The sequence below is a fragment of the Oryx dammah genome, unplaced genomic scaffold (assembly GCF_014754425.2).
Source record: "Oryx dammah isolate SB20612 unplaced genomic scaffold, SCBI_Odam_1.1 HiC_scaffold_10, whole genome shotgun sequence".
Taxonomy (NCBI): Eukaryota; Metazoa; Chordata; class Mammalia; order Artiodactyla; family Bovidae; genus Oryx; species Oryx dammah.
Window position 1 is genome coordinate 16,428,265 of NW_024070194.1, and position 143,438 is coordinate 16,571,702.

Consider the following 143,438-nt stretch of genomic DNA (forward strand, 5'->3'; position numbering starts at 1 on the left):
TATTTCTCCCAGAAATCTTGATTCCAGCTTGTGTTTCTTCCAGTCCAGCGTTTCTCATGATGTACTCTGCATAGAAGTTAAATAAGCAGGGTGACAATATACAGCCTTGACGTACTCCTTTTCCTATTTGGAACCAGTCTGTTGTTCCATGTCCAGTTCTAACTGTTGCTTCCTGACCTGCATACAGATTTCTCAAGAGGCAGGTTAGGTGGTCTGGTATCCCCATCTCTTTCAGAATTTTCCACAGTTTATTGTGATCCACACAGTCAAAGGCTTTGGCATAGTCAATAAAGCAGAAATAGATGTTTTTCTGAAACTCTCTTGCTTTTTCGATGATCCAGTGGATGTTGGCAATTTGATCTCTGGTTCCTCTGCCTTTTCCAAAACCAGCTTGAACATCAGGGAGTTCACGGTTCACGTATTGCTGAAGCCTGGCTTGGAGAATTTTGAGCATTACTTTACTAGCATGTGAGATGAGTGCAATTGTGCGGTAGTTTGAGCATTCTTTGGCATTGCCTTTCTTTGGGATTGGAATGAAAATTGACCTTTTCCAGTCCTGTGGCCACTGCTGAGTTTTTCAGATTTGCTGGCATATTGAGTGCAGCACTTTCACAGCATCATCTTTCAGACTTTGAAACAGCTCAACTGAAATTCCATCACTTCCACTAGCTTTGTTCGTAGTGATGCTTTCTAAGGCCCACTTGACTTCACTTTCCAAGATATCTGACTCTAGATTAGTGATCACATCATCATGATTATCTGGGTCGTGAAGATGTTTTTTGTACAGTTCTTCCATGTATTCTTGCCACCCCTTCTTAATATCTTCTGCTTCTGTTAGGTCCATACCATTTCTGTCCTTTATCAAGCCCATCTTTGCATGAAATGTTCCCTTGGTATCTCTAATTTTCTTAAAGAGATCTCTAGTCTTTCCCATTCTGTTGTTTTCCTCTATTTCTTTGCATTGATTGCTGAAGAAGGCTTTCTTATCTCTTCTTGCTATTCTTTGGAACTCTGCATTCAGATGCTTATAGCTTTCCTTTTCTCCTTTGCTTTTCACCTCTCTTCTTTTCACAGCTATTTGTAAGGCCTCCCCAGACAGCCATTTTGCTTTTTTGCATTTCTTTTCCATGGGGATTGTCTTGATCCCTGTCTCCTGTACAATGTCACGAACCTCATTCCATAGTTCATCAGGCACTCTATCAGATCTAGACCCTTAAATCTAGTTCTCACTTCCACTGTATAATCATAAGGGATTTGATTTAGGTCATACCTGAATGGTCTAGCGGTTTTCCCTACTTTCTTCAATTTAAGTCTGAATCTGGTAATAAGGAGTTCATGATCTGAGCCACAGTTAGCTCCTGGTCTCGTTTTTGTTGACTGTATAGAGCTTCTCCATCTTTGGCTCCAAAGAATATAATCAATCTGATTTTGGTGTTGACCATCTGGTGATGTCTGTGTGTAGAGTCTTCTCTTGCATTGTTGGAAGAGGGTGTTTGCTATGACCAGTGCATTTTCTTGGCAAAACTCTATTAGTCTTTGCCCTGCTTCATTCCGCATTCCAAGGCCAAATTTGCCTGTTACTCCAGGTGTTTCTTGACTTCCTACTTTTGCATTCCAGTCCCCTATAATGAAAAGGACATCTTTTTTGGATGTTAGTTCTAAAAGGTCTTGTAGGTCTTCATAAAACCGTTCAACTTCAGTTTCTTTAGCATTACTGGTTGGGGCATAGACTTGGATAACTGTGATATTGAATGGTTTGCCTTGGAGACAAACAGAGATCATTCCGTCGTTTTTGAGATTGCATCCAAGTACTGCATTTCGGACTCTTTTGTTGACCATGATGGCTACTCCATTTCTTCTGAGAGAGTCCTGCCCGCAGTAGTAGATATAATGGTCATCTGAGTTAAATTCACCCATTCCAGTCCATTTTAGTTCGCTGATTCCTAGAATGTCAACGTTCACCTTTGCCATCTCTTGTTTGACCTCTTCCAATTTGCCTTGATTCATGGACCTGACATTCCAGGTTCCTATGCAATATTGCTCTTTACAGCATCGGATCTTACTTCTATCACCAGTCACAGCCACAACTGGGTATTGTTTTTGCTTTGGCTCCATCCCTTCATTCTTTCTGGAGTTATTTCTCCACTGATCTCCACTAGCATATGGGGCACCTAATGACCTGAGGAGTTCCTCTTTTGGTATCCTATCATTTTGCCTTTTCATACTGTTCATGGGGTTCTCAAGGCAAGAATACTGAAGTGGCTTGCCATTCCCTTCTCCAGTGGGCCACATTCTGTCAGACCTCTCCACCATGACCCACCCGCCTTGGGTTGACCCGCAGGCATGGCTTGGTTTCATTGAGTTAGACAAGGCTGTGGTCCTAGTGTGATTAGATTGACTAGTTTTCTGTGAGTATGGTTTCAATGTGTCTGCCCTCTGATGCCCTCTTGCAGCACCTACCATCTTACTTGGGTTTCTCTTACCTTGGGTGTGGGGTATCTCTTCACTGCTGCTCCAGCAAAGCACAGCCGCTGCTCCTTACCTTGGATGAGGGGTATCTCCTTACCACCATCGTTCCTGCGCTTCAACGTGGGATAGCTCCTCTAGGCCCTCCTGTGCCTGCTCAGCCACCGCTCCTCCGGTTGCTCCTCCTGGCCGCTGGCCCTGGCCTCGGGCGTGGGTGGCTCCTCCCGGCCGCCCCTGACCTTGGACGCAGGGTGGCTCCTCCCGGCTGCCCCTGACCTCGGACGCAGGGTGGCTCCTCCCGGCCGCCCCTGACCTCGGACGCAGGGTGGCTCCTCCCGGCCATTCCTGCGCCGTTGCAGCCTGGCACTCTGGGCCGCTGTCCCTGACTTCGGACATGGGGTAGCTCTCGGCTGCGCTTAGTGCGCCGGCCCGCGCTTAGTGCATATATACGGAATCTAGAAAAATGGTACGCAGGAACCTATTTACAGGGCAGGGATGGAGACACAGATGTAGAGGACTCGTGGCCACGGTAGGGGCAGGAGACGGGGGTATGAATTGAGAGAGAGCACTGACACGTATACGCCACGTCGTGTGAAATAGAGAGCTAGTGGGAAGCTGCTGCACGACACCGGGAGCTCAGCCCTGTGCTCTGTGACGACCTAGAGGGGTGGGATCTGGGGTGGGTGGCGGGAGGGAGGCTCAAGAGGGATGGGCATGCACGTACACATATAGCTGAATCACGTCTTTGTACAGCAGAAATGAATACAGCAATGTGAAGCAATTATCCTCCAATTAAAAATAAATAAATAAAATATTATGAAAAAATATATGTGTGGCTAAATGGCTATTACATTGGACACACAGCTCTGGGATATGCCCTACTGTCTGTAGGCTGCTGATTCCTGGACATCAAGTCTCATGGATTGTGGGAAGGACAGCCAAGTGGACCCAGCTCTCTGTGCCCAGCTCAGCCAGTGGGCCCACCAGCGCTTCCTCAGGTAGGCCACCAGAAGGCAGCCACTCAGGTCCCAGGGTGGTCAACAGTGTGGGTCTATCTACAGATGCCATGATTAACCCCCCCCCCCTTCTCTGAATGCACCACCCTTCAACTGCTCCCCACCCACTCTCATCCCCTGTAGCGGGAGCAGAGAACCTTGAGGCAGAAGCTGCCGTGGCTGGCCTGGTGGTAGGGGGTGGGAGTTTGGAGGTGCTGAGTGAGACACCAGCCTGGCTTACCTTTTGTGTAGTGAATTTAAAAGTTCTCCCTGATTTTGAGGAATAATTGTATTTTTCAACTAAGATAGTATATTAAATTCAAAGTGCCTAGAGTTCAGGACAGAGGCAGGCTCAGAGTAGGGCCTGCTAGAAGTCATCAATAATTAAGCTCCCCTTCTTCTAAATAAAAGAACCTCGCTATTTATCTAGGCACACAGCTGGTCAGAATAAAGGTCACCCTGTCCCGTCTCCTTTGAGCCAGATGTGGCCATGTGACTAAGTTCTGGCCCATGATAGAGAAGCAGAAATGATCCTCAACTTCAAGCAAGCATCCTCAAAGAGAGGCTGTGTGCTCCTCTCTCCCTTTCCCTCCTTCCTCGTGGCTGAAATGCAGACCCAGTGTTGGGAGGTGGAGTGGCCATCTTGGGCTATGAAGAGATATCTGGTGAAAGGGACGGTAGGTCCCGTAGTAATTAGAAATGCCAACTAGTTCAAAAAAAAGTGTCTTGTGATATTTAGGGAAGGAGAAAACAGGGCTCCAAAAAAGTTCCTTTGTTTAAATGAGATACAGTCCAAACTTTGACCCACCCCTTAAAAGCTGTCAATGCCTGTCAGGGACAGATCTTTATTCATTGATTCATTTACTGAGTGCATGCCATGAACCTCGAGACCTGTGCAAGGCCCTGGGGACCCAGCAGGGCACTGAAAGTCTGGGCCCTCACAGAGCCTTCATTGCCATTTCTGACAGTTTATAGCTTGGGGTACATTCTAAAGTGTTTTTACAGCCACCTACAGTGAAGATGGCATTGAGTTCACGCTTTAAAAATAACCTGCTCCTCAACCAGAACACTCATATATTGCAGATGGGAATGCAAAATGGTGTAGCTACTTTGAAAAACATTTTGGAAGTTTCCAGATATACACTTACTTTGCTGCCCAGCAATCCCATTCAGGTATTTACCCAAAAGAAGTGAAAACGTGTCCACACAAAGATTTATGTATGAATATTCATGGAAGATTTGTATATAATGGCCCCAACCAGAAACAACCCAAATGTCCATCAATAGGAGAATGGATAAGCAAATGGTGATATATCCATACAACAGAATACTACTCAACAGTAGAAACAAATGAAGTAGTATACACAACCTGGATAAATCTCAAAATCACTATGCTTAATGGGACTAGCCAACCACAAAAGAGAATATACTGTCTGACTCAATTTATATGAAATTCTAGGGAAGGGAAAACCAATGTGTAGAAAGTAGATCACTGGTTACCTGGGGCTGCAGTTTGGAGAAGGGAATTGATAGCAAAGGGGTACAAAGGAAGTTTGGGTGTTCATGAAATTATTCTTGATTATATACTATATATGTTTACCATATAATGGTGACTTTATGACTGTATCAAGTTATACACTTTAAATGGATGCTTTTATTCTATTAATATATTAGTCATATATACCTCAATAAAACAGATATAAGAAATATTTTTAAATTTTTATTTATTTTACTTACTGTTGGCTGTGCTGCTGGGTCTTTGTTGCTGTATATAGGCTTTCTCTAGTTGTGACAACTCTCTAGTTGCAGTGTGTGGGATTCTCATTGCAGTGGCTTCTCTTGTTGTGGAGCACAGGCTTTAGGATATACACGCTTCAGTAATTGTGGGATGTGGGTTCAGTAGTTGTGCATGGGCTGAGTTGCCTTGCCTTGCCTCACTAATCCATAAATTAGTGAGGAAAGATAACCTGTTTATATACTGCAGCAACAGATAAATTATATTTTTAAATAAATAAAGTTAATAACCACACTCACAAAGATAAGGGAATAGACCTGCCAAGCCCTGGATCTGGAAACAGGCAGAAGTGACCAGGAATTCAGGACCAAAAGGATTCTTCAAGAAGGAGAGATAGCATATCAGACTCTTGCTTGAATCCCTATCTTAGGTAATGGGGGGAACAGCTGATCTGGCAATTAGAAACTGAGCCATGCCACCTTGACTCATTAACTGTATCTGTGACATCTCTGATAGCACTGAAATCTGGGAATCCTAAACTCCAGGAGGAAGCACAGTTTGCGACTAGAATCCTGGGGATTTAGACAAGTGCAGAGAGAGAAAATGAGCATAAAGATTTCTCTTCAAAACAAGCTTGCAAACCAAAATTCTAAAGCACTTGAAGTAAACCGACAGCCGACAAACTCAACCCTTAAGAGATGAATTTGCTCATGAGAAGTGCCAATAATAAAGCAATCTGAAAAATCCATTAAAGGTTTAGGATCCTAACAAAGGTAAGTGTTAGTTGCTCAGTCATGTCCAACTCTTTGTGACTGCGTGGATTGTACATTGCCAGGCTCCCTTCCTCTGTTCATGGAATTCTCCAGGCCAGAATACTGAAGTGGGTTGCCATTTCCTTCTCCAGGAGATCTTCCCGACCCAGGGATCAAAGCCAGGTCTCCTGTATTGCAGGCAGATTCTTTACTGAGCCACTGGTGGGGGGGCCTCAACAAAGGTAAAGGAATGAATAACTTGTAAAAAGAAAAAAAAAAAAAGAATTATGAAACAATCAACTGCTAATGTGAAAAAGAAACAATCAGAAATCCTAAAAGTGAGAAGAATCATTATTGAAGTGAATTCAGATGGGATACATTCTAACTAACACACAGTTTGAAGAGATAACTAGTATATCGAAAAAAGCATGCATGTATGCTCAGTGGTGTCCAACTCTTGTGATCCTGTGGACTGTAGCCCGCCAGGCTCCTCTGTTCATGGAATTCTCCAGGTAAGAATACTGAAGTGGGTTGCTATTTCCTTCTCTAGGAGGTATTCCAGACCCAGGGATCAAACCCAGGTCTCCTGTATTGCAGGCAGATTCTTTACTGGTTGAGCCACGGGGGAAGCCCCCTAACAAAGGTAAAGGAATGAATAACATGTAAAAACATGTTACAAAACAAAGACAAACAATTAACTGCTAATGTGAAAAAGAAACAATTAGAAATCCTAAAAATGAAAAGTATCATTATTGAAGTGAATTCAAATGGGATACATTCTAAATAAAACACAGTTGAAGGGACAATTAGTATGTCGAAAGATGCATGCATGCGTGCTCAGTTGCATCCAACTCTCGCAACCCCATAGACTGTAGCCCACCAGGCTTCTCTCTCCGTGGATTTTTCCAGGCAAGAATACTGGAGAGGATTGCCATTTCCAACTCCAGGGGGTCTTTGTGACCCAGAAATCAAACCCTCATCTCCTGCACTGCAGGCAGATTCTTTACTACTGGGCCACCTGGGAAGCCCTAAGTTTGGAAGATATTCCTAATTCACCCAGAAAGCAGCCCAGAGAGATAAAGAAGTGGAAAATAGAAAAGACTATTTAAGACATAGTGAGCATATAGAAAGAGTCCAACATACGTATAATAGAAATTCTAGAAAGATAGAATAAAAGGTATTATGGAGATATACAATATTTAAGAGATGGTAACTGAGAATATTTCAGAATAAAAAAAAAAAAGTCCTCAGATGAAAAACACTTACCATGTGCTAAATAGAATGGCTAAAAATTTCAGGAATTCCCTGGTGGTCCAGTGGGTTAGCGCTGGATGCTTTCACTGTAGGAGCCTGGATTCAATCCCTAGTCAAAGAACTAAGGTCCTGTAAGCTTCACAGTGTGACTGTCCTCCTCGCCCCCAAAGAAATCTCAACCAGAAGCATTGTAATGGTAGAGTAGAATGTCAAAGATAAAGAGAAAAATCATAAGATTTAAGAGAATAAAGACAAATTGCCTACAAAGGAAACCCAGTTGAGCTCATAGCAGATTTCTCATCAACAACAATAGGTGACCGAAACAGAGAAATAGTATCCAGATCATGCAGAGGGTAAAACTGGATCAGCCTACCTCGATACACAGCCAGATGAACACTGAAAAAGGAAATCAAATTACAGATCTTTTCGTAGATTAAGAGAGTTTACCACCTGTACCTTTACCACCTGTACCACCTGAGTATTAAACATGTACTTCAGCAAAAGGGAAAGTGAAAGAAGGAACACATTAAGTGCAGAAATTGGTCACATATATTGGTGAATCTAAATAATTTCTGATAATATAATTAATTTCTGTGATAAACGGTGGAAATAACATTCTAACGAGGATGATGCAATGAGGGAGAATTCAGCTCATAGTTAGATGGTGTCAGAGGGGTTGTCTTGTCAAGAGGAAAATAAAGATACTGAAAAACTTTCAATTAATGCTGTTAGGAAAATATATACTTAAGTGTGTTAAAAAATTAAATCAGGGATTTCCCTGGTGGTCCAGTGGTTGAAACTTCACCTCCCAATGCAGGGGACATGGGTTCAATTCCTGCTCAGGGAGCTAAGATCCCACCCACATGCTGTGGGGCAACTAAACCCTTACACCACAACAAAAGATTTGCACTTGTCAAGGCAGATCCCACGTGCTGCAGCTAAGACCTGCCACAGCCAAAACACAATAGAAGTGAATAGTTTTTAAAAAGAAAAAATATTGAAATAGTAAAAGAAATGTGATACACAACTTTCAAATCAGTGAGGATGATAAAGGATGGGTGCTAAAGGATGCCATCCATCCAAATTCAAAAAAGAAGAAAAAAGTTAAAGTAACCCTATGTGTTCCCCTCCCCCAAAAGTGTCATGTTAATAGAAAACACACTCAAAAATACACTGAAAATAAGATGGTAGAAAATAACTCTAAATAAGTCAGTAATCACAATAAATGTAAGTGGATTAAACTTACCTATTAAAGTCAGAGACTATGAGATTTTTAAAAGACTCAAAATCCAGCATCAGCTTTGTATAAGAGATATACCTAAGACAATGGCACAGAAATATCCAAAAAGAAACTGATATCATAGGCAAATAGTAACCAAAGAAAACTCATCTAAGAATGCTAATATCAGCAAAATAGAATATAATGCAAAAAAGGACTACTAGGGATAAACTGAGTCAGGATATTTATGATAAAATGAAGAATCCCATCAAGAAAGTGAAAACTCATGAACTTTTCCTAGCATTTCAAGGGAGTCCTTTTGCCACTACACTTACTCAAGGATTCATTGTTCATTAAACTAAATCTGCACGCAGGCCTACATCCCTTAATGTAAAAAAGGGTGAGGCATGAGGACAAAGGGAGATTGAAAAATAAGGTTGCTTACTAAATTATTAAGTATACAGCTCTGGGCTAAATCAACATAACTGCAAGTAGAACAATAAAGGCCCAGCACATCCTAAATCACTTGTGGTACATTTGCATATTAAATTGGAACATTTATGTAGCTGTAGCCTAGAAAATGGCCTTTATTTAAATGTGCCCACAGTTAACACTTTCAGAAGCAAAACTCTCATGGCTCCAAATGTAACTCAGCAAACCTCCTTCTCTTTGTGAGAAGTGAGGGCAGTCGAAAGGCTGAGTTGTAGGTAAAGGAGATATTGGAGGCTCAAGAAACCTGGGACATTTGACAAAAATCACATTTGACGACCATGTAGACAAGAAAGAGAAATGAGCTAGGTGAGGCAAAATTAGGTAAATTTGTCTTGGGCCCCAAAGGGCAGCTGATTAATTGATGCTGTTAAGCAGGAGGAGAGTTCTTAATTGTAGAGTTCTATAACCCAGCCTCAAATACTAGGTCCCTCATTTATTTACCAGCTAGGTGATCTCAGGAATTGTTTTCCTTTATTTCTCTGAGCATCAGTTGCCCCCAGAGAAATAGCTGCCAGTTTCAAGGGTTGTCGTGAGAATTAAATAACTCCTTAAAGCATTTGGCATACAATAGGCATTCGACAAAGAATAGGGAGAGAGTTTAGAAGCCAGACAGTAAAGAATTTGCCTGCAATGCGGGAGACCCAGGTTTGATCCCTGGGTTGGGAAGATCCTCTGGAGAAGGAAATGGCAATCCACTCCAATATTCTTGCCTAGAGAATCCAGAGTCGGACACAACTGAGCAGTAACACTCACTTTCACTTTAGGAGTCAGACAAATGATACAAGTTTCAGAGTTTTGACGACACAGAGTTCAACAGTATGAAAAAGCAGTTTGTAATTTGGGCTGCAATAATGGGAGTGTGCTACTGGTATTGAGGGAGATAATAGCTCTGCTCTGTTAGCACTAACCACATCCCACCTTGAGTAGCAGTTTCACTTTTGAAAGCCATGTTTTTACAGCAAACTAGATCAGTGGTTCTCAAACTGTGGTCCCCAAGTCCAGCAGCATCAGCATCATCTGGGAATTTTTTAGAAAATGCCGATTATTGGAATTCACTCTAGCCCTACTGAATCTGAAACTCTGGTGAGTAGAACCTAGAAATGTATATTTTAGTAAGTTCATGTTCCCTGACGGCTCAGATGGTACAAGAATCTGCCTGCAATGCAGGAGACCCGGGTTCATTTCCTAGGTTGGGAAGATACCCTGGAGAAGCAAATGGCTACCCACTCTAGTATTCTTGCCTGGAGAATTCCATAGACAGAGGAGTCTGATGGGCTATGGGGTAGCAAAGAGTTGGACTCGACTGAGCAACTAGCAAACCTCAGCATGATTCCAACACGTGCCAAAGTTTGAGAACCAGTGATCTGGATAGACATACCTGTTAGTGGTATATAAAGGTCTCAAAACTACGCACATGAGTTCCATTGAAGGACTTGAAGACGTTCAGCCTTGAGGAAAGATGATCTGACCAACCTAAAAATAGGGATCAGATGGAGTATCTGATCCTCCATGTGACCTCAGTGATGGTTAGGACCAACTGCGGGAGATGTGGCGGAAAGCACAACTAATTGACACAAGGGCCTGAATCAGGAGGATTTATTGATTGGTAACAGGATCCTAGAGGTAGGGAGGTTCCTATCTGGCTAATCCCCCGGATCAAAGACCCGGTCTTCTCCCATCAGTCTGCCTCTCAAGTGTATCAGCTGCTCTCCACCTGGCTGCCCAGTGGTGGGAGAAGTTCCCAGCTTACATGCTCAGACGCTAAGTAGCAGAGGAAGAAAGCGTGACTTCTTTGTGTCTCCTGTTAAGAAACCTTTCCGCAGAGGGACTTCCCTCTCCCTCCAACAGGTGGCCGCTTGCATCTCATTGTGAATGTGACATACCAGGTCACATGACCCTTCCTAAACTAGTCTCCAGCTCAGATAATGGAACTGCCAGCATTGGCGTAGGCCAGAGTTAATCCACCTCTTCTGTGCCCCTTTGGTGAAACCTAGGGACCTCTTTCCAGAATACTCTACTTAACCTCATAGAATAAAAATGACAGGATTACAAAAGAAATCAATTGTATTGAAATACAGTTTTCAAAATTATATTTTTAAAGTGATTTAAGAATAAAACTGCTTCTTTACTAGTGCACTAAATAACAAAATCTAGCAGCAAATCTAATAACAACCATAATTTTTAAATAGCAATGAAGGTAAACAATTTTCTGAGGTACCTGTAATAACTGTTTTGTGATACGAAAATATTTGTGATTTCCATTGGTGACAAAGTCACAAGTTACTGCTACTGATACTGCGGTTTGTTGCTTACATTCGTAATAGAAGGAAATGCTAAATTTCAGTTGGAGTTTAATGCAAAGAAAGACATAGTTTTTTTTCTTTTTTTCCCAGTGCAAGAGTGTGAATCTCAAGCATTCTATCCACAGACCCTTGACAGGAGAGGTCTGTGGACTCCACATTAAGAGCCTGTAGCTTGGATTAAGTAAAAGCTGTATTCTGAGACATGCTCTTGCTGTTGTTCAGTCACTCAGTCGTGTCCAACCCTTCGTGACCCCATGGACTGCAGCACACCAGGCTTCCCTGTCCTTCACTATCTCCTGGAATTTGCTCAAAACTCATGTCCATTGAGTCGATGAAGCCATCCAACCAACTCATCCTCTGTCGCCCCTTTTCCTCCTGCCCTCATCTTTCCCAGCTTCACGGGTTTTTTCAATGAATTGGCTCTTCACAACAGGTGGCCAAAGTATTGGAACTTCAGCTTGAGCATCAGCCCTTCCAGTGAATATTCAGGGTTGATTTCCTTTAGCATTGATTGGTTTAATCTTATTGCTGTCCAAAGGACTCTCAAGAGTCTTCTTCAGCACCATAATTTGAAAGCATCAGTTCTTCAGTGCTCAGCTTTCTTTATGGTCCAACTCCCACATCCATACATGACTACTGGAAAAACCATAGCTTTGACTATATGGACCTTTGTCAGCAAAATGATGTCTCTACTTTTTACTGAGTCTGGGAATGGGCAAGTCTTTACTGAGACAAGTGGCTTCAAAGGAGTGTGAATATCTGCACTAAATCTGGAAGAGGGACTTCCCTGATGGTCCAGGGGTTAAGAATCCGCCTTCCAATGCAGGGGATGTGGGTTCAATCCCTGGTTGGGGAACTAAGATTCCACATGCTGCAGAACAACTAAACCCTACACTGCAACTACTGAGCCTGAGTGGCAACTAGAGAAGCTGCCAGGCCTCAGTGAAGATCTGACACAGCCAAATAAATAGATAAATAGTTTTAAAAATGAAAAATAAACTAAATCAGGACTAACAAGCAAAGAAAAGAAGTGAAAGTGGGAAGAGGGTGGGAGAGTAAAGTAGAGGAGGAGTGAGTGTGAACATAACTCCAGGGTCTGCTCCATGTAGAGTTGGCAAGGGCTTCTTCTGGAAGTATAACACTGGAGGAAGAAATGTTGTCAAGGGGACTCAGAGATACTAGGAAAGCTGTCAACCTTGACATCTTACATTCCCCTCATTTTATTTACTTTTGTTTCTTGGTCAGTTTTCTTTAAATATTTGTATGTATTTCAAGGTACAGCTATTCAGCCCCCTGGAATATATCCCTTTTATCCCAAACCTTAGAAGTGACCACAGCTCTCAGCTAAGTGGATGTCTTCAGACCACTTGCTACGCACACGTGATATCCCACCAGCTTACACATTTTTATTTATTTATTTTTGGCTGCACTGGGTCTTCATTGAGGCCCTCGGGCTTTCTCTAGTTGCAGTGTGCAGGCTTCTTATCTCGGCGGCTTCTCTTGTTGCAAAGCACAGGCTCTAGGCCCACGGGCTTCAGTAGTTGCCGCGTGTGGGCTCAGTAGCTGTGGCGCATGGGCTTTGTTGCTTTGCGGGATGGGGAATGTTTTCGGGCTAGGCACAGAACCTATGTCCCCTGCACTGGCAGGTGGAAAAATCCTTTAGTTTTTAAGTAGTCTTTATAAAAGCGGACAAAAGAAGTCCTAGACAAAATGAGAAGATATTACCAGGGATAGGAGTATTTTTTATTATTATTTTTAAAAAGCTTTTTTTGATGTGGACCATTTTTAAGCTCTTTGTTGAATTTGTTACAATATTGTTTCTGTTTTCTGTTTTGGTTTTTGGGTGGAGAGGAATGTGGGATCTGGGATTTTAGCTCCTCCACCAGGGAGCCAACCCGCACCCTTTGCATTGGAAGGCAAAGCCCTAACCACTGGATCATCGGGGAAGTCTTGGTGGGGAGTGTTGAGATATATAGGAAGATGTTGTCATAAAATGTAAGTTCTGGTCATGTTGATTTATAAATTTTCCTGATCCAACTAAAATAACAATCAAATTCTTTTTAACTAGACAAGTTGGTTCTAAAGTTCACATGGAAAAACAAAGAAGAATCCATGGAAGTTCTAGAAACAAAAATTAAACAAAAAGGGAAGTAGGAAACAGGCTTAGAATATATCAAAATATGTTATAAAGCCATAATAATTGAAACAGTAAAGTATTGACCCATGAATGAGATCAGGGGGTAGGTAGAAAAGAAAGTTGTGAAATGGTCCATATATATGTGGGAGTTTGAAATATGATAATGAGGGCACTTCAAATTAGTGGAGGAAAAATGGTGTTGAGATAAGTGATAGGCATCTAGAGGAAAATGGGAACCTGACCTCATACTTTGAAGCAATTTGAATTCCTGAAGGGTAAAATTTACATTTATAGACATGAATCAATACAGAAATGACAAAATAATTCTTCATAGATATAAAGATTAATAGACTAATCTTATTAATAGATTGATAAAGATTAACAAATATAAGGTATTTAGCAAATTTTTAAAAAATTTAGTTGGGAGGAAAAAACAGTGAGAACAAAGCCAAAAGATAAATAAATAAAGACTGAGAAATATATTTGCCAATCATCACACAAAGAACTCCTACAAATCAATAGTATGACAACCAACAAAAATAAAAAAATAGAAAAATGGGCAAGGATTATGAACTGTCAGTTCACAGAAAGGGAGTACAAATGGTTCTTAAGCAAAAAGATGCTCAGTTTCACTCATAAGGAAAATGAAAATTTAAACCACCATGAGATCCTATTTTAGCCGACAGATTGATCAGGATCAAAATATTTGATAAAAGTGTTGGTGACCGGGGGGGAATCAGGAAATAGGGCCTCTCTCTCATGTATACAGCTTGTGGGTGTGTAAGTTGGCCCAGATTCTGCAGAGATCAATTTTGCAATATTTACCAAAATTAAAAATGCAGAAACTCTTTGAATCAGCAATTCTAACTTCTAAATATTTATCCTACAGATATATTTGCATATGGATGCACAGATTTATACTCTGGGAAATTCACAATAAACATTGTTTATGATAGCACAAGATTGAAAGCAACCTCAATGTTCCACGCTAGGGGACTGACTACATAAATCATGGTTCATCCACATAATGGGCTATTCTACGGCCAATAAAAAACCCATGTGGAACCGTCATGAAGGTAGATTGTTAGGTGGAAAAAGCAAGATTCAGAACTGTGTATATCACACTATATCATTCAAGTATTTTACCACACACACATGCACACAGAAAGTAACTGGAAGGAGAGTAAGAAATTCCTAATGGGGGGACTTCCTTGGTGGTTCAGTGGTTTAGAATCTGCCTTCCAAAGCAGGGGACTTGGGTTCCATCCCTGATCAGAGAACTAAGATCCCACATGTCTAGGGGCAACTGAGCCCATGGGCTGAAACTAGAGAAGCCCGTGAATCGCAACGAAGAGCCCAAGTAATGAAAGATCCCACGTGCCACAACTGAGATCCAACTCAGTGAAATAAACAAATATTTTCTTAAAAAAGAGCTTCCTAATGGTAATTGTTTCCAGGAAGAATTAGGAAATGGATAAGTGGAAATAGAATGTAATTCTCTATAAATACTCTTGAACTTTTAACATTCATATCATGTGCCCTTATTACTTATTCCCCCCCAAAATTTTTTAAGATAGTCAAGGTTGCTTGGGGGGAGAAATTTGATAGAATATCTGGTGCTAGCAATTTCATGCTTAAGGATTTCCCACACACTCAGAAATACCCTGAGAGTGCCACGCTGTTCACAGAGCCATACTCGGTTGATCATTACCTGTAATAGTAAATCATTAGAAATAACTTAGATGCCCATCAGGAGGAGAGTGGTCAGGGTAACTGGTACATCCTCTGCTGAAATACTCTCCAGCGAGCAGCAAAAATGAGATAGGTCTATATGTGGCATGCGGTCAAGTGAAACAAACCCATCCTTATTTTAAAAAAAGTATTATTTTTTAAGTTATACATGTTTGTTTCTTTAAAGAATCATATAGCGCATTACTTCTCCAACTATACTCCTCTGGCCACCTCCATCAGAATCCTGTTGGATGAGGACTTCCCTGGTGGTCCAGTGGTTAAGAATCTGCCTGCCAGTGAAGGGGACTCCAGTTTGATCCTTTGATCCCTGGTCCAAGAAGATCCCACATGTTGCAGGACGGCTAAGCCCCTGCACCACAACTACTGAGCCTGTGCTCTGGAGCCTGTGAACCACAACTACTGAAGCTTGTGCTCCATAAGAGAAGCCACGATGATGAGAAGCCCCTGTACCACCCCTGGAGAAAGCCTGCTCCCACCAACGAAGACCCAGCATAGCCAAAAATAAATAACCCCTCCAAAATCTCTGTTGGACATACAGATTCCTGGACTCCACTCTAGAATTACTCACTCTCAATCCTGGATGGTTCACAAGCTCCCGTGACTCAGATGGCCCCGGGTTTAGGTGATGTGTGGGCCCCAAGAGGGCAGGGCACCTCGCCCATTCTCTGGGTCCCTAACAGGGGTCCTGGTTCCTTCCTCCTCCCCCTGGACCAGGCCTCCAGCAGGCCTGCCCCACGCTGGTTCTTCACTGAACTGCTCGGATGATTCTGCGAGGTCCCTGGCTGTTCGGTTAGCTGATTTCACAGCGAGCACTTACTAGGGACTCAGAGGGCAGTCAGTCCTGCCCTGTGCTGGGAGGGTCCAATCCCTGGCTGAAATTCACTGAACCCTCTCTAACCTTCTGAAATGGAGCATCTGTGCCTCCCATTCTGAATTCTGGGGTGAAGGAGCAAGAACTGGGGTTGAGGAGCAGAGGCCTGATACTTTGCTGTCAGTTTCTCCCATTCCCACCCAGCAGAGAGCAGAAAGGGAAGTCCTGAAGTAAAGTTGACAGGGGAGCCCTGAGAGGGTCATCCCTGAGGGCAGCTGGGCAGGCAGGATGCATGGGGACTGGGCCAGGATTCAGGGCCTCAGAGATCGAGGGAGCTGGGCCGGGGCTAGAATCGCCCAGGAGCATGAGAACCACCGGGGGCGCCAACCATCAAGGTGGGTGCCGTGGATCGGAAGGCCAAGAGGGGTCTGGAGTTCTGAGTTTACAACAAGCACCCACCCCGGGCTACTCTTATACTAGGGAGCAACTAACTTTGGGATGCGAGGGGAAGTTTCTGAGCATTCAGGATAGGGCCTGGGGACCCCCTTTAAGAACTTCTCTCTCCGGACTTCCCTAGTGGCCCAGTGGTTAAGAATCCACCTGCCAAAGCAGTCCCAGGTGCGGGAAGATTCCACAGGCCACCAAAACTCCTGAGTCCATGTGTCCTGGAGTTAGTGTTCCACAAGAGAAGCCACTGCGATGAGAAGCTTATGCGCTGCAAGTAGAGAGTAGCCCCCACTTGCTGCAACTAGAGAAATCACGTGAGCAGCAACAAAGACCCAGCACAGCGGAAAAAAAAAAAAAGAAAGAACTTCCCTCTCTCAGGCCTGCTGTTTTTCTGCTACCACCGCACCCCCCACAACCCAAGTTCCAACCCTGGGCTACCACTTTCAGCTCTGCTCTGAGGTCAGCACGATTTGGCTGTGGCTTCTACATAAAAAATCACAGCAATATTAACAGAAGCCAGAATTTTCCAAGTGCCTCCCAAGTGTCTGTTATGGGCACGTGGGTGCTTTGCTATCATTAAGAGGATCCCATTTCCCTCAACAGCTTTATTGAGATATCATTCACATACCATGCAATTCACCCATGTAAAGTGAAAAGTGAAAAAGTGAAAGTGAAAGTCACTCAGTCGTGTCCAACTCTTTGCGACCCCATAGACTATACAGTCCAGGGAATTCTCCAGGCCAGAATACTGGAGTGGGTAGCCGTTCCCTTCTCTAGGGGATCTTCCCAACCCAGGGATCAAACCCAGGCCTCCCGCATTGCAGGCGGATTTTTTACCAGCTGAGTCACATGGGAAGCCCGTACAAATTGTTATGATGATTTACATTGTATACGATTTTCTGTGCTGTGCTGTGCTTAGTCGCTCAGTTGTGTCCAACTCTTTGTGACCCCATGGCCTGTAGCCTGCCAGGCTCCTCTGTCCATGGGGATTCTCCAGGCAAGAATACTGGAGTGGGTTGCCATTCCCTCCTCCAGGGGGTCTTCCCAACCCAGAGATCAAACCCAGGTCTCCTGCATTGCAGGCAGATTCTTTACCATCTGAGCCACGAGGGGTGATATTAAAATTTCATTTTTTTTTTTTTGCTGTTTATTTACAGAGTTGTGTGTCCATCACCCCAAATAATTCCATCCCCCCCCAAAAATAATCACATACCCAATCAATCCCCACTTTTTTCCTTTCACCCAGCCTGGGCGACCACCAGTCTGCTTTCTGTTTCTATAGACTTTTCTATTCTAGACATTACATAGAAATGGAATCCTACAATATGTAGCTTTTTGTGTCTGGCTTCTTTCACTTAGAGTAATGTTTTGATTATCACTTAGAATAATCCATGGTGTAACAGGTATCAGTATTTGGTTCTTTTTTATTGCCAAATCTCAGTAATATTCCACTGTCTGGACACACCACATTCTATTTATCCATTCATCGGTTGATGGGTATTAAGGTTGTTTCCACTTTGGGGCTAGTATTTATGAATCAATAAATAATATGAGTGAATATTCACGCACAGGTTTTTGTGTGGACATATGTTTTCAGTTCTCTCGGGCACATACCTAGGTATAGAATCGCTGGGTCATATGGTAACTCTACGTTTAACATTCTGAGAAAGTTCCAGACTGTTTCCCCAAGGAGCTGCATCATTTTATCATCCCACCAGCAGTGTATGAGCGTTCCAGTTTCTCCACAGCTTTGCCAGTGTTTGTTATTCTGTCTTTTTTTATCAGGTATTTTTATTTTTAGCTAATTAATTTCTGTGGCTGTGCTGATCTTTTTTGAGGTGTATGGGCTCTTTGTTATACTATGTGGGCTTTCTCAAACCGCAGCACACAGGCTTTTCTGGTTGTGGCTCAGGCTTAGTTGCCCTTCACCATGTGGGATCTTAGTTCCCCCACCAGGGATCAAGCCTGCGTGCCATGCATTACAAAGCAGATTATTAGCCACTAGACCACCAGGGAGAAGGAAATGGCAACCCACTCCAGTATTCTTGCCTGGAAAATCCCATGGATGGAGGAGCCTGGTGTGCTACAGTTCATGGGGTCGCAAAGAGTCAGACATGACTGAGTGACTTCACTCACTCACTCAGACCACCAGGGAAGTCCTTCTCTGTGTTTTTGATCCTTGCCAGCTTAGCGTATACCAAGTGGTACTTCATTATGATTTTGATATACATTTCCCTGGGAGTGTTCCCATTTTACAGAAAAGGAAACTGAGACTCAGAGAGGTGAAGAACCTTCCCTGGGGTCCTGAAACAGTCATAGGCAGAGGCAGGATTCTGTCCCAGGCACTATCTCTCCCCTGAGCTGTATTCCCAGTGGAGAAAGAAAAAGCCCTCCAAGGAGGTGGGGACTCCCCTAAAGAGTGAGAGGACTGTAGATGAGACACAGGCTCTTGGGAAGGTAAAATGAGGTCCCATGAAGCCTCAGGATTTTCTGTGGAAAAGTCCTCCCCTGGCGCAGTATAGGTGCTCAGCTCCTGTAAGAACTGTTACCACGCTAGCTAGGGGTTGAGCCTGTAACCCCCAGACCTACCCAAAGGGACCTGGGCTTTTCAGGCCTGCCTTGCACTTGGGGATTTCTGGAAGGGACCATATTCATTGAATAAAGGGACCATGTTCACTGACTGCTGGCCTGAAAGGACCATAGGTCACAGACCATCCAGACCAGGGATCCTGCAACCAGTCCGAGCCCTGCTGGCTCCACAGCCTCGTTGATACACATCCTCATCCAGCCAGCCATCCTCCAGCCTGTTCTTCTCTGAACTTCAGCTTCCTCATCTCAAAACTGAGGATACGTGCCTCCCCTTGGGACTGCTGTGGCGGTCAGCACAGTGCCTGGGGCACACTTAGTGCTCAGCCAATGTCAGTCATCATTCCAGCAGCTCCCGGACCCTGCCCTTGAGGAAGCTTACTCAGTCTGGCTGGCAGAGGAGCTCGGGGACAGGCAGATGCCCCAAGCTCTGTGTGGGTGATGCCAATGGTTTCTGTAGGGGGACAAAGGGGCTGCCATCTGGGCATGCTGGCTACGAAGGCTTGACTGATACACCCCCAGGCAGATTCTCAGCAGGACGGAAGTGGGCAGGACTCTTGGCTGGGATGAGCAAAGGGGAGTCCAGAGCCCAGGGCATGATGGAAGCAACAGTCAAGCTTGGCAAAACAGATTTCAATAGCTTAGCCTCTCTGAGCCCATTTCCTCAACTGTAATATGGGGGTGTTGATACCTGGGGAGAAAATGAGATCCCTAAAGGGATGCCTAAACCTCCCAACTGACCAGTCCATGTGCTCACATGCAGGGCCATTAATTACGGTGCACCCAGATGGGACCACAGATTCTTGTCAACAGTATTAATGGATGCATACATTGATATGTTGTAGGATAGTCAAACAGGAGAAGGCAATGGCACCCCACTCCAGTACTCTTGCCTGGAAAACCCCATGGATGGAGGAGCCTGGTAGGATACAGTCCATGGGATCTCAAAGAGTCGGACACGACTGAGTGACTTCACTTTCACTTTTCACTTTCATGCATTGGAGAAGGAAATGGCAACCCACTTCAGTGTTCTTGCCTGGAGAATCCCAGGGACAGCGGAGCCTGGTGGGCTGCCGTCTCTGGGGTCGCACAGAGTCGGACACGACTGAAGCAACTTAGCAGTAGCAGCAGTAGCAGGATAGTCGAATGGTAATAAAATGGACACATTACGGACACATGAATCAATCTAGGTGAATCTCACGAAGAGCAGAGTATGAAAGAGCAGATAGGGTATAATTCCATGCATATAAAGTTCTAAAAATGTAAACAAAACTCAACTATATTGTTTAAGATGACATACATATAGGTAGTAACACTCTAAAAAAAAAAGAACACTGAGAATGGGATTACCTTAAAAATTAGAGTGGTGGTTCCCTCTGGGAGAGAGGAGGGGGTAATCTGGAAGACACACGGGCCGGGCAGGGGGTTCTTTTCTGGGGTTGCCTGGTGAGCTGGTAACTCACCCTTACTTCATTTATAAGTTATTTATTCACAAAACAGTGTAACTATGTTATTGTTCGCTTCTGTATGGGTAATGATCTCAAAATCAGAATAATTCAAGCGCCTGGTAATTGGATTGGCGCTGGACGAGGGCTGGTTTTCTTTCTCCTTGCGCCCCCACTAGAGTTCGTCCTGTGCTTGGGGGGCCGAGAGCAGGCGCGAGAAGGGATTGAGTGAGGCGTGGTTGTGGGCTGGCCTCTCCTTCCCCACCTCCCCCTCCCTGGCGGCACTGCTCCCAGACGTGAATGCCCCAGAAAGACTCTGTCCAGAGGTTTTTTTTAAACCGCTTTATTCAGGTTGGCTGGTAGTCACAGACTGGATCATGTGTACAGGGTAACCCACACCCTCCCAGGCAAAGCCTAGGCCTCTCCCACATCCCCCGACTCCATTGCTGAGGGGTGGCCAGAGGTTCCAGCCAGTTTTGAGGGGGTGTGGGGCTCAATAGAAATATTTACAAATCACCAAGGGGGTTGGTGCCCCCCTGCTCAGGAATTGTGAAAGGATTTGGTATGGGGGGGGCCCTTGGCTCCCAACAGCCCCAGGCCCTTGCGGGGGCGGGGGGGGGGTTGGCATCGGGCCTGGGAGGGGGCTGGGATGGTAGGAGCTGGCAGAGGGGGCTCCTGTGGAGCCTCGAAGACCCTCCAAAGGGTCCCGCTGGTGCAAGACTCTGCCTGGGGCCAAGGGGTCAGAGGGGAAAGGCCCTCCTTCTGACTTGCTATGTGAAGGGTCAGATCCGGGGTCCCCCGCCTCCCGGCTGGGTGGGACAAGGGGCTGATTCTTAGTAGGAGGAGGCTGAACATGAAGGACCCACCTGGAGGCGGTGGGAGGGGTCTCCCTGTCCTCCCAGGACCCCTGTGAGCCACTCGGCCAAGGGGTCACGGCTCTCCTGGGTGGCTCTGTGCCTCACTCCTTCACCAGAGGCCCTGGTTCTGCTCAGAAGATTCAAGTCCACATTTGGGAGGGGTCACCGTTCCACACCCCGGGGTCCAAGCAGGGGATGGGAGGAAGGAGGGAGAGTAAGGCTGGGAGGCCCCTGGCTTGGGACAGGATGGGGGACAAGCAAGCAAAGTGAAACACTGGACTCGACTGAAGCTGGTGACGGACGGGGGCGGCTCGGTCCAGGCCTGGTGCCCCAGCCCAGCGTTCCGGGGCGGCTGTCCCCTGGGTGCCCCGGGCCACCTTCTCGGAGCCAGGTCGCGGCGAGGTTCTGAAGGGGGAGGGTTGGGCGGGGCTTACATGCTGAGCTGAGGGGTGGTGGGCGCAGGGCCGAGGAGGGGGCCACGGGCCGTCTCGGGGATGGGGAGGAGCTGGACCCGGGCAGCCCTGGACCCGGGCAGCCCCGTCCCCGGCGGTCCAGCGGCTCCTCGTGCACTCGATACAGCCAGAGGGGCGCGGGGCGGGCCAGCGGCGAGCTGGGCATCAGTCTAGAGGCTGCAGGCCTCCTCGTCCACCGAGCGCTTCCGCAGCTCCTTGCCGGGCTTGGGGGGCGGCGGGGCGGGCGCGGCAGGTGGGGCCTCGGGCAGGTGCAGGACGGAGTTCTCCCCCGGCTGCACCCGCAGGTAGGCCTTGACCTTGTGGTGCCGAGCCTTGCCGTCGCTGAAGTCGATGACACGGCACTCGTAGGTGCCTTCGTCCGTGGGCTTCACGCGCGACAGGCGCAGCTTGTGGGAGATGTTGCTGCCCACTACCTTGACCACCTGGGGGCGACACAGAGACGGTGACCTTGGCCACTGGTGTCCTGGGCCCGCTCCGCGGGTGGGGCCCCAGGGACACTCCCATCAGGGCATGTGGAGTTCAACAGCAGAAAAGCCAAAGCAACTTAAGTGTCTATCAACAGATCACATAAACAGGCGCTGCTCAGTTCATTCAGTGGAATATTGCATAGCAGTGAAAAAGCATGAGCTAGAACTAGCTGTATTAGAGCTCAGGGATACATGGGGTGAAAAGATCTCATTGCAAGACTCTTGCCCTATGACACCATTTCTGCAAAGGCACGAAAACACTCTACACTGGTGTTGGTGACTTGTGTGCAGGCCAGTTTGAAAATAGATAGCAGGGAACACAGTGTGGCCTCAAAGCTATGGTTGTTTCTGGAGTGGAGCCCAGGGAAGGGCTGGGGTAGACTGCAAAGTGAATTCTTAGCCTTATGTATCAAAATAAAATAAAATAAAGGCTGATCACAAATATATCAGGATGCTAATGATAGCTCACTCCAGTGGAGGTGGGGGGGCAGGGGGAGCAAGACTGTGACATTTGTCTTCATATTTTGGCTTTTTGCTCATTTACTTATTGGATGGGGTTTTTTAATTTTTACTTAAAATTGAAATATAGTTTATATATAATAAGGCACACACAGCTTAATGAAATTTTACAGGTATCCTGGGTGTGACCACCATCCAGAGCAAGGCATGGGACGTTTGCAACCTTCTGGAGTGCACCCTAGTGGCCCCTCCTTGTCAATTTCCACCTCCTTAGGTTACCTAGTACTCTTGATTTTTATCACCCTAGACTAATTTCCCCTGTTCTTGAACTCATTTGTATGTGTCTTCTTTCATACGACACTCTATCAGTGAGATTTCTTCATGTTGCCTGGCTCAATTTGTTCCTTTTTATTGCAGTGTAGTATTTCATCACATGGATATACCACAGTCTGTTTATCTAGCCACTTGTTGATGGACATTTGGGTAGCTTTCAGATTAGAGCTCTTCTTAATAAATCTGCCACAACTATAAAGCTGCTGTGAATTTTTTCAACTAAGAGGGAAAAGGCAGTTGGACATTCATATGAAAAAAATCACTGGGGAAGCTAGAAGAGGACAGGGGACTCTGTGATCTCTTTGTAACTTTCTCTGAGTCTGCAATTCAAAATAAAAAGCTGAAATAAAAGAGAAAGTTTGGCCTATAAAGTGGGGGTGTTGTAAAAGGGGGCTTCCATCCTTCTTATCCCCTTCTTCCTTTGAGCCAAAAGAAGCCCCTCCTACAGCCCCCACTCATTCTAGACAGAATAGGGGAGAACAGTCCCTAACAGCCAGCTGCTGACCCCCTGCTCAGTGATGTCATTACCAGCTGGCACTGCAGGCTCACCAGGGCCAGGATGGAGCTGAGTGAGCTTCAGACTGGTGGCCACAGTCCGGAGCCCAATTCGTCCTTCTCCCCTGGGGTGGTGGTGATGGGGACAGATACCCAGCCTGCCTGTCCTTGCCACACCCCAAATTCTGTAGGAGGACACCCTTGCTGATCACCCTTGCAGTGAGGAGGCCAGGGTGAGAAAGAGGACGGTGAGGTGGTGTGTTCACCATGCAGCTGGGCCCTCACACACATGACTTCTAATCATCTCATTAATTGTCTCTGGCTTCCCTGGTTCCTTCCTCCTGGATGCCAGACTCTTTATGACCTCACAGCCTTTGCTGGTTTCTCTGCCAGGATGCTGTCTCCCATCACCTCCTTGACTCCCATTCATTCTCAAACATCACCTCCTCCAAGAAGCCCTCCATCACATCCTCCTGTCTATTTCTTTCCTAACACTCATCACAACTGGAGAACCATATATTTGTCTGTTTACTTGATTTTTGTTTTTCTGACTAAACTATAAACTCCACAAGGGCAGGAATGATATCTATCTTTTTCATCTCAGTGCCCCCTGAAGAGCCTAGTACCCTGTAAATAATAATAATGAAGAAAGAAAACATATGTGTTTAAATGAACTTACTCTAGTTTCTCCTTTCTCCAAATGAAGTGGTACCAGATATCATGCTTGTTGATTTGGGGTCACATATATATGATCATACCCACTTTACAGATGGTGAAGCTAAGTCTCTGAAAGACGTGGCTTCCCCATGGGCATCAAGTCAGTGAACCCAGGTTGCCTTTGCACACTCTAACCCTTCAAAGGTGTGATGGGCCCACAGAGGGTCACCTAGAGGTAGCAGGGCCACAGGGCACTTCCCAGGCTCTGGAAGGGAAGAGAGCAGTGGGCAGCTGCTAGGAGCCTGGCTCACCCTCTCTTATTCTGACCTTCCTGGCTGGTCATCATCCCCCACAAAGCAAGAGTACATGGGCTTATGGCACAGCAGGAGGCAGGAGGTGGGACAGAGGCAGAACTGCCCACCTTCCCTGTAGAGCAAGCAGTGGGAGACTCTTCCAGCCGCCCCCTTGGGTGTGGGACACCCCCTCCTCCCCAGTACTGGGGCAGGGCCCAGCTGGAGGCCATCAGCCCTGCTGGTTCCATCACCTCTGACCAAGGGCACAGAGAGGTCCTGGGGCCCTGCCACGCTCTCAGGCGAGTTAGGAGATGCCGTTGCAAATGCGCAGCGGGGAGTGAATTACCTCAACATCTGTTTCCCTCACGGATATTAATTATCCTTCATTTGTCAACCCTACAAGGCGCTAATGGAGTAATAATGTGAAGCGCTGGGAGGAGCGCTGGGGAGGGAGTACCATGCATGGCCCACCCCTCCGCCCACCCTCTCCCTTCCCTGGACCGGAAGCCCTGGTCACCGGCTCCCTCCTACCCCGTCACTCCTGTGTGTGACCTCCCCCACTCAAGGAGGAGAAGGGAGACAAGGAGAACAGCAAACAGTGCTGGGAGGCTGGATCTGACCCTAACCCGTCCCGAGCACCCTGGCCTCAGTTTTCTTGGGCTGGATTCATCCTTCATTCGACAAGCCCATGAGCGAGGCCCACTCCCGAGCCGGGCGCCGGAGATACAGCTGCGAGCCAGCCAGACCCCTGAGACTCCCACGTAGGCACCAGGTCTAAGGGAGAACCCAGACCTCACGTCAGTAACCAAGCCCCCGGGAGAGCTACCTTATACCAGGATGATGGGAGGGGACACACATCAGTCCTGGGATGTGCGTCTATAAGCACCACCCAGAGAAAGCAAACAATAAAAACAGGAACAACAGTGAACAGCAGAGCTGGTAGCTAATATTTACGGAGCGCTTGATCCCTGGGAGATGATGTGCTAAAGAGTGTACACCTTATTTAAATCCCATAATAAATAACCCCAAGACGTAGGCACTGCTGGGATACCAAGATGTAGGCACACTGGGATACCCATTGTATGGGTCAGGAAACAGAGGCTCAGAGAGGTAAGGTGACTTGCCCAAGGCCACCCAGCTGGTGACAAGAACCAGGTCCTAATCATATCCCTGGGGATTCTCCCAGGACCAGTAAACAAGTCTGTCTTTCCACACCGCCCCCCCCCCCACTTTCCCTGGCCCTCCAGCCTTCCATGTCTTTGAGGAGCCTGGACCCTTCCTCAGAAGCATCTCTTACGGGAGGGAGCCATCATATTACCCAGGCTTCATGGGGGTGGTGGAGCAGCCTGTTGGATTTCAACATTCACAGACTGGGCAGAAAAATCCTGCAGCCCAGCCCCCCAGCACGGGGCTGTGAGGCAGAGAGACCCCCACATGGAGGCCTGGCTGTAAATCATAATCGCCTCGGCATGGGCATCGACAGGCCTTAGCAGTGCAATTAAGCACCTAATTATGCTGAAAGAGACAAGGTGGCCAGTCCACGCCATGACCAAGCTCAGCCTCCCTCTTGCCTGCCCACGGCCCAGGCCTCGCTGGACATAGCAGGAGCCCACGGACCATCAGGTGGATGGGCTGGGATCCTTCTCCCAAGCTGTACCAGGAAGAGTGGATGACGGCAAATTAATCCGTGGTGCCAGACCTTTCCTCCGTGTGTCCTCAGCCTAAGAGAGACGTGGTAACCCTGAGAAAGTGCTGGGTGGGGAGCAGGGGGTCAGGAGGTCCCTGCCCCAGGCCTGGATCTGAGCTCTGCCACTCCCGAGCTTCCATCAGGAACACCCAGCCAATTCACCAGTGCCCAGCTGGTAAAGAATCCACCTGCAGTATGGGAGACCTGGATTCGATCCCTGGGTTGGAGAGATCCCCTGGAGAAGGGAATGACTGCTCACTCCAGTATTCTGGCCTGGAGAATTCCATGAACTGTATAGTCCATGGGGTCTCAAGAGAACGACACGACAGAGCGACTTTCACTTTCACTTTGGCAAGGCCAGACGCCAACTCAGAGTCTCCCCAAATCTGGGCCCCAGAAGGCCTCACCCACTGCAGCCAGACCCTCCCAAGTCATAACCGCCATTTGTCCCTTCACATGGGCACAATCTGTCTCTGAATCCCACTGATCTTCCTGCCAAACATCACTGGTCCTCCCCTTCTCTCCGGAGCCCAGACCCCCACGCACTGGCCAGGGCAATATCCCAGCCTCCCCCAGGGCCTCTCCAAAGCACTTTGGCCCCTTCCAATCCATCCTCCCAAGACAGTCAGACATATCTTTCCAAAATGGCTCCAACTTAGAACCCTTTCTGTGACGGTTCCCCACAGTGGCTGCTGGGGGAATCCTCTCATTTCCCTCATCCACCAACCTCCAGCAGTTCCTCCAACACACACACACACACACACTCAGAGAAGTTCCCTCTACTCCAAGTCAACCCCCCTACACTCCAGTGCTCACTTCAAAGAACACCTCCAAATACAGTATTATAAAGTAAAATAAAGTAAAAAAAAAAAAAAAACCACCTCCTCCAGGAAGCCCTCCAGACCCCTCAGACTAGGTCAGGTCCTCTGTGACCATCCAGACCCCTCAGACTAGGTCAGGTCCTCTGTGACCGGCTGCACTCCTTCTTATTTTGATAGTCACAGCTGTAGTTTTATGTTTTATCACGTGTGATGGTTGAGTTATCATCCATTTGCCACACCGGCTGGAGGACCCTGAGAGTGGGGACTGGGTGTGTGTGACCGTGGCCTTCACAGAGTGATCTTTGGGGCCTCAGCCAAAGGCCGGCTGCTCCGTGCCTATTTCAAGGAATTCCCAAGATGGATGGAGTGATTTCGACTCCACATGAATCTTGCCTCCCTTTCAGACTTCAGAATTCCATGCCCTTTGTATACCGCGGATCACTGCAGGAATTTTCAAGGAAATATAGAAATGTCTACTACAGAAAATAAAGTTGTAGTACACCATGACCCACTGCTTGGCCTGTTAATCCTTCATGAAGAATGCAGAGCTCATGCGCTGCTCTCCCAGCCCCCACTCCCTGCAGCAGAAAACAGGCAGTATTCATGTGTATATCACATGTATGGGGTGGGCAGGCAAGGCAGGCAGGGGCTTGATCTGACAAATACTGCTGCTGCCTTTTAACCATTTATGCAGATTTGGGGGCCTGGGGTTGGGAGGGGCTGTTTGCTTTCCACAGTTTTTAAAAAATCCAATTAGGTTCTGACAGTTAAAAATCAGGGGCTTCCCTTTGCATTACAGGGGACACTGGTTCGATCTCTGGTCTGGGAAGATTCTACATGGCTTGGGGGCTGCAGCGTGCTTTCTGAGGCCTCTTTGGCTGCCCCTTGGGTTTTAGGGCTTTTAGGAGAGGAGGCAGGGCTTAGGCTAGCAGGGCTGGAGCACATGGCCACATGTATATTGGGATCCAGGCTGCCCACGGCTGTTTTGGACTGAAACAGGTGACATGAATCTACAGCAAAAACAACTGTAATTAGACCAAAGAAGGGACTAACAGTAACAAAGGCAGGTGAGCCTCTTGGTAAAGAGGATGCATGTGGAGAATTTCACCTTATTTTAAAATTCAGCAGTTGGGGCCCATCTCTACTTCCAAAATTGTTAGTTAAAGGGAAATTAATTCCAAAACAGCACTTCAGTGAACTCAAAAGAAAGACTTCCAGAACCTGAAAATGGACACAGGCAGAATTTATCTGAGTCCCAGGAATGAGGTCCTGATGAGGGAATCCTCAGCATATACAAGCTCCCAAGGGAGATAATTTTTAAGGCCGGGGATCCTTCCCCAGGCCTCAAGTTAAATGAGATAAATCACATTGTAAAGTACTCATCATGGTTCCTGACATATGGCAAGCACTCAATAAATGTTAGCTGCCTTGTTATTATTGTTATCAATGCTATTATTACAGGTGCCTGTAATTTAAACGATCTCCTTATGAGATTCTGAGCTCTTTTCATTCCCTCTCCCGTTTTCTGCAAAGCTGGGCCTCCTTTCCCTGCTCCACACCCCTCCACCCCCAATTCTGGGAATAGGAATCATGTGATTTGAAAATCCATATTAAGTTTCCACTCTAGTAACCACTGTCATTTATACGGCCGAATCCAGAGGACTTTACAGTTTCCATAGCACTTTTCATACATATATTTGTTAGATAGCAGTGAACGAGGGAAGAGAGGCCCAGGGAGAGGGCAAAACTGGACCAGGACTCGAGTGGTCCTGGGACATTTGGCGCTGGCCCCACTGTGTCTTCCCTGACCTACCCCTGCACTCAGCGCTGCCGTATCTCAGCCTCCCCAGGGCCACCATGGTGGACCCAAGGGGTTACAGCACCCACGATGGACCTCTGCCTCCACCATACCCCCAGAGACTCATTTTACTTCCTACTCTGAACCTGGGGCCCCCAACGTGCTAACGATGCGCAGCCAGAAGACTGAGCTGTTTGCCTTCCACAGTTTTTCAAAATTCAAATTAGATCCCAACAGTTAAAAAGTCAGGGACTTCCCTGGTGGTTAAGTGGTTAAGAATACACCTTGCAATGCGGGGACTCGGGTTCAATCCCTGATCCGGGAAGATCCCACATGTCTCAGGGCAAGGAAGCCTGTGTGCCACAACTGTTGAGCAGAGCACATGCTCTGCAACAAGAGAAGCCACCGCAATGAGAAGCAAGTACGGAGGAGCCCCGCTCACTGGAACTAAAGAAAGCCTGCGTGCAGCAACGAAGACCTAGCACAGCCAAAAATAAAATAAATTTTTTTAAAAAATTGGGAGATACTTCCTGGAATTTGGGATTTTTAGGTGACATGGGACTCTGGGGCCAGCACTCCTGCAGGCTCATCTGGCTCCTGCAGGTACAAGGCCTTCGTTCCCAGGCCCCACCTGCCCACATGACCCCTGAACACATACACGCACAGACACGATGCATATGGTGTTGGCATGTCTGTGTATCAAAATCTGTGTCTGGCTTTGTGCTGCCATTGGCCTGGGTGTGTGTTTGTGTGTGTGGCAGTCACTTGATAAATATTTATTGGGCGCTGACTACCTGCCAGGCACGGAGCCAGGCTCCGGAAATCAGGCAGGCGCAGTCCCAGCCCCACTGTCTTCAGGGAAGACAGGCCTGAAACAGAGGCTCACAAGCACAGATCAGTACAGACAAAAATGCAGCCAGCAAGGAGAAGGAAGGGGCGCCGGCTGAGTCCCAGCATCCAGGGAGGCTTGATGAGCTGAGTTCTGAAGGGAGAGAGAGGAACTGTTTTCTAGGCCAAGGGACTGGCCTGTGTAAATGTCAGAAGGTAGGAAGGAATGCGAGGCTGGGAGGCAGCCAGGATTGGGAGGGACAGGGGAACCAGGTCCAGCAGACGAGATGGCCCAGAGGGTGAGCAGAGCGAGTTGCACAGAATCTTGAAGGCCATGGAGAAATCTGAGCCTTCTCTCGGGCTGCAGGAATCTGGGGTGTGCTGCTGCTCACAGATAGCCGCTAACTGTGCGTCCATGTACTTAAGAACTATCACAGGCAAGGTGCTCTCTGCACATGGAAATGGGTCTAACCAGAGCCCCAGCTGGTGCAGGAATCACCAGGGATTGGGGTGGGGGTGGGCATTGCACGATCATGCTGAGTACATTTATTTTATTTAACTAATTAGCATCTTTGCATGCCCCTCACGTGGGGCCCAGCAGCCTTGAATTCTAATCCTCTAAGTCAATTAGATTATTTTCTCCTTTGCGTTAGATGCTTCTTAAACCCCAAACAAAATCATCAGTGAGAGAGTTGCCATGAACGGGGTATATTAATGTACACAGAGGTCTCCACCTGGCCAGGCTTAACTGATGGGTGTTTGGGCAAGAAACGAGATGTTACACATGACATGTGCGTGTGCCATTGGCAAAGGATGAGGGTAAGGGGCCAGGGGCGGTGGGCCAGTAGCCGCCCTGAGCCAGAAATGATTTACATTTTCCCAGCTCAGAAAGGCCCCGAGGGTAGATAGCACAAATGATGCTTTGAAGGCCTTTCTTCTGTCATCTGCCCATCTCCTGTCTGAGCCTCCGTGGGAGCCTCCCTCCCAGCCTCCCGGCCTCTGTTCTGCCACTTCCAGGGTCTGGCATGGCACCTCACGCCTCCCGGTGCCCACTCTTTACACTGTGACTTCTGCTCTGGGGGATCCTCTGTGTCTAAGTGGCCTTGGGGCCCCGAGCTCCCCAACAAGTCCTTGATGGGCTTGGGAAGGAGCAGCAGAAAAGAGTGAATCTGGACGTCACTCCCACCAACACGCATCCATACCCCTGTGGGCACCTGCATCTTCTGGGCGTGTGTCCAGTTGACTCCCAGCCTCCTGCCAGGCTGACTGCATGCCCCATGCACAAACCCAACCCGGTCCCATGGCCACACGTGTCACCAGGTCACGCCCCTCTCCTCAGCCTCTTCCAGACTCTGCTTGGGGCGCCCTTCTCTACAAAAACTGGCACTGCCTGAGTCCCCTGGGTGCCCTACCTCATGGGGCTCCAGCATAGCCTGGAGACAAAAGCTTGATGCAGCTCAGCCAAGTCATGACCTCCAGCAAGGCTTTGACCCTCTAAGCTTCAGTTGCCCCATCTGTAAAATGGGCAAAAGCTTGCCCTTCCCTCGAGAGATGGAGCAATGATAAAAATGAGTCAATGCATTAGAAGGCCCGGCCAGCCCTGAAACCCTTCGGCTGTAGTTCCTCTGTCCCGCCTCATGTCCGGAGCCAGAGGACCCAAGTGACCGTGAGATGCCGCAGCTGTCATTTGTGATGGGCCGAAAAAAGCCGACTCAGTCTCATTAGTTCCTCGTTGGCTCCCCAAATAAAAAATGCTGCTGAGACAGGCACGAAGCATCAGGGATGCACAGAGCCTTGGCCCCGACAGGAGAGAATGCATCTTCTCTCCCCCTGTCATTTGTTTGTGCCTGTCATTCAATGAACTTGAAAAATCTCTGGCTTTTAAAAAACAGAGCTGGGCCAAGTTTTCCCCCTTCTTTTTTTCTTTTTTCCTTCTCCTCCATCTTCTTGCCAAAGCTCCCTGCTGAACTAGACCAATTTTTTTTTTTTTTTAATTACAACTGTGTCCTCCATTAGAGCCCTTGTAAGAAGTCATTATCAAAACTCACACTTATTTTGGTGGCGTCCTTCCCTGCGTCTTCCTGCTGAGATGCTTTTAGCTGTTGGGAGTGGGAGGGTAGAAAAAGCAGAGACAAGGCGTTAGCATCACGGGATGGGGGTATGGGCCACAGCTAAGATTCTCGAGACAGCAGGTGATGCTCCAGGGACCGCGGGTCTGGAGGCGGGGCTGTGGGGGAGTCCTTCAGCTCTGCGTCCACTCAGGGATGGAGGTGAGTCAGAGCAAAGGAAGATAAAGGAGGTGTCTATAAAACTGACTGCACATGCGCTCTGCATTCTGATATGGAGGGTACTTGGAGATACACAGGGAGGGTAGGTGTGAACAGGCAAAAATGTAATTCAGGTTTGGTCTGTCTGTAGGATTGTCTGTCTGCACACTCACATCTCTCTCCATCTGTGGATGCGTCCTGTTTTCAGGTTTGTTTGCACAGATGCTGCCAGAGCCCTGCCCACATACTATTCCCTGCAAACTGACCTCAGAGGCCTCCAACTGCAAAGCCTGCAACTCTGTGCCTGAGAGCTTTCTCTGACCACTAAGCCAGTGTGCTGGGAGTGGACACCTCCGGGAGCTAGATGATTTTAATATGTATTTGTGAATGTGTTAGAAGCCATTTCATGAAACATACAAGAATGTGTGAGCATGCCTGTGTGTGCATATGAGGGTGTGTCATGTATGTGTTCATATGTGAACAGGTGGGCAGATACGTATTTGCATAATACCTATATACACACAAGCGTAAGAATGAGAGTGTCTTAGTTTGCTCCCCCAGAAGCAGACCTTGAGACAAAGATTCAAGTGCAAATGATTTACTTGGGAGGTGATGCCAGGAAACACCAGGAGGTGAGTGAGCGAGTGATACCAAAGAGTGAAGGAAGTTAAGATTGGGTATGTCCTCAAGCCAGTTACCACCGTGGGCAACTGGAACTTTCTCCCTCTGAGCACCTGGGGATGCTCTTCAGTTATCCCAACTGAAGGGCGAGAGAGCTGGGGTATTTACCCTCCAACTGCTGTCACCCGTTGATGGAGCCCTTTTCCAGCCTGCCTTCCCTGCCGGCAGGCTCTGTGGTCCAGAGAAAACCCACAGGCAGTGTTGCAGGGATTGGTAGGTGATAGCGCTGGCCAGGCAGGTGGGCGTGGACACCAGTAGCATATGCCTCCACGGTGTGTGTGTGTGAGTGTGCACGTGTGCCGTGACTGGGCTGCCTCGTGTGTCTGCAGGTATGTGGTAGGGCATGCATACACGTGTGTGTCTGTGTGACCAAACTGGGCAAAGACTGCCCTTTGTTTAAAGGGCCTGCAAGAATCCGCCTGCAATGCGGGAGACCTGGGTTTGATCCCTGGGTTGGGAAGATCCCCTGGAGAAGGGAAAGGCTACCCACTCCAGTATTCTGGCCTGGAGAATTCCATGGACCCCATAGTCCATGTGGTCAGCGACTTTCACTTTCACTACAAAGCACATGCCCCCAGGGCTTGGAGAAGGTGAGTCAGGAGACCCACCTTGCCCAGTAACCTGGAGCCAGCTTCCGTCCCTCTGGCCTCAGTTCCCCCACCTGTACCTGAAGGGCGGGACTCTGCTCCCTGTAGGGCCCTACCAGCTGCGCGCATCCCAAGGACACAGCCTCGCTTTGCTCCCTACTCCGACACCCCCACCAAGCTTCCTTTCCAGGAAGAAGGGAGGGAGACCGCTGTGGGCTGCAGAGGATGAGCACAGCTGGAGCCGTGCCCCTCAGAGACGGTGAGGGGCAGAGACATACCCCCTCCCCAGGAGTGGGGGGTGGCCGGGATCCTCCCAGCCCCACTCGGATAAGTCTTTCCCGGGCGGTACCTGGTTCGAAGCCCACGCCTGCTTGTCCGTCCAGTCCCTGTGGCTCCGCACGTACCACCACTGGATCTCCAGCGAATAGGAGGGGGAGCCGCTGCCGCGGAAGGAGCAGGCCATCTCCACGTCCTCGCCCGTCCGCGCCGTCATGTCGTGGGGCGTCTCTGTGAACAGGGCTGTGCGGAGACACCGGGGGAAGGGTAGCCAAGGGCTCAGGAAGCCTCAGGGCCGGCGGCGGGGGCGGGGGTGGGGGCGGGACAGGGGGCGGCGGGGAGGGGCGGGGGTGGGGCGGGGTGGTCTGGCTGCAGGTGGGGCACTTGGACCAGCTCTGCGAGGCTGGGCGAGAGGGCTGGGCAGTGGTGGCAGGTGGCAAGACTTGGGGATGAAGGAGGAGGTCGGGAGGCCCCGAATGTCCCACACGGGCACCAGATTCTCTGGAGAGGGTAGTGACGGATCCGAGGAGGGCTTGGTTGGAAGGTGTGAGCAAGGAGGCCGGAGGCCAGGGAGGAAAGCTGCTGCTTTGTCAATTCTTCCCAGTTTCTCTGCCCACCCGCCCTGGGGGGTTCTTCTCAATCCCAGGGCACGACATTCAGCACTGTCTTTGAGAAACCAGACCAGACCTGGGCCTCCACCTGGGGTCCCCTCTGCGCAGGTTGGGGGGCAGGCCACTCCCACCTCCCCTTGGGCTCCATTCTGCCCTGTGAACAGGCCTCACGCTGGTCTCCGCTGTTCCCAGAAATGTGCTTCCCTCGGTGCCTCTTTGGCCAGGCAGGTCACTCAAAGCTCAGCTGAAACCTGGGCCCCTCAGAAAGGCCTTCCCTGACCCACTGGGTCGGTTCCCCTCAACACCCCGGTCATGCACACCCGAGACTGCGGGCACTGCCTGTCGCAGCTGCAGGACAGCAGGGACCAGAGCTCCCTCACTACACATTTCCTGGCACCTGCAAGATGCCCCGAACAGGTGGTACAGCCTCCATCCTGTCAAGGCCCCCAGGGGGCGGTGGGAGACGCAGGTGCCTCCCGTCACCCACCCCCCAACCCCCAGCTGGGTCCAGCTCCCCACTGAAGACGGAGCAGCTGGACCCCCACCCACGGCCACCCCCCCACGCTGGCAGGTAGATGGCAAAACCAGTCCCCACTCGCTGCAGTCCAGCACTGCTCCCTCCATATGTTCTCTCCTCTTTCCAAACACTGTCCTGAGATGTAATTAGAATTCTTTCCTCTTCTCAGGACAGATTATCTCTCCCTGGAAAGACGCCTGGCAGCGGGCAGGTCACCCAGGGAATGTTGCCTCCGTCAGTCCCCGCCACCCCATGTCTGTCTGGCTGCTGCCAGGCGCCCCCACCCAGCGGGCAGCAAGCCCACCTTGCAGCCCCCGTGGTCCCTCCTGGCACTGCTTGCCTCGGAGCTGGAGGAAGACAGAGCCTGACTGGAAGCGGGGGCCCTGCTCTGGGGTCACCTGTCGCCACTCCGCTCCCATGATCCCGAGCACTCTGGGAGGGTCAGGATTGGTAAAATCCTGCTGTTTCTGCCGTACACACAGGGCTTCCAAATGGAGCTTGACTCCAGCAATGAGCCTGTGGGCTAAGAGAATGCCTGTGACATCCTTGACCTCCAAGGCCATGGGTTCAGGCTGCCCATGTTCTCTGAGGTTTGCGAGGGACTGACTGCCGTTGCGTAACAAAGCCAGTTTAATAAGAACGATGTTGTTTGAGTTACTGAACACGTGTCAAGGGTGGTGTGTCAGCAACTGAGAGCTGGGACTGTCCTTGTTTCCAATGGGCAGGAAACACAATGGGCTCCTGGAGGAAGGTACCTGTCCACCCACCTTTGACCTCCAAGTGCCCCGGCCCCCCAAAACTGTAGGGTCTCCCTTGCCTCCTTTGTTCGTTCTCTTATGCCCCGATTCGGTCTCTGGGGAGTTCCATGGGTTCTGTCTCCAGAACATCTCCTGAATCAAGCCCCTTCTCCCCGCTTTCACTGCCCCAGGCTGGGCCAGCCACAACCTCTCACCCATGACAGCGGGGGAGCCACTGGCCTCCCTGCCGCCACCCACCCTTCTCATTAATTTATTTTCAACACAGCAGCCAGAGGAAATTTGGCAAAACACCAATCAGTCCCCTCTCTCTCAAATCTCCCATGACACCATTGCCCTAAGACGAAAAACCAAAGCCTTTACAGTGGCTGACAAGGCCCTCCATGTTCAGGCCAGTTCCCTGTAGAGGAAAAGCTTCTAGTTTTCCCCTTGCTCATTCCATTCCTGACACAATGGCCTCCCTGCTGCTCCTTGGGTGTTCAGCTGAGATCCTACCTCAGGACCTTTGCACTTGCTGTTCCCACTGCTTAGCACTCTCTTCACCCAGATTATCACCAGGCTCCTTCCTTCCCCTGCATCAGGGCTCTGCTGAAATGTCACCTCTTCAGTGAGGCCTGAGGGCTTCCCAGGTGGTGCTAGTGGTAAAGACCCTGCCTGCCAGTGCAGAAGATGTAAGAGATGAGGGTTCAGTCCCTGGGTCAGGAAGATCCCCTGGAGAAGGAAATGGTAACCCACACCAGTATTCTTGCCTGGAGAATCCCATGGACAGTGGAGCCTGGAGGGCTACAGTCCATAAGGCCGGATGGAGTCGGACACGACTGAAGCGACTTAGCATAGCATGCACATGCAGCGAAGTCTACCCTGACCACTTCACTTAAAGCTGCATCCCTGGGAATTTCCTGGTCCAGTGGTTAGGACTCAGTGCTTCCAGTGCCAGGGTCTGGGTTCGATCCCTGTTCCGGGAAATAATATTCCACAAGCTGTGCAGTCAAAACAATTAATTAAAAATTTAAAAAAAAGAAGAGAAATTGCCAATCACAATTTGCATTGGCAAAGAAAAAAGAAAACTGCATCTCTTGCCCAACCCAGAGCTTTGAAACCCTCTTCCCCCCGCCAAAAAAAAAAAGAAACCCTCTTCCCTTCCAACATACTTTCAGTGCTGCCCACTAGAACTTCCTGCAGTGAGGAAAATAGTCTGTATCTGAGCTAATACAGTGGCCACCAGCCACATGTGTGTCTGTTGAGCACCTGAGACAAGACTAGTGTGAATAAGGAACTGAATTTTAAGTTTTACTTCATTTAAATTAATTTAACCTTAAATGTAAGGATTTCTGTGGTGGTCCAGGAGAATCAGCCTGCCAACACAGAGGACACGGGTTTGATCCTTGGTCAGGGAACTAAGATTTCATGTGCCGAGGGGCAACTAAGCCCATGCACTGCAACCACCGAAGCCCACATGCCCTAGAGCCCATGCTCTTGTGACAAGAGAAGCCACTGCAATGAGAAGCCTGTGCACCACAATCAGATAATAGACCCCGCTTGCTGCAACTAGAGAAAGTCTGTGCGAAGCAACAAAGACCCAGCACGGCCAAAAATAAATAGTTAAAAAAACTTAAATGCAGGTGGCCACTTGTAGGGGGTTGTTGTCATCCAGTCACAAAGTCGTGTCTGACTCTTTGCAACCCTATGGACTGCAGCACGCCAGGCTTCCCCGTCCTTCACCATCTCCTGGAGTTTGCTCAAACTCATGTCCATTAAATTGTAGATAACAGCTACTGTATTGGACAGCACAGCTAATACACTTATTTTATTTATGTTTATGGTCTGCATTTTCTTCCAGGAGGCAGGGGTGGTGCCTGTCTTGTCTACTGATACATCCCCATCTCCTAGAACAGTGCTTGGCACATAGTAGGTACTTGCTAAATACTGATGCCGACTTGCCAATCGGGCAGGACTGAAGGGGGCTGCCGAGGACCTAAGCCACCAGGAGGACTGGGAGGTGATCAGAGTGAGCCACTGGCCCCTGGCCCTGGGGACAGCCAGATTCTGCTTTGATCCACGCCCCTACCTGCCCAGCACCTCTGCAAATGGGGGAAGGAGGAGAGTGCTGCGGCCCCCAGTTGGATCCGAGGTAACTGGCAGTGTGACCTCCCTGGCCAAGAGAGAGGGAGTGACGCTGCTGTTGTAACCCCTCCAGATGTCCCTGCCTGAGCCGTGGGAATCGGAAAGTAACCACCATCTTCCCTCCTGCCAGTGGAGAAAGGGGATCCAGAGCTACTGTGCGGAGAGGGGCTTGCTCCCCCCACCAGGAGCCCCCCCACCCCCAGGATCACAGAGCTAGGAAGGGCAGAGCCAGCCCTGGAACCAGGGCTGTGTGACTCAGCCATGGCACTTCTCCGCCCAGGGCTGGGTGAGTCCGTCCCACAGGAAGATGGGAAATGGCACGTGTGGGTCTCACGGGTGGAAGGAAGGGCAGTGATGGGTTTCCCCAAGGAAACCCCTTGGGTGGGGTTTCCATCAGGGTGACCTGGGGAGGGGCTGGCCTCCATCTGCCTTCACTCAGCCTCCCCCTGCCCACAGCCCCCCCAACTTACTGAAAACCCTGACCTTGGTCCACCAGCTCTTCTTATTGATGCAGAAGTCTGCCCCAGGGCTACTCAGCAGCCAGGGGTGGGCAAGGTCAGGCACTCTCCACCCCAGCACAACAGGCCCTCTCCCCAACGCGGATCCCAGTAATCGTCCTCTAGAGGGCGCTGTCCAACAGACACAGAATGCGAGCCCCGCACGAAGACACAGAGGAAATTTTCAATTACCTGTGCCATGTTTTTAAAGTAACCAAAAAAAAAATTTTTTTAAGAAGTGAAATTAATTTTAATCATTTATTTTATTTGACCCAAGACATCAAAAAATTATTTCAACATGTATAAAATTATTCATGAGAAATTTTACATTCTTTTTTGTGCTAAGTCTTGGAAATCCAGCATGTATTTTACATGATTACAGCACATCTCAATTTAGGCCAGGCACCTTCCCAGTGGTCAGTTGTCATGTACGGCTGGCGTCCTGGCAGGTGGTGACTCTGCCAGCCTCAGCTCCCCACTACTCAGAGGAGGCAGCCCAGGCCCAGTATAGGGCAGTAACCCTTCCAAAGTCACACAGTGGAGCCTGGGTTTGAACCCAGGCCAGGCTTCCCAGATGATGTTAGTGGTTAAGGAACCCGCCTGCCAGTGCAGGAGATGCAAGACATGGGTTCAATCCCTGGGTCAGGAAGATTCCCTGGAGGAGGGCCTGGCAACCCACTCCAGTATTCTTGCCTGGAGAATCCCATGGACAGAGGAGCCTGGTGGGCTACAGTCCATGGGGTTGCATAGAGTCGGACACGACTTAGCACATGTGCACACACGCACTGTCTGACTCCCAAGGCTGTGCTCTTTCCCACAGAACTCGAACTCTTTTGGGTGGTAGGACTCTTTCTTATAAAGGAACAGCCCCAGTGGCCAACCTTGTTTTGGAAAGTCCTGAGGAAGCACCTTCCTATGGAGAGTCTGTTTTATTCTGAGTGTAAAGGCCTAGGCTGGTACTGAGGAGGCATTTCACCCAGCCTGAGGCAATCAAGGGGGGCTTCCCAGAGGAGGTGCTGCTCCTCACCAGCCCCACGTGGGCCAGGTAGTCCTGAGCCAAAGTGGGGAGGGGCCCTGGTTGGGAGGATGGAGGGAGACTCTGCTCTGAGAACTCCTGGGAGCCAGGAGAGTTGGCTGTAGCTGTGGCCACCAGCTCTCCCTCTCCACAGGGGGCTCTGGTCCCTTGCTCTCTTTCTCGCTGATCCCCTCAGACCCTGCCAGGAGGCACATGGTTGGGTGGGTTGAAGGAGGCCCCCTTAGGATGCCATTGGCTCCATCCTCTGCGATGAAGGGGGCAATTCATTCTCAGGACAAGTGGGGAAGCGGAGGCTCTAGGCATTTGATGGCATATCTGAGTCTCCATATTCCAGAAGCAGCAACATGAGGGTTTGTTTGGGCCCCACCCCAGAGAACCCCCTCCCTGAAGGGAGAAGCCACATGCAGGTGAGTGCCAGGACTTGGAGCCGGGGAGAAGGGACTGAGCCCGGTTCTGCCATCAGACTTGCTGTGTGACCTTGGGGAAATTTCACCCCCTCTCTGAGCCTCGGTTTGCTCCTCTATACAATAGGGTTAGTCCTTACAGTCTGAGACCCCCACCAGCTCAGACAAACCCAAGGGAGCCAGGCCCTGGGCACTGGGAAGGGGAGGGGTCCCTTCCACTTGGGGGAAGAGGAGGTGACCTGGCCCTTCAGCTGCGCCCTGAAGGAGGGGTGAATACCAATAAGCAGAGGTGGAGAAGGATAGTGTGAACCCAGGAGGGAGGAGGGGAAACCCACGGAGCTTTGTTTAAAAAAAAAAATAATAATCACCCTTTTTAAGGAGCATCTACTAGCATGATGCTGACATTGTCTCTAACAGTTTCTAATCCACTCACTTCCATTTGACAGATGAGGAAAGTGAGGCTCAGAAAGGTGACATCATTTGTCCAAGATACATACAGAGCTGGATTTTGAACTTAGGGTCTGACCAGCAGGCGTGACCAAGACCCTGGGAGTCTATCAGCTCCCATCAGAATTTGGTCTGAATTATCAGGTCAAGTTCAGCCACCAGATTCCACACTTCTATGTCTCATTTGCACACCTCCAGAGACGGGGAGCTCAGCTCTTCCTGTCTCCTCTGAAGGTGGGTGGCTCCAGTTATCAAGAGGTTCTTGCTCCCTCTGCTAATTCTGTGATGAGGACTCAGCATCAGCACCAGAAACCAGAAGGTGATCCACCTTAATTTTGATGATGACAATGATGATCTCTGACAAATATGGAGTGCTTGTTAGTATTCCATATTTGTTAGAGATCATCGTCTCTAACAAGGCCCTCTGCCAAGCTCTTTACACACCTTTTCTCATGCTCCCATCAGGATGCTATGGGGGAGGTGTGATCATTATCATCCCCATTTTTCAGATGGGGAAACTGAGGCTCAGAAGGGTTAAGTGACTTGCCCAAGGCCCCAGAGTCAGTGGTTATGTATGAACCCAGCTCTAGAGGACTCAGGAGTGGCAGCCCGTAACTTCTAGACCATGCTCCTATAACCCTCTTCCCTGTCCCCTCACCCCACCACCTCCTTCCCTTTAGCCTCTCAGACCCCTCCCCTACCTCCACTGTCAGCATCCTTGCTGAGTTTGGGACATTCAAATCCTCTTTCCTCTTTGACTTCCTCCCACCCCTCCCTGTTCAGGTAACTCCTCCCAGCCAGGGAGGCTGGTATAATTATAGATGTTTGAGAAGGATAGGATTGTCCTCTCCAGCCCAAGGGCCCTGAGCAGGGCTGGGCTCGCTGGGAAGACAATTAAAACCGCTGTCCACAAATTAGGATTCAGCAGGAGGAGAAAGGGGCTTGATTGAATGCAACATCTCCTTCCTTTCTGCTTTTAATTGGGGGAGCGATGTATTAATTAACCCCAGGCCTGGTTATCGGGCATCATCGGCAGGAAACAGCTTGTGGCTACAGCGGGAGTCACCGAGTCTGGCTTCTGGAAAAGGCAGGAGATGATTTGGAAGGTCTCATCCGCCCTTAAGGAGTGGGACCCTGACCTCCTTCCTAACCTTTCACGTCCTGGTTCAGTACAGACATCTAGCATTTGGCCTCTGGCATGGATCTGACTCCTGTTTCCTTGAATCCCTAGCTGTGCAACCTGGACAAGCCCCTTTACCTCTCTGAGCTTCCATTTCTTTAGCTGAAAAAAGGGAAGAATGAGAGGATAAAGAGAGGGTTGCACAAGGCAACATACGCCTCACGCCTGGCACATAGTAGGTGCTTAAGAAAAAGCACTCCCTTCTCTCAGTTTCTAGCTCAAAACCCTACCATCTGCAGGAAGATGTTTAGAGATGCTTCCTTGCAGCTTCATCAGATTATGCAGTGGAGGCAACATCTGTATTTCACTCACATCTGGACCATGACACCCCTCATCCATCAGTCCTGTACTCTCCTTCCAACATCCATCCCTGCCAAGCCAGGGGGATTCATGCAGGTCCCAAGGAGGCGTGTTGACCCAGGCAACCCTAGCCCAGTCCCCATGTCCCTCCATCTCTGAGCTCAGGTTCCTCATCCCAGACACTCTGGTCCAGCTCTAGGTCTCCCTCTGCACAACCCTCTCTGCCTTTCCAGTCTTCAGGTTTCTGGACTAAGACTGCCTCTTCCAGGAAGCCTGCAGGGACTGGTCCCCAGCCCACCCATCAATCTTGGGTGGAGCTAGTATTCCCCCAGGAGACTGGTGGCAGGGGCAGCACCTTGTCAGGGGAAACAAGGCAGAGCTGAAGCTAAAGAGACATGAAGAGGGCAGAGCAGAGAGAACCAGTGCGGCCCCTGGGGTCCCGAGGTCATCTCTGACCCAGATCCAATCTCCTGCTGGGAAAAATCGGGTCGCTGCTTGCTTAAAACCTCCGGTGATGAATGGATAAGCAGGATGTGGTCCCTCCATACAGTGGAATATTATAGTCTTAAAAAAGGAGATTCTGACATCTGCTCCAACAAGGAAGAACCCTGAGGACATTAGGCTAAGTGCAATAAGCCAGTCACAAGAAGACAAATACTGTATGATTCCACTTCCATGAGATTTCTAGAGTAGTCAGACTCATAGAGACAGAAAGCAGAATGGCGGCTGTTGGAGCTGGGGGAGGCATGCTGGGGGCATCACAGTTTACTGGTGATAGAGTTTCACTTTGGGATGATGAAACATTTACGTAAGTGGATAGTGGTGATGGTCACAGTAATCTGAATATATTTGATGCCACTTAACTGTACACTTAGAAATAGTTGAAATGGTAAATTTTACATTATGACTATCTTACAATTGTTTTTAAAAAAGCCCTACCACCTCCTGTGGCTTCCCAGCTCTGCCACAATGGTTTTCATCAACAAAAATTTCCCTGTGCTTGTGTCTAGAAGACTCCCCCTGCCCCCGTATCCATGGGGGCCTCTCACTTCTTTTGTCTTTGCTCAAACGTCACCTCTTGTATCGTCCCTGGCCTCTTCTCCCTCATATTTTTCCTTACTGCTTACTAATATATTATATTCTCACTTAGTGTCTCTCATGTACTGTCCCTCTTCCACCCAGGGTGTAAGCCCCTCAAAGGCAGGAGATTTTGGTCTGTTTTATTTACTGCTGCACCCTGCCAGCTAGAACGATGCCAGACACATAGTAGGTGTTCAATGAACACTCTGCTCTCACACAGAACATATGCAGCAGCTCGGGTGAAAGACCGAGACAGGATCCCATCCTCCCTGCCCTGGAGGATGAGCAGGGAGCTCCCAAAGGTACTCATGCTTGGGATGCCCCATTGAGAAACTGCCAGCTCTCACGGTCAAAGTCAGATTCCCAGGTTGAGCATCCGAAGCCTCTAGCTCTGGCCCCTCCCAGAACCCAGTTCAGCCCCTCCTGCCCTTGGGCCATGTGTGCGTATCTCCCTCGGGGCCCAACCTTGCATGGTTCTTGGAATCCCTGCTCAAAACTGGCCCTCTGCCTGGAGACGCCCTCTCTCCCTGGGCTAGGGCAGAAGCCCTCCTTGATGCTCCCGATGGTCTCTGAGTTCTCCATTTGCTGCCCCACTGGCCTGTATTATATGGCAGGTATTAATCAGGGTGTCTGTGTCTCCCCCAGACTAGAAGCTTCCCCAGGGCAGGGCTCCGTATTGCCCAGGATAGAGGAGGCACACAGGCGGTACTGCTGGGCATGTGCTGAATGAAGTGAGAAAGGAAGGTTAGACAAAAACCTAAGAGACTTAAGTTAGAAACTTGAAAGAAAAAAATGAGACGTAGACATCATCCATCCATTCGTCCATCCCATCATTCACCCACCCAACATTTACTGGGCATCTACTGTGTGCCAGATTAGTGTTTAGGGGGACAGTACCCACGAGCGCAGATGTATGGACACAGGCAACCAGGGAGGTCCTGAGTCAGGGGCCCCCAGACCCACTCTACCTCCCACTGGCCCTCACGACCACCAATGCCCAAGCCCAGTCTGGCCCGCTGGGTCCAGCCAAGGGCTTCCCAGAAAATTGACAGGCAAGCTGGAGGCTCCCCATGATGACGCATCAAGTTGTCATGTGAAATGTGACCAAGAGTGAACAGGCCAATAAAGAAAGGCTGAAGCTCCAAGAAGGGCCCTCAGCTCGCCTACCCTTGAGCCCCAAGGACCATCAACCTTGTGCAGTGACCTTCTGACTGGAGGCCCACTAGGAGCCAGAAAGTTGAGATGAATGTTCCCAATAATCCTCACAGTGACCTGCTGGGCAAGGGGTCACTGTCTTTTTATTACAAGTGGGGAAACTGAGGCTCAGATAACCTGGGGGCCATTGGGGACAGTCCCCTGCCCCGCTGTTGAAGGGAACCCCTCTATGTGGCAGACACTCTAAACAGGACCCCACTTCATCCTCCCAGAGAAAAAGGAAAGAAAGAAAGATAGCATTAAGTTGTGTCCAACTCTTGCAATCCCATGAACCACACAGCCTGTCAGGCTCCTCTGTCCATGGGATTCTCCAGGCAAGAATATTGGAGTGGGTTGCCATTTCTTTCTCCAGGGGAACTTCCCAACCCAGGAATTGAACCCAGGTCTCCCACATTGCAGGCAGATATTTTACTGACTGAGCTACCTGATGCTATTTATTATCAGCCCCCATTCACACAGGGAGCTACCCAGGCTCCACACCTAAGGATGCAAAGTCAGATTTCAATCCCAAGGCTGACTGTGGAATTTCCCAACCCAAATCTGTGTCCTCTCTCACCCGCTGTCCTCTTGCAGCTCTAGAAAGTGAGAGTCACTGGGGGCCTTTTCCAGAAAGCCTGCTTGGTGACCAGCTCAGCAGGGCACTGGGGCTGAAAGGGCGTGTGACATGAGGTCAGAAAAGCCCAGAGCCTCCTGAACTCCCCACTGGAAGGCAGAACAGGGAAAAGGACTGTGGAGGGAGTGTTGTTTGGGAAGCTCCATTTCACATGAGACTCTCACAGAGCTCCTGATATCAGGGGATGTAAAATGTCCATAAGAGGAAAACCTAAAGAAGTGGGATCAAAAAGCCTCCAGGGAATAAGAAGCCTGTCAGGGATGGGTGTGGGGTGTCTGTTCTGGGATGGGCCTGGGGTGGGGGGGGCACCCCAGGGTTCCATTTCCTCTTGGGCAGCCAGCCCCCCACCTCGGGCAGGTGGCCTGCAGCAAGAGGGATCGAGGTCACAGAGACTCTTTCATCTTGGAGTGGACAGGTGTCCTCTTCTCAAGAAGTGAAGAGGAGGGTACTTCGCTGGTAGTCCAGTGGCTGAGAGTTCATGCTGCCAGTGCAGGGGGCCCGGGTTCAATCCTTGCTCAGGGACTAGATCTCACATGCTTCAATGAAAAGATCCTTAATGCTGCAACTGAGACTCGGCGCAACCAAAGGAATTAATAATAATTAAAAGAAGTGACGAGTGCATTTTGTACAAAAGTTTGAAGAACTGAATGTGCCTTCTTGGGATGATGGGGGCCTGGGCATGTGGTAGGGACTCAAGTCCTCCCTGCAGAAGAAATGAGAGATCAGCTTTCATGGATGCTTACTCTGGGCCAGTCCCTGTGCTGGGCTTCCCAAGATGCTCAGGCCAGGCAGGCCCTGATCCTCAAGGGGCACACATTCCGCAGGAGCTACACACACACAGACCAGTAACTATTGTTGGGACTGGGTAACTAGAGCTGGGACTGAGCCTGGATCGGCATGTACGGTTGCTCAGGGTGTGCACCATTCACAGAGCCAGGGATCCTAGTGCCCTGCAGAGACATGTGGCACACAAGGTGTGTGCAGAGGCTCTGGGTGGAGGTGCATGTCCTTGGAGAGGAAAGGCTTCTGGGAGGGAAGAGGGGATAGGGTTGGACTTGAACATTGATGGGATTTGCATAGCCAGGGTGCTCAGGGGCCAGAAAGGGCATAGGAAAGACAGTTCTGCAAGTCCAACCTTTTGGGGTCCACTTTACCATTTCTGCAGGTTCCCTGTACCACCTGCACTATTATTTACTTAATATTTATTTTCAAAGCAACTGTCTCTTTTTTACTTAAATAAATTCCACTTAAAAGGAGACTTTTATTACCGCCATAAATGGAAAATCAGCATCACTTGCCATAAAGAGAGGGTAACAGTAAAAATAAGCACTATGAAAACCAAACAGTGTTCGTAAATTCTAGCCAGAGAAGGCTGCCTGCTGAAGGCTACGAGCCTCCGTCCCCGTCTCCTCTCATTAACAGGGGAGATGGGTGAGAGATGGGTGTTAAATTCGGAGTGGCATCGGGAAGAGAATTCCTTCTTGATCAGAAGGGCTTGGGATGCAGGTCCAGCTGACGTGTGCCCATCAGTGGGCAGCCAGCTCCACCACTGTCACCAGCTCTGGCTGTCTTGGCCACCGGCCCAGTACCACGATTCATCTTTAGTTGGCACCTCCGAGGCCTTGCTCCCTCTGGCCCGAAGACTTGAAAGCTTTCCCACTCACCTATACGGTGCAGCATCCTGTCTGATTTGCCAGAACGTTCCCTGTGTCTTGCATGTGGGGAGGACTAACATCAATTTCAGGAACGAGGAGGACTGAATGCGTGTTCGTGGAATGAATGACCAAAGAAATGAATGGAGGGCTCCCTTCTGGCTGTACTGAGGCTTTGGAAGTGACTTTCTGAGGCATCAGTTTCCTTCCCATCCCTCCGCTGCCCCCACAAATGGGAACATTACTTTTGTATTAAAGTAAACATGAATATATTATGGCATGGAATACAGAACTCATGCATTTTGGATGAAACAGGAGACATCAAAGAAATGTTGCCCTTGGTGGGGAGCTGTTTACTCTCCGGCATGAGGCGAACCCCTTGTCAAGGATCTCCATCCCATCCAATCGGAGTCTGCCTTCATCTTTGCAGCCTCAGGCTCTTCAGACCACGCTCTGTGCACTGGAGGGCTGATGTGTTGGCAAAAGGGGCAGAGGACCCAGAGGAAAAGGAGGGACTGGGGGCAGGTGAAGTCCAGGATTTACAGATGTAGATGCCTTTTCATCCATACAACAGACCCCTTTGCACGAGTCCAAGCCCAGTGCAGGGCACGATCCATAATCCTCACAACAATCTTATGGTTTTTCACAGGTAAAAAAATCTAACACTCGGGGACAGAGGACTATGTATCACAAGGCACAGATCCAGTAAATGGTAGGGCGAGGACGTGAACCTGAGTTCCAGGAAACTCCAGAGCCTGTATTATTGCCACACCAGCACCCCTCCCTAAGACGTGGCTCCACTCTTTCTTGCTGTGTGACACTGTGTAAGTCGCTTCACTTCTCTGGGCTTCGGTTCCCACGTGTGTCATTGGTTAAAGGCTTATTTTGAGGATTACATGAACTGTGCAGGTGAAGAGTCTGTTTCGGTGTTCTGGACACCGTAGGGCCTCATCCACTCACTGCTGACTTTTAGGAACACACTAGCACATTGACCTAAGTGGGGTCCCTGCCCAGCCCCAGCTGATTGCCCCACCCAATAACAATTCAGACTGCTAACACTTAATGTGCCTCGGTTTCCCCATTTGTAAAATGGGGATAATAATAACAACCACTTCAGAGGCTGATGTAAGGATTTTTTAAAATTAATTTTTCTTGTAGTTGCTGATGTGGTTAGTTTCTGCTTTACAGCAAAGGGAATCAGCTGTTGTTTACATCTATGCCCTTGTTGTAAGGATTAAATCCATTAGCGTTTTTATAAAGTGAGTGTCTGACTCCAAGTATGTGCTTATAAAAATGTTTCCTTTTTATTTATTTATTTATTTAGCGGTAACTGAAGTGAAATTCACATAACATAAAATTAACCATTTTAAAGTGTACACGTCAAGGGCACTGAGTACAGTCACCCAGTTGTGAGACCACCATGTCTATTTAGTCTCATGACATTTTCATCCTCCCACTAAGCAGTCACTCCCCCTCCCCCCAGGCCCTGGCAACCACCAATCTGCCTTCTGTCTCTATGGATTTGCCTATTCTGGATATTTCACATAAATGGAATAATAGAATATGTGGTCTTTGGGGACATGCTTTTTTCACTCAGCATAATGCTTTTGAGGTTTGTCCATATTGTAGCATATTATCAGATTTCATTCCTTTTTATAGAGTTGTTTCTTTAATGAAATATCTCACAGAATCCCGAGCACAACCTGGGAAGCAGCCACTGTCACCCTCCTCTTCTTCCGATGAAGAAACTGAGGCACAGAGAGGGTGGGGACTTGCCCAGGTCACCTGCCAGGCAGCCCCCACACAGCAGGGCTGGCAGGCTGGGGGTGGGGGTGGGGGTGTGCCTCCCAAGGCCACCAGCGCATATTGAAGGAGACAGCTGTGGAATTACAAATCTGGGGAGATTTAAGAAGAGTGGAAATGTTCTGGCACTTGCAGGACTGTGGAAGTTCAGCAGGTTTCCCCAGTGGAATTCCCGCCTCCTCTTCCCACACATCTAGGCCACAGGGGATGAAAGGGCTTGAGAGGGAGAAACCAAGTGTGGGGACGTGCAGGGAGCCAGGGATGGGATGAAGGCTGATGGCTGTGCAGGTACCATTTCTTTCCATGCTCACCTGCACATCCTGCAAAGCTGGTGGGGTGAGCCACCCACTGCACTGATGGCTAGTGAGGCTCAGAGAGGTTGGCGGGGGAGGAGGGGCCAGGATTTGAGCCCGAGTGTCTGAGCTCAAAGTCCAGGCACATACCCATCCTTAATGCTTGTCACAGATTGCAGGGGGTGTGGATGGAGGAAGCACAGGGAGGCAGCATCAGCCATAGAATGAGAGGCAACCCCAGGGCCCCAGAGAGAAGCTTCCCCAGATCCACAAAGAAGGGGGAAAAGAAGTCTGGGAGCACGGAGAGTGGAGCGAGAGAGGCCAGGACCAGGCAGGACAGAGCAAGAGAGCGGCAGAGATGGGGGGCAACTGAAAGTCAGGTGCAGAGATCAATAGGAGGAGAGAAACTGAGGCAGCATGCCCAGGGATGCTTTGGAGCAGAGCTTCTGGGGATGCCCAGAAGGCAGAGTGCTATGCTGCCCCCTCCTCCACCCCCTCTCTGCTGGGGCTGGCCCAGTCAAACCCAGCTCCCCTTGGAACCCAGTTCCTGCCCCCACCCCAGTTCCTGCTACTCCTGCCCAACTGTGTCTGAGAAATCCAAGACTGCAGCAGTAAACCCGTGGGCTCTGGAGTCAAGCTGACCTGGATTTGAAACCCAACTGTACTTCCCAGAGGTCAGCCAAACTCTGCCCAGTTTCCTCATCTGTAAAATGGGTATTGTGGGGACTCAAGGGGGATCACACATACCTGTAAATGTCTGGCTGCTGCTATTCATGCTGACTCTCTGGGAGTCGGGGGTCTTGATCCAGCCCCGCCTCCCAAAGGCTCCCACCTCCTTTTCCCTCACCTAGAAGACTGGCCTTTAAGGAAGGGTTTTAAGCCCAATGACTATTCTAGAAGCAAATAAGCCCTAGCTGAAAGGGTTCTGCCCTACCCCAGAGCCTTTGTACTTACTGTTCTCGCTGCCTGGGAGGGGATTTAATAGAAAGCAGCAGAGCTGGGATGGGGTTGGGGGCACCCAGTGCCTATGTGGAGTTCTGTGATCACTGCTGTGGTGTCGGGGGACATAAGGAGACCAGCTGATGAGTCTCGGGGCCCCTGCTCCCAGAGCCCCACCATCAGCCAGCCTGTCCACCCCTCCCTCTCATCTGCCTGCCCGAGACCATCAGCGCCTTTGTTTTGAGCGCTATTTCCACTACTGTGCGCTCTGGCCGCCAGGGCCTCCATTAGGGACCCTTTCCTGGGGCCGATGACAGGCAGCAAACAGCTCCCCAGCGAGCCAGCTGTAATTGCTGCCGCCTCTAAGGTCGGAAATGATTTTTTTAAAACCTCACAAAGCAAAACAGACACCCTACTGCCTGCTCTCTCCCTCCCGGCCCTCAGCCGGGAACCAAGCCTGAGGTTTCTGAGAAATGGGGAGTGCAGTTAAGATTCCCCTCAGCCCAAGAGACACCCTTAACATGCCAGGATCAGGGAAACAAAGTTTAGGGCTCTGATCCCTCGCTTTGAACTCAGTGTGAGGCCCCGGACATCTCTCTAAGCTCCCCCGCACCCCCCGACCGTTTCCTCCGTCTGGGGTGCCTGCCGGGGTGACCGTGACGGGGGCTCTGACAGGAGGTTATGGGCCTCTCTGTGAAGCAGAGAGAACCGCAAGGCAGGAGGGGAAGGAAGAGAGCCTGCCAAAGGGAGAAGATCACTCGGGAAAAGGTTCTGAGGAGGAAGGAGCTCGTGTGTTCAAGAAAGGAAGCCAGCATACTTCTACACACACGTACACACACACCAGACACTCGGCTCCCGTCTCCTTTCAAGCCCATATTCCCAACAATCCCTGGGCACTTAAAAACCAGCCCCCGCATCCTATGAGCCCAGAAACTCAGCCCCTCTCGCCATAAACAGCCTCTCCTCCTCCATTAGCCCCTCCAGCCTCCAAAGCCTATTTAAGGCCCCCACTTCAACCTGCAGGGCCAGCGACGCCCTGTGCCTTCACCACTCAGAAATCCTCCAGGCCTGCCCCTGCCCTGGGGATCAAAACCAACCCTCCCCAGCCTAGTCTTAGCACCTCCAGCCACAGCCTGCTTTTCCGGGTACGCCCGCAGGCCCCTCCAAATGAAGCCCCTGCCAGACCCAGACAGTTGGGCAGGGCTCCCTGCCGGCCACCAGAGCCTCCTCTCAGCCCCGACGGTCCCTGGACGCAGGCAGAGAAGGCGCCCACGGCCCCCAGGAGGTCTTCCCTGACTGCACCAGGACACAGCAACCACTCTCGCTGGGAACCCCCCACCCCGAGACCTCCCTCTTCTGTGGCACACCTGCCCTGTTTCTGGGGCTCTCACCTCTGGTTGAATGTCCTCTATTATGTCTCCCTAAACTCACCCCCGCGGACACTCACCAAGGACCTGCCAGGGAAAGGGAGTGAAGCTTCTTTCGAGGCCACCTCAGGTCACAACACAGAACAGTCCCCGGTGGTAGGAGAAGGACTCCAGAGCCTGGCTCTGCTTCACGCCAGCCCTGTGTCCTGGGGCCAGCCTGGAACCTCAGCCACCCCCCACCCCCCGCCCCATGACAGGAAGGCTGCTTCCCCCGAGGACCACAAGTGGGCTTTGGGGGCCCTCAACAAGCCCCCCTGACACTGGACCAAACAATGAGGCATTTTTCTGAGGAAACAACCCAGTTTTCATCAACCAGTCCAATTCTCAAGAGGATGGTGCCCTCCAAAAAAATTAGGAACCATTAGACTTGACAAGGCCCAGTGCCCCAGTAGCTTCCCCGTGTGGCCATTCACCCGTTTATTCATTTCGTTCATTCAACCGGCATTTCCTGGGTGCCTGCTCTGTGTGGGTCATTGTGATACACAGAATTCGTGCACGTGTAAGCCTGAGATGTCACCTGAAGAGAGGAGTATGTGTGTGTGTGTGTGTGTGTGTACAGAGAGACAGAGGGAAAGGGCAGACTGAGGTGGGAGAGATGAGAAGAGGGAGGAAGCAGATGGAGCAGACACAGGGAAAGGGACAAAGAAAGATGGAGAGTGGTCGAAAAACGGAGATAGAGATTGAGAGAGACAAACCCATACAAAGAGATTCGGAGGAAGAGAAGCAGGTGAGCATGTGGCACCGATGGGCACTGCCAGCCCCCTAATTGATAGCTCTGAGCGAGGGCCCCCTCCTGGCTCCAGCTCTAACCTTCCAGATGCTCCCAGAGCCTCCACACCTCACGTCCCAAGGGCACCTGCCTGGAGGGGGCTGGGGAGACCGGACCTGATGCAAAGGCAGAGGGTACCTGCCTGGCCCCTTAGGCCAGTCTGATAAAGGACCATCCAGGCCGCTTCTTCCCCACTGCCACAGCTCCTCCAGTCACACGTGAGCAAATACTTGAGCATTCACTCCAGACTCAGGCTCAGACAAAAACAGCCAACCCTGTAAAATCCAGGCAGGCATGAGCCTACTCCCATCGCTCCCCACTGATGATGCCAGACTTGGATCCAGAACCCTAGACTCTCAGCCCTGGGCTCTTTCAGCCAGACTGGGCCTTCTCAGCCTTTTGGCATCACGGACCTTGAGAGAATCCCATGAATCCAGGGCACGCTGTGGAACAAAACACCAGCCCACAAGCCCAGCTGGTTTGGCAACCAGCAGAGGACAGATGAGCGGGTTAAGAGCTGCAAGCTGGGCTCAGGCCTGGCTCAGCCATCCAACATCTGCGTGTCCTCAGGCAAGTCGCATCACCACCCACCCCCGCAAGCCTCAGTGTCCTCGTCTGTAAAATGGGAGTGCCCTCTGCACAGAACAGGCGAGGGCTGGATGAGAAGAGGTGGGGAAGGGGCAAGCACAGAGAAAATCCCCTGTGAGCCCTGGCTGGTGTTTTGGTTCAGAGCCCGGAAGGCCACTGAGAGCTAAGCGCCAGGTGCCAGATGGAATGCCAGGCCACCATCGGCTCCATCCTCACCTGTTGATGGGAGAACAAAGGACAGCACTTGGGAGGATACAGATGGAGGTGTTCCGGATGCTTAGAGCTTCGGAGAACTTGGCACTGTTCAGGTGGGAAAATGAAGCCCAGAGAGGGGCAAGGACCTGCCAAGCCACCCAGAAGCTTGAGCAGGGGGAGGGTGGATAAAAACCCAGGTTTGACTCCCTGCCCCAATTCTGGCATTTTAAGTGGGAGCAGAACTGATCAAGGAATCTCTACCCCAACCTCTTAACACCGGGAGGAGTGAAGGCCCCCACCCCCACCGTGTCCCCAGTGTGGGACCAGGCCTCCTCAGTGTTACAAGCCCTGCCCAACTCAGCCCTTGTCCCAGCCCCATCACTAAACTGCTCACACCCACTGTCTTCTGGCTTCTGCCCACTTCACCCATCTCTGCTCATTTGGGAAAGAAGGCAGGCTTCTCCTCTGTGATACCCCCAGCTAATAACTGGTCCAGCTTGCATACCTCCTATGATGGGGAGCTCACTCTTAGCAACTTCACTGCCCCAGGAGGGAGTGCCCTTCTCCAGGCTGGACATCATTCCTGCTCCTTAACTCATCACAATTTACACTTACATATATTTCACAAGTTCAGTTGTCTGAGCAAGAGCCCTATCTGTCTTCCTCACGGGTATGTCCCCAGTGGCTAAAAGAGCCTGCTCCATGGTAGGTTCTCAACTATTGAGATATTTGTTGAATGAAGGAAGGAATGAATGAATGATCTTGTAGCCCCTGTTAGGCCAGCAGTTCCCAGTGTGAGGAATAGGAGTATGAGGTGGGAGGGGGTGGCCTGCAGGCCAGCACCTCCCAAGTATGGTGACCCACACACACGATGCGTCTGTGTACCACCTGTACCATTACGTCCATCATGCTTTTCTATAAACGAACTCACTATGTTTTAATATCCCTGTTAGGCTCATTCTAAGCAATCATATCTGTGAAATCGCAGTTTTGATGTGCTGGTTATATTTTTCCAATCCACATTAAAATAAATGCATAACTATTAAAATGTAAGAGGTTTGTCTGTGTTCTGCCTAAAACCATCTCTCAGGTAGGACCCAACCTTGCCGAGAGGAGTCTTCTTGAAGAAGGGGATGGTGGAGCTGAGCCCTTTGCTGGCTTCAAGGAAGGGGAGGGGACACAGCAGTGAACAGGGGGACCTGGAGCAGCAGCAGCCCCTCTGCCCACCCCCCTTCTTCATAGCAGCAGGTACCAGAGCGATTCTGGGGTCATCAGCTGGTAAAGGAGTGGATTTATCCCCCTAGCAAGACCATGGCCCCCTTTTCCATTGGAAGAATCCCACTGGGGGCTGGGAGAAGAGGCTACATCCTGAGACCCCATTACCCTCAGGGCTGAAGCATCTCACATGCACCCCAAGGGGCTGGGCCTACGGGTCTACCCACTGCAAGAGGGAATCAGCCTTACTCACCCCAGATGCCCATGTCGTGGTCAGTAAGGATAAGGAGGGGGTTCGAGTTTTGTGATTTTTCTATTAATAACATGGGTTTCTTATGAAATTAAAATTATGTGAATGTTTAAAATGACACTGACTTGGCATGAACAGAAGTTTAAATTCAGACCTTAGACTTTACTTATCCTCCTTGCCACCCACTCCGTCACTCTCTGCCATCTCCCTGGGCTAGGCATTGTGGTGGGTACCAGGACATGAGAGACTCTGACCCGCTCCCACCGTGGAGCCCTGGTCATTACAGTGGGGGTGGTGAGAGTGCCCAGATGCCAGTCCCCATGTGCCCAGCTGGCCCCAAACTCCCCTGGGGCTGAGACACCCTTCCCATAATGCCCTCAACAGCTGGTTCAGTCCCTAAAGTCCAAGGTCATGGCCAAGCACCAGGAGGTGGGCTTGCTTCGCGTCCCCTTTCCCTTCTTTCTGACACCTACCTCTCCCAAGGGCGCCGATGTCACTGTTCACACCACGTGTCCACTCTCCTTACCCATCTGATTTTCTCAGCCTATGACAGAAGCTAGAAAGTCACCAAGGCAGGTTCTGGCCTGGGGGTGGCCAGGTTCACTGCTGCCCAGCTCGGGTGTGGAATGTAGAGGTCGTCACCACGGGGCCAAGGGCCTCTCCTTCCTCTCTGGGACACAACAGCATTGCGAACGTGGGCCCCATCTGGGCTCCAATACTTGCTAGGTGAGTGACCGTGGGCAAGCCCTTTTAACCTCATGGAATCTCAGGTTCCTCATGAATACAATCAGGCCAGGGGAAGTCCCCTCCCCTTAGGATTCTTATGAGGATCAGATGAGACAACGCCATTTAAAACCCTAACATGACAATATACATTTGCTTCCATATAATTCTCACTCTCTCTTTTTAAAAACTATTTATTTATTTGGCTGTGCCAGGTCTGAGTTGTGGCATGCGAACTCTTGGTTGTAGCATGCGAACCCTTGACTGTGGCATACAAACTCTTGGTTGCAGCATGTGGGATCTAGTTCCCTGACCAGGGACTGAACTCAGGCCCTCTGCACTGGGAGCTCAGAATCTTAACCACTGGACCACCAGGGAAGTCCTCTCACTCTCCTTTTGTACAGAGGTGGGTCAGGTGATCCCCAAAGCCAAGCACTAACCTCCCAGGCAATCTGGGCGCACACTCTTTTGCCCAAGGCCTTGGTTTTCCCCTTTGTGAAATGGGTAGAAGATGGTCCCAAAGGCCCTGCTGGCTTGGCCTGAGCCTCAGTGATTCATTTATTCCACATGCTCCAACTCCTGCCCTGGTGATTGGCGAGGACCACTCTCCCTGCACCCCAGACCCTGCCCACTTACTTGTCACCAAGAGACTTCCCCCAACATGCCTGCTGTCACCGTGGCAGCGAGTTGAATTCCCAGGCCTGCTGGCTGCCTGCGGCTCCCCTTGCTTGGGGAAAAAGCTGAGGGAGCCGCTGATAGGCAAAGTGTCAAAAGCAATTGGTGTGAAGGACTTGGGGAAAACTGCTTGCGAGGGCCAATTCCCCACAGGAGGCCGGGAAACCCTCAGCCCAGGGCGGAGTGTTTACAGGCGTAATTGATAGAATAATCACCAACACCCAAGACAACGGTGAACACATTTTTAACATCATAACCTTCGGAAGACAGCACTCAATTTTCTCCATCTCCCAACCACCAAACTAGCCAGCTTATTGATGGGGAGATACCAACAGTTCGGGAAGGAACGCAAGAAAGCCAGGGTCATTTTTCAGTGCACGGGCTGTTTGCCAATGGCCTGGCAGCCCCCACCTCCTCCCGTAGCATCCCGCTGCACCCTCCTGGCAACAGAGAAAACCTCAGGACAGGGAATCACTCAATGGACAAAGGCCCGGCCAAGCCAGGATCCTTGTCTGCATTGGGGTGTATTAATAATTGAAGGTGCTGGCCTAGGGGTGTGTGTGTGTGTGTGTGTGTGTGGCAGGGCGAGGGCGGGAAGATGGATGTTTGCTGCAGTGAAGGGCTTCCTGGGGCTCCTCTGAGGGTCCACATACCCGTTCCAGTCGGGACCTCTTCCTCGCTGGCAATCCAGCAGCCCCCTGCACCAGGCAATTTCCCATCCCTACAAGTCTCATCAGGTTGGGTGAATACTTAAGGCAGTGACTCCAAGACTCTGGGCCTGGGGAGCTTATTAAAATGCAGATTCCAGGGTCCTCTCAACAATCATTTTGGCCAATGGATCTGCATTTTAACAAACTCCCTGGGTGCTAGCAATGCAGGAGATCCACAAAGATCCTCATTAAAGATCCTGCCTCCTGGGGACTTCTCAGGTGGTCCAGCGGTTAGGACTCTGTGCTTTCCCTGTAGGGGACATGCGTTTGATCCCTGGTCAGAGAACTAAGATCCTGTGTGTGGTGTGGCCAAAAAAATTAAACAGATCCTGCCTTCCAGACCCCTACTGTGAATAAGATCTAGGAAGAGTCCTGGAGAAGAAGTCTAATCCAGCTTCCTGCTTCTAACTTGCACGTGGCCTCAGCAAGATCTCATCATCTTTCTGAGCTGCTGGTTCCTCTTGGTGGAACCCACTGCTTTCCCAGTTGTCCGGGGAGCTGGAAGGGAGTCCCTGGGGTAGGGACGAGCAGGGGAAGGAGTTCCATCACATGACTGGCCAAGCCTGCCTCACAGCTGTGCTGGAGGAGGCAGGTTTGGAACTGCCAGACACACTTTCATTTTAGGCTCACCTTCCCAGCTCTCTGTACAGACTCAGTGACCTTGAGCAAGTCACTGGCCCTCTCTAACCTTTGTTTCCTCCTATGTTGGATGTCAGCCTTAGTGAGTAAACACTGATCAGGGGTTTGGAAGCACCTACCACCCAGTAGGAAGTTCATAAATGTCAGCTCCCTTTCCTCCCACCTGCGCAGGGCAATGAGCTAACCCTATCTGATCAGAAAAAATCAAATTAGCTGCCATTCATTGAATACCTACTCAGCATAGATACTGACCATCACCTTCCTTGCCTCCTGTTTCCCGATGTCTCCCTAAAAGACAGGTACTACCCCCTCCCCATCACTCCTCATGCCTTTAAAAACCCCTCTGTGAAGTGGGCTGAGTGGAAGCAGCCGGGAGGTGGGAAGTGAGACCAATGTCCTTGCGGACCCATCTGACCATGGGCTTTCCCTGTGACAAGCCCCGGGGCGAGCAGGTGGAAGGCATTAGCCTGGTGGCTGGGCTGGGCTGGAACTGAGCTGGAGAGCAGCCACAAAGCGGTTGGGGTCAGTGGACTCCTCCCCGAGAGCCCCCTCTTCCAGCCTCCCACACCCACCCGAGGCACAGAGACACCTCCCTAAGCCAGCCACATTTCCTGAATCAGCTGAGGACACGCAGAGCCCAGGAATAATGGAACGATCTGGCTCCAATCTGCTAAACAGCAATTTCTGGGCTTTTTCAGCACACACAGCTTTTATCAAATTGGTATTCTCCTCCTGAACACAAACGGCTTATTAGACATGACCCACTTATCCGCCGCGTCTCACTATCATTAATAACAGTTTCTTTTTGTGATTAAGTGAGTGGCTCCGAGCCCTTCCTGTGGTGTTAGGCGTCTGGCCCGGCAGAGGGGCAGCGGTGGGGGCTCCCTGGCATCAACCACTTGGTGACTTTGAACCTGGCAGTGTTGGGAGCCGGCAGTCTGGACCCTGCAGAGCAGTCCAGCCTCCTCGCTTCTTGAGGGACAGAAAGAGCCCTAGAGGGGTGACTCACTTGCCCAGAACTGCACGGTGGGTCAGCAAGAGAAGCCAGGCACCCCTGCAGCCAGTGCTGTGTCCTTCCTACCCAACCCCTCCTCTGGGCCCTTGCTGGACCTCCCCAGGGAGCAGTGGGGGCACTACAGCCAGGGGGGCAGAGCTGTGCCCTAAGCACGCCTGGCACCAGGGGGCAGGCGGAGACTGCCACACAGGGGAGAACCCTGCTTGCCAATGAGGAGGCCACCTCGGGGCCTCAGGAATGACAGAGTGGCACCCACAGCCCAGGGATGGGATGACGGTAAACCTCAGAGCCCCACTCCTTGTATCTCTCGGGACCAAAAATTCAGGAAAGCCCTTCCTTGGAACATCCTCCTAGTGTGAGTTCCAACCGCGCCAAGGATCTGAGCAGAGCCAGGAGGGGAGCGGGAGGAGGAATTCCTAGTTTCCCTTGAATGGGAGGGAGCCTGACAGGGAGATGAATGTCCTGGATAAAGCGCTGTCTTTGCCCGACAGACTCTGGGGCCAGTCTTGGTGCAACCACTCACTCACTGTGTGACCTTGGGCGAGTCCCTTTACCTCTGAGCCTTGGTTTTCCCATCTGTATACTAAAGATCAAAATAACCCTTCCCCTATTTTAGCACTGCTCCAGCCAGGTCAGTAGAAATTAGATGAGGGATAAGAACGGTGCGCAAATGGTACACAGAGCGGTTAGTATTTAACCTGGTCAGGAAGAAGGGTGCAGGGAGTCATAGTTCCTCAAAAGCAGAGACCCTGAGAGGGGCTCACTCTCCCAAGCAATTCCAACTCACACGGCATGCCCCAGTACAGCCTTCTCTCTGATCTCTTACCACCACAGCCCTTACTCTTTTCCATCAGAAGAAATCACCCAGTTCTCTGCCCTTTGTGCAAACCTGTCCCCAGTCCTGGGCACACACTGCCCAGCATGGGTGCTGCAGCCTCCCCTGCCAGCTTGGAAACCCTTGTAGGGAAGAGATGGATGGATGAAGCGTCTCCATTTTCATCTGTGCCCTGGTCCTCATACAGGAAGGAGTCCACCTCACGGAGGCAGGGGGAGCCCCTGCAGCTGCCGGCCTGACAATCCAACTCTACCGCCAACTTGGGCTCCTCTGGGGCTGGAAGGAGCTTCTGACACTCTGGCAGCCAGTGCTGGGAATGCTCACTTGCTCCCCAGCTCCCATGGTGGCTGAGTTGAGAGGTCCCACCTTTCAGTCCTCCGGGGTCAAAGATGAGGATGAGAGGGGACCCTACAGAAGGATGGCAAGGGGCTTCCTGCCCACCCCTAGAGGCAGACAAAAGCTCCAGGCTTCCCTCTTTCCCTTCCACGCCTCCGCCTGGAAGCAGCAATGCCAAGTATTCCAGCGTCTTCAAGGGGCTCCCACCAAGCCAAGATGCCACCCACCTGATGGGGTGGCTGCAGCCCAGGCTACTAGTTCTCAAGAAGCGGGGTTTGTCTGTCCCCCAAGACCTTTCCCAGTGGGGCAGGTGGAGAGGGAAGGGACAAGGACAGCTACAGGGTTAAACCCACAAAGGGGAAAGGCAGATGGGCAGAGAGGTGTGGGTGAGCAAAGTGTGTTCACAAGTGTGTGTATTTTGCCAGTGTGTCTGCAGGAAGGCGGGCAGGCAAGAGTTGTGCTCTGGGGTGCCAGCTGGCAGGGTGTGAGCCCTCCGGCCACGCCTGCTGTGTGTGTAGTGGGCACAGAAGTGAGGGCGATCCGAGAAGGTGTCTGGAGATGTGTGAGGGTAGGAGTTGTGTGAGAAAGCAGCGAGTGCGGCTGTGTCCGTGGCTGGTCGTGAAGGTGTATGTATCAGCGAGAGTGTAGAGGGTGGGAAAGGAGCCCTCCGCGAGAGTGGCATGGGGGTGGCACCCGGGCTGCACCCTCGTCCGCAGGAGTGGCCAGGGAGCCAGGGCCGGTCCGCAGACCCGGCAGGGGGCGCCCCCCCTCGGACTCCCGCCACCGGCGCCGCGGGCTCGAGTCCGCGGACCGCCAAGTCGGAGCCGCGCTGCCCAGGGTGGGGTTTGGTGGGGAAGTCCGCGGGGGCGGCGACCCAACTCACCGTGGCCGGAGATGTGATTGTCCCAGGGCGCGTGGCCGGCGGGCCGCGTGGCGCCGCCGAGTTGCAGGAAAAGTGCCAGGTAGTGGAGGGCGCCCAGCGCCACGGCGAGCGGGGCCCCCATGGTGCGCGCTCGGGCCGGAGGGGGCGCCGCCGCCTCACATCGGGGCTCAGAAGACCGCAGACCTCGCGCCCTCCGGCCCCTACCGGGTGCGGCCTGGCTGCCCGGCTGCGGCTGCTGCCCCTTCGCCCGCAGAACCCGGTTGGGCCCCGGTTCCGGCCCCCGCCCGGCTCCGGCCCAGCCCCGGCTGCGGGAAGCGAGCGCACGCCCAGCCGGCCGCCTCCGACTGCGGGACTCTTCCCTTCCGCGGAAGGCCACTCCGCTCGGCGCCGCTGCCGCCGCACCCCCTCCCTCCCGCTCCCCCCGCCCGCCCAGAGGAGGAGGCGGCGGCGGCGGAGGGATCCGCCGCTTGATTTATCATCAAAGTTTTGCCCAGGCTGGGATTTTTAAAGCGGTACCCGCAACTTCTCCCGGCCCGAGAGCGCAAGTCGGGGCGAGATGGGGTGGAGGAAGCCACCCCAGGGACCCGATTCCTGCCAAGCATAACACTACTGGTTTCAGGAACTGAAATACTCTCCAGTGGGATAAAGAGGAAAACCAATCGACCAGACCCAGCGCGCTCAAAAGGGACTCCTCAACTTTGCTAGCTGGGCGGTGCCGAGGTCAGGGAGGCAGGTGGGGGTGGGTGGGTGGATGGAGGTGAGGGGGAGGTGGGAAGAAAACCTGGGCTGAGGCACTGGAGACCTGGTTAGACCTGCCTACCGCAGGCTGTGTGATCGTGTCCGAATGTCTACCCCAGGCTGAGCTTCAAGGTCTTCATCTGAGAAATGGGAATAAATAGCTGCCTTCAGGGATCCTGCGGAGGATTACAAAATCGTGTGTGTAAAGCGCTAAGCATAAATGCCGCCCTCGTGGTAGAAGCTCAATAGTTATTAGTGATGTTGTCCCCCTCTCTGGGACTCAGTTTTCATGTCCGTGTAGTGGGTGTAAGTAAGGCAGGCCAGTTGCTGGGTCTCCTTCTAGCTTAGAGAGACTGAGCCTTGTGCAGTGGACTGGATCGCCCCCTTCTGGACTGCAGGGCTCCCTCCCTTGGACAGAGGGGCCTAGAGGTGGTGGTGAACGAAGCTACTTTCATTTCCAGGAGCAGGAATCCTAGGAGGTCCTCCGATTCCTCCTCTGACTGTTTTACTGGGGCTGTTGAGACATAAGGCGGACCTGTGGCTTCATTTAAAAGAAAACTAAGCACGTTAAATCAGAGACGGAGCTTCTCCGAGGACCTCAGCAAGTCTGGGGCCAAGTTACTGCCTCCCGGGCAGGATCTCTCCTACTCTCATCCCTTGTGCTTCATTAGGCATCGTTCCGGGCACAGCCCTACCCGCCGCGGTTTCAGCACCTCGGAGGAGGACAGCGTCCACCCCGACGCCCATCTTTTCAACCTCACCCATCGCACTTCTCGGACTCTTAGATGGGAGGGTTCAGCACCATGGACAGACCTTCTGATTGCCTCCCTCGCCCCCGCCGAACGGGAGTCAGAGCCAGAGAAGGCCCACAGCCCTCTCCAGACCACACACAGGTGGATCCAGCATTGTGGACATCACCCCAACTTTGAGAATAAGGTTAGAGCCCGAGGGACAGCTTTCCTCCTCGCCCCTGTCTTTAATTTGTTCTCTCATACCCCTTCCCAATAATATGGCAGACAACACGCCCGTTGGGGCCTGTGTTCTCCAGCAACAATACAGTTTATTCGAAAGCATGGACAGCACCCTGAAGGGTCGCGCAATTACGAATACTGTACACAGCTGACAGCATTCACGGGACCGGTGTCGCGGCGCTGCCTTCAGCACCGCGGACAAACCCAGTCGTCATCTAGCTCCTTCCCGTCCATATTCTCTGGAGTAAGGGCTTTTTTTTTTTTTGGCCTGATTAACTTACTTATTATTTCCCTCCCACGCAGAGGTAGTATTTATTTAGGCTATCCTGAAATGGCCTGGAGTCTTGGACCCTATGAAAGCGTTTCCTCATTCATTAATTCACTTTACCCTCCCTCCCAGTGAAATGGTTTCCATTGCCCCTGTTATAAAGGGAGAATCTTTTGTTGTTTGGCTGCACTGGGTCTTAGCTGTAGCAGACGGGACCTTTGATCTTCATTGCAGTTGCGGCATGTGGAATCTTTAGTTGCTGGCATGTGGGTCTAGTTCCCTGACCAGAGATCAAATCCTTGCCCCCCTGCATTTGGAGTGTGAAGGCTTAGCCACTGGACCACCAGGGAAGTCCTGAAGCTGAGAATCTTCAAGATCACATATCAGCTGATGCTATGACTGAAACCCAGGACTCTTTTAATCCCGGCCTGAAGCCTCTCCAGGAGAATAGAATGCCAGAAATGGGGCCCAAACCCAGGGTTTTCTCCTCTTAAATTTCAAATTGGAAGGAAGCAGGCAGAGGCAAGGGCACAGGGAGAGAGAGAAGAGAAGAAAGGAGAGAAAACAAGAAACTCTACTTTCAGACTGTAGAGGAATGAGGTCAGAGTGGGACAGCGGCCCTGCCCTTATCCACTGACTGACCTGCAGGCACCCTTTCTTCTCATAGTCTGTGCTTAGTTGTGTCCAACTCTTCGCAATTCCATGGACAGGCTCCTCTGTCTATGGAGATTCTCTGGGATGGGGTTAGATCTCGTAACCCCTGAAGTTCCTTCAAGGACAGATTTCCAGGGATTTAATGAGTTTGAAAAGGCTGTTGCTGTAATGGTTCTGCTCAAAAGCCTCCAGTGGCCTTGTCTATTAGAGAAATCTGACATCTCTGGTTTGCATTCAAGGTCCCAGCCTCCCTTCTGCTCCAGGCACCATCCCCCCTCTGCACTGTCTCCCTGCACCCACGCTAGCTTCATCGTGTCCTTACCATTCCCTGTGTTTTCCGCTCTACACGCATGCCTTCCCCTCTGTCTAGCTGAGTCTTCCATTGGCCAAGGTCCCGTCTGAATACCTCACAGGAAGACATGCCTGCTGGCTTCTCCCAATCTCTGAGCCTCTGTTGGCCCATTACTGTTTACCCAGTGATGTGCTACAAGTTTACTTATCCGACTTAATCCTCTGAACTACCAAGACACATAGGGTAGAATAGTGTGATTTTAAGTGTGGAATCTAGTTTTTAATCCTGCCACCCACCCACTAGCTGTGTGACTTTAGATAAGTTACTTAGCTTTTCTGTGCCTGAGCTTCCTTATCTGTAAAATAAAGATAATAATGCTTCCATCACAAGGTTATCATAAGGGTTAAATGACTTGCTACTGCCTGAAGAAAGTGAAAGTGGAAGTGAAAGTGTGAGTCGCTCAGTCACATCAGACTCTATTCAACCCCATGGACTGTAGCTCTCCAGGCTCCTCTGTCCATGGGGTTTTCCAGGCAAGAATACTGGAATGCGTTGCCATTCCCTTCTGCAGGGTATCGTCCAGACCCATGAATCAAACTTGAGTCTCCTACATTGCAGGCAGATTCTTTACAGTCTGAGCCACCAGGGAAGCCCAGAACACTGCCTGTTATTGTTATTCAGTTGCTCAGTCATGTTCAACTCTTTGTCACCCCATGGACTGTAGCCCACCAGGCTTCTCCATCCATGGGACTCTCCAGGCCAGAATAGTGGAGTGGGCTGCCATTTCCTTCTCCAAGAACACTGCCTGGCACAAAGTAAATAGTAACACATAGAAAATACATAGCCATATGCTGCTGCTGCTGCTGCTAAGTCGCTTCAGTCAAGTTCGACTCTGTGCGACCCCATAGACGGCAGCCCACCAGGCTCCGCCGTCCCTGGGATCCTCGAGGCAAGAACACTGGAGTGGGTTGCCATTTCCTTCTCCAGTGCATGAAAGTGAAAAGTGAAAGGGAAGTTGCTCAGTCGTGTCTGACTCTTCGCGACCCCATGGACTGCAGCCTACCAGGCTCCTCCGCCCATGGGATTTTCCAGGCAAGAGGACTGGAGTGGGGTGCCATTGCCTTCTCCAACACAGCCATATACATGCTGGCTATTCTTATTATTTATACATAAGTAAACAGGTGTTCAGAGAAGTTAAATATCTTCTCCAGTGTCTCACAAGACAATTGCAGAGTGTGGTATTTTGATTCCAGAGCTGATGCTCCTGGCATAATACCTAAGGACATCTAGTTCAATCCACCCAGTTTAGGAAACTAAGACCCAGAGATGATGAATGAATTCCTCAGAGTCACACAGCCAACCATGGCAGAACTAGATCCTCAGCCCCCTTCTGTCTGTCAGCTCAGGGCTCTCCCACAATACCATACTGTCTGGTCTGCATTTTCTGCAGCACCTAAACTGTACTTTTCAGTTTATAAATCACATTTACACCCATGCATATAATTTATGCCACACCCCCTGAGGCCACTATTATTATCTTCCTTCTTATTAAAAAATATTTATCTATTCATTCGGCTGTGTTAGGTCTCTGTGGCACATGGAATCTTTGTCACATCATGTAGGATCTTTTTTTTCAGCGCATGGACTCTCTAGTTGTGGCACTCAGGCTCTGGAGTGCAGGCTCAATAGTTGTGGCGTGTGGGCTTAGTTGCTCCCCACCATGTAGGATCTTAGTTCCCCCACCAGAGATTGAACCCAAATTCCCTGCACCGCAAGATGGATTCTTAACCACTGGACCACCAGGGAAATCCCTACCTTCCTTCTTTTACAGATAAGGAAACTGAAGCTCAGAGAGTTGAAGTAACCTGTCCAACGTTGCATGGGGAGGCGGGGCAAAGGCTGAATGTGAAAGGATGAATCCTCAGCCGCCTATTCCTCCTCTGTGAGATTTTGCCTCTTTTCTGCTTTGCGATCCAAGTGCAGACTGCAGACACTGTGGAAGCTAAAAGCCTACAGGAGGCCCAAGGTAAACGAAAACCGTTCCAGGAAACAGTCTCTAGGAATTCACTAGGGTGGGCGGCTGTTGTCCCTCATCTCACTCTGGGAATGCTCCAGGAGACAGTAAGCTTCCCATCCCTGGAGACAATTAAACAAGCATCTAGTGGTCACGTGGATGCCAGAAGGCAAATATCACAGCTATTTCCACCACCTAAATGAGGCTCAGAAGGTGAATATCATGTTAGGTATTGCAGTCAGGAAAGGCAATCTTTTTAAAGTTCGCCCCAAGCAGTGGAACTTGCACTGTCCCCTCCCCCTGACACAAGCCCACTGGAGAGTCCCTGGCCTCCCCTTAACTCAAGGAGGCCGCCCTCCCCTTCCTCCTTGAGAGGTGTCACTTGAGCACCACAGCTCTGTCAGTGGTAACAGCCATAAGATTTGTCCTTTTAATCCAGAATCAATAACAAATTTCATTTAAAAATAAATTAAACCAGGCATTGGAAATCATTCACTGTGTGGGCCAGGGCCCTCTATAGTGCCGTCTAAATGGCTTCCTTCTGCTCATCTATCAATGCCAAGAGGGGGGAAATACCTAAGCTGCCTGATTCATGGAGAAACTACTTGAATGTATCAGCTCCTAACAATGAGCAATTGAGCCCTGAGTTGCACCTTTTAACACACCAATAACATGTGGAGCACGGCTTCATGAGAGCTTATCGGAGACCCCACGGTCGCTGGCTTGGAGGGAGCCCATTTATAAGGGGGAACAATGGCTTCAGTATGTAGCCACCTAATTTCCAGAATGCATTACTGAGCTCAGAGGAGCAATGGAATTCTATTAACTCTTATCTGCCATGGGAGGGTATGAAACCGGAGGGAAAATCCAGACTCGGCAAAGACTTGACCGGAAAGGACTAGGACTGACCCTAGGAGGTGGGTGAGCAAACCCAGAGGGGAAGGGGGGCAGGTGGGGCCCTGGATGGGTAAAAATATGTGCATTAATAGAGCTCTGGTTTCCAGCGATTACGTTTACATCAGCGAATAAAACTTGGCAATAAAACATCGGAGCTGCGTCTCAGACAGCATTTCCTTTTACAGTCTGGTGTATTTCATTCATTATAACAGGAGGCAAGGAGCTTGAGGTGTCCCCACTTCTCCCCCTTTAATTAAATTTTTAAATTACTGCCCAAGATTTGGATAAAGGAAAAGACTTACAGCTTTGCAAATCGCCATCCCATCCGATCTCAGCTCCCATCCCATTACAGTGGTGGCCCTGCCTGTACCAGAATCCAATATTATTAAAGTGAAATACTGTGGGCATTGCCTTCCTGGGCTCTGGTTTGTAAAAGGAGATGCAAATTTGGGAGAGAAATTGGCTCAGGCTCAGAAAAGAGTCCTGGGTTCTGAGACTGGTTTTTGCCATCACCTCACTGTATGATCTTGGTCAAGTTACTTCCCCTCTCTGAGCTTGACAAGTTCCCTTTTCCCTGCCTGACACATCCATCTGGAGGCTTTTAGAATTGATTAGGGGCTGGGGGTATCCCCCCCTGACCCAGTGCACACTGGGATGTCTTAGGGAGCTTTAAAAAAATAATAATATTCAGTGCACACATGCTAAGTCACTTCAGTCATGTCCAACTCTTTGCGATCCTATGGATTATAGCCTGCCAGGCTCCTCTGTCCATGGGATTCTCCAAGCAATACTGGAGTGGGTTGTCATTTCCTCCTCCAGGGGATCTTCTCAACCCAGGGATCAAACCTGTGTCTTAAGTCTCCTGCATTGGTAGGTGCGTTCTTTACCACTAGCACCACCTGGGAAGCCATAACAATGTTTAGATCACACCCCCAAAATTCTGACCCAACTGGTTTGGGTGAGGCTAGTCCTGGGTATCCATTTTTTCCAAAATTCCCTAAGTGATACCGGTGTACAGCTGGGGTTGACCACAACTGGCCTAGACACAAAATTATGTAATATTAATTGATTTTAGACTGTCTGGGGAGACTGGTTGTGCCTGCACTGGACCAGGTCCCACTCCTGGGGCAACCCTCCTAGTCGGGCTAGGGGAGATTTCTGGGGATCTGCCGACTCACCAAGTCCCAAGTGTACCTCGTGCAGGGATCCAGTGGGCCACAGAGAGGACCCCAACAGGATGGGAGGAGCGGGGCTCCTCCTCCTCCAGTCTTTGAATTGAGCCCAGTCAGTCTCTTGGGGTGAGGGGGCTACCTGCCCCAGCTCTTATCTGCAGGGTAGTGCTGGGCACTGACTTGTGACCTCCTCCTCCCACATCTGGGATGCTCCTCTCCTCTGATGACTGATTTCTTTATCTGTTCCCCAACGAGCTGGCCTCTGCAGTCAGGCCATGTCCCACTCACATGAGCCTCCAGATTCTGAAACTTCTCAAAGATGGCTGGCCATCTTTGAGGCAGACCCAGGTCCTCCTATCAGCATAAATTCTGAGCCTTCATCTTCATTCTGCCTCCCTCAGAACTCATGGGCCACATAGGAAGCCCCTAGCTAGGATGAGACCAGGGGCAAGAGGAGGTAAACTGGCCTGGCCCCTGTCTTTTCTAGGCTGAGTAAGCCCATGAAGACTCTTGGGACCACTCTGAGGTTTTCCTTCTAGATGGAAGCCTGGGTGGACCATATAGAGTGAAGATATGATCTGACACTCAGAATTTAAAATAGTCCCATTTTTTTAACAGAAAAGGGTCATCAAGGATCAGGAGGGAGGTTCAAGAGGGAGGGGACCTATGCATACCTAAGGCTGATTCATGTTGATGCATGGCAGAAACCAACACAACACTGTAAAGCAATTATCCTCCAATTAAAAAGAAATAAATTTTCAAAAAGAATCAGCCACCATTGCCACCTTGTATAGATGGGGAAGCTGAGACCCAGAGAGGGGTGAAGACAAGCCTAAGACCTCACAGGGAGGAAGTGGCAGGGCCAGACCAAGGACTCAGGGCTCCAGGCTCCAACCAGGGCCTTTCCTCCCTGTATTGTGAGGGGAGGAACCTCTGCAACCAGGCAACTCCTCCAGAGGCGTTCCCCTCTGGGAGTTCCCAAAGGGGACACCTCTCTGAGGTCCGGAGAACCCTCCGCTTAGGCCTTGGGCCTCTGATTTGAACCCAAGCCTGTAAACTGTGCTCTACCAAGGCCGGTAGAACTCACACTAGATGCGTATCTGTGTTGTCCCAGCAGGAGCCTGATGATAATCCCCATCAAAGGCAATTAATTGCATCAGAAAGACGGGGTTCCTAGGGCCCTTCACCCTGTGAACCGGGTGCTTATTAAACACGACAGGACAGCAGGGTCTCTGCCAATTTTGAGACTCTGCTTGTGGGAGTGTTTTAAAAATCCTGAAATGACTTTAATGGTGTGGTTAATGCCAGTCTAAATATACCGTGGCTGTGAGTAATTAGCTAGACCAACGCTGTCCAGTAGAAATCAAATACGAGCTGCCTATGAAATTTCAATCTGAGGGGGACTCCCTTGGTGGTCTTGTGGCTAAGACTCTGCACTTTCAGTGCTGAGAACTCAGGTTCAATCCCTTGTTGGGGAGCTAAGATCCCACAAGCTTCATGGTGTGGCAAAAAAGTAAAATAAAAATAGCAGGTAAAGAACCTGTCTGCAAAGCAAGAGACACAGGAGATGCAGGTTCGATCCTTGGGTTGGGAAGATCCCCTGGAGAAGGAAATAGCAATCCAATGTAGTATCCTTGCCTGGGAAATCCCATGGACAGAGGAGCCCGGCGGGCTATAGTCCAGTGAGATGAAAAGAGTGGAACACTACTGAGTGCACACACATATATACATGTGTGTGTGTGTGCCTGCATGCTCAGTCATGTCTGATTCTTTGCGACCCCATGGACTCTAGCCTGCCAGACTCCTCTGTCTGTGAAATTTTCCCAGCAGGAATAGTAGAATGGGTTGCCATTTCCTACTCCAAGGGATCTTCCCGACCCAGGGATCAAACCTGTGTCTCCTGCCCTGGCAGGCAGATTCTCCACCACTGTATCACCTGGGAAGCCAAATACATGACAATAAATAGATAAATAAAAACTTCTAGTAGCCACAATATAGAAAAGTAAAAAGAAACACCGCTCAGTGGTAAGGAATCCACCTGCAATGCAGGAGACTTGCAAGAAATGTGGGTTCAGTCCCTGGGTTGGGACGATCCCTTGGAGAAGGAAATGGCCACTCTAGTATTCTTGCCTGGGAAATCCCATGGACAGAGGAGCCTGATGGCTGCAGTCCATGGCATTGCAAAGAGTCGGACACGACTGAGCGACTAAACAACAAAAAGAAACAGGTGAAATTAATAAGATACTTCATGTAATACCCAAGTATTATTTCAATGGGCAATCAGTATAAAACCTTATTCATGAGCTGCTTTACATTCCCCCTGCGCGTAAGCCATTAGGATCCGGTGCGTCTCTCACACTGATGGCACGCATCTATTTGGACTGTTCCCATTTCCAGTTTTCAGTAGCCACTTGTAGTTCTAGACTCCCCTAGCAGACAACAGAGAGCTGGACCCCTCCAAGGGGAGGCCGAGGACTTGCATCTCTACAGATCCCACACAGGGGAAGGGAACAGGCCTCTACTGAGCACCCAGGCACCGGGATCGATGTCACTAAACCCCCATGACATATCTGGAAAGTAGGTGGTGTTCACCCTATATTATGACTGGGACAACTGAGGCTCAGAGAAGTGAAATGACTGGGCTGAAGTCACACAGTGGCTGGGACCAAGGTCCACTACCCCAGGCTTCTGCTGAGGCTCAGTGAGGTGGCCTCACATGAGCCCCAAACCCTCAGGAGTTATTTCCCTCTCGTCTCCCCTCTGGGCCACAGTGTCTTTTTAAGATCTCTTGCTGAAGAGCAAAGGGAGCCTGTGGAAGGGGTTTGCCCAGCCTTGTCCTGAGCTTTGGACAGATGCAAGTCCTAGGCCTCCCCTTGGAGTGGTCCAGCTCTGCGTTGTCCGCTAGGGGAGTCTAGAACTGCCTGTGGCTACTGCACACCGGAAATGGGGACAGTCCAAATAGATGTGTGCCATCAGTGCCAGGGTGGCAGCAACAGAAAAGTCCTTATCACAATTTTAATTAAGCAGTTAGTTGTGCAATGAGCTGCCTAGGGTCTGTCTCCCCTCCTAGACTGTGCGCTCTTATAAGGGAAAACAATGTCAATCTGATTTTCCACTGTATCCTCAAGACCAAACAGAGCCTGCCCCAGCCAACTGCACCTGTGGGTCTGGGGTTGCTTCTTCTGGAACTTCCTCCATCCCAAGGAGCCTGATAGTGCCAGGGGAGGCCCCTTCCATCTCTGACAGGTGCAATTTGATTGAAAAGGCAGCCCCATGCCTGGACTCGAGCTCCTACTTGCCCATTTACTTACATGTAGTTTGGAACAGTCACTTAAGCCTGCTAACTCTCAATTTTCCCAACTATAAAATAGGAATAAAAGAGCCCATCTCGGGACCTTCCTGATGACCCAGTGGTTAAGAGTCCTCCTGCCATACAGAAGACACAGGTTCAATCCCTGGTCCAGGAACTAAGGTCTCACATGCTACAGGGCAACTAAGGCCCTGTGCCACAACCACTGAGCCCACGAGCTGCAACTCCTGAAGCCCTCACACCTACAGCCCATGCCCTGCACTGACAGAGGCCCCGCAACTAGAGAGTAGCCCTTGCTTGCCACATTTAGAGAAAGCCGGCACGTAGCAAGGAAGCCCCAGCGCAGCCAAAAAATAAATAAATAGGTGAACAAATAAAATATTGGAAAAAAAAAAAAGAGTGGCCCATTGAAAAAAGAAAAAAAGCCCATCTCCTGGGGTTGTTTTAGGACCAGAGGGAAAGACACGTGGGGAGCCCTTTGTTCTCTGCTGTATCTGTGTTAATTACCACCTATGACTCTATTGATACAGGCGGGGCTTCAGTGGACCCTTGGGGCAGAGAAGGGGACTCTGCCTCTCAGATATTTGAAGACAGGGACCAGGACCCCGTGTTCTCTTGTTTGTGCCCCAGGTGTCCCCAGCACCCTCGCCACCTGACTGCCTTTGCTTGCTTTCTTTCCTTCCAAGTATGCCTGGCGTGCCTGCACTGGAGCGAGTCCCAAGGGCTCCCGAGGCTGGGGCCGTGTTGGTGACTCTTCACAGCGCTCATCTCCTCACTCAGGCTGAGACCAGGCTGCTCACCACACCCCACAGGACACATGAAGACCTGGGCTGGTCGCGCATCACCCCTCTGCCCGTATCTTCCCTGTCATTCCCTTCCCTCCCCGGCTCCAGCCACACTGATCTCTTCGCTGCTCCTCAAACATTCCAGGGACACTCCTGCCTCAGGGCCTTTGTCTTTGATGTTTGTACCCCCCCACCCCCCACCGCCCCAGAACACAGTTATTTCAGACCTTCCAGTCTCTGATAAAATGTCTCCCCAACCATTTAATATAAAACCGCAGCCCTCACCCCTCTGAAGCCCCTGACTTTCTGTCTTTCTGAACGGTGACCATTATCTGTCACATTACACGTCTATTTCTTGACTCTTTGCTGCCCTCATACAATGAAAACCCCGTGAGAACAAGGGCAGTGGATGTCTTGCTCTCCAGCCGGGGTCCTGGTGCAGAGTGGGTGCTTAGGAACTAATTACTGAATGAACTCACAAATGTGCTTTTTGAAACTTGTTTGTGCTGGTCTCCCCCACGGACTGGGATGTTCCTGAGGGAGGGGCCAAGCTGCTTTTGCTCATGACTTTGCTCCTGTAGGGCCAAGCACACAGTGGGCCCTCAGCCGCTACTGGCTGAATGGACCTGGACACATCACACCTCAGGAAAGGGTATAACCTCTGTGCTATCATGACCCGCAGCTGTCGGTTGCCGAGGGTCTAGAAGGTGCCAGTTCATGTCAAGTGCTTACCTGTCTTTCCATTAAATCCTCCTAATGCTGAAAGATAGATATTTCATACCCATTTTGCAGATGAGGAAACTCAAGGCTTGAGAGAGTGCTCTAGGTCTTCTAGCTGACAAGTGTGGATCTGGGATCCCGCTCGGCTCTTCCAGATCTCCAAATAGGAAATAACACTCGCTGCGCAGGTCCTGATGGGCATGGACCAGGTCACTCTCTTCCTCACAGTCACAGAGACCCTGGGAGGTCCCAACACAGACATCTCTGCTTTTATTATTTATTTATTTTTGGCTGTGCTAGGTCTTCGTTGCTGTTCGGGCTTTTGTCTAGTTGCAGCAAGCGGGGTCCACTCTTCACTGCGGTCCACGGGCTTCTCATTGTGGTGGCTTCTCTTGTTGTGGAGTACAGGCTGTAGGCGCGAGCCAGCTTCAGTAGCTGCAGCACAGCACTTGGGCTCAGTAGTTGCGGCACACTGGCTTAGGCGCTCTGCAGCCTGTGCAGCAGTCTTCCTGGACCAAGAATCGAACCTGTGTCCCTTGCACTGGCAGGCGGATTTTTATCCACAGGACCACCAGGAAGTCCTGACATCCGTGCTTAAAGATGAGCAGCCTGAGACTTGGCCATTCCTGCTGATCTTGGGGTTGGGTCCCTTCCGTCAGGGGGACCTGGGAGTCGGGCACGCCCGGTCCTAGCCAGGCCCTCTTCCCCTGCATTCTAAGTCACCCCTGGCAGCCATCCTCCTCTCTGCACCCCAGTCCTTCCCATCTTGAGAGCAGGAGGGTATAATTTGATCTTCACTACAGAGCCCTTCCAGATCAACACTCTAGAAGGAAATGAGGACTTGTGACTTGACCAAAGCATACATTTCCAACGTAGATTACTTTAGATACCTGGGCTGTTGTTCTCCACACTGATGGAAATGTCCTTTAAAGCCAGAACTCTGGTGTTAAACCAAAGGAGTGGCATTCTAATGGTGAAATTTCAGGCAAGGATGGAGGTAGCGACAAGTCTTGGCAAACTTGACCCAGGCTCCTGGGGCTGGGACGGGGCAGAGGGGCTTCCTCGGGGGTCCCTGCCAAAGTGGAAGCCTCACCAGGCATCCCGGGTCTCTCATATCAATGATCTATTGGGAGAACCCGGTGGAGGTGCCGGGTAATTCTATTTAAACGGCTGCAACCGGCTCCAGGGTTTCACGGCACTCGCCAAGGCCTGTAAATCATGCCACAGCAGCTCAGGGAGGGGATAAATTCCCTTCTAATTCAGGAATATCTTTAGCTGTGATCTTGAATGCAGCGTAGCGTCTGAGGGAGGGGGTGCTTTCAGCGCCTGGTAGACTGGCTCAGGCTTAGGCAAGGTGGCAGCGAGGCCCGATTTCCCCCGTGGCTGCTCTGGTTTGGTGGACGTTCTCCAGGTGGGCTCAGCTCAGGTGTGGAGAAGCTGAGAGGTGAAGGAAGCTGACGGTCAGGCCTCAAGACCCTCAGGAGGCTTCCAGCTCCACTGACACCAGAGGTCAGTGGACCAGGCCGTGTGGCTGCTGGTAGGGCTGTGAGGAGGGTACAGCCTAGAACAAGGAAGGGGCTGGGCTGCCCTGGTCTGTCCAGCCCTGGTCTCCCCCAGCTCTGCCCTGACTCTTCTTTGCCTTTAAAGAGGGACACTAAATCACTGGCAGGGAACAGAGTGTCAACAGGGGGGCCTGCAGACCACACGTTTTCTCCTGGGTGAGTTCATCAGCCTCTGGGGGACACAAGTCTGCCTCTGTCAGCCCTGACCCAAGCATTTGCCTGCCTAGAGCCCATCTCCTCTTGATTGGCTCCCAAGCCCAGCACGTCCCACCTTCACCAGAATTCCTATCTTCCCCTCAAGTCTGGCCCTCCTCTAAACTTCCCATCTCAGGAGCAGTCCCCATCCATCCCTCTATCCTGCCTCTGAGATGGGATTGCTCTCCCCCGGGGAGATGGGATCCATCCTAGCCCTCCCAGATGGGATCCATCCCCCCAGAGATGGGATCCTTCTCCCCAAGATGGGATCCATCCCCTTAGAGGGGGATTCCTTCTCTGAGCCCTGCACCTCGAGTAAACATCTTCTGAACCCCTTCCCCTACTTAAAACTCTAAATCCTTCCCATGCTTAGAATAAAACCCAAACAGCTTTCTTCTGTGACATCACCACCAGTGGGCTCCCCCTCACTCTCCCTCCTAGCCACTTGGCCTTCTGGAGGTTTCTATAATGTACCTACTCCCTCCTACCACACTTCCCTCTGCCAGGAACACTTCCACACCTCTCCCAGAGTCTGGCATTAGTGCTACTTCTTGGAGGGGTCCATGGTCCCTCTTGAGGCCTCTCCTTAGCCCCTCACCCCTCTCCTTTGCAGCCCTGCCACCCCAAACTGGGCTTGAGCACCCAAGGGTGTGGTCTGATTCTCCTCACTAGAATTCTCTGAGCCTAGCACTTGATGAATCTCCTTGGCCGAATAAGTTAGGGAGATAACGGATACATAAATGAAGAGCTGACTCTTTAGCTTGGGGAGCCAAAGATGTAGCCAAAGATGAGGCAGGGGGGCCTGATCGCTGTAGGGGAGCCTGAGCCTTGCACTGACCCCAGCTCACTGTGTCTCTGGGGTATTGGTCCCTCTCTGTGCCTCAGTTTCCCCAGAAGAATGAGGGAGTTGGGTGAGGTGACCTCTAAGGTTCCTCCTCACCCTGAGTTGGGGAAGGGGTCTGTGTTCTGGAATACAGAAGGAAGTGGACAAGTGACCAAGCCAGGGCCTAGAGGTGGGGCTGGAGGGAGTCAGGTCAGATCCACTTAAGGACAAATGTTCCCACAGTCAGAGCTGTCCTGCTGCCAGATGGAGGCCTCAGGAGGAAGTGAGCTCACCATTGCTGGAGGTGTGTAAGCATGGGGTGCTGTAGGGAAGACCCCCCTACTGCCTGGGCAGCTGGACACACGGCCAGGCGCGCAGCCTGGAACTGGGAGAGACGCAGAGTCTAGAGGTCAGTCTCAGCTCCATCCTTATTAGCTGTGTGACCTTGGGCGAGTTGGTTAGGTCTCTGAATCTCCCAGAGCACTTAATCTAGAAATAGATATAGCCTTGACCTTGCACGGTTTTGAGAAGCTACATAGAGCCTGGAGCTGTGTAAGTGTTTGGTAAGCGTCAGCATCTTCTCCAGCCCAGCCTGCACATTGAGGATTTAACTTCTGACTGAACACAGGACAAAGCTAGCTGCTTCTTCCTGAGTCCAGCAAGGCCTGGATCCCAGTTCCAGAGTCTCATGGAGTATTCACTTGGGCCCTGATGCCGGGGGGCCTTGGTCTTGACCCTGGAGCCTAGGAGAAAGGCAGCTTAGACTGGGCCCCTCACCACCCTGGGTGCCCCCTCCAGATTCACTGGCCAGTGGGTTTTTCCCTCTCCCCCTCTCCTCCGTCCCCTCCCTGCAAGAAGCCCCATCCTTTCCACGCCTCCCAATCACGGCAAACTGCCTCATCAATCATGTTCTCTCTAATTAACTTCTAATTTACCTCTTTAGTCAAATCTATTTACAATCAGAGACAAGAAAACACGCAGCAGCTCAAGGTGCGGACATGGGACCAGCTCGGGGGACCATGGAGGATCCATCAGCCCTAGACCAGGATGAAAGCCCAGTGAGGGCTGAGGGCTCTGAGGGGCAGGGGTGGGGGTACCACTCGGGCCAGTGTCCGGCCCGCAACAGTCTGGCATCCAGCCCCTGGCATCACCTTGCATCTCCGAGAGGCCTTTCCTGCTGGGTGCCCCCAGCTGCAAATCACCAGCCACCCCTGCCTTCCTCACTCTTGCATCCCCCTCTCTCTGGTTTCTCCGCCTCACTGGGTGGGAGCTCCCCATGGACAGGCATCCGGCCACTCACTGGCTGTGTGGCCTCAGAAAACCACTGGACAACTCTGAGCTTCTGTCTCCAGGTTTGCACAGTGAGGGGCAAAGCCACATTGCCCACCTTGCTGGCGGCAGCCCGCCCAGCTGTGCCTGGACCGTGAGCCCAGGGTGATGGACCACAGACCTTGTTTGCTTGGTTTTTGTTTCTGTATTTTGGATGTTTTAAATTTTTTAAATTTTGAACAAATCTCCAACTTCCAGAAAGTGAAAGAGTCACTCAGTTGTGTCCGACTCTGCAACCCCATGGATATAGCCCACCATGGCTCATCTGTCCATGGGATTTCCCAGGCAAGAACACTAGAATGAGTTGCTATTTCCTTCTCCAGGGACCTTCCCCACCCACGGGTCAAACCCCGGTCTCCCTCCTGCACTGGGCAGATTCTTTACCATCGGAACTACCAGAGAAGCCTGTAGAGAAAAGTTGCGGGCGTGGTTTGTGATATGCCATTACCTCCAAATTTCAGTGTGTTTTCTAAAGACATATTCTTACATAACCACAGTATAACTGGAGGAATTGAGAGATTGGTGTGGAAATATCACTGTTGTCTAAGCTCAGCCAGGGCCTGAATTTTAAGCCCACTGTGTCCCTCACTGGCTGTGTGACTCTGGCCAAGTCACAGGGCCCCTCTGAGGCCCCTTTCTGCATCTGTAAGTGGGTGGTCATGGTAACAATCTCATCTCTATCTTGCAGGGCTGCTGTGGGTGTGAACTCAACGAGCTGCTGGGTGATGGGTAGAAAATAGCATGGTAGAGGGGGTGGGGATACTGCCCCATCTCTGTGCTCCAGGCAGAAAGGAAAGCTAAGGGGGACCAGTAACTTGCTGCAGGTCACAAAGCACGAAAACTGAGGTCACAGCCCTGGAAGATCCTGGCCTGGAAGAATCAGAACCCTGGGATGGAGGACCCGAGACTCAGAAAGCCCAGCAACTTAGGCCCTATGATGAAGTGGAAGATGGTGCATTCCCTGACGGTCCAGTGGTTAGGGGGGCTTCCCAGGTGGTGCTGGGGGTAAAGAATTCCCCTGCCAGTGCAGGAGACGCAGGTTTGCTCCCTGGATCGGAAAGATCCCCTGGAGTAGGAAATGGCAACCCACTCCAGTATTCTTGCCTGCAAAATTCCATGGACAGAGGAACCTGGCAGGCTACAGTCCATGGGGTCGCAAAGAGTCAGACACAAATGAGCAGCTGAGAGCACCAGTGGTTAGGACTCAGCGCTATCACTGCCTGGGCTTGCATTCAATCTCTGTTTAGGGCACTAAGATGCCGCAAGCCGAGCAGCCTGGCCAAAAATAAATAATCAAAGGTGGAAAGTGGAGAGCGGAGGGGTAGGTGAGGGGTAATGATTATTAATGGTGCACCAATAATACTAACAGTAACCAATGAGCAAGTCACCTTGGAGAGGCCTCTCCTGGGGCCTGTGGGAGATGGGGGTGGAGGGAAGATGCCCCAACACCGGGGGCACCAGGCTGTTCATGGGACTCTCAGAGGGGCCTGTGAGCCATACTTGGGAGGACAGCTACTTGGCCCTGGCTCCCGGCCTGTTTGCTCACAGAAGACCCCCTCCTCCTCATTCACGTGTACATCCACCCACTGGCTCATTCTGTTCACGCTCCATGTTCCCTCTGCCTGGAACATTCTTCCAGCTCCACCCTTGGCTGCCCCTGCCCACCTCTCAGGTCTCGGCTGGAGTTATCACCTCCTTGGAGGGGCCCTCCAGAACCATCTTGTTTCCAGTAGAACCCCCTCCCCCCACCAACACACTGTCTAATTTGCTCTCATTCCCTGATGTGGGGAATGCAGAAATGGAATCAGACTGGGGTTCCGCCCTCACCTGCTCATAACCTGCCCAATGCGTATTTGGGCAGCAAAGCCCAGCCTCCTGCAACCTAACACTACTGATGGGGACAAAATCTCCTGGAATCGCCCTCCTGGGGGGTTGGTCAAAGGACGAGCAGTGCTCAGTCCTATCCAGGACGGAGCTTTGGGGCCAGGCGAGTGTGGGGTCCAGCCCAAGCTCTGCCCTGATGACCCCAACCGGGGACCTGAAATGACACTTTTCCATGGGGCTCTGAAGCAGGCTCAGAGAGGGGGCACTGCTCCAGCCCGGTGTACACAGGCTCCAGTTTCTCTCTTTGTTGGGGGTGGTGGTGTATGAACCCCAGCCGGGGAGCCCCTTCCTGGGGAGCAGGGATCTTATTCAAGGACTGGGAGAGGCCTGGGGTCTGGAGACCTCAGGGGGATGGGGCACTGGGGAGACGGCCCTGCTGTCTCCCTGCTCTGTTTGTTCACATCTCTATTTTCCTGCCCGCGTTCCTCATTCCAGCCTGTGTAATTAGGTGTCCAGGGGTGTCTCCGACTCTGTTTCGATAGAATTTGCCTTGTTTAATCGGTAACAGGATGGCTGCCTCTGACAGCTGTTTTTCCCAGGAAAAAAAAAAAAAAGGCTATTTGGGACGAGGTGAGTCAGGAAGCAGCAGAAATCGGGCTTCTTGGCTTAAATTCACCTTTGTCACAGACTTGTGGGCGACCCCAGTGCCTGTCCCTTCTCCTCCCTGGGCCTCAGTTTGCCCGTCTGCAAAACGAGGGGAGTCAAACACTGTGACCCCCCTCAGCTGGGACCCTGAGACATGGGGGCTGGAGGTGGAGCCGTAGCGGGGCGGCGGGGGTTGGGGGGCTGCCGAGCTCACATCACTTGCGGGGAAGCCAGAAAAGAGACACTTAAATCCAAGGTGGCGTTTTTATCTCTGTGTTCTTAATTGTAATTGCCATTTAATTAGATTAATGATAATTAATAACACGAATAATGTACTGTCCTTTGTCTGGGACAATGACAGTGCCGATCTACCGTCCTGAAGCAGAGCTGGACTGCACTGAGCCCTCCCCTCTCCTCTCCCTGCCGTCTCCCGGACCCCTCCTCCCAACTCTGTCTCCCTTTTCACATGTGCTTGGCACACTGGCTTGTGACCATCTCGGCACGTTCTCCTCATTATGACTGTGAAGTGCTCCAGGGGTCTCGGGACTGGTCCAGGTATCCCAAGCCCTCCCTCCACCCTGCAGAACATGGAGGGACCCATCCAGAGAAGGGACTGACACCTGCTGGATGGAAGGAAGGGTAAGCGAGGGGTTGGGTGGATGGATGGGTGGAGATGGATAAATGCCTTAATGGATGGCTGTAGCCTCCAGCCAGGGAGGGTGATGGAGCTACCCGACCCCCTAGGGGACCCACCTTTGCTCTCAACTCCCCTTCTCTCTGACCAAGCCCAGCCCACTCTCACTCCATCACACCTTTCACATTTGTCTCCTCTTCTTCATCCTCAAGGTCACCACCCCTGCCTGAAGCCACCAGCACACTGGCCTAGACAACAGTACCAGCAGGTCCTCTGACCTTACAGTCTCCTGACTTAGCCCTTTTCCACCCATTGTGCCCCAAACCAGAAAGTTTTTCAGACTCATGGACGTATATGACCTGCCTGTCTCCGGCTGAGAACCCTTCCACAGCCCCTCTTGGACTTTCAAAAAGAGTACAAGTGCTTGGCCTTGGCACTGAAGCATTCCTTTTTTTTAAAAAGTATTTATTTATTCATCAGGCTGCACTGGGTCTTAGTGGCGGTATGGGGGATCTTCGATCCTCGTTGCCATGTTGGATCTAGTTCCCTGACCGGTGGGCCAAAGGACAGGAGGGGGCCCTGGGCCGGGCACCTCAGCAGAAATGGGTGAAATGCAGCCTCCGCCCTCAAGCAGCTCACAGGGCACGTGGGGAGATGGGGGCTCGAGGGAGGTTCCCTGGGGGAAGGCAGAGAGGGGGTAGAAGAGGAATGGGGGGTGCCCTCAGGGGTGAGGGCAGAGTGTGTGGTTCTCAATCCCACTGCTTACCAGGCTCTGGCTGATGGGGGATGTATCTGCCTCTGTCTCTCCCATGAGGCCAGGAGTCCCTGAAGGCAAGACTTGTATTCTTGCTTCCAGAGAGGGAGCTAGTCTGGAGGCTACGCAGGGGGTTGGGGACGTGGAAAGCAGGACAGGTCATAGAGAAGGAAGGCCGTGGACGAGGGCCTGGGGTGGGCGAGCATCAGTGCGGGCTGTAGGTAGTGGCTGGCTGCTGTTTGTTCCCCCTTTGTTCCTAGAGGATCTTGGCTGAAGGCTTCCCTCGTAGTCCAGTGGTTAAGAGTCCACCTTGCAATGCAGGGGACACGAGTTTGACCCCTGGCCTGGGAAGATCCCTCATGCCTCGGAGCAGCTAATCCTGTGCACCGCAACTACTCAAGCCTGTGTGCGTTAGGGTCCTTGCTCCGCAACGAAAGAAGCCACCACAACGCAAAGCCCCGACTCACCGCAACTAGAGAAAGCCCACATGCACCAACAAACCAGCACAGCCAAAAACAACTAACTAAATAAAATTATTAAAAAAAAAATAAAGAATCTTGCCTTGGATGTTTGATGCCCTCATGGGTCTGCTCCTTCATTCTGGAAGGTAGAAGCAAAGATGACTCAGCTGCCAGTCCAGTGGGGAAGGTGAGCAAGAATGCCCCATAAGATACAGATATAGGGAAGAATGATATGACCACTGACCAGCACATTACAGCTCTTCCTGTGTATCAGTTTGTTGCTGGTCTAGACAGTGAGTTGTATTGTATAGCACGATCATTTTACAAGGGTGGAAACTGAGGCTCTGGCAGGTGAAGTGACCCATCCAGGGTCACAAAGCTGGGGAGAAGCAGGGCTAGATTTGAATTCAGTTAGCCTGTCTCTGCTAAATAGCTAAGCGATACAGTAGGGATTAACCGGGCTTCCCTGGTGGGTCAGTGGTAAAGAATCTGCCTGCCAGTGCAGGAGATACAGGTTCGATCCCTGGGTGGGGAAGATCCCCTGGAGAAGGGAATGGCTACCCACTCCAGTATTCTTGCCTGGAGAATCCCATGGACAGAGGAAGCTGGTGGGCTACAGTCCATAGGGTCACAAGAGTCGGACATGACTTAGCAACTAAATAGCAAAGGCCTGTCTCCAGCATCCTTGCCCAGTGTGGGTCCATGGGGCCAGCCTGGTGAAATTAGTTTGTACATCTTTACATTTACCCCAGTTATAGAGAGACTTTTGCTTGCAGCTGCTAAAAGCAAGAACCTGGCCTCAGGCCTTGCTCCCAAGAGGGCCAGAGTAAGGTGGGGGACAGGGGAGAGAAGACAGCCAGCCCAGGTCTTGTCCTACCATGGCTACTTAATGAGCTTAATTGATAACCATGGGCCCAGGCAGGCTGCCAGCTGGGTCTGTGCATTTGGCCAGGCTTCCTGGCCTTACACCCCACTCTAGTATTCTTGCCTGGAAAATCTCGTGGACAGAGGAGCCTGGTGGGCTGCAGACCATGGGGTCGCTGAGAGTTGGGCACGACTGAGCGACTTCACTTTCATTTTTATGCATTGAAGAAGGAAATGGCAACCCACTCCAGTGTTCTTGCCTGGAGAATCCCAGGGATGGGAGAGCCTGTGGGCTGCCGTCTATGGGGTCGCACAGAGTTGGACACGACTGAAGTGACTTAGCAGCCTGGTCTTACACCCACTGGCAGGGGGCCAAGGTGGGGGTGCTGAGGAGCTCCAGTTGTGTGAGCGCTGGCAGCCAAGGCCAGCATCAGTGACCTTGGGCAAATTCCTTGAGCTCTCTGAACTTCCTTTCCTTATTTGTAAGATGGAGGTGAGCATGGCCCCTTGGAGGATGCTACAGGGATGCAGCAAGTTGCAGCATCCCAGTCCTACCACATTTGAATAAAGCAGAAAAAGCTTGCAATGGAGACTGGAGACCTGGACTCTCCTCTGACTGTCACTAACTGAGGGGGTGAACCAGACCCTAGCTCTCTCTGGCCTCAGTGTTCTCATCTGCAAAATGGTACAATCTATTTCTCACGGATGTGGGGAGGATTCCAGGAGTCAGGCATTTACTCAGTTCCATCATGCTGACACCAGGTTAGTTTTGGAGGGCTGGGCCTGCAGATCCCGTTAGATCCTAGGATATTCACCTACTTTCTGGAGGCCTCTGTTTTCTCATTTGTGAAACATCTGACCCCAAAGTCTGCTCTCCCCCAGCTCCGTTGTTCCAGGAGTTCAGCAGTGGATTTTTTGCTTGTGTAATATTTATTTATTTGACTGTACCAAGTCTTCCTAAGGGGCTCACTGCTAAAGAATCTACCTGCAATGCAGAAGACTCAGGTTCAATCCCTGGGTTGGGAAGATCCCCTGGAGAAGGAAATGGCAACCCACTCCAGTATTCTTGCCTGGAAAATCCCATGGACAGAGGAGTCTGGCAGGCTATAGTCCATAGGAGTCACAAAAGAGTCGGACACGACTTAGTGACTAAACGGCAACAACAACAACAACAACCAGGTCTTGGTTGCAGGATGTGGGATGTGGTTCCCTGACCAGGGATGGAACCCAGGCCCCCTGCATTGGGAGGGCAGAGTCTTAGCTGCTGGACCACCAGGGAAGTCTCAGCACTGTTGGTTACTGCTTCCTCTGAAACCCATCTGGTCTGCATTAAATGTGGATAGTGTAAAATCCTAGTGTCCAGGGGCGAGGGCTTAAAGGTGGGGGCAGGAATTTTGTGCCCATTTCCCATGTAAGGAGAGTGAGGCCCTGGATTTTAATGGCAGGTCACATGTCCCTGCCCACTGCTGTCTCGTGCCTGTTCAAGTCATGGGGCTGGGTGGGGAAGGACCAGACTCCCCTGGGCCCCAGGAAGGCCTGAGGAGGAGGACCTGGGTCTGGACTCTGCAGGGAGTGGGGCTGTGTCTGCTCGGAATGGAGGCAGGGCCTGGGGGTTGGGGGGGCAGATTTATTGCAGCCATTCCTCTCCCCCTGCAGCGCCTGCTTCTAATGAAATTTTACGGCAGGTGGAAATGATACGACTTCACCAGCCCTAAAAGCATTTCTATTTATTCATTAAAGATATTTATATACTGAGCAGCTCTCAGCCAGCCCCACTTGACTCCTGCTGGGCCGGTGAACTTGCTCCCAGTCCTCAGTGCTGGGGGAAAGCTCCACTGGGTGGGGCCCCTCCCTGCAGAGTGACCAGCTGGCTCTGCCTCGGCCACACCCTCAGCCCTTGTCTCTAACCTGCTCCCTCCTCTTGGTCCAAGGCACCAGAATCTCCTCTTCTTGGATCTCCTGCCTCCACGCTGGGCTCCACAGTGTGTCCTCCATCAAACCTTCAAAGGGATCTTTTTGAAACCAGATCACGTCCCTTGCAAGCTCAAAACCCCTCCGTGGCCCTCCAAGAGCACCTGCCCCCTCTCTGGCCTTTTCCCCCACCAGCCTCTGCCTTACACATTGTCCACTGTGACTTCTTTTGGCTGTTTTCTGAAGCATGATGGTGTTCTCTCTCTCTGCCCCAGGACCTCTCCACCTACACTTTCACTTAGACCCCTCTTCCCTCAACTCTTGGACTGCCCCACTCCTTGGCATCATTCAGAGCTCAGCTCAAAGGCACCTCATCAAAGAGAACTTCCCAGGACACCTGTCCTCAGGATTGCCTGTTATCTAGTCTCCATCACTTTGCACCGAGTTTGCCCCTTGATAATGCTCGGTAATCACTCTGTGTCTTTGTTTACTTGTTTATTGTCTGTCCCACGAGGACGTGAGCTCCTGGTGGGCAGGGACAATGTCTGTTTTGTTTCCAGCTACGGTAATTGTCCAGTAAGTGATGGAGGAGGTGGGTGGTGGGGGCTGATGAACACCCGGGTACTGTCAGCTGGTCACAGATGTGGACTTCCCCAGGCCGGCACCTCAGTCCCCAGATGAAGGAGAGCCAAGATCCAGAGAGGGAGAGAGACGTTCTCAGCTCTCATGGAGGCTATGGCTGGGGGTCCCGGTCCCTGTCCCCTGTCTTCTGGGTGTTTCCTGGATGGGTGGGGTCCCTGAGGCCCCTGGAGCTGGAGCCTGGCTGGCTGGAACCTTCCTCAGCTGTGACCAGACCATGGCACGGGTTTCTGTGGACCCAACTCTGGTGGCTCTTCCCCAGCTGCTCCCTAGGGCTTCAAGAGCAAAGCCTCTTCCCAGGGGCTGTGGGCCTCCCACAGCCTTCCCACTGCCCTAGGGGTGGTGGCCTCTTACCTGGGTCCTGGGTGCTTTCTGGATGACCCTGTGAGGTCAGATCTTGCTTGAGGGGTCAGAATGGAGGCTTCATCCCCACCCAGCGGAATCTGCTTCCCCATCACTCAGGAACCGTGGAGACTTGAACTGGAACAAGCTTTGACTCTGGACAAACGTGACCCCTGATCTCCCAGGAAGTCACCCTGCACATGGTTCTGTCAGGTTCTGCCACAAAGAGGAGCTCATTCACCCCCTGGGGCAGCCAATGAGGTAACCGTGAAACCCCCACGTCCCCAAACCATGCAGTTCCCTTGGCTTTGAGTGATGTCCTGCCTCTCGGGCATTGAGACTCATGGCCCTCCTAGGCTCCCGTGAAAGTCACTCAAGACACAGTGATGCTGCCGGTCCCATCTCTCCCCATCTGTCCTGCCAGGTTTGGGGGCCCCTCACCTCTGGTGAAGCCCATCACTGCTCTCTGTGACACCCTGTTTGGCCACCATGGGGGTGCTCAACCTGCCTTTCAATCTGGAGTGCGTGGTCCCAGAGCCCAGCATGGGGCCTGGCACAGAGCACGTGCTCAGCAGACGTCTCCCAGGAGATGACTGGAAGGAGGCAACGTGGAATGAGGTGTGCGGACCGGGGAGGTGCTGGGTGAGGGGTGGGAGCTGGTGGGCAGGCAGAGGCGGAGATGGTGGGGAAGGCGGGCTAGGAGCCTCACCCAAGGGTACCTGAAGGTGGCTCCTCCTCCCTGCTGTGGTGGGAAAGCCTAACCTTCCAGAAGTTTCCCTCTTTCCCTCTTTCTGGGAAGGGCAGCCAGGGAGCCTGGCCCCAGGGCCCCCCATGCAGGTGAGTGTTGCAGCCATCGCTCAGACGGCATGTGAGAGACACAGGTAGAGAACAGGGGCCCTGCAGGGCTTCTGAGGGTTTCAGTCACGGGGCTGTTTCTCTGGCGTTTCTGCTTCCAGTGGAGTGATAAGGCGGGGCCCTGTCTCTGCCACGGACAGTGTGGCTCTGGGGTTGATGCGTATAGGCTTTGCAACCACTTTGCTTATGTTCCCCTCCCAGCTCTGTCTCTTTGTAAGCCACTGATCCTCTCAATCTGCTTTCCCCATCTGTGAAATGGGTTGATGCTCAAAAGTACCTGCTCCGCAGGAATGATGGTTCCACATGCTCATCTGAGTGAAGCACTTAGCTCGCACACAGCAAGGGCTCCATGCGCACAGCTCACATGGCGCTCAGTACATCCTTCCTTGTGAGACACTGAACGACTTCACTCATAAGAGAAACGCAGATTAAGACGACATACTCTGTTCCCTGATCAGACAGGCAGAGATGAAAACGGCTAACGGGCACAGAGACGGCGGGGTTGGGGGTTGGGGTGGCCCTCACGTACACCACTGATGGAAGGAGGGCAACGTGACAATCTATATCACAGTGAAAAACGCACATCCTCTCTGACTTAGCAATTCTGCTTGGGAATTTAAACTCACACATGTGTGAAATGATGTTCTATACAAGGATGTTCACTGCAGCATTGTAATAGCCAGAGATCGAAGACAACCTAAATGTCCATTAACAGGATTAGCTAAATTATCGTACAGCTCTGCCATGGAGCTCGGCTATTAAAGGAGTGGGTGGTGGGTGGGTGGGGTACTCTGTGCATTGGGTGAATGTAGAGCGAAAAGCGAGGTGCAGAACAGAGAACAGGAGATGCCACCCTTTGTGTTAGCTATATTTTAATTCACTTGCAAACACCTAAGACCGCCTCTGAAGGGCTACTCCAGCTCATTAGCGCTGGCTGCTTGTGGGGAGAGGCTGGAGTGGCCTGGAGACGCAGCTGGTAGGGAGATTTATGTTCTGAATCCCCTTCTGTACCTTCTGAAGTTTATGCCAAGGGCGTGTGTTAGCTAATCAGGGGAAAGGTGACTGGAGGAGAGCTTGCCATTTTCCTGGCACAGATAATGAAGGCCCACCGCTGAGATACCAACCACTTTCCATGTGTACCAGGGAGCAGGACAGATTGAAAAATGTGGCTCCGCTTTTACCTCTACTGTGGAGTAAGAAAATCTAATCAAGAAGTTTTTGCCTTCAGGAAAGCGAGTCTCGTTTCCCTGTTGACACTAAATCGACGCTCTCGGTAATGGCAAGAGGTGCCACCTGGGCACTGGTGCTGCTGTGGGGGTGACTGAAGGATGCCTGCCAGCCTCCCTGACAATGCCTTCCCCCAGATAAAGAAGGAATGCAGACTGCATGCAAATCTGTCTAAATTAGACACAGCCGCCTTGCTGCCGCTGAATTCAGGCAGACCACCACAAACAGAGCAGCAAGCTGCAAAGGAAGAGGAAAATAAAATCTTCATTCCTTTCATGAAGAAATTCTGGCTAGCAGTGAATAAAGAAAGTGAAAAAAAAAAGTGTTAGTCATGCAATCGTGTCCAACTCTTTGCGATCCCATGGACTGTAGCCCACCAGGCTCCTCTGTCCATGGGATTCTCCAGGCAAGAACACTGGAGTGGTTTGCTATTTCCTACTCCAGGGGATCTTCCCCACCCAGGCAAGGATCAAACCCGGGTTTCATGCTTTGTAGGCAGATTCTTTACCATCTGAGTCACTACTTTATCGCCAAGTTTAGATGGGAAAAGGAATACTGCCCACTAGGGTGCAATGTCCTGCACACAGCTATGAACACAAGATGGACATGAAGGGGCGTTGTTTGAAGGGGGAGCTTGGGAAGCCCAAGAGTGGTGGAAACAAGAATCAAGTTCAGAACCACAGGGCAACTGGGGCCTTTATTTGAGCCCAAGAAGTCCTCCTGGAGGGGCAAGGCTGCTCAGTGAGGCAGAGTCTCAGCCGTGAGCAGGCTCAAGAGGTAGAACCAGGCCCCAGGAGCCTATGGGTGAATAAAATCAGTAATGAGGGGCTTTCCCTTTCTCCTAAGTCTTAGCCTCGAGTGCCAGGTTGTTAAAAACAGCAGAGTTTAGAGGTTTCTCCTCATCCTGTCTCCTTGTTCCCCCAGCTTCTAGAACTATACACTCTTCCTGATCTTAAGGGATGATAAATCACATTTCCCCTCCCCTCCCCCCACAAAACTGCTGGAGAAGGGGACATCTTCCTCATTTGAAAGTGAAGGTGTGGGTTCAAACTTGATTTTCTTACATGGACTTGGACAAACGAAATCCCAGGAGGCGGTCCAACATAGGAAGCAGGAGGACTGTAGTGGAGGGAATGAGTGCCTGGAGCCCTACCCATCTTCTCTTCTTCTTTTAAAATACGTATTTGCTGCACCGGGTGGGGCTTGTCTCCGGCACGTGAGATCTTCAATCTTTGTGGTGGCGTGCATGACCTGTAGTTGCAACACGCGCGATCTTTTAGTCACAGCATGTAGGATCTAGTTGCCTGACCAGGGATCGAACCTGGGCCCCCGGCATTAGGAGTGTGGAGTCTTAGCCACTGGACCACCAGGCAAGTCCCCACTTTCTCTTCTACATTGGTTTCTGATGCACTTGTAGCAAGCCTGCGGCTCAGGGTAGAAGCCAGCAGAAAGCGGCCAGACAGAACCTCTCTGGAAGGATAATCAGGTGACCCCGGCTGCGTCCAGGGATAGGGAGGAGGCCTGGGGCAGGAGGGCAGGATGGGAGGGGAGACTCCACTGCGAACTTATTGTTAAAATCTTAACTTCTGTACCATGTATACGAATTTGCTTGTGCTTGTGCATGCTCAGTTGTCTGACTCTTTGTGACCCCACAGACAGAGGAGCCTGTCTGTGAGCCAAGGGATTTTTCAAGCAAGAATACTGGGAGTGGGTTGCCATTTCCTCCTCTAGGGGATCTTCGCAACCCAGGGATCAAACACGCATCTCCAGTGTCTCCCACACTGCAGGTGTATCCTATGGCAGGTGAGCCATCGGGAAGTGCCTTGTACAAGCATTACCTGGGTAAAAAGAAAATTTAAAAAGAAAAGCCAAAGGACTAATGAAATAGATGAAAACCTTAGTTTAAAAAGTTTAAGACTCTGAACTTATTTACGAAACAGAAACAGACTCACAGATATAGAGAACAGACTTGTGATTGCCGAGGGGGAGGCGGGGGAGGGAAGGATGCACTGGGAGCTGAGAATCAGCATATGCAAACTATTCCATAAAGGCTGGATAAACAACAAGGTCTGACAGTATAGTACAGGGAACTACGTTCAATATCCTGTCATAAACCATAATGGAGGGACTCCCCCGTGGTCCAGTGGTTAAGACCTCCCCTTCCAATGCAGTGAGTGTGGGTTCAGTTCCTGGTTGGGGAGCTAAGATTCCCCACGCCTTTCAGCCAAAAAACCAAAACACAGAACAAAAGCAATATTGTTACAAATTCAATAAAGACTTTAAAAATGGTCCAGTCAAAAAAGGAGAAAAGAATATGAAAAAGCACACACACACACACACACACACACACCCTGGTCCTCGGATGGTAAAGAACCTGCCTGCAATGTAGGAGACCTGGGTTTGATCCTTGGGTTGGGAAGATCCCCTGGAGAAGGGAATGGCAATCCACTCCGGTATTCTTGCCTGGAGAATCCCATGGACAGAGGAGCCTGGCGGGCTACAGTCCATGGGGTCACAAAGAGTAAGACACGACTGAGCGACTAACCCTTTCACTTGTATAACTGAATCACTTTGCTGTACACCAGAAACTAACATAACATTGTAAACTTATTTCAGTAAAAATAAATTGTAAAAAGTGTAATATTCCACAGGTTACATTCTGTGTGAATTCATTAAATCCCTTGGACAGTAGAACTGATTGAAGTGGACTGCTTCAGTCAGTGACCTGTGACAGTCTCTTGACGGAGGCTGCTGGGGGAAGGGCAGAGCCTGGGCTGTGGAGTTGGACAGACTTCGCTTTGAATGTGGGCTCTGTGTGTACCGGCCCCGGGGCCTCGCACAAGTTATTTACCCTCTGGGACCTCAGTCTCGGCTTCAGTAAACCGGGAATAATGGCTCCGTCTGCAGTGCTGCTACACAGGTTAGAAAGCATGGGTGTAGAGGGCATGTCAGCTCTGGCCAGACGGCAGCGGCCACCAGGAGCCCCGTCCCTGGGGCCTCACTGAGCAGCCAGAGCGGCTCTGGCTGAATGGAGGCCACGGGCACTGCACGGGGTGGGCGGCGTCCCTTGCAGTCTACCCGCTGACCCTGGGCTAACACTTCATTCTAGGTCGGCTGTCCTACTCCTCACAGTGAGGAGTCCTCCTAGTGAGGACTCTATGCTCTGGGACAGACTGAGACCATGCTAAAGGGCTGCTGACTCCATAAAGGAGGAGACCAACCTTCTCATAGTCTCTGGGAAAGGGGTGAGACTGCAGTTCTGAAGCCACAGACGTGGGAGGGAAGGACAAAAGAAATCCCACGTGGGGATTATTATCCCCACTTCGCAGATGAAGGAAGTGAGATTCAAGAGGGTAAAGTTATTTATCCAGACAGTCCCAGCTGGTGAACGATGAAACTGGGCTCAAAAGCAGTGGCTCTCGGAACCACCTGGGGGCTTAGAACAGGGCCAGCGCCTGGGCCAAACCAGATTCCGACTTCGTTCTTCTGGGGTGGGGCCAAAATGGGTATGTACTTCTAGGCCCCCTCTCCAACCAGAGCAACTCTGATGTGTGGCTGAGTTCAGACCACTGCTCTTAGGATGGCACGCTTGGTGGCCAGCCTTGCATTGCTATGGAAGCCTTTCCACATGAGCCATGCGCCCCGTTACAGGCTCAGCCCCAGAGAGATCCTCAGTCCATGCCTTCACCTTCCCAGATGCAGACGGGCAGCCTCCCTGCGACCCCCAGGGCAGCAGAGTGGCCACCTCATCACTCATCTGCTCTCAGAGCCTCTGGTTTCTCACTGGAAGGGTGAGGCCCACCACCAAGCTTCCTTGGACGCATCCTGTGAGGGCTGCGGGGAGAGGTGTCGGCTAAAGGTCAGACGGTACAAAGAACACCAGCCCGGGGATACCAAAACTAGCTTTAATTTGTCCAAAAGTCACATCAAGCTCCACAAAGAGTTTCCGGGGGAGCCCCAGGGAGGCCCCGATGCTGAGCCAGCCTAGAAGTTCTCCAGCAAGGCCAGGATGCGCTTCTGTTCACTCTCCCGGAACTCCGGGCTCCGGCCGTCCCCGATGTTCTCCGCGTACTCTGGGGAGACAAAGGCAGGGTCAGGGGGAGTCTGGGGAGTGGGGGCCATCGTGGCTGGGTCATGTCGCACCTCTCCCTGAACCCCGGCACCCGGGGGTGCATGCCTCCAGGGGCACCCCCCACGGTGGCTGTGCCCAAACTCCTTGGGGTCCTGCCCTCGAGGTCCGTGGTGGACCAACTCCCCAGCCCCTGCTTCTTCTTCTGGCCGAGGCTTCCTCCACTTAACACACACAGTGGAGGCTACTACGGGCAGGCACTGCCCCAGAGCTGGTGGTTCTCAGAGTATGACCCCAACCACCACCAGCAACATCATGTAGGAACTTGTTAGAAATGCAGATATTGGGAGTTCCCCAGTGGTCCAGTGGTGAGGACTCGGCACTTTCACTGCTGAAGCAGGTGTGCAGGGGAGTATCTGGGAGCGAGTGGCAGGGGGCAAGCAGAACTGGGGCTTGAGGGGGGAGCAGACCTAGTCTCGCTGAGAGGGGAGCAGGGGGGGCAGGCGGGCACCTGTCAGCACTTCCCCGGAGATGAGAAGTTACAAGAGAGCTGTAAGCAGAGGAATGACAAGATCTGTCTGTTCACCAGTGCTCACTCTAGCTGCCACAAGGAAGATACTGTGAAGGGGCCAAGGGCAGAAAGAAGGAGATGTGATTTGATGGTGGTCTGGCCCAAGGTCATGGTAGAAGAGAGATGTCTTCAGATTTTAGATGTATCCTGATGGTGGCTCCAGCAGGATCGGGTGGGAGAGGAAGAGACTTGGATACTAAAGTAACCAAGAAATACGACAGGAGAGGTGGAGATGGTGGAGAGGGTGACAGTGAGCTCGAACTCCTCCAAGGGATGAGGGAACAGGTGTCCATACCACAAGGACGGGGGCTGGGGTACAGTCCACTGCCGCTGAGATTCAAACCAATGGGTGTTTTCTGGGAAAGGGAGAGGAATGGTCTAGAGGTGCCCAGGAGGAGCATGGAAGACCCCTCTCCCATCTTCACTGGCAGATGGCCTGTGAGAGAAAGCAGGTACCACTTGAATGGGCCCATCCCAGGGAGACACAGTTTCAGTCAGAGCAGGAAGATACAGGAAATAACGTCTAGAGAGAATGGGAATGCAGGACACGATGCTGATGACAGGACATCATCAGGGTTGTAAGGGGGTAAATGTATCCAGTTTGCCTGTTACCCCAGCACAACACGTAACACTCCACCACTTTATTCTTGAGAGTGTCCCGGCCCCCAGGTTATGTGGGCAGCTGGTTTTAGGAGGTGGGAGGGGGTGGGATATGGCACAGACATGATGTGCGGAGCTCCAAGACAAGAGGGCAGGGCTGGGTGGTGAGTGGCGCCCTGGGCTTCCTGGGGTGACTCCCATGAGCAGGGGCACAGAGCCCGGTGGATGGCGGTCCTGCTCCTCTGAGCGCTGACCGTGCCCTGCCCCTGCCCTTGGGAGATGCTGTGACATCGTGTTTGAATCCTGACCCTGACTCACAGTCCCAGGGGGCCTGCATGGTCTCCCCTCTGAAAATGCATGTAAAGAGCTTAGTGATAACAGATGTTCCAGAAACACTGGCTCCCTCCTCCAGCCTGCTTTGCTCGGGCCAGCAACATCTTTCACTGCAATCCCACCCAGTCCTCCTCGGGCCTCTGTCTCCGTCGCAGGCCTGACTTCTGGATGATCCTCTACTTGTCCCTCTCTCCATCCAGACTGGTAGCTTCATGAAGGCAGGGGCTTTTGCCTCATTTTCACCTAAATTACCAGCAGAGCCGGGCTGAGAGCCAACTCCTGGCTGTTTTGTGAATAAACTCCCAGAGCAGTGAGTCAGGATGAATACCTGCGTGTCTGCCCCCAGCCCCCTGCCTGGGGTGGCCAGAGATGGAACAATAGGAAACTCTCCCGCAAGACGCAAGAGGCGTCTGCATAATAAAACACCTGCAGATTCAAATCAGACAAAGACCTGGGGAGAGGAGGAGAGCCTGCAAACCTCCCCCACCCCACTTCCCCCACCGCAGCTGGGGCAATCCTCTTGCTCCCGCCACTTCTGCACGTCTCCGTCCTCTTTATGACTTTGGACATGTGCTGGAAGAGGCGATATGGGATTCAGACATGTGCCAGCTGTGTGTCTCCCCCCAGTCCCCGGCCAGAAATCATCCTCTCCTGTGAGGCCCATCCATTACCTCCAACAGCAAATGGCTGTGATCCCCACCATGAAGGCTCCGTAAAGGGAGGGCTGGGGTGATGGGAGAACAGGAAGTAGGTGGTGGGAGAAGGCTCCGGGCTGGTATGTAAGTGGTATCTTTTTACTCACATGTGAATGATCTAGTCGCTGCCCCAGGAGAGAGAGAAATGACCATTATAGCATTTAATACCCTCAGAGGCCTGGCCTGAAAGCAAGAATCTTAATGGACTGAACTAACACTTTGTTCTCCTAATGGATTCTCAGACCCAGGAGAGAAGGAAGTGAGACACAGTCTGATCCTTTGGGGCAATGCTTTTCCAAGAAAAGCCAGCTTCCCTGGAGGGACCTTATTGCTTTCCAGGGATGTGCAGAGTAGAGCACCAATGTCTGTATCAGTCCCCTTGCTGAATCGCTGCTACCAAGGCTGTTAAAAAAATGCCTGCTACCACGGTACACAGAGCACCCAACAGACAAGTCTCCTTGGACACGCCACATGCGGAGAAGAAGGAAACAGATTACCTGCTCTCTGGAAACGGGCTGTGAAGGAAGGGAGTAAAATGAGGAAGAGGGGCTGTCCTGCACAGAGTGGAATAGGACCTCACACGTGGGGAACACTGTTGATGTGCTGGGCATTTATATATGCTGTCTCACTGAATCTTTGCAGCAATCCTACAAGGCAAAGAGCACCTTCTCTGTTTACAGATGGGGAAACTGAGGCTTATTAGAAGATCCCATGGATGGGGGGCCTGGTAGGCTGCAGTCCACGGGGTCGCTGGGAGTCGGGCACGTCGCTGGGAGTCGGGCATGGCTGAGTGACTTCACTTTCACTTTTTACTTTCATGCATTGGAGAAGGAAATGGCAGCCCACTCCAGTGTTCTTGCCTGGAGAATCCCAGGGACGGGGGAGCCTGGTGGGCTGCCATCTATGGGGTCCCACAGAGTCGGATATGACTGAAGTGACTTAGCAGCAGCAGCATCAGAGAGCTGAAGCAACCTGCCCAGGTGCAGCACGGCAGAGGGGCTGAGATTCCAGCCAAGAACATGTGCGAGAAGTGAAGAGGGCACCTCCAAAGCCACTGGGGGGTGGGGGAGCTGGTCCCGAAAGTGGCATCCTTTTCTCTAGGCAGTACCCTACCCCGCCTGTTCCCCATCCTTTGCAGAAAAAGTCTCCAAGGCAGTCCAGCTCTGGCAGGGCATCTGGTGTCAATATCCTCATAACAGGTAAGGCTCTCGAGGGGATGTCCCAGGGTCAAGGGGCCTCAGCAATCAGAACAGATGTAGAGTGCTGGCTGGGGCCACACTCCCTCGTGCCCGGTCACCGAATGTCAGGGCTGGCAGGGCTCTCAGAAATGTACGGCAACCCAGAGGGACAGGTGAGCGGCCAGGGGCCCACAGCGAGCCGGCCCCAGGAGCAGACCTGACAAGCCCCTGAGTGCTCTCCCATTGGCCCTGGCAGCTGGTACCAGCTGTGCACCTCACATCTCACCCTCCACCCCTGACCCCAACTCGTTCTTTGTTTCCAGAGTGGAATCCTATTTGGAGCAAACCGTGGTGGTGCCGGCCACCTTCGATTATTATAGCTGCTGCAGCAGTTTATAAATATTGAACAGATCCCTCCCGGAGGTCTTGGGAAAGAGTTCTCTTTGCTGTGTGTGTGTAAGAAAGGGAGAGAACAGAGGGGAAAAAAGAGATGCTAGATGAAGAGAAAACTTCAGGGTGGGGGAGAGGGAGGGGGAGAGAGTGAGTCGGTCTGGAGAGTGAGAAAGATGGGGCAGATACATCCACTCCCTTCTCTCCTTCCCCAGCATTTTCAAATGCTCTTATAATAAAGGCTTTGATCGAGCTCAGAAACAGGCAGCAGCGTTGAATGCATAAATATTAAAGCAAACTTTAGACAGCAGGTTTACTATTCAGACATGGAATCTGAGCTGTTCTGTTTATGTTAAGAGGGAGAGGGAGGGGCACCCCAACTGGAAGATGGGGAAGAACTGTTGTCCAGGACACAGACTGGGGCCGGTGCTCACAAGCCGGGTGCAGATCCCTGGACCTTTAGCCTTGAATGCTCAGCTCTGAAAAAGTGCAGGAGGAAGGGTGAGTGGGGAGAAGAGGAATGTCAGCATTTTCACAATGAAAATCCTTGAAGACATAGAAATAATAACAAAATAGAAACTAGGAGAGTAAGGCCCTTGAGGTCTAACAGAGATTCCTCAGCGAAAAGGATGTATGCGGAAGGACTAACGTGACTTCTCTGGAGGAGAATGTTGTGCTGGGGCTGGAAGTGGGGGTGTAAGTTTCATCAGGAACATCATGACAGTGAAACTCACTTAAGGAGAAACAGAAGGAAGCTTATTCTTTGCTTACGATGCTAACAGGGTCACATCCCCACGGACTGTTTTCCCACAGACATTTCAGCTGTCTGGAAAAGCACCACCACCCCACCCACCCTACCAGGCCTTGAAGAGTGAGATCTGGGTTGGGCTTTCCTGACTGCCTCTGAGTCCAGGCTGTTGCCAGCACCAGTGAAAGGATGAGGCCAGGGAAGGGAAGGAAGGAATCTGCATTTACTGAGCAAGTATTCTGTCCCAGGTCCCCAGCTGCATCTCTATCTCAGTCATCCTTGGGGGCAATCTTCACTTTCGGTTTGGTTTTTACAGAGGAGGAAACCCAGGCTCACACATGTTATCTACTAACTTAGCCCAAGTTACAGAGAGCCAGAATCCTGCTGGACTGTGCATCTCAGTTCTACCTCTTCCCACGTAAGCTGGGACTCAAGTCACACCGGTAAAGGTGGCTAATGTCATCAGGCACTTATCATGTGCCAACATGGAAGCCCTTTACTGCAGAACCTCATCTAATTCTCACAGCAAACTCTGGAGGCAGGTTATCCATCTCCGTCTTATAGATGCAGGAACTGCTTAGGGGGAGGGCACGTAGCTGCCCGAGGTTAAAGAGGTCCCTCTTCAGGATCCTTTCCCGCCTCCCTAAATCCTAGAGGCTCCAGCAGCCAAGGCCTGGTGGAAGTCACACACACACACGAACATGTCATCAAAGAGAAATCCCAGCAGCTTCTGTAGCTTGCAAATCACAGAGGCCAAGCTCAGGTTACCAAGCGCTCCAAATCAATACGGGAACACATGTTTAGGAGCATCTGAGAGAGGACTTCAAGCCATAAGGAACACAAGCAAATCAAAGGGCCAGGAGCCAATCTCTGAAAGCATTCTGAAGTCTTTGGCTCAGTCTTTTCGCCACCACTGAGAGTTTTTTGAGTCAGTAATCCTCTAAGCTTTCCTCTGCCAGCCTACCACCACATGGTCTTAACTTTTACCAGTCACTGGAGGCTTCCACAGTAAGCCCTGGCACAAGTATTTATACTGAGAAGTACTTCCAGGTCACAGGTCCTACTCCACATCCAACGAGGGGGCCACTCAATGTACCCCTGCGTCTACCGATGGAGGTGTCACGTTTCTAGAAGCCACGTTCTTATTTAGTCATCAGCTTCATGGGGACAGAGCGTGCAAGGGTGGCTGCCAGAGGCTAGGGGAGAGGGGAATGGGGAGTGAAGGGTTTAACGGGTACAGCCTTTCAATTCTGCTGAAATGAAAGTAAGTTCTGTGGACAGGTGATGGTGATGGCTGTGATGGTTAAGATGGTAACTCTTGTGCATGTTTTACCACAATTAAAAAACAAAACCAAGCACCTCTTCTTGCAGCCTCTCTGGGTCTTCAGGCTCTCTCCCCATCTCCAGCAGAATTAACTGTGCTTTCCTGATTCCCACTCCATCTCTTAGCACTGACTTCAGTCTGCTTTGTGTAGCGGTTATTTATTCCTCATGCGATGGGACTGAATCCCCCTGGGGACAGGGTCTCCTCGGTGTGTCTAGGGAGCCCACCGAGTGCCCTGTGATGTCGCTGGGTGCTCTGAAAAGATTGCCGCCCTGAATTTTCTTTCTTGAAATTCTTGAGGAGTGTATCAGCCAACTGGCCCAGTTAGAGCTTTCCTTTCTGCCAGATGGAAAGACCGACTGAGTCTGGATCCAGTTTTCCTGCATTAAGAGCGACTTGGGTAACGTCGCTTAACCTCTGCAGGTCCTGGCTTCCTTGTGGGCACAATGGAAAGTGTAATCCTGCTTTTAGGGCTCTTGTAAGAACAGGAAAACATACATTAAAAGCCTGGCACAGAGGATGTGCTTGGGAGTGACCACTCTACCTATTGTGACCCTGATTTCAGGAACAACACAAAGAAGCCTGAAGTGCATCCCCAGTAAGCATTAGCCGAGCCCCTTCTTTGTGGCATGCGCGGCCTGGGCACCAGAAGATAAAAGGCAGGACGACTGTCACTGCCAGTGTGGAGCACGTGGTCCTTCTCTAGTACTGAGACCCCTGCCCCCAGGTGGGTGCCACAGGCCTCGGGCCAGAGCGGCTACCCGTTCAGGGAAGGCTGGACTTTAGGAGCACTGAGTACGCAGCCTGCAGACCGAGGGACTTTAATGAGCCATCAATTATTTCTAGCTCTCTTGGCACCTCCAGTACAAAAGGAGGGAGGGAAACTGTGAGAAAGGGGACAGAAATAAAATGGGAAGAGTCCCCTGCTGGGCCTGCCTCATCAGCGTTTTCCTGAGACCCCAAGGGATCCATCAGCTGTCATCCTGCCAGCAAAACTTGGGAAATATGTAGGCCATAAAATCAAAGAAAAAAGCTTGCATCTAATTAGTATGATAAAAAAAAAAAGGGAAGCAACCCAAACTGAAAAACAAAATTAAAATCAAAGAGGACAGACCGATGAGCTGGTTTTCTTTATGAGGCTTTGTTTTTTCATGCATTTTGATGGAATGAAGGCTGGGGGAGGGAGTGAAAGCTTTTAAGGGGTGGGCCTGAAGCAGAAGCCCAGCCGTTGCCCCCTACCTAGTCCCGTAGTAGCCTTACCCCTTTTCAACCTCAGCACTGTCTGGAGGGTGCTTGCTGGACCGCATTCATGGGCTGAGGAAAGGTGGACCGTGGTACAGCTCTGCCAGCCAACAACGCCGACAGACAGAACCTGGGGCCAGTGTGAGCCCTTTATTGTAACCTTAGCCTTCCATCTGGAGAGAACGCTTTTTTTGTTTGTTTGTTTTTTGTGGTAGCATCCTGTGAGGGCATCTTTGACCTGGGCAGTGGCATCTGATTCCTTGGCTTTAAATATCACCTCCCTTGTAAAGACTTCCAGTTGTCCAAACTAGCACCTCTCCTGCCCGAATGAGACTGTCTGCTCTCCGCTGGCCAACAAAGGGGTGCAGGCACTGCCTGTCCCCCAAAACTCACTGTGTACCCAACAGAACTCGAGAGTCTTGTCCAGAAAAACTCCCAACCCCACCTGATGCTCCAGCCTCCCGCATCCCTGCGAGGCCTCCCCCATCCCTGCGAGGCCTCCCCTGATGGGGGAGACTCCGTATGAAGGCCACTGACGTCCTGTTCCGCCTCAGGCCTCTGCTCCCACTGCCTGGGATGTGCTTCCCACCCACCACCCCCACCCCGACACCCTTCCCAGCCCTGAGTGCATCCTCTCTCTCTTCCCTGGGATTCCTGGGTGTGGCCTGTGCCTCCATTACCTCCTCCTTATCACTCCTTTAACACTCCGTTCACAACTTCAGTGCAGCACTTATCATGTTATAATTAGTTTCGAGTCTCTCTCCCCCTAGGCCATGAACCCTTAGGACAGGGATCTTACTGATTCTTCCCTGTCTCTCTAGTCCTGGATACAGAGCCTTGCACCCAGCAACTCTGGCTGAGTAGTTGTTGAAGCATGTATTTTGTTTGGCTCAGTGGTAAAGAATCTGCCTACCAAACAGGAGACATGGGTTCGATCCCTGGGTTGGGAAGACCCCTTAGAGAAGGCAATGGCAACCCACTCCAGCATTCTTGCCCGGATAATCTCATGGACAGAGGAGTCTGGCGGGCTACGGTTCATGGAGTTGCAGAGAGTCAGATAGGACTTAGCGACTAAACCATGTCTCCTCAAAAGACTAAAAACTCTATGAGAGCAGGAGCTGTGTGACACCTCAGTGGTACAGTATCAGCACTGTGCTGAGCCCTGAGGAGTCTCAGTAAATATCTGCCAATTTAAACTCACACAAGGGTAGGGGGTTTCATTCAACAACATTTAAAATATTCCCTGGGTGTCCACTATGTGCCTGGCATTGCTCTGGGTGCTGAGGAGACACGGGGATCAAGCCAATGGCCCTGCATCACGGAGCTTACATTTTAATGCATGAGACACACAGAACAAGTAAACAGAGACATAAATAAAAATAATTACAGACTGTGATAAGGGCCAGGACAGAAATAAACAGGGTGCTATGATGGGAAATAACAGATGGAGAGAAGTGCATTGATTCAGGATGGAGGCTGGAGGCAGGAGTGGCAGATTTACTAAGGGACTGGCTGTGAAGGGGGCTGGAGAGAGAGCTGAAGGGCCGGACCTGGGTCTGGAAGGAGGGACCTGAGAGCCTGGACAGTGGTGTAAAGAAAGCGGCTGGGGAGAGGAGCAAGAGTGGTGGGAATGAACGCAGCATCTGTGCAGGCTGTTCACCTGCTCACCTGGCCAGACCGTCGACAAAGATGTACTCAGCACCCAGGAGGCGCCCAGCACTTTAACAGGCACTCGGGGAATAAATCGGGCTCTGAGGGGCACTGAGGCCGGCTTGCAACAGCTGAAAATCCTGAATAACCTCAGGTACACATGTTAGGATGTCAGGAAGAAAAGCACCCCCCTACTAGGTGTTAAAAACTCTCTTCCTTTCTCAGAAGATCACTGTTTTGATCATGGGGATGGAGGTGCAGGGAGAAGCTTAAATGCAAGACGGTGGAGCTTACAGTAAAGTTCTTACTGAACGTGTGGGCATTGAAAATGAAGGTCCTTTAGAGGCTGGGCTTGCACATCGCCACAGCTGCACCTGAGGGAGGAGGTGGCGGGACGCCTGAAGCAGTAACTCACACGCCTGTGACACTGAGGGGGAGATGCCACTATGAGAGACGCTAGGTGAGGCTCATGAACGGGCCCCCCTCTCCTTTTCCTCGGGGGGAAGACAATAGATACCAGTGCCTCATAGGCTCCATCTGCAAAATGGGCACAAGATTTACCAGCCCCACTCACCAGGGAGGGCAGTGATGATCATGTGGCTTCTAGTCCTAGGTTTTCACTCACATGGTTCCTTTGGTTTGGAATGTCTAAGACCCAGCTCAATGTTCCTACTCCCACACAGCTTCCCATGGGATATTAGCCGTGCCTCACTTGTAACACTGCTGACGATAGTTATCATCACATTTCATAATATTCACAATAGCATTTACCAAGCAAATAGCAAATACTCAGCTAGCATTTACCAAGAACTTATGAACTGGAGACACTTTCCATATATCATCTCATTTAATCCTTTTACCTATTCTAGGAGGTCTCTGAGCAATTGGATATCTTGCCTGAGGCAGCACCGCAAACAGAAGGAACAGGATTCACTTCCAGGAGCCAGATCCCAGAACCCAGGGCTCTTAACGTCTCCTCGCTTTATTATATATATCATTTATCTCCACATTTCCTCTCCCACCTGTAATGGGAGTTATAAGCCACTTACCCGCACACCCTTCAAGTAAATCTAGCCTAATTCCTTGGCTAAGAAGTGGGCAGAATGAGGGTCAGAGAGAGACACGATGTGCCTGCGGTACCGTCCACCATGACTCTGAACTCTGGTGTTATCAGCAAAGTCCAGCATGGGGTCCTGCTGCCGTGTGTGCTGGTCTGTGCTAAGTGGTCCGAGGGTGGGCACTGCATCACAAAGCTGACCGAGAGCGTGCTCACCGACCTGAGGCCTCCTGGGAGCCGCTCCAGCCGAAAAGGGACCCGCTGGGGAAGGTGAAGGAAATTCACCCGAGCATTTCCTGTGTGCTGGCCACTAGGCTGGATGCTGTCATGTAGCATCCTATGAACTTTTCCAAATTTCTTCTAGATCTTGCTCACACGGCTGGGGGAAGGCAGAGCTAGCACTGGAAAGCAGGCGTGCTTTTTCTCTTATACTATCCTGCCTCAAACTCACTTCCTTCTGCCTTAACTCCAGGTAGTTCTGATTAGTTTCTTTGTTTTTTTTTTCTTCCCTAAGAAAGCAATTTCCTTTCACTACATGCAGTTTGGACCTGGATTTTTTTGTTTGTGTGTGTGTGTTTAAATTTCCAATCCCTAGTGCTTCTTGTTTGTGTTTTTAAAATTCTGGAAGTGGAGAATCAGAGGCAGAGATTAACTAGGTTAGTCTTTGGTATTCTGACAGGATGATCTGGACACAGACCGAACTGGACAGCACACTTAAGCCTGCAGTGCAGAGAATGCGACGCACCAAATTCCAGGCAAACAGACAGAGATGGAAAGAAAGCATCATCTAATTAATTCCCTGGAGCCCCAGACACAAGCAACATCCAACTCACCCTTGATGATGTGCCTGACGATTTTGATGGAGCTTCCACGCATATTCAGGATCTGGTGAACCCTCTGGCGAATCTAATAAGGAAAAGAAAGAGTGGACAGAGAAAGAAAGAGCATCATTTGTCCTGGTAGACATCAGAATACATCTCATTGGAAGTATTCACTTCAACCTCATCCCTGAGAAAGAGGGCCCACGTAGAGCGAAGGAATTCAAGGAGTGTGTGATCCACTTCCTTCTTTGAGAGACTCTCCCCTAAGCCGGTGGCAGGCAAGGGGGCAGGGATGGATGGGCCCACCCAGGGCAGCCCCTCCTACCTGGGGCACGTTGGCGTTGCAGATCTCTGCCATGATGTAGCAGATGTGCTGGAGGACAAACAGCCCGGCGTCCAAGCGCCGGAGGTAGAACTCATCCTCGATGTCATTGTCTATGATCTCTCCACGCCGGACCATGTCCTAGAAAGGAATGAACATTGGGGAACGAAAGTCAGACGGTGAGTGGAGGAGGAAAGGCTAGGTTTCTAGTCCTCTCACGATTCACAAAAGAATAGCAACGACAACTACAGCAACAAAAGAAAACCACTCTGCCTTCATTTGCCTCCTGCTTGACTCATTATTCTAAAGTATCTTATGTTCTCATTGTTACCGGACTAGAGGCTCACGGAGTCAAGACTAAAGTCCATTATTTTCTCTATACAATGACTCAAGGCCAAAATGATCTCATCCACACATTCAACCTGAAAAAATAAGCTGATGGGGACATAAATCTACTTATCTGCTTCTATTCATTCTTTACTCTGGTTCCTGCCTCCATCAGTAACCTCTCTACAAGATATACTTAACTCTCTTTTTCTTCCAAATTAAATTAACATAGGGAGGAGAGGTCCTCTTTCTCTACAATTCTGATTTGGTGCCCTCCTGATGGTACAGGTACCCATTCTACGTGTCCCTTCTGGCTTATATTTTGTTAAGATACAAAACGCCAACCTTTCCGTTCTATTCAACGAGTTCAATACTTCCTCAAGGTCAAAGAACTAATCTCTTTCCTCTTTAGGGAGTCTCTCTCTTAAAGTTTTATAATCCCAGACCTATCAGACTTGCTCTCCCCATATATGTTCCTGTATAGCGGATTCTTTAAAAAACAAACCTAGCTTTATCCAGATACAATTGATGTACCATAGTATTCAACCATTTAAAGTAGCAGTTTTGTGTGTAGTCAGAGTTATGCAACCACCATCACAGTCATTGCAGTATATTTTCATTCTACTCCACCCCAAAGCCCCTCATTCAGAGGATTATCACCACCTCTGCCAAGACAGCTCTTCTTCCCGTCTCAGGGCCTTTACTGCCTTGCTTCCTAAGAGTTCTGGGATATCTCTCATGCCAACACTATAAAGCAACCTCTCCTACAGAGCCTTCCTTGATCATTTAAGGATAACAAAACTCCTTTCCAAAATTCTTGACAGTACCCTTGCAGGCCACTCCATGGCATGCTGTCTTCTGGCCCATCATATCCACATGGATTTCAGTTACTATCAGCTCTCTGTTTCTATAACTCTCTCTATTTCATGAGGGTGGGCTGTGAGCTCTGCGAAAGTGGGGACTGAATTCTGTCTTTACATTCCCGGCCCAGTAAACATCCACGCGGTGAATGAGAGGAAAGAGACATGACTGCTTCAGGCTGTCAGAGTCGGAACTGGGTGAAGGACTCGTTCGACTAGCAGATTGGTCTGAGAAGACAGGCGCTTGAATACATGCTTCTGATGACAACAACCCATTTCTTAATTCTGTCAGTGGTTTTACGGCCGTGGTTCCCTCTGACAATTCAGGCACCTGTCACTGATGGAAGCCCTGGGGACCGTGCTTTCCACGCTCCCAAACTCGAAGGACTTACCACCGTGGTCATCAATCCCCACCAGCATCCTTCAGAGACTATTTAGACGCAGATAACGCACTTCTTTATTTGCCCATGGGGCCTGCCTGTAGCTACTTTTCATCTTGTTCCTAAAGGCCTCTGTCTGTGAGGCAAAAGAAGGCTCTAACCAGGCCCGGCGCTGCCTGGTAAAGCACCGCCACTAATTCAGGGCTTTGTGTAGTAGCAAACCCCTTGGTAATCTGGTGAGTGTTAATGGTCACGAGGTAGTCAACGGAGCACCGGACTGATGTCCAAGGAGTTTAAAAATAGAAGGGCCTCTTTAGTTTCTCATTTGTTCATAATCATAACTTCCTGCTTCAGAACTCCTAAGTGTTCAACAGCTGGGGGCACAGGAAGGAAAATTACTCTTTGACTTCCACCCATGCAAAAAGCATTTGCGGCTAATACTTCACATTTCTATAATGTGGTGGAGTTTAAAGTGTTATTATACGTATGGTCCTTATTACCAAATTTAAAGTGAGCAGGGAAGGGATATTAATCCCATTGTACAAATTAGAATCCAAGGCACACAGAGGTTAAGTAAGTTGTTCATAATTACATAATTACCAGTTACTCGAATATGGACTCCCCAGGGATAGGAATCCTGTCTGATTCTTCTCTGAGGTGGAAATGAATAACATGAAGCGGAGTGCTCAGATCCGCACCCTGCCTAACTGCCCTGTGGCAAGAACACTGTTCCAAGCACTGAGTTAAGGCAGAAAAGCAGTAAGAATGAAGCTAAGGGGATGTGCTGGTCTTAGTCACCAAGGAGCTGCCGGTCTGACTGGGAAGATCACAGCAACACAGAAAATGATCAAAAAGTAAAGGGATACAGTGTGTCCACAAGTTTAAAGCAATTACAAGTGGTGGGTGCTAATCAGGGTCGGTTATAAGACACTGGGAAGAAGTGACTTTTGGATACGGCTTCAAGGCTTCTTCTGATCGGTAGACGCAGTAGACGAATGACTTAAGAAGGAAGGCAGGGACTCCCCTGGTAGTACAGTGGCTACGACTCTGTGCTCCTAAGACAGGGGGCCTAGACTTGATCCCTGGTCAGGGAACTAGATCCCACCCATGGCAACTAAGAATTTGCATGCCACAACTAAAGATGCCATGTGCTGCAACTAAGATCGAAGATTCTGTGTGCTGCAACTAAGACCCGGTGCAGCCAGAGAAATAAAGATTAAACAAAAAATAAACTGAAGGCATTTTTGTGGCCTGAAGCCTTACGCAAAATGCATTATGCTGTTCATACTTTCTGCTCGTTGGCCTTCCCCCACCACCAGCAACACACACGGCATAAACGGGCCTGCCCTCCCTTTTCTGGCCCCCTCACGTTTGCTTGTAATGCTGGTACTCTCCCCAAACCCCAATCTCTATCATAAAATATTTAAAGTCTAAAATGTGATATTCCTTATAAAACTTTTCCTGAGACATTTAAAAACTTGTACCCTACAAAGCATCTTGCATATTACTCTCTGCAAAGCAGACTCTTGAAAAGCATTTGTGAATCTGTCGGCCAGAGAAGGAGACAGGATGAGCTGCAGACTATGCTGTGCAGGAAAGTGCATGAAGACATGTGAACACCTGTCTGGCAGACACGGCGGCTCCAAGCGTTGAGAGGCAGGCAAAGTGCACAGCTCGTAGGCTGCACAGTGTCAGCCTATATGAGAAGCAGATCAGATGGAGAAGAGGAGAGGGGTGGAAAGGGGAGAGAAGACAGACCAATCCCTCAGTGCAAACCTGGGAACCTGGGGAGAAACACATTCATGCATCCACTAGTAAAGAACACTAGCTCAGTGCTCCTGAACACTAACTATGAACCAGCTATTATATGATGTGCTGGGGGCAGCAAAGATAAATAAGACAGTCTACAGAATCAGAGATTAAAGTCAATGAGGTTAACAGGTATGAACAAACTTCTTTTTTATATGTAGTAATGGCCATTATGAAGGACCTTGCAAATTGTACTGAGTGCCAGAAGGAGAGGCTATGTTTGTTTTGTTTGGGTTATCAGGAGAGTTCCAGGAAAATAACATATGAGCTGGATTCTGAAGAAGCATGACAAGCTGGAAAGCACATTCTAAGCAGAGGGAATAACAATAGCATGGGTCAGCTTGGCGAGGGTGGAGGACAACAGTGGGATACCACTGTTACTAACAGAGGAAGAAGGGAGTGTTTCTTTGCTTCTTAGATCCTAGCTGCCGGCACATCATAGTTTTTGACTGATTACTAAATACCAGGCATTGTGTGAGGCAGTCTGACAAGTAACCGTTGCCACCACCATCTACCCGCCTTGCGGGAGCAGCTCGTGTTTGCTGAGGGCTTAGCATAGTGTCAAGTGCTTTACCTACACTGACTCCATTACCTCCCACAAATACTGTGAATGAGATGGTTAGATGGCATCACTAACTCAATGGACATGACTCTGAGCAAACTGGGAGATAGAGGAGCCTGGCATGCTGTAGTCCATCAGAACGCAAAGAGTCAAAAACGACTTAGTGGCTGAACAACGACAACAATAGGGATCATTGCCCCCATTTCCAATGAGGAAACTGACTCAGGCTGAACAACTTCCCTAAGGTTAGTGGGAAGCAGGACGGGGAACTCAAATCCAAGTCTGTGCTCTCTCTGCGGAGGCATGACAGATTTTAGAGCTGTTTGGAGAACAAAGGAAGATACTAAATTAGAGTGGTAGAATGGCTTAAGAACAGAGCTTAGCAAAATTGAATTTCTCCAATTACGTCAGAAGTGCCCCTGGTAGTTTTTCCTTTTTCACACTCTTCCCCACAATCTGATCCTCTTTTAACCAGACGTACTGTACCTTCCAGTCTCTCCAAATGTTGTCATGTGGAAAGGATGGACCCAAGAGAGCACTGCCAAACCCTATTTTTTCCTCCTTCCCCAGAACTTCAAGACTCCAAAAATGTTCACTTCGACATTCTACTTTTAGACACGAGGCCGCATGATTTGAAAGTGAAATTTTCGAATGCAGATCTGAGACAGGATTGCAGTTCATCTCGAGGAGAGGCATCACCATAAGTGCACTGAACACACACAAAGATGAAACAGAGATTGGCTTCGAAGATGGGAGTTTCTGCCCTGACAGTTTTAGAAGCATCAGAGAAACCAGCACGGAGAGGAGGTGACTGCTGTCAGCACAGCACCTAATCTAGCCCGTTACGACTCTGTGGCTGGCATGGAATATTTACTACTGAGTGAATTCAGGGAAGGAGAGCACAAGTGTGTACTCCATGTTCAAAGGGAAATTTTAAAAAAGCAAGGTGATTATGTATTATTCTGATGGAAAATAAGGAAGTTTGGGTAACGGTTGTTTAAGGCACATTTTCTTAAGTTCTGGTCTTTTTAAAAAGAAGTAGGATGGTACGTCACCTTTATTATCCATGCCTGTCTTACTATGTGTGAACAGAGCCAACTTTTTATAAATGGATTAATGAATTTCTGGCTCCTTTTCTTGGTTTCTAAGATACTAGATAACAATTTGATCTTGTGATAAGAACCTGAAACAGTTCTTTGGATTTCTGAGTGTGAGGAAAAAGAGCTAGACATCTGAAAGAACTAAGCAAATGGGATCAGATCCCAACTCAAACTTACTAGGGTCCACAGGCAAGTCATTTAAATAGTTTTGGCCATGGCTTCTTTGCTTGGAAACTAGAACCCTGAACTGGATCTGGGAAGGGAAATAGGGTTCCTGAGCGCCAACTCTAAACCACTAGAATGGCTATAGAGAACCATATTGGCAAAGTATTGTGAAGCCAAGTTGCAGCTTAGTTGGGGAAGAAGACTGAAATCTATTAGCGCTGTAAACACCAGTCTCAGGGTGCGGAGTGTACAGGGCCGACTTTTGTCTTCCTTGATTTGATCTTCTTGAAGGTGCCTTTTAGCTTTGAAAACCTGTGGCAAATCTAGGACTGAAGCACCTTAACAGCCAGAAGCAATGGGTTTTTACCCACATATGGGTAAATCGATAGACTGGAGCTGTTGACAGACAGTGCTCCGAGACAGTCAGAAGAGCCACTGGGAGATATGCCTCCAGTAGTCGTCACCTCAACAGCAAATGGTGAGCACTGACAATTAGCTCATCCTGTCATCAATAAAGTAACTTCCCTGTAAGAAAGAGACAACTCTTGGATTTGCTGGTACATTAGAGGGGCTATTTTAAAACAATATGAGTGTGTAAACTGAATGCTCTTAAAATGGGAATATGATTAATAGAGATTAAAGAGAAATTCCCCCAAACCAGTAGCCTCCTTAAATATGGTAAAGATATTGTACTTTACAAAATTTCTAACTGAAAATCTATATACACATTGAACTGTATTTGAAATAGGGCATGAGAGTTAAGATTTAAAGGATGTCTTCCACAAGCTAATGCACTCAACTCTCATGTTTGAGAAGAGGGGAGGTGACCGTCTTCTCTGTGAAGCAATGACAACTCAACATCCATGTATGGCATTTTTTTTACTTTTCAGAGCAGAGGACCTGCATTAACCTCACTTGCTGTATATGCCTGGTGTTGTGTGTGCATAGGAAATACCATTTTCAGATTTCACAGATGGAAAAACTGAGATAGACATCAAATGACTGTCACTGAGTTTTGCTTAGAGACTTTAGTGGGATATGATTTCCTAGTCTAAGACCTTTTCCTGTGAGTCCTTTCACTCTGAGAAAGGATGGGCGAGGGACTCCTCTGGTGCGCCAGTGGTGAAGAATCCGTCTTGCAATGCAGGGGACATGAGTTCAATTCCCGGTCAGGGAACTAAGATCCCACACGCTACAGAGGAACTAAGCCTGTGTCACACCTAGAGAGTCTGTACACCACAGAGAAAGGTTCTGAATGATGCAACAAAGATCCCACATACTGCAACTAAGACCTGACACAAACAAATAAATAAATATGGGGGGAGGGAAGGATGGGCGGGAAAAATGGAATAATAACAGCAAAATTTCCTGGGTCCTCACTGTGTATCAGGCACTGTGCTAAGCACTTTCATGAATTTCTCACTTTTCCTTAAACCCCAAGAGGTAACAAGAATCATAACTATTTCCACTTTCAAATAAGAAACTGAGGTTTAAACAGGGGAGAATTCTCCAAAGGTCACAAAGCTCAGAGCTGAGTAAGTGTCGGAGACAGGATAAAAACCCACATGAGTCTGGCTCCAAGCCTGTGATCACTTCCCTAGTTCAAAATGGCTTTGTTTTATAGACCTTTTCCAGTATTAGCCTATGAGCAAATAGATGGGGTTTTTCTTCATGCTGTATCTGGGAACCACTGCAAATGACCAGCATTAAATGTAAGATCATCTAGCTCCTTTGCCTTTTTCTTATAAATTGAAGAAACTTATTAAAAAAAAACAAACCATGAAAAAACGAGGAGGGATCTCTAGCTAGACTAGCAAATTCCACGTGTAATTCAGGAGAGTTAAAAAAAAAAAAACAAAAAAAGACAATCTGAAAGGTTTTACTTTGTTCATTTCATAAGAGAGGGCTAGAATAAAAACTTAGATGGTAATTCATTCAGTGAATAGCGCATTAAGTAGAACAGACTGCAATTCAGGGCAGCATAAGCCTGTTTGGGGGCTGCTAAAATAAACAGATTCATCTCCAAAGACACACACAAGGAGGTGGTGCGTATGGCATCAAGGTGCCATTGCTGCAGGGGTGTGTGTGCGCTCCCCTCCCAGCCACATCCTCACTTTAAATGTTAATCTGTCTTCAGAGTGCTACCAAATCACTACCTTGCCAGGTGCCTCTATCTCTTTCCGCAGGCAAGTCACAAGCCTCCAAATGAGCGTGTGGATGCCACTTCTAATCTGCCCCTGACAGGCGGCCAGCTGCCCCTCGCTGATGGAAGGAGACAGTCATAAAAGAAGCTGCTATGAAGCCAATAGGAATCCCTCTTTCCTTAATAAGCGGGGACATGGCTCAGAACCCCAGCGGGGGTCACTGCTACTGTGTAGTCATGGGCAGGAACTGCCCCACCACTGAGAAAAGGCCAATTTCCCTTTTTCTTCCAGAGTAAAGGGAGAGACAGGTAAGTGGAGAAGGAGGAGACACAGCCAAACAAAATCTTCTTCCAAGGGCTTCTGAAACAGGGCAGACTGTGAGAGAGGAGACAAGGGCCTGCAAGTCATTTTCAGCAGCGGAAGCAGGCTGGAGAATTAGTGAAAGGGATTTGTTTCTGTTTTTCTGGGAATTTACAGCTAACTGATAGCAGCTCTGATAAGAATCCAAGGGTATCAGGCCAGAGTTTGCAAAGAGAAGAGAGACTATGTGTTAGGCCAGCCTTAACACATGAGCCTGTGCCACTCAAATAAAGCCAGCATGAAAACTAACACACACACATATACACACCAGGTAAGGCATTCCCCAAAAGAATGGCATCTGTGGGGGGCAGAGCTGGGATTTAAACCTGGGCTATACGATGCCAGGGTTCACGTTCCTTCTATGGTAGGTAGCACGATGCCTCCATCACAGGTGGCGTCACATCAACCAACTAAATGTACTAAAAACAAGCAAGCCGACTGCTAGACTACTCATTCACTGGATTTTGACAACATATAAGACAGCCTTGTGGCTCCGTGGTAAAAAATCTGCCTGCCAAGGCCGGAGAGGAAAGAGGTGCAGGTTTGACCCCTGGGTTGGGAAGATCCCCTGGAATAGGAAGTGGCAACCTGCTCCAGTATTCTTGCCTGGAAAATCCCATGGACAGAGGAGCCTGGTGGGCTACAGTCCACGTGGTTGCAAAGAGTTGGACACGACTGAGCACACACACACTCTCCCAAGCCAGCCTCAAGAAAACCAGAGCTTCTGTGAAGTGCTGTGGGAGAGACTGTGAGCCCACTGAGAGAGGACAGAGGATGAGAAAAGCAAAACTGAGTGCTCAGGACCAGGAGCTTTCCTGGTGGTCCTGTAGGTAAGACTTCACTTTCCAATGCAGGGGGTATGGGTTCGATCCCTGTTCAGGGAGCTAGGATCCCACAGGCCTCGTGGCCAAAAAAACCAACACATAAAACAGAAACAGTACTGTAACAAATTCAATAAAGACTTTAAAAATGGTCCACATTAAAAAAAAAAACAAACTTTAAAAGAATGCTCAAGGCCATCCTGCAAGGGAAGAGGTAGAGGAGTTGGGCCAGGACCCAAGTCCCCCAACTAGAAAGGATTGTGATTGGGAAGGGGGCAAGCAGGGAGGGAGGAGAGAGCGGGGAGTGGGCATTTGGCTAAATCTGCCTCTAGGAAAGAGGGAAGCAGGAGGGAGGGGAAAGCACTACCCCACCCCCTCCCCCACCAGCTCTGGCTTCTACTGCTGTAAGCTGTGGCCTGCCAAATTCATAGACTGAGAAGTTTGGGAACCACTGTTCAAGGAACAGCTGAGAGGAGCTCTCAGCAGGATTCCCTTTTTTTCTGGCTTGCCCAGAAGCTTCCAGCACAGTTAGCAGAAGACCTGACTGCAGTCTCACACTTCCACTGTCTACACGGCTTGGTAGGTGCGCCTTATGATCACGGACCCCACTCATCTGCTCCTGCGCTTTACCTCCTTTGTACAAATCTATAAATGAGTGTCAAATGCTAAGGAAATCGTCAAAGTCTGTCTCGGCCATTAAGTCCTGTGGATACTGTTTCATTACAAGAAGTCCGTCTTTCTCTTTCCAGGATAAAGCCTGGGATGATTTAACTGTGGCAAAATTAGCATGCAATTTGTAAGTCATTACGGTGCAAAGTATGTGGTGAGAAGGCTTTATTGAATAAACCTGCTGAGAATAATTTTCCCAGGAACTAAAAAAAGGAAAACCTCTCTCCAAGGCTCTTTCCTTCCTCTTTTAAAATCCCTGCCAGTACCTAAATAATTATCTCTTATTTCTGACATGCAGAAGCCTGGCATCCCTGTACATTGAACCAGCAGAAGCCAGGAGAAACCCACAAGAAGTCAGGACATCTGCCTAACAACACGGACCTTGGTATTTTCTGGGCTTCTTGTTGCTTGGGGAGTCAGGTGAAATCTGCTGAGACAAGCATCCTGGATATTTACAGACCACAGAGAATTGCTGCTTACTCCAAGAGTCTCAAGAATTACATGCCCTTTAAAAGTCCAGGTCAAATCTTGTTAACCAGGAAGCCCCAGGGTATGTTCAGATACTTTGTGGCCCTGGAGTCTCACGGACACTGAATATAACATGAGAAAGCAGTGGACAACTGCCCAAGACGTGGCAGTCTTTGCTACTTAACAGATTCTTGCAGTAACGCGACTGAACTGAGTCTGTATATAATACAATTATCAGTCTGTCCTGCAGATGCTTCTAAATAAGAGGTTTTTAATACAGCTACAGATATGCCACAGAATGTACACAGTTGTAGAAAATATTTTTTTGATGATGGGGCTATTCAGAGAAAATACAAATTAGGGTTAACAATGAGAGTTTAGGTATAATGTAGGAAACTCTGGACTCTCTATCTTCCTGATACCCAGAGACAAATATTAATTTTAACTCATGAGTAGTTGTCTTTCATTTATTGCATGTTAGTCACTAAGTAGGTCCTGGGAACATGATGAACAAGAGGGATGAGAGTCGCATAGAGAGAGAGTCAACAAATGTATAAAGTCATCACAGGTCAGGAAGAAGCACTGGCCGTTGGGGTGCGCTACTTCACACGTGGCCGGGGGGTCACTCTGAGGGGCTGACATTTAGGCTGAGACCTGAAGGTGGAAGGAGGCACCAGCTTGAGAAGAGGCAGGACAGAGGGAGAAGCAAAGACTAGGAGAGAGGAAGCTAAGGCACAGCAGCAGGAGAGGAAGGAGGAGAAGTGGGGGGTGGGGGGTGGGTCTGAGATCCCACACAACCACGCAGCACAAGGGAAGGAAGAAAATACGTGTATGCGGAAGGCTGGAGGTAGAAACAGTCCTCACAGAGAAAAAAGGAAAGGTTCTCCCGCAACTCTCCATGCCAGGACCCGTGAAAGCAGCTTTCACCTGTGTGATATCTATGCCACCGAATTCTGAAATGTGTAATTCCTCACACACCCACAGGTTGAGATGTGCACCTCAAAAAACAGAACACCAGAAAGGAAGAGAAGAAAGCTGGAGAATGAGGCTGTGCGTCTGTAGTCGGAGAACCGAAGCAGCCTGGCTCTAAAGTCCATGCTCCCCCATCACACCTTCTGTTCCTGGAATATGACTTAACAGTTGCCCCCAAACTTAACTTGGCCTCCCACTGCTGCTGCTTTGCTCCTGTTCCTGGAAATGCCCTGGATGTCCCCTTTTGAGGTGCAGCTCGGCTTCTGCCTCATCTGCAGAACTGTTCGGGGTGACTCGAGGTGCAGATGGCTCCCCCTGCGCCCTGGATTCGCCCAGCCCTCGGCAGCAGTAGCGGTGCTCCCTGGCCCCTTCTTCTCTCGACACTTGAACCTGTGCTCACTGCAAGCCGGTGTCGAGCTTGTAGCACCTGCACAGAGCAGGTGCCTGAGAAACACATGCCACATTGACGGGATTCTTTTCTGTGAATCTTGGTCAACTGTAGACCCGTGGACGTCTGCACGGTGCCCATGGCAGTCTGAAGTCTGCAGGGACAGCGTGGCTCCGAGACACTCAGACTGTCAATACCTGATCCCCCTTCTCTTGGTCAATTTATTTAAGGTGTTTTTGTTGCAGGCCTGGCACAATATATGAGATATTTATTTCTTACAGATCTGATAGTCAACGTTATCAAGAAAAACAAGGATTCAATTTGGGTCAACAAATATTTGCTGCATTCCCAGTAGGTGTGGAACATTCAAGTTTAAAGGGAGTAGGCTGGAGTGAGGCAACAAACACGAGAAGACTACATGAAGGAGAGACAGGACAGAGGTTGTTTGTTCCGAGTCCCTTTATACCTGGGAGGCAGCTTCATCTGGCAGGAGGAGCCTGAGTGCTGGCAGGGTGCACTGCTCACAAACGCACCCCTCAGCCCCAGCCCGCCCCGACCCTCTGAGCAACACCAAGGCTGCTGGGCACTGACAGCCTTGGAATGTTTGCCAGGGCCCAGCTGAATGGCCTTGGCATCAAGGAGACAGATGTTTGTCAGGGAATGGCAAGGCCCCGCACCTGTGGCACACAGAAGCACTGGGAATGCTGGGGAGAATGGCTGCAGCCATTATTCTCCATCAGTGCTAATCAATTTCATACCCTCTTCAATGCTGATAATAGATAATCTTGTGGGAAGCAGGCCAAGTTTCCTAACAGCTCCATGCAACCTGCTCCCTGATGCCCAACAGCTTACTCTGGTCTCTCTCAGAAAACAAAACAATACCCCTTCAAAAAAAAAAGAAAAAACAACAACAAGCAAAAACCAAAGCTTATTCTAGCTGAGCCTCAGACAAAGCACCTGATGCTTTGGTCTGCCAATGCTCTGGTCTGCTAGGACAGCTCCTTCTGGGTTATTTGGGAAGGAGGATGCTCTTAGGAACAGGGCGGCCTGGCTTACTTAACACTTACACAGGAATTTCAAAGGAAGCTAGGAAAATCTAGTAACAGCAGCAGCTAAGTACTAAGCAAGGTACTGACATGTTTTATGCTTGGTCTTCATAACAGCACTGAAAGGGAGGTGTTAGGTCCATTTTACAGATAGAACATCAAAGCTCAGAGCGGGGACTTCCCTGTAAGTCCAGTGGTTAAGAAGCTGCCTGGCAACATAGCGGACACGTGTTTGAATCCTGGTTCGGGAAGATCACACAATGCCTGGAGCAACTAAGCCTCTTGAGTCCTAGCTCCACAACAAGAGAAGCCACTGTGATGAGAAGCCCTCACACTGCAACGGAGAACCCCAGCTCACTACAACTAGCCTGTGTGCAGCCCCCCCCCTCCAAAAAAAAAGTTGGAGGAGGTCAACTCATTTGTCCAAGGTCTCAGAGCTAGGAAGCGGCAGAGCTCAAGTTCAAATCCAGGCTTATCTGGCTCCCTACGCCTCTCACTTACCTTTCCACTAGACTGCTGCTATACAGATGACAGCAGCTAATCAACCTCTTATTGTGCTTTTCATTTATCCCATTTTCAAAAAATGGCAGAGTTACCAAAGTATGTTCACCTGAACCTGAGGGAAAACATTAAGTTGGAGGGGACTTGAGAGACTCCTCTGCTGAAGCCATGTTATAGCTAAGAACCCAAGCTACATGAGGCGTGGTGACAAGATGAGGCAAGGGGTGAATTTGAGGTAGGTGCCTGCACTCAAATCCTAGTCCTCGGACTCCCAGGTGTCCCTGCTACCAGCCCTGAAAATCTCCTTCAGCAGATAACTTGGGGGATGCCATCAGAGCTGGCGTTCTAGTTGTCCTGGGGCTGTCTCCCTACAAAAGTCTAGGGAAAGTTCAATCTATTTCTAATTACCGTTCAGTCCAAGAAAAAGAATACATTACCCTGGCATTTTAACAATCACTAAGTATCGACCACGTACACGCTGCTGTAAAGGGAAGAAAAGATAGAAGAGGAAAGTTTAAGCAAAGAATAAAACAGAGGGGCTGATGTGTGTGGAATGAAAGGACTGTGTGTAGAATATGCTGGTATCCGAAGTCCAGCCTCAGAATTTAGAGTCTGCCACTTGTCTCATCATATAAAAGAAGACAGTCCCAGTCAATCAATCCAACCAATCAACAAACATCCGAGGACTCACCAGGTTTAGAGAGCACAAGGAAACCACAAGAAGGATACAGGTGGTTACTGTCTCCTGCTATTTATAAATGAAGGGATATTTTGTGAAAGGGAATGGGTAGCTAAGAAGGACACAGACAACAAGGTCACTGTCTTCCCCAAGCTCTAGTCTCTCACCCTGGCCTGAGGCACAGCTTGAGGGAAGATGCTTTGCGATTCCCAATGCACACAGCTCTGCCTCACGGCTGGCTTGCCCCAGCAACACAGAAGGCGGGGCTTCGGAGGCACGTGCTCCCACCAGTGAGGCTCCAAAAAGTCTCAAGTGTGTCTTTAAGGCAAGAAGAGTGAAAAAAGAGAGTGATACAGCAAATCAAGATTGCAAAGAAAACGACTCTGAAAAAAGCAAGAAAAGGATTGTTTTGTAACCTGACCGAAGACTTTAGGGAAGAGAACACAAATGTCTTTAGGGAACAGAACACAAATCAGACATTAACCCACAGATGTGGAAACCTGTCCTGATTAAAGAGACAGACGAGAAAGCTGCCAAGGCCAGAGGTGGCAGAGGGCAAAACAGAAGAAGGAGGTGAAAACACAGGCGGCAGGGTAACATCTGTGCTAAGTCCGGCCCCGCAGGAAAGACAGCTAGCAGGTTTCACCTCTCCCAGCAACCAGCGCATCAGACAGTGCGGCTCAGCCACCGTGACCCGGAGTGCGGGCCAGGCCGCGGAGCTCTGGGCTCCCTTCTCTAGGTCTCCAGGTTCCATCTGCAAATGCAGGAACTGCATTCAGTGACCTCCCAGCTTCCTTCCAGTGCCTCCCTATGGCTACTGAAGCCAGCAAGTGTGTGTGCCAAGACACACTCTGCCAGGGTGGTACCAAGTCACAGCACTGTGCCTTGGTCAGATTTTCAAGGAGGAGCTCTTGTCAGGGGTACCTGTGCTACCACCCAGACTCCCAGGTCGGCCCTGCCTTGACCGTACACATCCGCCCTCATTAGAGACTTTAATCCTGTTAGAAGAGCAGTTACAACTGCTGGCAGACCGTCCCCTGCTCAGCATGACATGCTAACTGGCACATGAGGGCAGATGGCATCTTTGTCCTGGCCTGTCCACTGGGGAGATACGGGGTGCACAGGGGCCCAAATGGAATGCAAGTCAAGAAGAGCTGGCAAGAGACAGGCAGGGATACATACGTGCTTTTCCCCTTCAATCTTCTTGTCGGCCACCTGCACTGCATCCAGATACTTAAAATGCAGTTCCATCAGCCTGTCAACCTGAAAGAGAGGTGTTTCACAGGCGTGAGTGAGAAGGGAAGAGAATATCAGGGCAAGAGAACAGCAGAGCTCCTATTCATCTCACTGGCTCCACACAAAGGGAGGGCCCCTCTACCACTTCTCACTCTGGATCTGAGCTTTGCCTTGGAATGGATCAGGAATGGATCAAACAGCTGGGGCAGAACAAAGCAAATGCTTAGCATGGATACTGAACACAGGTCCATTCCTGAAGGACATCATGTGTTCCCAGCCCTCCTTGGACTCCCCTGAATTCAAGCTGTTAAAAACAAATAAATCAATAAAAATCCAAGTCCCTTCTTGCAAAGATGAGGAGCTTGAAGTTACATACTTGATATTCACTCAGAACTTTACTGAAACTTCTTTTTTTCAAACTGAAACCTTTCATGTTTGGATTCTGCCCCAGAGCTAATCTTTTTTTAAAAAGGTCTGAGTAAAATCTCTTTAGTTGCTTTTGAGTGAGAACAGAGTGCAAGAAAAACTCCTTCAGCAACTTAAAAAAAGCCCTGACTTTTGCTTAGCAGTAACCTAAAAACCAGTTTCAAACTTCACAAAAGTCGCTTCAAATATGGCCCAAGGAACACTCAGTAGGTTTGAAAAAGTTTCTTTTTTTCTCCTTAGACTTCCAAGAGATTGAAGGAACACTGTGAAGCCAGCCTAGACTTCTGACCTTTTTTTACTGGGTTGGCACCACCATGGCTGTTGGTAACCCTGGAATTTACCCAATGTGTTGTGTGTGTGTGTGTGTGTGTGTGTATGTGTGTGTATTTATGTGTCTATGTGCATGCGTGAGCACTCCGTCACTTAGCTGTGTCCAACTCTTTGCGACCCCATAGACTGTAGCCCACCAAGCTCCTCTGTTTATGGGATTCTCCTGGCAAAAATACTGGAGTGGGTTGCCATTTTCTCCTCCAGGGGATCTTCCTGCCCAGGGACTGAAACAGCATCTCTTGTGTCTCCTGTATTGGCAGGTGGATTCTTTTATTACTGAGCCACCTGGGAAGCCTGTTTACCCATGGGCTGGTATTAATAATAGATGCTACTTCAACATGGCATCAGACAGGAAGACTGTGCCCACACCTTCCTGGTTAACAAGGAAGACCCTGAAATCTTACAGGTTTCAGTTTACAAAGTATTCTCATATCCACTATTTCCTTAAACATTAGAAAAACCTGATAAGGTAGGCAGGGAAGCTAGAGAGCAATCCTAATTTTAAGGATGAGGAAACTAACACATAGACATTAGATGATGTCACCAGGGTGACACGACTGCTAAGATGTTCTCTGTCCTAACCTGATGGCCTTTTTCTTTTTTTTCAGATAACAGTTGCATTTACTTCTATTACTTATAAGGCAGCAAATGGTTTCACTGCATGTTAAGAATTTTTAAAGCACTGACTTCATCTTTTCCTCCTTGTCTTAATGATCCATAATGGTACATTAGTGCATACAGAAATGGTTTCAAAATATTTGGGGTTGGGGAAATTGCATTTGGAAATGAGAGGCAGGATAACCAGAAAACCCTCTGAGACCCAGAGCAATGGGGCCCAGATGCTGGAGAGGACATTTTAGGGCAGGATCACTCTGCCTAGCACTCCTCAGAGGGCACTGGGGAGACAGCCCTTTTCTCCCCTTGGGTCCTGACCCCTTCTTACAGTCCACCAAGCACCTACCTTCTCACTGTCATTTTCAGTGAATTTATTCAGAAGCCGGGTCCGCTGCTGCCCTCTCAGGTTCCGCAGGAGGGAAGCGAGGATCGAACAGACATGCTCTGGGTTGGGAAGGAGAAAAGAGAACATGCTGTGATCAGAGCAGTAATTATTACCTCTCTTCAAGCCTGATCTGGTTCTATTGAAGGAGGAATAAGTAGGCCTTCCCTGACTGCTGCTATTGATTAATAAGACAAGAACCTAAACTGTGTCAATGGAAAACTAAACTGATTTTCACAGACAGCACAAGAAATATATTCAAAGGGGATTACATCCCCAAGGACAACTTGAGCAACTGAATCAAAACTAAGTTAGAATTTCTGTTCTGCCTGGAATTAATTGAGTTCTATTGTCCACAACAGACCTCAAACTAATCTCCCCATTTACAGAAATAACCCGTGAACAGTGTATGAATACTAACCATGAGGGGAGCACGTGATGAACAAATAAGACACGTTCTATCATACTCTCAAATCATCTTAAAACTTTCCCAAGCAAATATCCCAGAATTAAATCAGAAATATGATGGGGTCCCAGAGCTATCACTTACATTCTGGTGCAGCTATAATACTTACCTGTTTAAAGACAGCTGGATAGTAAGTACTTCAAAACGATAACTGGTTTTTTTTTTCAGTTCACATAACCTATGGGCTTCTATTATTCTAGCCAGGGCAGAAGAGGGTAATTGAAGGGTATATTATAGGCTTTAGCTGTTAAGAGGTTCTGTTCTTTAAAAAGAATTTTTAAAAATTAAGAATAATGACCTTGAAAAGGAGATGGCAGAAAAACGTTTATTTTGAAATAAAATGCCCACAGTGTGGGCAACAAACATTCTGTTTTGAAAACTGAGTGAAGAACACTTTCATATGCCAAATTTACCGTGGGTTCTCAAAAAGTCATCTGATTATTAAAATCACAAGGAAGAATTCTTATGGTAGTACAGTTACAATTTTGTATTTGTTTTTTTCCTCACTTATATCAGAAGCATTCCTCACTACTTCCTTTCCCCAATCTCCTAATGCAAGAGTTACTCACCTTCTTCCAGCTGCATTCACCTCCCTGGGGATCTCATCTAGACCCACAGCTTTAAAGACCAGCTGCAGGCATGTGTGCCTGGTTGCGTCCGACTTTTTGTGACCCCATGAACTGTAGCCTGCCAGGCTCCTCTGTCCATGGGATTTTCCTAGGCAATAATACTGGAGTGGGTTGCCACTTCCTACTCCAGGGGATCTTCCTGACTCAGGGATCGAACCCGCCTCTCTTGTGTCTCTTGTGTCTCTTGCATTGGCAGGCGGATTCTTTACCACTGGGCCACTTACGTGCTGACTACTACCAAACTCTACAGGTCAGTTCTGTTCTCTGAACACGGGTTCACGCATTCATCCGTCTGCCTGCTCTCTCCACGTGGTTGTCTAACAGGTCCTTTGAACTGAACATGTCCAAAACCAAGCTCCTGGCCCTTCTCCTTAGACCTGTGCCCACAGTCTTATCCACTGAGTTAACGGCAAGCATGCTCTCCAGTTTCTCAAGTCAACACAGCGGCGATACCCTTGATTCTCCTCTTACACATCCCACAGAAACCTTGTCAGCTGTACCTTCAAATTACATCCAGAATTCCATCCCTTCTTACTGCTGCCCCCGCCACGCCCTTCATAACTCTCGCGCACAGTACTGGGAATACTAACAGCCTGCTTGTGGGACTCTGCGCCCACCCTTGCCCCCTTCGCCTTAATCTCCATAGAGCGGTCAGTTAAAACCTAAGTCACACCCTATCACTGCTCCGTGTAAAACCCTCTGCTGAGCTCCAACTCATTCAGACTACATGCTGCTTTCTAATGTCAGACATGATCCTGTCCTGGGACCTCTGTGCTTACTGCTCTCCCTGCCTGAGCTACTCCTCACCAGGATATCTACGTGGCTCAGTCCTCAGACCCAGTCCTACTCAGCTGTCCTCTTCTCAATGAGGCTTTTCTTTGGCTACCCTATTTAAAAATGAAAAGCCCCAGTGCTGCCTATTTCCAAGTCTTACCAGCTTTATTCTTCCCTTCAGCATGCATTACCTTCTAACATGCTGTGGAAATTACTTATTTGTTTTGTTTACTGCTGCCCTTCAATTAGAATATAAGCCCCTTGAAGGAAGGGATTTTAGTCTGCTTTGTTCACTGATATATTCCTGGCCTCACAACAATGCCTGGCACATAGTAGGTGTTTCAGAAATACTTGCTGAATGTATGGGAAGAAAGCAGGTTTACAGTGCAAGTTTTTGGTGGTAGTGGTGGGAGGTGCGGAGAACCAGACAAACAAACCACTCTTGAATTCTTGGTATTTTTCAAATGCCTTTGTATAGCTTTCACCTTTTGTACACAGTGCCTATCCCAAGTTCAGAGTAAGAACACCCATGCATTGGTAATATACTCATCAGTTACAAAACGGTCCTTAAAGATATTTTGCATTTGGGAATGAGTGGATGACTTTTTTTCCTAGGGAGGCATGAGTTTGAATAAATGATCTCTAATCAGTAGATTCACTTTTTTAAGGATAAAGTTTTTCATACTACGCTGTAGAGACAGAGGTATTAAACAGCTTCTCAAGGTGACTCCAGGGTCACCCCAATATCTTTCTGCTAACTTTTGTTGTGAAGCTGGGATTGAGGTGTTTTAATCTCCATCCTGAACAAAAAGGAGGGGGAAGGGAACAGGAGCGGGGAGAGATGAGAAAAAACATCCTGAACCTAAGGTAAGGACAGTGAACCAAGACGGCTCAGCTCAGGGCGACAAAGTAGAACAAGAAATGATGTCTTTGGAGGCTCATGGCAGGCAAAACAAACAAACAAACAAACAAACACAAACAACTTCTGTGTATATCAAGGGGAAAAGATTACGGAAGGAAGACGGGGGGATATAATCAGTTCTGTAATCTTGGGCCAAACAACCGATGTGGCTCTGATCTCCAGCTGGTGAACAGATGTGGGACAGGTCATAATAAAAGCAGTGAATTTTAACAAGCTTAGTTCTGAAACTTTGAAATTACTCAGCATGACAACTGTTAACAACCTCCATGTATGTGTGTATATATATATATGTGTATGACAATCTGACAACCATAGAAGAAGGAAAAAAAAAGATCAGCCCGGAGATCTCACAGATTATCTGGGCCAAATCTCTCATTGTACTGATAGAAAAATCGAGGTCCAGAGAGAAGTGGCTTGTCCACACAGCTAACTGGTGAAAGAGGCAGAACTCAAACTTCAGATGACTCAGTCATTCACTGACCACTGATCTCTGTGCTTGACAAGCACTTGGTGATCAGAGCTTCCAAACACAGTCTCCCTAACCTTAAGGAGGTGCTCATTTCATGGCGAAAACAAAACAAGAACTACAGTGCAGTGTGCCAAGTTTCATCGCTGAGGTCGGCAGCGGGATGGGAGGAGCACAGACGAAGCACAGCGGACCTAGAGGGATTCCCACTGGAGGCAAGGAGCAACTGAAAATCATAAAAGCAAACCAAACAAACGAGTCATGGCTGACAACTAGGTAGAGGAGACAGAGCAGTCCAGGAAGAGGGCGCCATATACGCAAAGGCCAGTGTGGATGGAGTGTCACCTGCACGTGAGGGAGGCGAGGCCAGTCAGGTTGGGGAGAGTCTGGAGAGAGAAGTCACAAAAATCCACAAGTGAATTTTAAGCTGGAGACAGACAATACTCAATAAGGGTTTAGCTCAATCCTTGGCTGCTAGATTCCTTTCAGAGATCAAGATCAGGAAAATATTTCTCTTTCCTGATGAATTTTTTGTTTACCTGAGTTCCTGCTTTGCTTTGGCTACCAGGAAGCTCAAAGATGAGTCTATATTCAACCACAGGAATCAATTTTTAAAAACTGCTTTACTATTGATCCCTTCTGTCCTCCACCAATGAATTTTTAAAATCAAAGTGATGGATGCATCATTAATGGTTATATAGTTATGGTTAAAAACCAAACTATACAAAAAGGTATAAATGTCCTTAACAATTATTCACTGAGCATGTACCAATACATTTCCATACCCCCACTTCTCTTACTACCCTGTTCATTTCTTCCAAATGACAAAAAACTACTAAGTATCTTGTGTATATTTACAGGGGAGGGGAAAAAAATGTATCTACATACACACACACACATAGGTTTTTTCTATATCTTTCCGTATCAACACATTTTTTATTTTAAATGGTTATGCAGAATTTCGCTTATTTATCATAATTTAACTAATGTCCCCAATAGTGGTTATTTTACATGGTTTCTAGTTTTATGTTGTTTTGTTTTTGCTGTTAGAAATAATGCCAAAATGAAAATCCATGAACACACACTGTGGCACTTATACCTTTATTTCTGGCATGGATACACTTTTGCATGCACCCGTGTCCTTGCCTGGAGAATCCCAGGGACGGGGGAGCCTGGTGGGCTGCCGTCTATGGGGTCGCACAGAGTTGGACATGACTGAAGTGACTTAGCAGCAGCAGCAGCACTGGAAGTGGGTGAGTCAAAAGCTATTGACATACATAATGTTGAAAAACTAAAAGAAAGCACAGATGGACTGACCTAGGGCCTATGCTATTACAGCAGGAAGAGACGTCACTTCTATAGGCACAGGGTTGCGGTGGGGGGTGGGTGGAGAAAGGGGATACTGAAGACAGAAACACACTGGTCCGTTTTTACTGTATATATTGTTTCCTAGAAGCTGGAGATTACTTGGTCTACAAAATATTTCAAAAAGAAGCCCAAACTATTACCAGGCCAATTCAACTGAAGTACAGAGATTTGCCTATAGGAAATAAAGGACAGAGAAACCCAGAAAAAAAATTTTTTTTGGAAAGACACTGACCAATGGTCTTCCAAGAAGGCTGTACCAATTGACTTTCACTCTCAGTGTGTGTACGTATGCATTCTATACATATAAAAAGTTTTGATGATTACCTTTATTGCGTGGGAAGCATGTAACTTAGTAGGAAAAGCTTACATTTTGAAGTCAGACAACATGGTTTAAATCTAAGCTCCCACCACTTGCTCAAGAACGTGACCTTATTAAGTAAGTTAATTAACCAGTATGTGCATGTAGCTATGTGCTATGTAACATGAACATACACATATATCACACAAACACGTTGAGAGTGGAAGCATATTGTAAAAGAGTATCTGTTTTCTCATATCCTCACTCAGGTTGGATATTATCCAACTTAGAAATTATGACAACCTGGTAGGTGAAAAATGGAATCTTCTTTTGATTAGCAAGTTTTTGTTCTTGTTACGAACAAGGTCAAACTCCTTTGCTGATGTGTACTGACCATTTGTATTGCTCTGTGTGTGAAGTGCCTGGCCTTACACCCTTTGCCAATTTTGATTTCTATGAGCTCTTTATGAATTAAGAATATTACCCTTTTGTCTTTTACACTGCAAATATTTTCCCCAGTTTGACATCTGTCTTGACAAATTCTTACTAGAAGCCAAGATTTAGCACCGCCACATTGTTTTGCTGTAAATTGCTTCAAAATCCTATCTGAAAGTAAAAGTAAGCAGGGTACAATAATAACTGTCACCAGTTGACTGTGTATCTATAACAGCAGGATTGAGTCTGTATACAATATTTTCAATGAATCTTCACTAGTAAGCTATGAGCTATGAGAAAGGTACTACTCCTATTTCTGTATCATAATGCAGAATCCAAGTGTCAGTGTGGTTAATCAACTTACTTAAGGTCATGTCCTTCAGAGAGTGGTGGGAGCTGAGATTTGAGCTCATGTTGTCTGACTCCAAAACGTAAACTTTTCCTAACAGGTTACATGCTTCCCACATGTAAAAGGTAATCCAAAGCTTTTAATAAGAGATCAGAAACTAAACTGTGCAAAGCCCAAAACTGTGCTTCATGAGGAGCTCACTGAGTCCAAAAGATAGGTACTATGCAAATGTGGATGAAGGAAAAACTCAGCTGTTCCAATGAGAGGAAAATGAAGGGAAAGGCCATCTGCAGGTAAGACATGACTAACAACCCCTCTTTTCTCTTTTACTGAATCACTCTTTCCAGAAGTAATTTCTAGTAGAGTCCAAATCAAGATTGGAGCAGTTCTACAAAATACTGAACCAGAACTTCTCAATAATTCCCTTGTTTCATCTTCCTGATTAAGATGGATGAGGAACTGTAAGAAAATGTTCCTCTTTTTGGCTGGGCCTAGTGGCCTGCAGGATCTTAGTTCTCTGACCAGGGATCAAACTCGGGGCCCTGTTAGCAGAATCCTAAGTTCCAAAGAATAGCAAGGAGAGATAAGAAAGCCTTCCCTAGCGATCAATGTAAAGAAATAGAAGAAAACAACAGAATGGGAAAGACTAGAGATCTCTTCAACAAAATTAGAGATACCAAGGGAACATTTCACGCAAAGATGGGCTCGATAAAGGACAGAAATGGTATGGACCTAACAGAAGCAGAAGATATTAAGAAGAGGTGGCAAGAATACACAGAAGACTGTACAAAAAAAATCTTCATGACCCAGATAATCAAAATGGTGTGATCACTCACCTAGAGCCAGACATCCTGGAATGTGAAGTCAAGTGGGCCTTAGGAAGCATCACTACGAACAAAGCTAGTCAAGGTGATGGAATTCCAGTTGAGCTGTTTCAAATCCTAAAAGATGATGCTGTGAAAGTGCTGCACTCAATATGCCAGCAAATTTGGAAAACTCAGCAGTGGCCACAGGACTGGAAAAGGTCAGTTTTCATTCCAATTCCAAAGAAAGGCAATGCCAAAGAATGTTCAAATTACTGCACAATTGCACTCATCTCACACGCTAGCAAAATAATGCTCAAAATTTTCCAAGCTAGGCTTCAAGTACTGTGAACCGTGAAGTTCCAAATGTTCAAGCTGCTTTAGAAAAGGCAGAGGAACCAAAGATCAAATTGCCAACATCCACTGGATCATCAAAAGCAAGAGAGTTCCAGAAAAACATCTATTTCTGCTTTATTGACTATGCCAAAGCCTTTGACTGTGTGGATCACAACAAACTGTGGAAAATTCTGAAAGAGATGGGAATACCAGACCACCTGACCTGCCTCTTGAGAAATCTGTATGCAGGTCAGGAAGCAACAGTTAGAACTGGACATGGAACAACAGACTGGTTCCAAATAGGAAAAGGAGTACGTCAAGGCTGTATGTTGTCACCCTGTCTATTTGACTTAAATGCAGAGTACATCATGAGAAACGCTGGGCTGGAAGAAGCACAAGCTGGAATCAAGATTGCCGGGAGAAATATCAATAACCTCAGATATGCAGATGACAACACCCTTATGGCAGAAAGTGAAGAGGAATTAAAGAGCCTCTTGATGAAAGTGAAAGAGGAGAGTGAAAAAGTTGGCTTAAAGCTCAACGTTCAGAAAACTAAGATCATGGCATCCAGTCCCATCACTTCATAGGAAATAGATGGAGAAACAGTGGAAACAGTGGCAGACTTTTATTTTTGGGGGCTCCAAAATCCCTGCAGATGGTGATTGCAGCCATGAAATTAAAAGACTCTTACTCCTTGGAAGGGGAGTTATGACCAACCTAGACGCATAGTAAAGAGCAGAGACATTACTTTGCCAACAAAGGTCTGTCTAGTCAAGGCTATGGTTTTTCCAGTGGTCATGTATGGATGTGAGAGTTGGGACTATAAGGAAAGCTGAGTGCCAAAGAATTGATGCTTTTGAACTGTGGTGTTTGAGAAGACTTTTGAGAGTCCCTTGGACTACAAGGAGATCCAACCAGTCCATCCTAAAGGAGATTAGTCCTGAGTGTTCATTGGAAGGACTGATGTTGAAGCTGAAACTCCAATACTTTGGGCACCTGATGTAAAGAACTGACTCACTGGAAAAGACCCTGATGCTGGGAAAGATTAAAGGCGCGAGGAGAAGGGGACAACAGAGGATGAGATGGTTGGATGGCATCACCGACTTAATGGACGTGAGTTTGGGGAGACTCTGGGAGTTGGTGATGGACAGGGAGGCCTGGCGTGCTGCAGTCCATGGGGTTGCAAAGAGTCGGACATGACTGAGCGACTGAACTGAACTGAACTGAACCACCGGATGGTCAAGGAATTCCCAAGAGAATGTTCTTTGTATGTCTCAAAAAGATGAGGTATGGGGTGCTGGTGGCACAGAGAAAGTATCAGGAGCTGTAATTTTCACAAAAGAAAATGTAATAAACAAGAAGGATCATTTTTTTTGGAACTAGATAATATTAACATGCATTTCCATAACTCATCACAGCCTGGAGCAGGAGATACCTTGATCAATCGCAGTGGTGCACTAAGAACAAATGACATATACCTGTTTGCTTGGGATTTTTAAGTAAAGGACAGGCTGCCCATTTCAGGAGACCTGAATCTGACTATGTTCTTTCCGTCTCTCTCTTTCTCTGAGTGTTGTGGCTGGCTGTAGGTCACTGGTGCCTGCCAGATAGGAAAATACTTCATCTAGTATTTGTGCCTGTACGTGAGCACAAACACACACACACGGTTTCATTAGCCACTAATAAATGTAGCTTCCCTAGGAACAGATTTCAGCCCAAGGTGGTGTCAATTTTTCATGGACCAAGGAGATGGGGAGAGCTGCTGGCACAGAAAGCAGAGGAGATAACAGGTTTATCTGCTGGCCAACTCTGCTCAGCTGCTCTGTCATTTCGACAGGATAAAATGGAGGTGAAGGATGGCTATGGAGCTGTCAACACAGATAGGGTAGATGTGGTGGTTCGCACTGCAGAGAACAATCTCTACGGCAGGGCCCAGGAAGAAAAGAACATATGCTTTAGAAGGGTGGCTCTGGCCCATTCTTCCCCCAGATCAACTCCTCAGGGTCTCTCAAGAGTGATTAGCAATGAGTTAGATGCCCCCCAGGTATATTTAAAAAAAAAAAGTCGCTCAGTTGTGTCCGACTGTTTGCGACCCTATGGACTGCCAGGCTCCTCTGTCCATGGAATTCTCCAGGTAAGAATACTAGAGTGGGTTGTCATTCCCTTCTCCAGGGGACCTTCCTGACCCAGGGATTGAACCCAGGTCTCCTGCATAGCAGGCAGATTCTTCAGATGAGTCACCAGGGAAGCTCTGGTGTATATGCAAGGTATAAGCCTTGGTATATGCAAGGCTAAAAGTTTGATTCTCTAGGGTCAGTTAGAATTCTGTCATTTTCAGAGCTGAAAGGAGAATCAGTTCAATTCCTCTCGGATTTTGAGTATAGAAACAATAGACCTGATAAAGGATGTGATTTGCTTCCGGTCAAAAGTCACTTTCCAGGCCACTGAAATCTAGATCTGCAATCTGCGGCACCCCCCGCCACCCCCAGCACATTTTTTTCTTCTTAAAATCATGAGAAACACCTTTGAAAATCTGATGAACCCTGATGTATGCTACTGTCTCTCTCTCACACACACACACACACACGTCAGAGTGTTCTCATCTCTTAGGGATGCCTCTTTGGGTTAAGAACCCAGATAAGAAGTCTTTCCAGAATGGCACAACCAGACTGTGGCCGTCACTCTAACCAACCTCTTACATACAGTGTGTGCCAATTTTGCAGAGAGTAAGATGGAACTGCATTTCCCACCCTTATTCTTAAAGAAGAATGGTCCAAATCCCAATAGGCTAACATCAACTCGGTGAGGAGTTCTCTCAGCTCCCCAGGCCTGTAAACAAGTCGGTCTATCAGCGTCTGCTGCCGAGAGGGACGCTGAGGGGACTAACTTCCAGAACCTCCTCTAGAAACGTCAAATGAATGAACGGCTGATGTGGGGCTTTACGATCACATGGACTTGGATTCAAATCCTGCCTCTGGCATTCACTAGCTGGTTAGACTAAATCATGGGCATATTGTTCAGTTTCCGAGCCTCAGTTCTCTTATTTGTAAAATGGGGCTGTACCTTCTGTCTATTAAGTCTATTGTATTAAATGAGCCATGTGCACAGTAGGCACTCAACAGACATCGGTTCGAGACCCGCTGCACTGAAAAAGAGCATCACAAGAGATTCTCTCACCTAGGCACCTGCCGAAACCGTCACCTTGCTCCTTCCATGTTGCACCCTGATCAGTGCTGGCCTCTGAACGTGTTTCAGTCAGCCTGGGTTATTCTAACTAGCTCCTGCTGAGAAAAACAGGAACTTGAACCACTTGACTTTCTCAGCTGGTAGGGCTATTTTCTACAACTCAAGACTTGTTCTAACCCTAAAGTGGAACAAGGCCAACTTCATTCAGACTCTTTAATCCCACAATAAATTAAAATAAAGAGCTTTATGTGTGGTTGCCTTTATAGGAGCCAAATAATACAAGATTCTGGGAGACCTGTGGGCAGCCCTGAGGTGGGCAGTGGCTATTTACCAGTAGGCTGAAGGACACAGCACATCTAAGCAGAGATGGTCCTTTCTTTTAATAAAACTAAACATACTTTGCCATGGTAATCATTTGCCTTTTGATCTTGCTGCAAGAGCTGAAAACACAACACATGATCTGCAGAGGAAATGAAAAAGATGTTCTCCTTTATGAGTTTCGTACTCACAGACAACTAATCGCAGGGCACAAAGTAGTACATACACCAGCCATTCCTTTACTCAAACTTCTGAGTGCCCACTATGTGCCCGGCAAGGTACTGCAGAGATGGGCCTGCAGAGATGAAGGAGGATGGTCCCCTCTAGAGAAGCTATTCTGCAGCGTCTTATGAGCAAGGCTGGGTATATTACATGGCAAGGAAACGTCTGTGAGCTCACAGCTCCAAGTGTTCTGTGGTTAAGTTGTACACCGAAGCTAGGATTTTGGGTTCTAGGAGCACATTTAATTCCTGAAGCACAGATCTGAACCACATTCTCGAATCCTGGGACACATGGACTACTATTTACATTAACGAGTCTCCCAAGGTGAGGACTGGGGTGGGAATGGAAAACAGGGAAGAAGGTGACAAGGTGAAGAGTAACAATCTCCAAAGGTGACTTCCTCCTCTTTCCATGATCTGGATTTCGCGGCTTGCATCTCTGTTGGTGTTTTGGTCCCATGAGGCAGGGAAAGACCATATTCACCAGAAAGGAAGAGGAGGCCCTAACCAGCTGAGCTGGGCCACACAACGGTCTCTGGCATAGGAACGGACACTAATTCATTTATTCATAAGATAGACTCCTACAACATATAAGATACAGAGTTTGGGGACCGAGACAAGCAGACAAGAATTCTGCCCTCTAGGTGACTCAGGTATATTATGTCTAAAATTACTTGATAGAAAGTGACAGTGAAGGGGAAAGGGGCAGAAACTACTAGTGAGGCAAATACTCTTCCAGCGAGGATACCTGGGGCAACTGGTAGGCAAGATGGCACTTGGGCTGAGCCTTGAAGAAGAGAAGCAGGCAAGAGAAGAGCGATGGGAACAATGGTATTCCGAGCAGACGGACAAGCATGATGCAAAGGCAGGAAGCTGGAGGGCACAGAGTCCAGGCCAAGAACTGGGACGAGATCAGTGTGGCGGGAGGGAAGGGGATAAAAGGTAATTAGTGCGGCAGCCTGGGTGGGAGGGGGGTTGGGGAGATGATGTTTGGCTGAGTCCCTTTGCGGCTCACCTGAAACTCTCACAACACTGTGAATCGGCTCTACACCAATAAAAAAATTAAAAGTTGAAAAACAGAAAAGAGGTAATTAGGTTGGCAAGGTCAGGGAGGGTGCAGATCAAGGATAAATAGACATACTGGACTATGGAAAGTGGCCCCTAACCAATATTCTGATGGCCTGGCATTTAAATGTTGGCCCAGCATGGTTCATGGGGGAATAAATTCAGGGCTCCTCTGCCTACCCAGCTTCAGAGCCTGCATCTCCTTCCAGCAGCCCAAATGGTTAAGAATGATATGGGTCAGCCAGAGTTCTATTCTTAGCATGGAAATGGTCCCTGGACTTCAACCATCAGGCCCATGTCAAGGCAAGATTCTGCAGGGCCAGTTTAAAATTCCAGGCCATGCTGCAGAGCTGCCTTTGTTTCCATGGAACATTTGAGGCCATTAGCTCTTTTGTTTTAAGGAAATCACACAGAAGTGGTCTTCCCTCATTTCCAGAATTAAAACCATCTCTCTTTTATTGCTGAACCTTGCTGCCCACCTCCCCTCTGAGCTCCCCCAGATGGAGAGACATCCTGCTTTCTGGTAAGACTCTAGATGCAAACAGGATGTTTAAAATACCCTAATTAGATTGATCTTGATTTCAGTAGGGGTGTGCTGGAATACAGATTAATCTGTTCCATGCCTGGCACTGGCAGCTGAAGTAGCGGGAGACCCTGTCAAATCAAGCCATAACATCACACTCCTCTGTCTCTGTTATTATTTTTTTCCCTTTTTACATTTCATCATAATGGACATCTGCCTAGCAGGGGATGTGGTAACCCTAGAAGAGTCATGCGTGTGTGCTCAGCCACTCCAGTTGAATATTGATGCAAGGCAAATCGAACACTTTTCTCAAGACAGATGGATCTGTGTTAACATCTATATATAGCCCCTTTTAACACATACACAAAATACATACATTCCTATTCTTCAGAAACATTTGCTGAATCCTGGCAGGCACTGGGCTAGAGACTGGGGACTCAAACAGGCAACATTTACTGTAAACCTACTATGTGCCTATGTGTGCTCTGCATGTATTTCTTTATTTAATTCTCACAACAATCCTTTGAAACATGTTTATTATTCTCCCCATTCTACAGGTATGAAACTAGAGACTCGGGGAAAAAAAAATTGTCTCCTAGAGTTTCTCAGCTATTAATAACTAGGAAGTGACCTCATTAGTTCCACTATAATACAACTTGATTATTTTCCTCAAGTTAAAAAAAAAACCCAGTAAGAATACTAAAAAAGCATTCAGCTTTCTTAGCACTACCAATAAAATCATGAGATAGTTTCATTTGATAAAGTTTTCAAAATAGCTGACGCCTGGAAGGCTGTGGGGAGGGGAACCCCCTGCACTGCTGGTCCACGAATACTGTGGACGCAGTACTGAAACCACTCTTGCTGCGTGCATCTCCCCAACAGATGGTGCGCTCCTCCAGGGCAGGGACCACATCTTATTCAGTGTCTAGCCTTCAGTGTCTAGCCTTGTGCCAGGCATTCAACTAATACTGCATTTGACATCCTAACTAAACAGCATGGTAAGAGTTAGCTATCAGAGATATATCTGTATAAAAAAGAAATAATAATTGACTCCCTGACCGGGTCTGGATGAGCCAAACTTTGAAGGATGAGAAGGAATTTATCAGAGAGACAAAGGCGGGAGCGGCATTCCAGACAAGGGATTTAAAGGCACGGAGATAGCAATGAACATGACTCAGGACAGGCTGCAGGGGGTGGGCGAGGAAATGGCAGGTGAGCGAAGAGAGGCGAGCGAGACCCTCGCAGACTCAACTAGAGGCTGGACTTTATCCTGCAGGACCTACAGAACTGACAGAAAACAGGCAGCACGACCAGATTTCTGTCCCAGAAAGATCATCCTGGAAGAGGTGTAGGAGGAGGAGAAGGTGGAAGGTGTGTACACTGGAGGAGAAGCAGGATCGGATCCAGATTATCACAGAAATGTATGTAATAAACACAGCAAATTGCATTTGGGTATATCTAACAGGTAATTCTCCCTAAGCAAAACCTGAAGTAGCTAATGATCTTTCAGAAAGAAGCCCAATTTCCCTGCCCCCTTTCTGGGGGAAGAAAGGAGGTGCAACATAAAGAGCACCAGAGTAAAGAGATATAGGTTTCCAGTCCATACTCAGAGGAAAATCTATGTGCCTCTAACGAGGTCTCTTCTCCACCTATTCTCTGGGCCTCAATCTCCATGACTGTAAAACGGAAGAAATAGCTCTGAAGACATAGAAGGCATTCTCCCTCAATTCAATGACAAGATGCTAGTTATCAATAAACCCATGAACAATTACCAAATGAGCCAGCAATTCCACTCCTCGGTATCTACTCGAGAGAATGAAAACATACGACTAGAAAAAGACTTCCACAAGAATGTCCATAGCAGCTCTACTCATAATCGCCCCCGTCGTGAAAGTTTGTCAACAGGAAGAATGGAAAAAGACATCCACACGAGGGACTACTACAACATGGGTAGCTCTCAAACACAGTGTGCTGAGGAAAAGCTTTGCCCTGAAGAGAATACATTGCCTGAGGCCATGGATATGAGGTTCCAAATGAGGTTACTTGATGGTGAAAAGCTCCGAACAACAAATACCTTCATAAAGTGGGGGAAGGGATCTGACTGGAAAAGGGCATGAGGGAATTTCTGGTGTGGTGGTAAAGTCCTGTACCTTGACAAGAGTATAAGGAAGGAAGGAAGTGTCAGTAGCTCAGTGGTGTCTGACCCTTTGCGACCCCATGCACTGTAGGCCGCCAGGCTCCTCTCTCCGTGGGATTTCCCAGGCGAGAATACTGGAGTGGGTTGCTATTTCCTTCTCCAGGGGAACTTCCCGACCCAGGGATTGAACCTGGGTCTCCTGCATCACAGGCAGGTCAACAGGGAAGCCCTGACAGAGTGGTATGTATTTGTTCAAATCCATCAAACGCTGCATTCAAGATTGGGGCGCTTCACTCTATGCAATTTTATTAAAAAACAAAATGCCTGAACTCTAGGTTACTGATACTCATACTGAAGAGCTAAGCATGAACTGTACTGATGTCTGCAATTTACTTCATGCATCAAAAAGTCAAATGGATGGATGAGAGAGAGAGATGGACAGACACACGACAAAGTGAATACAATGGAATGTAAACTGTACAATCTAGGCGGTGGGGACACGAGCATTTGCTGTACTGTTCTTTCAACTTTTCTGTATACTTGAAAATTTTCTTTAGGAAATGTTGGGAGAAAGGAGGCAAGAAAAAAAAAGAGAGATGTGAACTTAGAATATATTATAAATGATGAGATCCCTAAAGGCCATTTTTCCAAAAAGTGGCCTTTTAATATGTCTGTTGTTTGCGATTTTGAATGCATTTTCCAATGACACAGGCCCACTGAAACCCACTTAACCTGAAATATGGCCAAAATTAATTCAGTATTCTCATTTTCCAGTTGCAGTGAGAATCTTCAAAGTGTCTAAGCATCTACTGAGTGCAAAGCAATATGATAGGTGTTGCTTTTTAAAAATTTACTTCCACTTTCCCATGGGATTTCTTTCCTGCCTTTCAGGGTTCCAGTAGCACTATAGATTTAGGAAAGTGTTTAGGTGCTAGCTTAACTAATTTACAGACTTGCATCTGTGGGAAAACGGGCCTTACAGCAAGAAAGGGATATATGTATGCCCAAGAAATGCTTCTTCCTCCTATACATTCTCACTAAATATTCTCCAACGACTCAGATGGGGAAAAAAACAAAAAACCCCCAAGGATGTGGCATCTAACACTCCCACTCAGGGCTTAAGCTGAAAGCATGACGCTCCCAAAGTCTGAGGTTCATCTATCAGGGAAGGTCCGTATCTCAGATGAGCTGAAGGAGAGGGCCATGAAGCTCCAAGTGCCTGCCACGTGAGTAAGCCACTGTCTCCTGTGGAAATGACTCGGTCTGTCGTTTTCTATGGCTCCTACGAGGTGCTCTGTCAGTGACCACCCCATCACCCCAGCAGTGGCAGTGTGGCCTGAGGAAGGCAGCTGGTTCTGGGGAGCACCATGAAGGATGAACTGGGCACCTGTGGCCTCAGATCTTTGAGGCGGCCTGGACAAGCTCTGCCCAAGACAGATGCTCTGTACCGAGTGGCAGCATCCTGACTGGTTGAGACTGCCAGCTGCCTACCCGATCTCTCCTCTTATTTCGTACTAATAGAACCTGTAGTTATTTGGTAATTTGCCCAGCTTAAAGAAACAAACCACCTCTTCCCTTATAGCTAGGTATGACTGTGTGACTAACTTTGGGTTAAGACTTAAGGTGAACTAGTACTTGGGACTTCCAGGAGGGGACATGTCCCCATTCTGCCTGTTCCCTCCTCTTTTTGCTCTCCTGCGGTATGGAATACACAGTAACCAGAACTCTAGGGACTATCTGAGACCAGGAGGCAATCTTGGAAACAGAAGCCAGGCATTTTATAAAAAAAAGAGTTTGGGGTGACATGAACAAGCAAACAAGCCTGGCCCTGTGATAAGGGAATAGAAAGACAGAAGGCAGCTGGGCTCCGGATGGCACTGTGAGGGTACAGCCCAGTACTGCTGACCTCTGGGCTGACTTTACGTGAGAGAAATAAAGCTCCGTGTGTTCTGCAACTGCAGTTCCTAACTGATATACCAGTTCTTTTCCAGGAAGCCCAAAGAGAGACTGCATTCTGGATTTACCCTGAGAAAGCTGAGTGGACAGTCTCACTCATTTTTGGAACCAGCCATACAAGCCAGTGGGGAAAGTCCTAGAACAAGGAGTAACTGCTGGTAAAAAGGTACATTTCCTTTTCACTTCACTGTCTTGAAGAACCTCCTTAAGACACTTTCCGATTACGTTCTGAAGAACCTGGCTGGCAGGACTGATACAACTTACAGAATTTTTTTTTTATATATTAAAAAAATTAACCCTCATCCATATAATGGCAGAAATAAATGCCTGGAGTTTCAGCACCTCTGTTTTCTCTGCATTCCCCACAATGCTCACAGAAGCAGCACTCACACCTGGCAGTGTTCTGAAGAACTGGGATGAGATGGCTCAGATGCGTGGTTTCTGACTCACAAGCCTGAGTCCTTTGCTGATCCCGCTTGATGAAGCCATCTGAACCTCAGGGGTGGCTGGTTAGTTTCCTTTCCTTTAGCACATCACTTAGAAGTATTTCGTCTAAATTAAACAGACTCTGTGGCCAAGAAGCTCTTCCAGGGCTAAAAGGGTAAATTATAGAGTTTACCACTCCTCTTCCCACCCACGCCCTACCAAAAAAACCTTTAGATCCAAAAATGAGACAATCTCTGTGAATATTTGTGCTGTGACTTTTTTAAGAGTCCTTTTCAATGCTCAGCATACTGTATTCTCAGATAAGCCTACAAGGTTAGGCGAGCCCAGCAGAACCCTGTCACAGCATGGACACAAGAGGGTGAGCACAAGTGCCAGAATTCTCCCCCACTCTCCCCTTCCTTCATCAGTGGTTTCTTCCCTATCCCAGTCCCCCGCTTCCCAAGTATCAACCTGCCCTGGCGCAAGAGAGCGGATCATCACAGCCCCAAAGCAAGGGAGGTGTTTTCATACTCCTCAAAGAGCCATCCCTGGATGCCTGCTTTAGATCAGAAATTCAGTTTAGGAAAAAAAAAAAAAAGAAGACCTGTTTTCAGGGCCTTCAGGGAATGATCTAAACCTACGTCTGTACTACTTTCATCTTATTCACTAGTTCTGCCTTTGCACTCTTCAAACAGCCACCGGCTCCTCCTCCCATTCTTTCCACATTTTAGCAGCAGAGTCCTCCTTTAAGCTGCTGCAGCCTCATCAACTGTTGGGCTCCACACACTCTACCTTCAGACTCCAGGGCTTCAGCGGATTGCCACAGAAACCAGAAAAAACCTGCTCACAGACCCAAGGTGGCCTTATGTTCATTTTCTTGAAGTCTGACTTCTTAACCCTTCTTCCATCAGCCAGTAATACAGCAGTGCAAGTACAGAAGGAATTTCAGAGCTGCACTCACACAGCTCTTTCATTTCCAGTGTGAGACTAACGAACTGAACCATCCTGCAATCTCGCACAGACCAAAAACCACTGGGAAAACATGCAGTCATCTCTGCGAAAATGCTTCAGAACCATATTCTAACAGGTATTAGACTCAAAACAGGGAGGTGATAAAGGAACCTGACTAATCCTAAAAAACAGTGCCATTTGTGAAGACTGATTCCATGTTGTTTTACTAATAAGATATAATCAACAATTGGCAGATACATGGAGTACTTTGCCATCATCATTTTCTCAAAAGTTAATTTTTCCAGATAGTCAGTGCAACCATTTTGGTGGTAGTAGTTTAGCTGCTAAGTCGTGTCCGACTCATGAGACCCCACGGACTGTAGCCCGCCAGGCTTCTCTGTCCATGGGATTCTTCAGGCAAGAATACTGGAATGCCAGCTTGCCATTGCTGTTCAAGTAAAGAACTAAGGGCCTGAAAGATTCACGTCCCAAAGAACGAAGGGCCTGAGAGATTTACGTCCCTTTCCTAATGGGTCATTTTTATTTTGGCCATGCGGTTTGCAGCTTCTCAGTTCCCCAGCCAGGAACTGAGCCTGGGCCGCCGCTGTGAAAGCCTGGAGCCCTAGCCACTGTGGCACCACGGAACTCCCCAGTGGGTCTTTCTCACAAGGAAAAAACACATTTATTAGCGTCACATGCCCCTTTACCGCACCAAGTGCTTTGCACACTCTTTCTCACTTCATGTTCATAACCACACTTGGAATGGATTTTACATTCTCATTTTACAGATTAGAAAAAAAAGGCCCAGAGAGGTTCTATGTCCTATTCCAGTTCTCAGAGATAGTAAGAGCCAGAGACCGATCAGACCAGTTTTTTCCCCACTAATCCTAACCTGCCTTTTTAGTGGTGAACTGAATTTCATAGCACCCAAATTTCTGAGGTACTTCTTAGGAAACTGAGTTGTGAGAAATAAGCAGGGAGCTCATTTTGAACAAAGCTACTAACTGAATGCCAGTGTCCCTTTGCTTTATACAAAGCAGAAGGCTTCTGGGGAAAAAACCAAACTGACTTCAAAGTAATTTCTGTGAAGCAAATCCTACTTGTTTACCACTACAGAACCCAAGATGCATTCCTGAGGAAAGAATCCCCTGGCTGCTTTGTCATAAATATTTGGTAAAGGGAAACGATGGGCGCCTTGGCGGATGCTGAGCACGGCTGCAGGTTAGCAGCGGCGTGTCCTCGCCAGATCTCCTGGCAGCCCGGCTCTGCGCCCCTCCTGCTCAGTGAGAGGCCCCCACCAGGACCACAGGGAGTCTTCCTGAGCTTGGGGAGCCTCTGACCTCACTCTGGTGGCTTCTAGAAACTGTGTGTAAGAGAATAGGACACACGCTGGCGCGGGGATTGGAAAACAGCTTTTCTTCTCCAGCTTGGCATGAATAAGCACAGTAATACTCAAAAAGGCATGCTTCCTTTCTAGGACTCAGTTTCCCAACTGTCCACTGAATAGTCCTCTGAGCTCTCAACATCTCTAAAATTCTTCCCTCTTTGTCGGTGGTTCTCCACAGAGGGGTGGAATGGGAGGAAGAGTCTATTGTCTGAGGTATTTTGCAGGGTTTCTGTGGGTGTTTCCCCTGGAAGAAGAAATGGCAACCCATTTCAGTATTCTTGCCCGGAAAATCCCAAGGACAGAGGAGCCTGGTGGGCTATAGTTCATGGGGTCGCAATTAGTCGGAAACAACTGAGAGACTAAATAACAACAAAAACTGGGGCGGAGGGAAGGTCCTACTGGCATCTAATGGGAAGAAGCCTGGGATGCTGCTGAACAATGTATAGTGCCAGAAGGACACCTCCCCTCCACCCCTGGGCAAGAGTTATCTGGTCCAAAGTGGTTAAGAGTGCCAAGGTTGAAAAACCTTGATATTAGCTACTTCTGCCTTCTAATGGTTATGAGGCTGAAATACCAACAAATATTTATATTTATTTATATATATATATATATATATATTCTAGCTTGAAAAATGCCTAAATCCAAGGCTCTCATTCATATAAATTATCAATTGTGTAAAATAAAAATTCCATATCCAAGGTAAAATTACATGATATCTAGGGTTGCCTTAAAATATTTCAGGAAAAAAAAAAAAGGGACCTGCTCCCCCGCACACCTGCCAACACACACACAAAGCATAAGACACGGTCCTTGACCTGGCAGAGCTCACAGCTGAGTGGAAACCAGCCAGCCAACAACCTCCACACACAAGGGATGCTATTCGGGAGCATAAGAAAGAAGTGAAAAGTGAAGTGAAAGTGAAAGTCGCTCAGTCGTGTCCGACTCTTTGTGACCCCTTGGACTATACAGTCCATGGAATTCTCCAGCCCAGAATACTGGAGTGGGTAGTCGTTCCCTTCTCCAGGGGATCTTCCCAACCCAGGGATCAAACCAAGGTCTCCAGCACTGCAGGCGGATTCTTTACTGTCTGAGCTACCAGAGGAGCCTGAAGAAGCATAAGAAAGGGAACACTCTAAAAACAGAAGTGGAAAAGCCAGGAAGGGATTCAAGAAGGAAGCAAGATGGGCGGAAAGTCCAGAGAAAAACTAGTCAGTCTCACAGAGATGGGAGTAAAGAAGTGTCTCAGTCAAGGAAAGCAAGGGGTGTCAATACACGTGCATGCCAAGTTGCTTCAGTTGTGTCCAGCTCTCTAAGGACTGCAGCCTGCCAACCTCCTCTGTCTATGATCCCATGGACAGAATCTCCAGGCAAGAACACTGGAGTGGGTTGCCATGCCCTCCTCCAGGGGATCTTCCCGATCCAGGGTTCAAACCCACGTCTCCTATGTCACCTGCGCTGGCAGGCAGGTTCTTTCCCACTAGTGCCACCTGGGACACAGAGGCAAGTAATTTCAAGAGGGGGACAGCAAGAGAAGGCCAAACGGCCAGGTCTTCTATATCATACTAAGGAGTCTAGATGCCTCCCTTGACCTGTATTAAGAAGCTCTTAAAAGACTGAGCAGCAGAGTCACATGATCATATTTTAAAGGAACTTGAAGCAGTTTATCTGTGTGTTTCAAGACTTGGGAAAAAAAGGGACTGGAGAGAGGCGAGAATTCTAGTAGTGAGTCAGGGAAGAAAAATGGTGCAACCATCTGAGAAAGGAACTAAAAGGAATGAGGGTTAGTAGGGATGATAGGAATGATAAGAAGATTAAATTCAAGAGATAATTTATCATTATAACTGATGTTATCAAAAGAACTCCAAAGCAGAGATCAGAGAAGTTTGCCTATGGAGACCAAAATTGGGATTATCAGAGAAGAATGTACAAAAGGACTTAAAAAAAAAAAAAATCAAATGAATTTAGTAGATTTACAGATGATGGCCAAGGAAGAGGCTGAAGCTCCTTCCATTCTCAGATTTTGAAGATTTTAGGCACGTACAATAGATATGATACTGCAGCTGGGAGTGTCTGCTGGGCTGGTGTAGGAGAAGGCTGCCCTGGTCCAGCTGTCTTGGTCACCCTACTGGCCTTGACAAATACAGTCAGCAGTCTGGCTCACTAAGCTTAGTCTCTAACCACAACGCTGTAATTCTTGGCCTTTTCCAGAGTTCCATCAAGTTCTCGGGTTGCCATTCTATATGCCGTTCTCTCTGGCTAAGAGTTCTTCTCTTTCTTGTTCATGTTGGACATTCCTACTCACTTCAACGTTTCTAGTCCCCTCAAGGAAGATTTCCAAGTGGACTGGAAGCGATGCCTCCATCTGCAATCTGTGCCCACCTCCTTTATAACCTTCACAGTATTATGCTGTAATTATCACTTGCATGTTGCCTGGAAGGTGAGCTGCCGCCTGGAAGGTGAGCTGCCGCCAGGGCACATGTGTTCCCAGGATTTAACACCCTGTCTGGTACTATCGGGTATTCAACAACTAATGGCTACAGAACTGTAGAGCGAATGAACTCATGGAAGGGGTGAGTGGAGGATTCCTTTGGGCCACCAAAGGTTTTCATAGAATTCCTAAGTGACTCCTAGCTCTGGGTAAACACCTCAAGATGACCTCCTAAGTCACCAAGCTATATTCACATGTGATTAAGCACATTTTAAAGCTTAATCCTGAGCTTATTACTTGTGACATGTCTTCTGTAGCCTGGAACTTTTGACAGAGATAAGACAGGCTGGGAATACATGTTTCCAGAAGTACAACTTAAACAAAGGCCACGTTGGAAGGAAGAGGCAAGAGGGCTAACATTTGTTAAGTGCCTACTATAAGCCACAGTGAGTCCGAGAGGCAGATAATTTAGAGAGCTCCCTGGGCAGGACGTCTTTCTCATGTTGCCATTGCTCTAGTGTTTTGGAGCGTGTCTCATGTTTCTGCTGTGTGGTTTTGTTGTGAAGCAAGCCTGCTTGATTTTGTGGTTAAGCAAACCTGCTTTCTTGAGTGATCATTACAGGGGTCTTCCATACTTCCTCCTCTACTTACAATCCCCTAGTGTGATTAACTAATCAATCACCTACTATGTCCCTTTACTCTGTCCCTATCGGTGTTACAGGACTTCCCTGGTGGCTCAGATGGTAAAGAATCCTCCTGCATTGTTGGAGACCTGTGTTTGATCCCTGGGTTGGGAAAATCCCCTGGAGAAGGGAAAGGCTACCCACTCCAGTATTCTGGCCTGGAGAATTCCATGGACTGTAGAGTCAATGGGGTTGCAAAGAGTCGGACATGGCTGAGTGACTTTCGCTTTCACTTTTGGAACTGTGAGAGAATACATTTCTGATATTAGGGTTTCCCTGGTGGCTCAGATGGTAGAGTCTGACTGCAGTGTGGGAGACCCAGTGTCGATCCCTGGAGAAGGAAGACCCCCTGGAGAAGGAAATGGCAACCCACTCCAGTGGTCTTGCCTGGAAAATCCCTTGGATGGAGGAGCCTGGCAGGCTACAGTCCATGGGTCACAAAGAGTCGGACACGACTGAGTGACATCACTTTTCACTTTCATCAGTGTTATAAACCCCTGCTCCTCAAAGTGGGGTCAGAGGACCACCAGCAGCAGCACCACCACCTGGGAGCTGGTTATAAATACCCAATGTCAGGCCTCACCCACACCTACTGAAGCAGACTGTGTTTTTAAAAGATCCCCAGGTAATCTGTCTGCAATATAAACACTGAGAAGCACTGTTGTAGATGCAGTATATCTGGGATCAGTGAAGATAATTAATGTGCCTAAGGTTACTGTGATATTGTGATTTATTATAAGAATTATTATATTTGGTCTTTGTCCCAGTTTCTGGCAAAGAACTCCTAAAACCCTTGGGATTTCCTAAGTGATGAAAGTCATAATGGTGTCTCTTGTTATGTTAATGTTATGTTGCTAAGAGAACCAACTAAGATATTAGAGCGATTAGAGGGTTTCAACTTTCAGTCCCAATACCAGACCTGGGAGGGGAGAGGGGCTATAGATTTAGTCAATCACAAACAGCCAATGATTTAATCAAGCACACTTTGGTAATAATGGCTCCATAAAACCCCAAAGGACGGGTTCTGGAGAGCTTTCCAAGTGCCGAGAGAGTGCCGTGCCTGGGGAGGGCATGGGAGCTATGTGCCCTTCCCCACATTTTCCCTTTACATCTTATGTTTGGCTGTGCCTGAGTTACATCTTTCTATAATATACCAGTGTGCGTGTGTGCTAAGTCTCCTCAGTCATGTCTGACTCTGTGGACCCTATGGACTGTAGCCTGCCAGGCCCCTCTGTCCATGGGATTCTCCTAAGAAAACTGGAGTGGGTTGCCATGCCCTCCTCGAGGGGATCTTCCTGACCTAGGGATCAGACCTGCATGGCAGACAGGTTCTTTACCACTAGCACCACCTAGGAAGCCCAATATACAGGTAAGTAAAATGTTTCACTGAGTTCTGTGAGCTGCTCTAGCAAATTAATTGAACCCAAGGAATAGGCCTTGGAAACTTCTGATTTATAACCAACTGGTCAGAAGTATGGGTAACAACCTGGACTTTAGAGTGGTGTCAGAAGGGAATGGGGTGGTCTTGTGAGACAAAGCCCTCAACCTGTGGAAATCTGCTGTTGTCTCCAGGTCTATGGAGTCACAACTGTAGTGAATTTTAAGACAGGCTTCTGGTGTTCCAGAACTCCTTGTTGGTATGAGGACACCACTCCCACCTCTGCCCTGGAAACTGAGCCTCAAGGCACCTACTTTAGTCACACAACTGGTATAAGCTGAGATTTGAACACATGCCCGCATGTTCTATAAGCTTTCCCCCATACACTGCTATTAAGATCTATGCCAAGCTTATGACTTAGAAAAACACGTCTAACTTACTAGAAATATACATAGGAAAAACCTTAGTATAACAAGATTCATCGTTTCAAAAATTTAGGTTGACATTATAAAAAAATTTTCACATCCCACATTACAGAAATGCTCCCCCTCCTGCCACTCACCTCCTACTTAATACAAAAAAACTTAGTAATAGAGCTTTTCTGCCTTGCCCTGCCATGCCAATATTATAAATTTTCCTATTTATTTCTAGAAATAACTAAAGGTTGCTTTGATGATTAAAAGTTATTTAACTCTGGCTTTCAGATGTCTCCTTGAGAGACTTAAAGCACAGGATCACAAACATGAGCTTTGGGTTCTAGCAGCTGCTGCTGCTGCTAAGTTGCTTCAGTCATGTCCAACTCTGTGCGACCCCATAGACGGCAGCCCACCAGGCTCCCCGGTGCCTGAGATTCTCCAGGCAAGAACACTGGAGTGGGTTGCCATTTCCTTCTCCAATGCATGAAAGTGAAAAGTGAAAGTGAAGTAGCTCAGTCGTGTCCAACTCCTAGCGACCCCGTGGACTGCAGCCTACCAGGCTCCACCGTCCATGGGATTTTCTAGGCAAGAGTACTGGAGTGGGTTGCCATTGCCTTCTCCACAGATGTTCGTTCAAACTATGCATGATTTGAGAAAGTACTTTACTTCTTGGGGGCTGTTTCCTCAGCAATAAACCAGGCTAATGGTATGCCACACGGAGCTGATGGCAGGGATAATGACATCATGGATAAACTGGAACACAGCAAACACTTAATAAATGTGAGGCACCATGGCAGCCATCATTGTCCATGGTAACCTCAGACTGGCTGGTACATCATCAGGAGAATCAGCCTGCTAACAAGGCAAGCAAACATTGTTATTCCACAAGTTTGCCAGCCAGCAGGCATGCTTAACAGAGACATGATTTATTAGTAATCAATACATTTAAGAAAGTTGTAGGCATATTTTTAGTGATTATCAAAATGATACGCTTAATTTATTTTATGGTAACCCTGCAGCAAATATGGAATAAATTAACCATCATTTTCTTTCTACTTTGGAGCCAGAGACAAGGGAGAAAAATGTTACAAGGGGGAAAAAAATGTAAGGGATGTAGAAGAGACAAGGGAGAAACACTGAATGTGATATAGACCACTACCACGGCCATACTGTACAGGGGCAAAACCTTACAGTATACGAAGCACTTCCCCACGCCTTATCTTATCCAGTTCTCACACACTGTGAAATAGTATAATCTCCCTCTTTAAAGGTGGGGACACTGAGGTTCAGAGAGCAAATGACTGGCCAAAGTCACAGAGCTGTGGTACAAACACAAATCCAGACTTTGTGAACCCAGCCCAGGGCTGCTTTGTAATAGGCTATGCAAACAGAGGTGCTTAGCCTCAGAAAATTACCCCATGATGGTTCACTGCAAGGTCGTCCAACCCCAACCCCAGGCTGACCTCCCCAGCTCAACACAGAGATCCTTTAATAAACCCGCATCTTAAAGAGAAAAGATCTGCTTCTCTTTAACCTGATACCTGAGAATAATTTGTGTTTGGAGATCCTTTGTTTGGCTACCAGAAAAGAATATTCAACATCTTTTCAACCTCCTTCTTATGCTAATTACAGTTCATCAGCATCTGGACACCCACAAGCAAAAGCAATCTGACTATAAAAGCAAGCCAAAGACATTTTCTTACCATAAAGAAAACAAACAAGTAAGGCTGCAACATGATTAAATACACAGAGCCATTTCCCCAGCAACCTGCAAGCTGCTGTGTATAAATATCACATCCAATATCATAAGAACCCAGGAAGGTGGACACGAGCAAGCATTTCACACATGTATTCTTTATGAGCAGTGAAATGTATACAGGTCTATTTTCAGTTTATCTCTTTCTACACTATATCCGCTGTTAGATGCCAACATGTATAACATCTTAAAATACTCACACATTTAAAAAAACATTTGAAAGGCATCTTCACTTCTCTTAGAACCAAGTGAACTGAGATGCATTAGCCTTCAGTCTGCACCTCCTTTCCTCGCTGTACTGAAGTCCCAGCACATTCACAACCTGGAAGAGCCAGCCTCGCCATCCAAGCCCAGCTTACCCTTTCCAAAATGCAATCACCTCTACAGCCTAATCATTTCACCTGAAATCCATCCTGCCTTCTAAAAATATACAGTCCAGTTTCCTAAGTGTATTAGAAGACTCACCCCTGTCGAGTATGCCCAAGACACACTGAGTAAAAACTGGTTACAAAATAGTATATACAGCATGCCTCCAATTATACAAAATTATATTCACATACATTTGAGCCCCATCCCTAATGCAGATTTTTGAATGGAGAGTGTCCATGATATTTCTAATGATTAACTCTGGGTGGTGAGATTGGGAGTAGATTTTTATTTTTCCTCCTTTCTTTTCCACAATGCTTGACTTTTCTACACTAGGTTAATTATTCATACTCAGAAAAAGTAAGACAGATATATCTAACAAGCCTTCCCCTAAGATCCACCATGTCAAGAATCTTCTCTTGGCCCAGAGAGAAAGTCAAAGGTATGCTCACCAAGGCTTATGCTCTGAGCATGTTAGCCAGTGAGTCTCAGCACTAACTGAGCAACAGGCTCTGGAGCTTCTAAAAATTACAGAGGTTTGGAGTTTTGATCCTTAGAATTCCTGGGGGTGGGGCCCAGGCATGTGTATGCTGCTAAAGCTCTTCAAGCCTTACTCACCATCGGTGACGGGTGAAAACTACAGATTCACGTTTCTTTCTCCAGGGAGGCAACAGAGGGAGAGAACAGGCCAGAGTGCTGAGTGAAGGGTTCAAGGGCAGACAACGGCAAAGGAAGCAGACTGCAATGTGTAGGAACAGAAATTGAAGGCTGAAGCAGTGCTGAGCTTCAGGCCTCAGAGGCCTGAAGAGAAGAGACTATCAGGGGACAGATACCCCCCAAAACTGGAAGCCAAGCAGAGGTGAACAAAGTGTGGCAGGGCGAAATGTTTGGAATTGAGAGAGTTTATGCAGTACTAGGCACAGGACTACTAATGATTGAAAAGAAACCAAACAGGCAAAGATACCACGCAGCAGTTTAAATCAGGCCCACGACTACTGCGCAAGTTCTGATTTATGATTAAAAGAAGAATTAGAAGAGCACTGCATAGGATTCAACTTTCAGAAACCATGGAAAAAGCTTAGCTTAAAATCCTAGTAAGGCCATGTACTAGCTGTGTCTTTGGAAAATGACAACTTATTTATGCCTCAGTGTTCTCACTTATAAAATGTA

General features: G+C 49.1%; 2 protein-coding genes and 1 non-coding gene across 4 annotated transcripts in view; all 3 read right to left on the minus strand.

Moving 5' to 3' along the window:
- Positions 1-20,721: 20,721 nt before the first annotated feature.
- Positions 20,722-59,270, minus strand: VSTM2L (V-set and transmembrane domain containing 2 like). Its single transcript, XM_040247336.1, has 4 exons — positions 59,100-59,270; positions 33,447-33,616; positions 31,611-31,661; positions 20,722-22,146 (listed from the first exon to the last, which is right to left on the minus strand). Exons 1-4 carry the CDS (start codon positions 59,218-59,220, stop codon positions 21,874-21,876), a joined length of 615 nt encoding a protein of 204 aa, XP_040103270.1. The 5' UTR covers positions 59,221-59,270; the 3' UTR covers positions 20,722-21,873.
- A 27,015-nt stretch (positions 59,271-86,285) lies between these two features.
- TRNAR-CCU lies at positions 86,286-86,358 on the minus strand. Its single transcript has one exon. It is a non-coding gene; the product is annotated as a tRNA-Arg (tRNA).
- Positions 86,359-88,874: 2,516 nt separating this feature from the next.
- CTNNBL1 (catenin beta like 1) overlaps positions 88,875-143,438 on the minus strand; it is a 161,561-nt gene continuing 106,997 nt past the window's right edge. Inside the window, exons 12-17 of one of the 2 annotated variants that reach the window (XM_040247337.1) lie at positions 116,190-116,287; positions 114,419-114,499; positions 99,989-100,126; positions 99,676-99,748; positions 98,094-98,322; positions 88,875-89,058 (exon numbers count right to left, since the gene is read on the minus strand). In XM_040247337.1, coding sequence (XP_040103271.1) covers positions 89,007-89,058; positions 98,094-98,322; positions 99,676-99,748; positions 99,989-100,126; positions 114,419-114,499; positions 116,190-116,287 — 671 coding nt within the window. In that variant the 3' untranslated portion in view covers positions 88,875-89,006. The remainder of the gene's footprint in view (positions 89,059-98,093; positions 98,323-99,675; positions 99,749-99,988; positions 100,127-114,418; positions 114,500-116,189; positions 116,288-143,438) is intronic. The other variant, XM_040247338.1, reaches the window with a different exon arrangement.

Coding starts and splice junctions, on each gene's coding strand:
- VSTM2L (XM_040247336.1), bottom strand. CDS start 59,220: ATGGGGGCCCCGCTCGCCGTGGCGCTGGGCGCCCTCCACTACCTGGCA. Junction 33,617..59,099: donor CAATCACATCTCCGGCCACG/GTGAGTTGGGTC, acceptor GTCTCCGCACAG/CCCTGTTCACAGAGACGCCC. Junction 22,147..31,610: donor AGGACGCCACCAAAATAAGT/GTGAGTTTTGAT, acceptor TGTCGCCCCCAG/GTGGTCAAGGTAGTGGGCAG.